A 143,799-nucleotide genomic window follows, 5' to 3' on the forward strand; every position below is an offset into this window, starting at 1 on the left:
TCCCTGCCTCTGAGACAGTAGCGAAAGGCAGGCAGGGGAGAGGGTCTCTGAGCAAGTAGGGGAAAGGATAGAGGATTTTTTGCCTGCTTTAGAACCTTTAAAAAAGTCCCACATGGAAGAAGGGAAGGAGGGTGCAGCTGTACCTCTGGATCCCATATGGATGCACACCAGACCCAAAAATGACCCTGTCCTTATACAAGAGTAAGGCACCCTGTCCCAGGACCTGAATATATCCCTGTGCTTTTCAACCTGACTCAGCATCTATTAGGGAAGTAACACTGAAAGGTGATCAGGAGGATGGGTTGCCAAGAGCCCTACTTACTGCTATACTGAGTAGGAATCTCCCCAACTGAGGGAAGGAAATGTGGTATGGCCCTGAGTAAGAGGGCCCTTTGAAAGGTGTCCAGCTAGAGTGACCTGTATTGAACAGAGAAGATTCAGGTTTATATAACAAGTATAGTTAAAATGGCATTGGGCATCTCACCCATCATCTAACACCATCAGAACCTCTTCCAGGTGTACCAGAGTTAGATCAGTAGGGTAGTCAAATGAGCCCCACAAGAGCCTAAAGTCAGCAGAGCAAAGCTGGAGCAAGAGCAGGACAGTAGAGACTGAGATGCTGCTCCAAGGGCCAGCAAATTTTGGGAGACTGTCAAATCTGGATGCGACTGTCAGCATATCCTTGTATGTTATGAGGGAGGGAATTGTAGCCCCAGAGGAGCCGTCCCTGGGTGTTTGCAGCCTGCCCAGGAGGGGAAGGTGGGGAGAGTCACCCATCCCACACAGGGGAGAGTGCCCCCCATCGAATTCTGCTAGAAAGAGATATTGCTGGCAGGGATCGCAACACTGTGGGGTTTCACCTAGACATGGAACGGGACATAAACCCCTATCAGGAGTGCAGAAGTTGGGTAGTAAGCTACAGAGTGCTTGCCCAAGTGCCTGCTGAGGGGTAGGAACCAGGTTCAGCCTAGAGGAGGTTGAAACTTGGCAACCACCCACCTTGCAGGAGAGGTTGACTCCACCCACCTCACAGGAGAGGAGATTGGTACAAGACCCATCCAGGGAGAAATGGGGATGGCTACACTCCAGAGCAGGGGTGGGCAAAATACAGCCTGCGGGCTGCGTCCAACCCACCAGGCCATCCTATCTGGCTTGCAGGGGCCCTAAAAAAATTTAGAAAATTCATATTTATCTGTTCCTGGCTGCCTGTCAAAGATGACAGGAGCCAAGGGCAGTAGGACCCAAGGGAAGCCAGTAGGACTCACCAGCAAGGTCAGCCCAGCCCTGCCCCATCCCTAGGCTCCAGCTCCCTCCCACTCTGGCCCCCCTCACAACCAGAAGTCTCTGCCTGCAGCAGCTCTCACTGCTTCCCTGCATGCCAGCCGGTTGCTCCAGCACCACATGGCCTCTGGCTTCATTGCTGAACCATGGGAGCATGGGGACCACGTGGGTACACCAGGGCCAGGAGTAGGAGGATGTGTGTGTGTGTGTGTGTGTGCATGAGTGCAGTGAGGGAGGGAGAGAGAGTGTGTGTTTATCGGGTGAGTCCCACACACATGCTCCACCATACACATGCACCCACACCCACCTCACACTGCTATACACGCAGGACCCCACACCCCCACACACATCCCAGCCACCCTCCCCAACACACACAACCATCCACAAACCCCATACCCACCCACACCCCACATATCCACACACACCCACCCACATGCTCAAGGGCTCAAGTGACTATATACTAATGCTAGGAGCATGGGAAACAAGCAGGATGAACTAGCGCTCCTGCTTGCACTAAACACCTATGACTTAGTGGGGCTAACGGAAACCTGGTGGGATTCATCCCATGACTGGGCGGTACATATTGAGGGCTATAGATTGTACAGAAAGGACAGGGTGGGGAAGAAAGGGGGAGGGGTTGAGCTCTGTCAGTGAGCAATATACATCAACCCTCATCAAGACGGAATCCAAGGATGAGGAAGTCGAAGGATTGTGGGTTAGGCTACATGGGGGGCAAGGAGAAAGGGATTTGGTGGTAGGGGTCTGCTACAGACCCCCACATCAAGGGGAAGAAAGAGATTCGGGGCTCCTGAGGCAACTCCCGGAGACCATAAAAGCTAAAGAGGCGGTAGTCATGGAGGACCTAAACTACCCAGACATCTGCTGGGAGTCACAGACAGCAAAGTCCCACCTCTCACGCAGGTTTCTAACCTGTGTACAGGACCTCCACCTGACACAGGAGGTACACGGTCCCACTAGGGGGAATGCCATACTGGATCTGGTATTGGCAACGGGAGATGACATGGTAGCGGACCTCCAGATCGGTAGCCATCTGGGGGACAGTGATCACCTAATAATAGAATACACCATAAGACGTCGAGTGGGTAAGGTAACTAGTAGGGTGAAAGTGCTAGACTTTAGGAAAGCTGATTTCAATGAACTCAGGCGATTAGTCAAGGACGAACTGCAGAGTAGGAGATTTGAAGAAATGGAAGCCCAAGAACGGTGGCTGTGCCTTAAGGAAACGATCCTTCGGGCACAAAGCAAGACGATCCCCGAGCAAGGCAAAAGAGGGAAAGGGGCCAGGAGGCTTCCCTGGCTGACCAGAGAAATCCAGGGCAGCCTAAGGGACAAAAGGGGAGCACATAAAAAGTGGAAACAGGGAGAGATCACCAAAGATGAATATACCTCCTCTGCTCGTGCTTGTAGGGGAGCAGTTAGACGGGCCAAAGCTACCACGGAGCTGAGGATGGCAACTCAAGTAAAAGACAACAAGAAATTGTTTTTTAGATATATAGGGAGTAAAAGGAAGGCCCAGGGAGGAATAGGACCCCTGCTAAATGGGCAGAAGCAATTGGTGATGGACAGGGGGGACAAGGATGAACTCCTCAATGAGTTCTTTGCCTCAGTGTTCCTAAGCGAGGGGCACGACAAGTCTCTCACTGGGGTTGTAGAGAGGCAGCAGCAAAGCACCAGACTTCCATGCGTAGACCCTGAGATGGTGCAGAGTCACTTGGAAGAACTGGATGCCTTTAAGTCGGCAGGCCCGGATGAGCTCCATCCGAGGGTACTGAAGGTACTGGCCGACATCATTGCAGAGCCACTGGCGGGAATATTTGAACGCTTGTGGCGCACGGGCCAAGTCCCAGAGGACTGGAAAAGGGCCAACGTGGTCCCCATTTTCAAAAAGGGGAGGAAGGAGGACCCGGGCAACTATAGGCCAGTCAGTCTCACCTCCATCCTTGGCAAAGTCTTTGAAAAAATTATGCTGAGGGGAAATCAGCACGGGTTCGTGGCAGGCAGATCATGCCTGACCAATCTAGTTTCTTTTTATGACCAGGTTACAACACGCCTGGACACAGGGGGAGGGGTGGATGTCGTATACTTAGACTTCAGGAAGGCCTTCGATACGGTATCCCACCCCATACTGGTGAACAAGTTAAGAGGCTGTGACTTGGATGACTACATAGTCCGGTGGGTGGCAAATTGGCTGGAGGGTCGCACCCAGAGAGTCGTGGTGGATGGGTTGGTTTCGACCTGGAAGGGTGTGGGCAGTGGGGTCCCGCAGGGCTCGGTCCTTGGACCGATACTCTTTAATGTCTTCATCAGTGACTTGGACGAGGGAGTGAAATGTACTCTGTCCAAGTTTGCAGATGACACAAAGCTATGGGGAGATGTGGACATGCCGGAGGGAAGGGAACAGCTGCAAGCAGATCTGGACAGGTTGGACAAGTGGGCAGAAAACAACAGGATGCAGTTCAACAAGGAGAAATGCAAAGTGCTGCACCTAGGGAGGAAAAATGTCCGGCACACCTACAGCCTAGGGAATGACCTGCTGGGTGGCACGGAAGTGGAAAGGGATCTTGGAGTCCTAGTGGACTCCAAGATGAACATGAGTCGGCAGTGTGATGAAGCCATCAAAAAAGCCAATGGCACTTTATCGTGCATCAGCAGATGCATGACAAATAGGTCCAAGGAGGTGATACTTCCCCTCTATCGGGCGCTGGTCAGACCTCAGTTGGAGTACTGCGTGCAATTCTGGGCGCCGCAATTCAAGAGGGATGCGGATAACCTGGAGAGGGTCCAGAGAAGGGCCACTCGTATGGTTAAGGGCCTACAGGCCAAGCCCTACGAGGAGAGACTAGAGAACCTGGACCTTTTCAGCCTCCGCAAGAGAAGGTTGAGAGGCAACCTTGTGGCCGCCTATAAGTTCATCATGGGGGCACAGAAGGGAATTGGTGAGTATTTATTCACCAAGGCGCCCCCGGGGGTTACAAGAAATAATGGCCACAAGCTAGCAGAGAGCAGATTTAGATTGGACATTAGGAAGAACTTCTTCACAGTTCGAGTGGCCAAGGTCTGGAACGGGCTCCCAAGGGAGGTGGTGCTCTCCCCTACCCTGGGGGTCTTCAAGAGGAGGTTAGATGAGCATCTAGCTGGAGTCATCTAGACCCAGCACTCTTTCCTGTTTATGCAGGGGGTCGGACTCGATGATCTATTGAGGTCCCTTCCGACCCTAACATCTATGAATCTATGCTCCCTCACCCTATACCCACACCCCTATTCACTCTGCACAGACACACCCACAGCCCCCTACAAACCTATACCCATGCCCCCCACCCCCCCACTATATACAAGAGTAAGACTTCATTTTAAGCTATTATACAATCACCTCTATGTACACTACACAAACACATGTAAATCAGGACAAAAATATTATTTGAAATTACAACATTCATTAATTCGATGTTTGATTTTTAGAATATAATTTGGTATGTTTATGGTTCTGAGCTGGCAAAACACCTTGCTGAAGAGTATTTCTGGGGGCAAGGGGAGGGACTTATGGTGGCAAAGGTCAGGGGTTAGGGGATGGGACTTCCAGTCACAAGATGGTAATCAGGGGTTGGGGCTACCAATGTGGCCCTCAACAGCTTTCCAAAGCTCCATAAGCAGCTCTCCACGCAAAATAATTGCCAGAGGTTGTCAGGGGTACTTGGCCATAATGTGTATGCGCAGGCAGGTGGGGACGGAGTGCTGCCACCCACCACCCTGCACCATCGCCTCCCAGGAGCAGGTCTGGGGGAGCAGGGAAGGGCAGTGGCACCCCCCTGTGGGCGGCACAGGCACTGCCTGGACATGGGGGGGCTGTGGGGGGGAAGCTCACAAACAGCAGCAGCTGCTGCTACCCACCACCCCACACTGCCGCTGTTCTGCATCCAGCAACACACCACTCCCCCCACCCCCCTGCATCCAGCTACGTGCCACCCTTCCCCCTGCCCCCTCCACATCCGGACGCACACCACCCCCCCAAAGGAGAAAATCCATGTTTTGCATAGCAAATGGAAAACCTGGATACCTGCTTATTAGCAAGGAGAGTGTTAAATTCTTCCTTTGCTACAGATTGCACCCCTGATCCTGGAGAAGCGGTATAAGCTAAAATTGCTGGACTGTGAAGGCTCACCACACTGAGCCATCTGCTACTATGGGGCTGGGGCATGTCAAGGAAAAGCTTGGGTCCATACTGTGTTTTGTATAACCATTTGATTTGTTTTTAATCAGGCAACCATGACTCTGGCTCCAGAAGTGCATGGAACACAGCCCCAACATGGAACGTGTACAGCTATACTTTATTGCTCAGTGGTGATGCGTAGAGGGTACACGGGGGTGCATGTGCACCCCCTGAGAGCACTGGTGTCAGGCTGCGCTCCCTTTTTAGGCAACAGGCAGGGGGGCAGGCATGAGTGCCGGTGTCCCCCCTGTGAGCGCCGACTGGGGAGCAGGGCCACCAGCAAAAGCAGCCACACTGCTTCCAGAAGTGGCTGCAGGACTTCCAGGGGTGGCGCGGCCACTTTTTGGTGAGTGATATCGACCGCAGGGGATCCACCCCTCCAGTCCGTGAGATTGAGCCCAGAACCGGGAGCCCCCACAAGTCCTGTGCCTTGTCCCAGCCAGGCAGTGTCCCCTTGCGGGCAGGGTGGCTGTGCTTCATCCCTGAGGAGCTGTGCAGGCTGGGCCCTACCTTAGGTACTGCTGGGCTCCTCTACCCACCCAGCCACAACCTGAGCCTGTGGAGCCCCAGGGCAGCCCCACTTCCCACTCAGCCTCCGCCCTCTCAAGGGGCCGGCTGTGCTGTCCTGCCCATGGTGCCTCCTCCCACACCTGCTTGTCCCCACACTGCCCAGCCCCAAGCTCCTGGCCTCAGTGCCCTGGTGCAGCCCTTGCCCAGGTGGGATGGAGCATCTGTCTGCCAAGCCCCTGGCTCACGCACCCCCTGGGAGTCTCCAGTGCAGCAGCCTGCGCAGCGCCTGTGTGGGCTCTGGCCCTGCCCACCCGCAGCTCCCTCCAGGGGCTGGACTGGGGGGGTGCAGCCCATGAACAGGGGGCAGGGGCAGCAGAATGCAGACAGCCTTGCTGCGTGTGTTCTTCTGACCCCACCCCCAGTGCTTGACACAGCGCTGAGATCTGTGGCTGCTCCAAAGAGCCTGGAGCAGCAACTTAATTTTTTTTTTTAAACAATTTCCTTGCATGCCTCCTGGTATGCTGGGGAAAGTGCCTCTGCATGCCACTAATTGGCACACGTGCCGGGGGTTGCCTATCCCCGACCTAGAAACTCAGGATTCCAAATACCACTGAAAAGCAGTGGCTGCTTCAGAGAAAATGATCCACTCCACACAGGCTTTCCCCAGCAGCTGGAGCACAATGGTCAGAGGCTTCCCTTGAGCTGAACTGCCCAACACTGAAGACATCTAACATGACCTGCAAGGACTTGAAGTCCACCTGTCACAAGAGAGACACCCAACAACCTGCCAGCTTGCTCAGTGTCACATTATGAAGAGAGGACACTGCACAGATGGAGCCCCGGCTGCTGCTTCAATCAAGCTATCAAGGTTCCCAGAATGCGGGGTCCCAAGCTCCACATTCACCAGGCAGCAAGCCAGGAAACACCCCTCTGTCATTACTGCACAGCTCAGTATGAGGAGGGGGAGCCAGCCTATCTTATGAAAGCCTGGAGTGGCCAGGCAAGGCAGTGCCTCCCCCGCATTCAGAGTGCCCTGGGAAGAATGTCGTGGCAGCCCTTCTCACTGTCTCAGTGGTTGCGTGCTTTCCCAATGAACATCACCTTTGAAGCTGGATGGCCCATTTCTTCCTTTTTACTTTCTAATAAACACTGCAAAGCAGAAAAAACCCACCAACACACAACAAACACACTCAAAGCCCATCCTAGTCCCTTTCTATCTCTGGGGAAGTATTTAAAACAGCCTGCAACTTAATGGCCATCATTTCCTCTGACAGCTTCATTCTGCTCCTGGACTGGGTCACTGAACACAGAGAGAAATAATTTAATCTGCTTGTTATGATGTATAATGTGTCATGGCCCCAGGCCAGGGGGATAAACACTCGCATTATGTTATTAATAGACCAGAAAGGCCCGAGCATTAACACTGACCCTTGTACTCAATGGAAGGCCAGAGACATCAAATGCTATCTGCCAAGAACTCATTGTGTCAGGTCTTAGACACTTTACACGTGCCCAAGGGATTTGAGGGCTTCTGTCTGTCAAGTTTAAGTTCCCCAGAGCCAGAAGCAATAACATATCTTGGAAGACATCCTACTGGTGAGGAGGGGGAGGGGAGGGAGAGGCCGGGGGCTCTTGGGTCCTTCAGTCTTGGCCAGTTTTTCAGGACACTGGAACTGCACCTTATTTTAGCAGCAGAAGGAATAGCAAAACTGGGGGATGGGAGTGGGTGGGTGGAGTCAACAGCAGTCACCTAAGCAAGCCTGCCTCTGTCTCAGAAGCACTAGGAAAGTCCCTTGTGAGAATAGACCCCTCCCAGTACATCAGCTGCATCTCATGCTTACTTTCAGCCCCTTACACAACCCCTTTACATACATCCCACTGTGCCACCCTGCTGAAAATCAGAGTTGGCATTGTTCACCTAGCAGGAGGCCAGAGACAAGAACACAGAACAATACATCAGCTCCCGTAGCCAAAACAGTATAGTAGCTCTGGGCTAAGGTGTGCAATTTAGTTGTAGAGCAAGTTGAAATAGTTCATTTTTTAAACTGAAATGAGGCTGCTACAGAACTCCAAGCCTGCAGGCCCAGAGCCCTAGGCACTGCCATACCACTGCCTCCTTGTGCCATCCTGCCTGCTTATATTGGACCCACCTGTTATCTCTGGCTGGACACTCCCCAGGTGACCGCAGACTTCTCAGGGTGGGAACCAGCTTTATGTACAGGTATTGCTGAACTGAGGTTTAAACAGTATCAGCTTTTAAAGTAGACCTCAGCTCAAGGGAAGTTATAGGGAAATGTGCGGTCATCTGTAATCAGCTTGCACTTGCCAGGGGGCCCTGTGGCAGCCCCGAACACCTACACTAGGTCAGTACCCCCACTCCAGTTTGCTAAATTGGCCTTACTTACTTACTTGCCACATCTTTGGCATTCCAATTTCTTTGTATCTTAGGAATTGCCATCAGAAACCTGAGTTAAGCCTTGGATACCTGATCCACTCTGATCTTCACCAGGCTGCCAGCCTTTCTTAGTCTTTTGCACTGATCTGAGTGGGCTTTAGGCCCTTTTTCTATGGTCCCTACCCCAGGCTCTCCTGGACTCTGGGTCCACCTCTATGGTTCTTGAGGACTTGAGGTCCTCTTGCACAGCCCCTTTGAGGGCACAGAGAGAAGTGAATTTTCACTGGATCTGGTCACAGAAAGCAGTTTATAGCCATCACCAAATGAGTGCACAGCTGCAGACCACTTCAAAAGTGGCCCATTGGGTGAAAGTCTGATCCCGCATTGCATGAGGAGTCAGATGAAGTTGTTTCAAAACAGATCGTCTTCTTTAACTTGTGTCTACACTGCCTGCCAGCCTCAAGCTGTTTTCAGAAAGGGAAGTGGGGGAAAGGACATCAAATCCCATCTGCCACGAACTCAGGGAGTTTGGTCTGGGGGGTTTTCAGCCCCTGCTGGAGGGTGGGGTGGCTGGGGAACCCTTAGGATGAACTCCTACTGCTCCCTTTCCACTTTCATTCTGAAGACTTTGCAGCCAGGCAGGGAAACCCACTGCTAAGGGAAACCAGCCGCAGGTTGCCAGCCAGTGGCTAGATTCCCCTCCCCACTAGAGCCAACAGTGAACGTCTGTTTGGTCCTGGGGGTTGTTGCAACTCAGAAAGTTTCCTACAAAGCATTTCCAGTTACAGCAAAGAGCTGCACTTCTGTTTGTACCTTGAGTTGCTGACCCTTTCTCCACACCCTTGGGGACTCAGGCCCTGATCCCCAGTTCACAGCCCTGCACCTGTCCCCACTCCTGCAACTTGTGTCATCTAACCAGCCACTTCACATCAGGCCTGTCAATCATGGCTAGAGAGCCTGCAATCTCCTGTTTCAGTCTCTGATTGCATTTTCCACACCTGGGGGCAGATAGATGTTTTTTTCAGAGCCAGTTCTTACAGAGTCCTAGAATAGCTTCCTCAATAATGGGGGAGGGAGGGCCCATTACACCATCACAGACAATAGTCTGTGCAACTGCATGTGTGGTGAGTCTCTCACATGCATTCATACACACAGTTGAATGAACACTTTCCATTCCTGTACCAGCTACTTCTAGTCCAAGGAAGAGTTGGTGTCTGGGCTCCCTGTCAGCCAGATGCAACAGCAAGGATTTCACCCTTAGCTGGGCTGCAGATTGCTCTTCCAGGGCTCTAGAGACACCTGCTGGCCAGAGGAAATTTGTTGAATATCTTCAAGTACCCGCCTGTCCTTCAAAACAAAGAGTCAATGATGCTTTGTAGTCCAGCAGGTTTTGGCTGCCGTGCTAATAACAGCAGTGCTCCTTGGCAGTCTGGTCTCCACCTGCTTCCCCACTGGGACAGCTGGGGGGTGGATGCTCACACAGTTCCTGAAAGAGCTCCTTTTCCTACAGCCCAAACAGAACCCCTTCCTATGGTTTGGCTCTATCAGTAACCCAAATACCCGCCAAATGTAACCTCAGTCCAGTTCTCCTCCAAATTTGGCCATTCCTAATGCCAGCAGCCCCTGCAAGAGGCATCAATTCTTTCTACATCCTGGTTGGAGCCAATTAAACATATGGGCTTAATGATTTCATGGCACTTACCTGCAGCATCCTCACATCTGATAGCAGGATGCTTCAGAGAGTTCTTGTGTGCCAGTTTCCAGACTGCACATGCTTCAACTCCATTTAAGCAAAAACTTCAGCTGCAGGATACCAGATCTTGTGGGCACAGCTTTTCTGCTCTGCAGAGAATAGAGGAAGGGGCTAGACAGATAAAGAAGGAACAGGTGTCCTAGCCACCTACCTCATTTTCACTGGAAGCCAGAGAGATACGAAGCCAGAGAAGTATCAAGCATAAACATATGCAGCTTTTCTAGAGCATCTACAAGCTGCCTACAAGACAGCACCTTGGCATAGAAGTTATTAATAAAGTCACACTTTCCATAAATCTGTCTTCAGCTGAATCTCAGATCTCTCTGCATTGCTATATTCCAAACGTGCATGATAATAGAAGCTGATCTTATCTTATCCTTGACATATGGGAACAATTTATCCTATATACAACTATTTATCCTATTTATACAACTTTTACATACATATATATGTATATGAATATGTGCACACACAAATATATATAATATATACAAATATAGATATGGTAAATTGTACCTTGTAAAATTTTTGCATTAAAAATATATGTTTTATTATATTTGGCAAGTTTTCCTCTGTCACTTATTTTCTGCAGTGCAAATTTCTAGATTTGTTACTAATTACATTAACAAAATGTTGTTCCTAGGGAATCTCAAGAAGTCACTAGATATAGTACCGAAGTGGTTAGCCATATTAGTTTGAAGACAGGCAGAAAGTAGGGCAGGATGGCACCTTAGGGCGTCTATACAGGTGCTCCAGGGTGGAGGGGGGAGGCTCTTTAATTCTAGCGCCTCTCAGAGCTGGTCTAATTAAAGTGCCTGAAGAGTCACATGTATTCAGCATCCCATGCTTCAAAAAAGTGCTTTAACTAAAGCTCATTCAATGAGCTTTAGTTAAAGCACCTCTGCTACCATTCTGAAATGTGGGGACATGGAATACATGTGACACTGAGGCTGCTGGAGTATGCTAATTAGCACATGACTGAGTCTGTTCCGATGCATGCTAATTAGCATGAGTCATAGATTCATAGATTGTGAGGCTGGAAGGGACCTTGAAAAATCATCGAGTCCAGCCCCCCCTGCACCAAGCAGGAAAGACAACTGGGGTCAGGTGACCCCAGCAAGGTGACCATCCAGTTTCCTCTGGAAGATTTCCAAGGTAGGCGATTGCACCACCTCTGGAGGGAGCTTATTCCACAGTCAGAAAACCCTGACTGTGAAGAGGTTTTTCTCTAATGTTGAGCCCAAATTGGTCTTCCAGGCAGTGGCTTCAGCAGTGACCAATCTCAGGGGGAGCATGTGCCCCACCATGCCTTGCTTATGCATCACCTATGTTGCTGAGGTCACCTGACCCCCAGTTATCTTTCCTACCTGCCACAGGGGACTGGACCCAATGATCTTCCAAGCTCCTTTCCAGCCTTACAATCTATGAATCTATCACCAGTGGCTCAGCCCCTTGCAGTTGGGCAGGCATGGGCAGATGCCAGCCCTATTCCCACTTACTGTGCAGTAACTTTAATGCACCGTAAATGCATGTGTAGATACACCCACCATGCTTAGCAGCAGAAGAATGGAGCAGAGCTCCATAACTGGCTGAATTGTGAAAGAAGATTAAAGGACCTGACATAAGTTTATGAAGGGTATAAAATGACAGAATAGGGGAATTTTGGCTCTACAATTAGTGTGTAATGTGTAGAGTTATGAATGGGGTCCTCAGGTTGCCAAGGGGAAAGTGTTTGTTTTTTTCCATGTTTCTGACCTTTGCTGCTTGCCATGTGGATTCAGGCAGGATTTTCCCCCCCCCTTCTGTTGCTAGAGATGTCAGGGTTTTTTTCTACCTTCCACAAAAGCATTGGGTGTTAGCTACAGCTAAGGCAGGAGATTTTGACTGGGGTATGCCAATGCTCCCACTGAGGCAAAAACCCAGGAAACCTAGGGCTTTTATAGACATGCTCGGGGGGGGGAGGAGAGGGGCACTTTAATTACAGCTGTTCTGAGAGCCGCTCTAATTAAAGTGCCCAGAGCATCATGTGTATCAGCATCCCCGTGCTGAAAAATGTCAGTGGGGCTGCTTTAATTCAAGCTCGTTGAACGAGCTTTAGTTAAAGTACCTGCACCGCCATTTTTTAGTGCTGGGACACTGATACATATGATGCTGGAGTCTGCTAGAGAGTGGTAATTACCATGCTCCAGCAGATTCGATTAATTGAGTCTGCTCTGACGCGCTGTAATTACAGCATATCGGAGCAGCCTTGCTGCACATGTATAAGTGCCCCTAGTTAGGTCTTGTCTTTCTGCTCAGGGTCAAACTAATGGCCACATTTGGAATCAGATTGGCATAGAATGTGGGAGCTTTTGCCTTCCTCTGTAGCAGGGACAAGATCCTCTTCCTTGGATCTCTCAACATCCACTTCCTGTCCTTATAGCAGCAGGTCATTGACAATGCTTGCCTTACCTGTGGCAGGTAGGGTATTTCTGGTGTTTTTGGTGATGTGCCTGATAGTTGTGGGACAGGGTTTTTTGTGTACTTTTAAGAAATAGTTAGACAGACACATCTCTAACTGGTGTGAGTATTTCCAAACATAGACCAGTTTCTTTCACATGCTTCAGAAGATGGAGGAATCTGAAGCAGACGAGAAGCAAGAGGAGTCAGAGGCTGTGTCATGTGAAGGCCTTGCCACCATGTTGCAGGAGGGATATGCTTGGCAGAGTCCCAGACTGCATTCCTGGACCAAATACCTGACCATGTTCTGTAGTCTGCAACATTTGAAAGTACCTTTCCAACACCAAGTCCTAAGTGTGTTGCTTGTTTTGTAATCCAGTCAAATGCAGTAGCAGTGCTATCATCACTAACATTTCTACCCTTGAATATTGGATTCAAGAGATTTGCAGCAGCATGAATTGATTGACAACCAAATTCTTTTCATCTGTTAATAAAATATTTCACTTTTCTTTCTTCTGTACTTGTAAGCAGTGATACACTTGGATTCTCAAAAACAGTTGATGGTATATAGGCCATTTGGTAAGGAATGTCTGACAAAAGTGCACTGTCTGATTCAGATGCAATGATTGCTGAAGAAACTGTCTTTAGAATCTTCAGGGAGTTCTGCAGCTGAACCCAGAAGACATCCTCATCAAGTACAGTGTTCCTGACACTTCTGGGTACTTTAAGATCCTCAATTATTACTGTTTTTATAAGAGTTTTTTTGTTTTTTAGGGGTGTAGGTTGTAGCCGTGTTGGTCTAAGGACATAGGCAGACAAGATTCTTTGAGTGAATCTAGTATCTTTTATTAGACCAACTTAAATAGTTCTAATCCTCAAAGGGATCTTATAAAACACTTTTCACAGGTGAACCTATGAACTTCACTTCATCAACCTCCTGGATACAAAAAAATCATGGACTAAATATAGACATTTGATTTATGACACAGTATAATCTGCCTGACATCTGATTCCCCAGGTACCTCTCCACTATTTACCTGCTACATTCATTCCCTTTCCCCCTCCCCACCAGCCTGTCTTACCCACTGACTCCTCAGTTTACATCTTCACTGACTGCCTTTCTTGCATGCATACCAGCCTCTGGCTTCTTTACTATTCATTCCATCCAGGAAGAGCACACACCAACTGCAGATGCTTCCTCAGCCTGATGAAGGGTTTTTAAATCCGAAAGCTTGCTAAGAAAAATGTTTCCAACTATTTAAATTGGCTTAATAAAGGATAACAGATTCACCTAAAGAATCTTGTCTGCCTTTGTTTTTTTAGTAAACTTTCAAATGATATCACCACTCCACACCATCTAGTTTTACTACAGTTTGAGCGTCACTATTTTATTCTTTGCATTCTTTTCTTCTTGCTTCTTATTAAAGACTGCAGCTACAATATGAGTAGCTTTTACATGTTTTATAACTTATTTTGCTCTTCTATAGATCTTTTGCAGAGCGTCCAACTTCATGATGTCATTAAGAAGCAAGTTTAGCCTATGGGATGCACATCCAATTGCAGTAACATATGGATATTTATCCATTATGATCTCCCATGCTGCTTTCATGTTACTTGCATTGTCAGTCAGCAAAGCAAATACTTTACTACTCCCAATCTTCTGTAGGACTTCACATATTTTAATACTGATATATTCCGCAGTATGCCTATTCTCTCCTGTTTCAATGCTTCTGTAAAAAAAACTGGTTGAGGTGTTGTTATCACAAAGTTTATGATTCCTTCTGCACCAGAACTGTTAACTGGCCTGCAGACTGAGGGCCCCAGCCAGTGCTAATTGCATAGGTGGTGCTCCTAGCAGACAGTTAGGATGCTTGCTGCTCCTAAACTGGGGCAAAATTCATTAGCTGGGGCTCTCTGCAGCTGTGGCTGCTGTGTACTTGGTTCAGACTGGCCTTCCTGCTCTGAGTTCCTGACAGCACAAGGTACAGGCTGTTCTGCCTGCTCAGCATTCTTGACAGTCTGGGCCTAGTCTAGTCTTCCTGCTCAGAGTTCCTGACACCTAGGCTAGAGACAGACATTCAAAAAGCCTGAGCCTGATTTGATTCAATCTTTGTGGGTTACTCTAACCTGTGGAGCTTGAACTGATTTGTAAGTGGATAGACATTCACTTTTGAATCAAAAAATGCATGTACATGCTTGCAGTGACTCAGGCTAGAAGCCTGGGGGTGCTAGAGTGAGCCCTCCCTCCCCTTCTACAGTGATGAGCTGAGGGTGGGTGTGTCCAGGCCTTGGCAGGATGCTCTGATTAGGGAGGGGTTTAAACCCCCACCCTGCCCTGCATAGTCCCCAGCTGGGGTAGGCTAGAGTGAGGAAGGGGAAGCAGCTCTTGCCAGGCTTTTCCCTGCATGCTGTTTGTAGCAGGGTGGCGTCCCTAGAGATTGCCGTGATACTCCTAGAGCCCCTTAACCGTACCAAACTTGTCTAACAAGCACCTTCTGTCTCGTCTGCCATGTCTTACTGGTACTATTAATATTGGGAGGCTGCCCTTGGTTTAATTGCTTTGACACGGTCTGGTCGGACCCCACTGAATCCTAGGGTTTGTAGACCCCTTGGCATCCCACTTTACAATGGATGCTTCAACGGGACACCCTCCACCTTCTGGGCTATATGCGTGGCTCCAAACCACCTCTTTACCACGCCCCAAGCCTCTGCACCCCACACTGGCACCGGGCTCTTTGCAGTCCTGTGTCTCTTTGTCACTGCACCCTCAGGTGCTGGGGTCTGCTCACTCCCAAACACTGTGCCAACACTGACGCTGGGGTTTTCCCACACTGTACTGGGTCCCCAATGAGGCCTCCTCCTTCCCTAATAGCCTCAGCCCATTCCTCCGGTCTTATAAAACAGCAAACAAAACATGGGCCCCTGGGCTATAACATAGCATAACTGTTCTGGGTGTGCTCTCCCTCTTTAAAAGAATCAAACTTCATCCCTGGCATTACCAGAAGCTAGATTTGCAATCAAGCCTCTTCCCATGGCTTCCTCTAGGAGGACTCTTTCCCCCTTGGCCGCTGGCAGAGGACTCCCTTACTGCTCCTAGCCTTGGGGTTTATATCTGCCCGAGGCCAGCTGACTGGGTGCAGGTGCAGGTCAATTTACTCCTTGGCCTGTTGCCCTAGTAACCTGCACCTGTGGGCTTCTGCCTGGCTCTTAAGCCGCTCTCCCCAGGCAGTTTCTGGTCTTGTAGGAGCAGGTACCTTAGTGCCCTGTGACACTGTTCAAGGGCTGGGAGTGTTGCCAGACCCTGGCCCCAGCTAGCACTCTGAGGCAAGAGGGGTGGGGGAGAAGGGAGGACTGCTTGTGTGGAGTGTATGCATCTGTTGATGATGCTGAGCTTTTCAGTTTGCCTCTCCCTGCTTCTTCATACTGTCTGCAGGAAACTGACAGGCAAGCAAGCCAGCAGGGGGCTGATGGCACAAAGCTTATCAGTCCATCAAAAAACCAAAAGTCTCTCTCATTAGCTCAAGCTCTTCTTAAACAGCTTTTTCCAAGGAAGGAATGGAGGGACATTACTAGCTGGCCTATTGATTAGCTCCAAAAAGCCATAAGTGGACACTGTTTTGTCTGTCTTTGTCTCAGTGAAATTGGAGACACACACACACAGACACCTCTCAGCATTAGCTAGCATGGGGGTGGCATGACCATGACCAAATACCAGTTAGGGTCTGTGCTGCTGTGGTTTGTGCTGTGAGAGAGGGGATGGGGGGATCCTTGCATGAGCAGGAAGCAGTGAGGTGGGGTGGGGCAGGAGGGAGCCAGGTATATGCTGCTGTGCCTGCAGTCCCCTACCCCGCTCTCAGCCAGCCAGAGCAGTGATAGTGCTTTGGCTAGGAAGATGAGGGGCAGGGCCAGTCCTGCTCTCTGGAGCAGACAGCTTAACCCAGCCCAGCCCAGCCCAGACAGCATGCTGGGATGCTGGGGGATTCTGATTTAACTTAAACCAGGAAGGGGTCTGAAGTTCCATAAACTGATTTGACCAAAATCAGTTAAGTCTGATGGTTTATGAACTTAAACTTTTATGAACTTTTATGAGATTTATGAACTTACCACTTAAACTGGTTTATGTGTAACTTCTGTCCCTGGCCGCAGTGTAGAGAGAGGAGGGAGAAAGCTGGTAACGGGGTACAGCCATCCCTGCAGTGGTGGTCACTGCTCCCACACCCCATCCTGGACTTATCCTTGCATACTTTCTCCCTTCTACTGCACTAGCAGCATCTGACCCTGCTCACCACACAGACAGCACCCAGCCACCCCCACCAAACATTTAACAGGAACATATTGTAGTAGCCCTCACACCACTGACAAATACAAGGGTAATATTGCTTCTCTTCTCCTACTCATTATTTCCCTGTCTATACCTTTTTGTTCATTAGCTATGGAGGAAAAGGAGATGCAGTATGATGGTAAAAACTGGCCTGTTAAGAGAAATTGTGAACTAGATTTTGAGGGATAAGCTGCCATTGGTAGCATTGACATTGTATTGACAAATGGATATGGACAGCCATATGGACATCCCCAGATGTTTGATGGCTATACTTCTCAAACCTGTTTTCTCTTTAACAATTTTTTTCTGTAGAACATAAACTTAACTTTCAGTGAGCCAGAACAGACACCATGGGTGTCTCTTTGAAGGACTGGGTTATCTGCTGCAAAATGTTTCCACTTTCTTGTTCTATCCTGCAGCCAAACATCTGTTGGGGACAAACACCAGAGGGGATCCAGCTGGTGGGAAATGACCTCCTTTTGTGACTACTCTGCTCTGATGGCTTAGCTTTTCCAGTTGGAGGTTGTCTTTGCCCTGACAATTCAGAACATGGGTGGAACAATATCTTGCTCATAGTTGAAACAGCTTTCCTCACTTCTACCCTCTTTAGCCAGTTCTAAAATATTATTACACGCTGGAATTTCTTATGGAGAAGTGTTGGCCTGGAACGAGGAAGTGCCCAGAATAGAAGTGTCCTAGCTCATCTGACAAACCTTATGTCCTTGAAACAAAATTACTCCAGTGGAATTCAAACATTCCCATTCTCAGTTACCTCCCGCCCCTCTTCTGCAGAGTGCATGTGTTTCCAAGCCATTGTTCACATTGGCCACTCACACAGAACAAAAAACAGAGCCCCTGTTGTGTCTCATGACACTTGATCTTCAAGTGATTGTGATGCAAGCCTCAGGACTGCTTCACTGGAAGGGTTCATGGCTGTCTCTGGAGGAACAGCACAAGACAGACTGTATTTCCTGCATGTGGTAAGTTTATAGAAAGGTCTGGGAGCTGTGGCAGAGCGTCTGAGTACTAATGTGGTACAGGAAAGTAGAGCTGACAATTGGCACAACAGACTACCTGCGTTATTGGACATTTTGCCTTTAGCTCTTCTCTAATTTAATCTAAAGGAAATGGTGCCCTCTGATGGACTAACTAAAAAGTGCAGCCAATCATTCAATTGTGATAGAGGTCCCTTGTTTCCTTCCTTGTAAACCTTTTTTTTTTTTTTTTTTTTGCCTTTAACCAAATCCTTGAATTCAGGTAGTAGTTAACACCTGACTTCATTAGGGAACATAGGTGATCATAATGCACTTAGTGTCACTGTGGGAGTCATTGGATGGTGCTGTTACAGTTAATCTTCCAAGTTCTTTATCTTAGCTGGGGAGCAAAGCACGGGATGAAGAGAAGCTGCATGTTGGTAGTCTGTGATGCTGTTTCTCAATGGGGGGAAAGGATCTATGTCAAGCAGCAACTGAGAAAATTGGTATATCTGCATTCACACAGTACTTAGAGGCAAAGGCAATTGACTGTCTGGAGTACAGCACTGAATGAGTACAGTTATAGCCCTTCCAGTTCAGGGGGTTATCCATGGCCAAAGCATTATAGCTGTGTTCCCTGGCAGCAGGTAGATTTTGCTGCTACCTCTCAACAAATGCTGCAGGACCAGGGACAAACTTTACTTTATAGGGCCCAGTGCAAGGTTCAGTCCCAGACCCTAGCTCTATATCAGACACCTACTAGCAGCAGCTATGAAACTGGTGGCTGCTAATACAGTGGGTATCCTGATTAGCACTTGGCTCCACACAATTGCACAGCTTACACTGCTCTACAACTGGCCCTAAGCGGGACATTGCCTGGTACTGGTCTGGGACCAATTTTCCAAAGTTGGGGTGACAGTCCCATTTCAAGAAGTCCTTGGAAACACTAGGATAGAGCCCTGAGATTTGGGATTGTCCTGGAAAATCTGGGATGGGTTGGTTATTTTAGATGTAGTTCTCCTGGGCCTCCATCTTTTTTCAGGTCACCACACACAATCCCAGAGCATGGAATAACCAGTTCCAGAGCCCTATAAAGGACATGGAAGTGCCACAGGGTGGTTTTTGTATACACCTTTGTGCTTTCAGCTTTGTGCCAGCTTTGCAGCATTTCAGGTGCAGAATGTGCTGGCAAGTAAATGTGCAGACCCCATCTTTGTTCAGCTGTTGTCCCATCAGACATGGGTATTTCTGGTGATTATGCATATTTTCAACTAAACCAAAATTTTGCTTCTGATTTTGGCCCCAACCAGAGATATGCTAAGACTAGGACCCTCCAGCTCTGTAACAGGGCACTCAGCTTTATCCAGCAAGTGTTCATCACCTTACAAAGTCACACCTGAAATCTATTTAAATCATGCTATGTAGGTGCACACAGCACTTTCTGAACAAAGTCAGTGCTGATTGCCTTCAATAGAGTTATTTTGGATTTAAACTAATTAACTGAGGTGTGGCTCTGGCCCATCCAGTCTTCTTCTTAGTTTATATTTAACCCTCAACCTTGAAGTGACTTTCTGAGTCAGCCAGTTCAATACTCTGGTCTCATGGACAACCATGTCATATAAACTTATCAGACTCTGTCCAAAAAAAGTTCATATTTTTCTTCCACTACTCCTGTTGCAAGGCTGTTCTAGTACCTCCCTGCTCTGAGAGCTAAATTCCTAGTCTAAATTTATTCATGGCCAATTCATACCCATGTGTTCTTGGGACAGTCTTATCATTCAGCTTAAACAGCTCTTCTTCTGCCCTGGGAGTAGTTATACATTCCTTTAATGTGCTTACAGAGGCAAAAAATATCCTTCCCTAGCCTTTGCTTGACCATACCAAACAAGCCAAACCCTTCTAACCTCCTCTAACATTAGACTCCCCATTCTCCTTGTCATCCTAGTTGCCCTTCTCTGCAACTGTTCCAATTTGAGGTCATTTTGAACACAGATGACCAGGTCTATATGCATCATTGTACAAGGGTGCAACAATAACAATTCTTTGTTATCTTTCTTGGAAACACCTTGACTACCTCCTAGGATAGCACTTTCCTTTTTTTAAAGCTTCATCACGCTCATAGTCATCCTATGATCACCTAATACACCCAGGTTTCTTTTTTCCTCTGTCACCTCCAGCTGAAGAACCCAATCTGTTTATAACAGAAATCCTTGTAATTAGCTGCCAAATGAATGCTCCTTCATGTGTATTATTGAATGTCATCCCATTTCTTTCCATCATCACCATCATGCCAATAGGACAGAGCCTCCTTACAAACTGAATGCCTTCTATCTTGATTTCTAGTTGGTCTCTAAAATTTGTTAATTTAAATCTACCTTTGATGATGATTGTCGATGATCATACCACCAAAGCTTGACATGACCACATAATAATTGACCAGAAAATGGCATTCTATGCATGGTATGCATTATAATTTATTGGTCATCCATTCTAATAATATCTCCTAGCCAAGTGAGTTGCATGGCCTTTTATCCATCAACCCATCTATACCACTATTAAGCAGTGTAGGTGACAAGATACAGCCTTGCCAACTCCTTTGGAAGAAGGAAACCTTGTCAGCTGTCTTATGTTAACTCAGACATACCCCTCTGTTCTGTAATCGAGCTCTTCTATCCAAAGATGCCAAGTTACCTTGGCAGCTCTCACAAATTTGCTCCATGCAATGACTCTAAGGCATGAGAAAAACCTAGAAAAACTGCTATGTACAACTTAATAAATTCTGCCTCTTCTTGGAAACTCTACTGAAGATAAAGATTTAGCTGACAGAAGAATGAGCAAATAGGAGGCTGCGCTGAGTATCATGCCTTTGTCATGGAATGCATCATTGATTCAAACCATTAACATAAAAGCAATGACTTTTCTGGGGACCAAAAACAGGGTAATAGTTGCCACACTTACCCTTTGAACAGAGGCAGAATAAAACCCTTTTCTGTTCATCAGGGATTATACTAGCACACCAAATGATCCGGAACAGCCTGTGCAGCGATGGACTAGGACTACTCTAATCTGTCTCCAACATCTTAGGGATAATAATACAAAGCATTGATGCCTGCCTTCCAGTGGAAGAGGAATAGTAGGCTGCAGACAGTCAAGAAGCATCTAAAAATTATATTCCCATCAATACAGCTGATCTTACAAACTCCTTCTGATGTCACAGTCACAAATCTTTCCTTGGCATGCTAATTGCAACCTTGCTTTTTTACAGCTCCAACTGCTATAAAATCGTAAAAAAAATGAGGGTTGGAAATTACCTCAGGAGGTCATATGCTCCAGAGACCTGCTCAAAGCAGGACTGTCCCCAACTATATCATTCCACCCAAGGCTCTGTCTAGCCAGGTCTTAAAAACCTCCAAGAATGGAGATTCTACCAGCTCTCTGGGTAACCTGTTTTAATGCTTTATTAACCTCCTACTGAGAAAGTTCTTCCTAATATTTAATCTAAACTTCCCTTGCTGCAACTTGAGACCATTGCTCCTTGTTCTGTTATCTGCCACCACTACAGCCTAGCTCCATCCTCTTTAGAACCACCCTTCAAATAGTTGAAGGTTGCTATTAAATCCGGCCTCAGTCTTCTCTTCTCCAGACTATATAAACCCAGTTCCCGCAGCCTCTCCTCAGAAGTCACATGCCCCAGCCCCCTAACTATTTTCACTGTCCTCTACTAGACTCTCTCCAATTTGTCCACATCCTTTCTGTAGTGGGGGGCCCAAAACTGAACTCAATACTCCAAATGTGGCCTCACCAATGCCAAATAGAGGGGAAGAATAATTTCCCTCCATCTGCTGACAATGCTCCTACTAATACAGCTCTGTATGCTGTTAGCCTTCTTCACAACAAAGGCACAGTTGGCTCATATTCAGTTTATTGTCCACTTATAACTCCCAACTCCCTTTCTTCTGAACTGCTGCTTAGCCAGTCAGCCCCCAGCCTGTATTGGTGCATGGAATTGTTCCATCCTAAGTGCAGGACTTTGCACTTGTCCTCATTGAACCTCATGGGCGAGTCCAGACAAACACAGACATGCAGTATGTAGCACTGCAGACCTGTCTGCAGTGTCACACACCACACATGCAGGCATTGCCCAAGCTGCTACTTTGCAGCTCAGAGGTTTTTTTGACCCCAGGAGATCCCGGGGTTAAAAAGCCCATGCCAGAAAAAAATGAGGTGGCGCATGTGGTAGTAGCACATGCTGCCCAAACCAGAGCCTGGTTGGCCGGAGCCATGCTCCGGCTGCCAATCGGACTCCTGCTGCAGGACTGCCACAGCTGTAGCTCCCAGAAGCCTGCAGGACCCCAGGTAAGGCTGCTGGGGCCCGCACAGTCCCTGCTGCAGGACTGCCAGGCCCCAGAGCCCCCTACCACACCCAGGGTAACCTGCTGTATGCCAGAACATTCATAGAACAGGTGTTCCCTGGGGACAAGCAGCAGTGGCACAAGGTATGCTGCTGCTACTTGTCCCTGGGAAAACACATTCTCACTCATGTGGACTTACCCCATGAGATTTATTTTGGTCCAGTCCTCCAATGTGTCAAGGTCCCTCTGGATCCCAGCCCTACTCTCCAGCATATGCACTATACCCCCCAGCTTGGTGTCATCTACAAACTTGCTAAGAGTGCACTCCATCGCATCTTCCAGGTTGTTGATGAAGACATTGAACAAAACCAGCCCCAGGACTGACCCCGAGTCCCTCCACTTGATACTGGCTGTCAACTAGACATCAAACCATTGATTACTACCCTTTGAGCCTCACAATCCTGCCAGTTTTCTATCCACCTTACAGTCCACTCTTCCAACAAGCAATCGTACTTCCTTAGCTTGCTTGCAAGAATGTTGTGGGTGACTATATCAAATGCCTTGTTATAGTCAAGGTATATCATGTTCATTGCCCTCCTCACTGTTTCTAATCACCTTGTTTTTCTCCAAGTGTTTAGAAATTAATTTCTTGAGGACCTGCTCCATGATTTTTCCAGGGACTGAGGTGAGGCTGACCGGTTTGTAGTTCCCTGGTTCTTCCTTCCTCCCTGTCTTAAAGAAGGGTACTATATTTGCCCTTTTCCAATTGTCCAGGACCTCTCCTGATCACCATGAGTTTTCAAAGATGATGGCCAGTGGCTGTACCATCACATCAGCCAACTCTGTCAACACACTCAGGAGCATCCCCTCCAGCCCCATCGACTTTTACATGCCAAGCTTTTCTAAATAGTCCGTAACATGTTCTTTTGTCACTGTTGGCTGTTTACCTGCTCCCCAAATTGTACTACCAGGTGCAGTAGTCGGGGAGCTGAGATATATATAACTGCATCCTCATTAATCCACAGCTGACAATTGAATGGTTAAGGCAGTAGCTGACACTGGGTGCGTCTACACGTGCATGCATCTGACTGTGCAGTTGTTAGCGTGTAGTAACTAGGATTTGCTTTAGCTTTAGCAAGTCCTAAATGACTGCACAATAACAGCTGGTATTTTTCAGTCCTGGCACCGCATGGGCCATTTCCAACCCTACTGTGCAGCAGCAGCAGCATCACGGTTCATGCCCACTGATGCTACATCACCATAGCAATGAGCTACATTGCCATAGCTTGTCGCTACAGCAGCATAGCATCGCATGTAGATACACCCACTTGATGACATGAAATAGCACCATTGCTTATTCAGTCTGAGAGCAGCAGCCAACATGGGCTTTTTAAGAACAATTCAGGACCAACTAACTTTATTTCTTCCTTTGACAACACAACTGGTTGGGTGGACAATGGGAATGTGGTGGACATAATAGACCTGGACTTAAGTCAGGTTTTGATCCAGTTACACGTGACTTTCTGATAAGTCAACTGGAAAAACTTGCCTTAGATAGAATTTCTGTTAGGTGGCTACAGAATTGTCCAAATAACCACAAGCAGAGAGTAACTGAAATTAGATTGATGGCAGAATGGTTTCAAGTAAGGTTCCACAAGGGCCTGATCCTGGTCTAGTAGTGTTCAATATTTTAGTAATGATTTGGATGCTAAAATAAGAGTTTCCTGATCATGTTTACAAATAACATGAAAATGGGAGGGACTACAGACAATCTGTAGAATAGGATTAGAATGGAAAAGGATCTAAATAGAAGCTGAAATGCACAAATACAGAATGGGAGATAACTGGATGGGTAGTAGCCATTGCTGAGAAGGATCTGGGGGTGTTATTGCATGACTGTTGTTGCAAGAACAAATACGTATGAATTGGCTAGGAATAAATTTAGACTGCAATGCGATGCAGTGACAAAGAAAAAAGAATTTTTGGGCTGCATTAACAGGAAGGAAGGGTACCACTCTGATTGGCACTCGCTAAGCCACAGCTGGGGTACAGCTCTGGCTCCACAATTTAAGAAGGACATATGGAAAGTGGACAGCATCCAGCAGTGAGTGACAAAGATGATAAAGTGGTTGGAATGCAAGCAGTGTGAGGAATAGTTGAGAGAACTAGGTAGATTTAGTTTGAAGAAAAGGGTTAGGGAAGACATGGTAACAGCTTTTGAATATCTGAAAGGCTGCCATAAAGGAGAGGGAGAACAACTGTGGTCCCTTGCTATAGAAAGCAGGACATGAAACAATGGGTTTAAATGCAGCAAGGCAAACTAAATTCAATTTCAGGAAAACACTTTCTTACTGTCAAAATAGACAGGACAACAAGCTGGTCAGGGAATCCATAGAATCTCCTTCACTGCAGGTTTTCTAGGGAGGTTAACTAGATGGCCCATGAGCTCCCTTCCAACTCTCTGATTCTAGGTAGTGCTTCAAGGACTGACAGCAGTACAGCTTAAAAAGCTATCAGATATCTGGGTTCTGACTGGAGCTTTGGTTGAATCAGATTAATTTCAGAGAGTGAGGATAGTGATACATAAACCAGGAAATAACCCAGTCTGTGCTCCCTGTTTTAGGGTTCAGTGGTGCTTCTGCAGGGCTCACAGGAGGGAAATGCCTATTTGTCATGCACAGTTTAAGCTGATGTGGCTGAACACACTGGCCATGTCTACTCGTGCAATTAATGTGCATGAATAAACTCCAGAGCTTATTGCTCCAGAGTTTATTTGCTCCCTAGTGCACCATTTGAACATGCACCGGGGAGCAAAAAACTTCAGAGTATATTGCCCCAGAATTTATTCATGCGCAGCACTTTGAGCCTGGTTGGAGCAGCCCCAGCTAAAAACAGCCCAGGACTGCTTCAGCTGGGCTCAGTGTGCTGCAGAGGGGCTGGCTGGGGCATGAGGGAGCTTCAGTGTAGGGCTAGCCAGTAAATAGCCCCTGCACTGAAGCAACCTTGTACAGTTGTCCCAGCCTGCCAGGCAGTGTCTACAAATGCGTTGCTGCACACAAAAAACTCTGGAGCCGGATAGTACTTGCAATTACAAGTACTGGCCTGTTTTGGAGTTTGTTAATTTTGTGCGCTGTAATAGGGGTGCACATACATGTTTACTGTAGAGCTAATTAGGCAGTTCTGCAGTAAACATCTCATGTAGATGTGCCCACTGTGTGTAGGGAGGGAAATACTGTCCATACTGAAGCCTGTGGCAAAACTCCCACTGACTTGAGCAGGGCTCATGGGACAAGTCCTTCCAGGTAAGAGGAGGAGGAGGAGGCAGGGAGTACTGTGAATGGAATCTGGTGTCCCCTGTATGCCTGCAGACAAGATTCACTGGTGCTACCTGTCCCTTAATGATAAGAATGATGTCCCCTTGTTTTCTGGTAGACAGAGATAGCTAGCTGTGTTTGTCTGAAGTCAGGCAGAAAGCAGTGGCACTAGAGACTAACTGGTTTAGAGAGGCATGAGAAAGCTTGTGTCTCTGAAACAGTCTCTAAGGTGCCATGCTACCCTGCCTTTGTTTCCTAGTAGAGCAAGTATTTACCTTCTGCAGTCACTGTGCACAGAATCCCTCCTTCCAGTGTGATAGATCCATTAGTTTTATTTGAGCTGTACCTTTTGCACCAAGAAATGGGAACAAGGAAGTTATGTGTGATTGTATTAAAACCAGTTCTACAGCCCCACAAAGGACAATGAAGTGCCACAGAGTGTTTTTTTGTATACAGGGTGCTGCAGGGTAAAAAAATATTAGCACTCTTAGATGTGCAAGCATGATTCACAAGATAAATCCAGAAATTTCAGATAGGAATCCATAGTGTCAAAAGCATTCAGCCCTTTCTTGGTATTTCTGTGTGTGCTCTGCAACAGAAGAATTTCTCTATTATTTTTCTGTAGTCAAAAAACAAGTGAAAACAATGAGTTGCCATTTTCCAAGCAGGGTCTCAAGTCTAAAAGGTCTAGACTTTTAGACTGAGGTCTAGACTTTTAGGTCTAAAGGTCTTTTAGGTCTAAAGGTCTAGATTTTTAGGTCTAAGCCACTGGTCAAGGGCCAGAGGCACCCTGCAGCAGGCAGCAGGGTTGTTCTGGACTGCGTGAGGGAAGAACTGGGTCTGCAGCAGCTTGGGTACCTTCCAGGGGTAGTTTTTAGTCCATGCGTGGCTAGTGGGACCACAACAACAAAGCCATTCCAGAAAACTGGGGGCTGAGTTTGGGGAGTATGACAAATGTGATCAATTAGTTTCAGTGTCCCCAGCTTCCCTTATGCACTGATGGGTCTGCACTAGCACATATCCCAGGAGTCACGGTCATGCCAGCTGCACCACACTGAGTAGCAATGACCTTTGCTTAAAGAGAAGGAAGGAAAAAGGCCTTGCATGTGTGCTATACTGGGGAAGGGCAAATGTGAATGGGCTGCACAGGTGCCACCTCAAGTAACAGTTGATTAGAGAAGGATGGATGTGCCCCACTGATTCTAGATCTGGTGTAAGACTCCCACACGGTTCTACACACTGGCAAGTGCCCTTGCCCTTTAACATCCTCACTCCAGACTCCCTGGATCGTTCTCTGCATTCAGAACACGTAGACACCTCAGCTTCACAGGCACCAAACAGATGCCACAGTAAACCACATTTCACACATGCAAAGTATGTGAGCCTTACCCTGCTCCATACTTCCTGGGTGTTAGACAAAGGCAAACATTGTAAAAACAGCTTCACACCTCATTCTGGGTTTGGCACAGGTGGAACAAATGTGGGTGGGTGGGTGGGTGGGGCGTGCTGGGGATTGGTGTCCCAAGGAGTGCCAGGGGAGCAGGGTAGACACGTTCTTTGTAAAGAGATCACAAACTATGCCTACAACCTTCATTTCTGCTGCCTTGCCCATAATAGTGGGAGGTGCCAAGGTGATTTCTGTCACCTCTGTGCTCCCTCTGCCCAAACAGGACTGCTACTAATGTGTTGCGTTCCCTTGTACTTGCCCAGCTTGTTGCTCAGCCTGTCAGAAATTTGATTCCTCAGGTTTTCTAGAGGCAAACTCGGGCACAGAAGCAACTTGCACTTCATTGTTGCTTGTCCTGTAGTACTGTCTATCACAAGTAGCAGGACCCTTCAAAAGGTGATGGTCTTATTTAACAAAGAAATTATAACTAAGCAATAGTAAATGCCTGGAACAGCCAAACAAGCTCCGGGGAATCGGTAATGACAGAAAACAGAGACAAACAGAAAAGCTTTAGTCCCTCAAGCGCTCAGTCATCTTATGGGAAAAAAAATTCCATTCCACAGAGCACTGGTAAAGCAAGAGTCAAGGACATCTGTCTCCCACTTGGGATCCTTTACATGAAATATGCCCTTACGGGGGACAAAATGCCATACTAAATGTTTGGGGGGGATGCCCCTGTCACTCCTATGGTGGTGCCTGTGCTGGGATAGGGAGCAGATGGGTGACTCTATGTTCCAGTCACCTTTCTTTCTGTGCTTCACAGCAGTTCTCAAAGCGGGGGAGGCTGTTTCACTGCAGGGGCAGGAAGCCATGCTTTTGATGGCCATCAAGCTCAGCATGAGGGAATGGAAGCAGGTCTGACACTGCTGTTGAAAAGCAGTCTTTGCTTAAATGAGTCAGGGTGTGGGTCTGAATAGAGCTCATGTGGACAACCCTCCACCCTGGACATGCAGTCCATCAAACTGCAGAAAATCTCACTGACAAAGCAAAGAGCTGCCAGAGAAAACCGTTTCTGTGCACAGGTTTGGTTGGTCCTGTACAATTTAGGGACAGGGCCACACAGTACTGAGCACTTCTTGCAGGCTCTGTCTCTGATACCTGGTTCCACATGCACAGACAGAGCTTTCTTATAGCACTACTCAGCATAGGTGGAGGAAGAAAAAAAAATTGGGGGAGGGGGGGCGGCTGAGTGCATGTGTGCATGTGCACACCCATGCCCCCCCAGCAGGTGAGTCTGCGGGGGGAGGGGAAAGGGTGGAGTGAGCCAGGGGCAGGGTGCTACTCAGCTGGGGCGGGGTGAGGGATGGAACCGTGGCTCACCTGGGGGAACCAGGGAGGTGCTCCTGCTGCACATGCCCAGTACTGCAGATGTGGCCTCACCAGTGCTGAATACAGGTGAAGAATCACTTCCCTTGACCTACCGGCAACACACCTACCAATGCAGCCCAGTATGCCATTAGCCTTCTTGACAACAAGGGCACACTGCTGGCTCATATTCAGCTTATTGTCCACTAACCCACAGATCCTTTTCTGCAGAGCTGCTGCCCAGCCACTCAGCCCCCAGCCTGTACTGGTGCATGGGATTGTTCTGCCCTAAGTGCAGGACTTCCCACTTGTCCTTGTTGAACCTCAGGAGATTTCTTTTGGCCCAATCCTCCAGTTTATCTAGGTCACTCTGAATCCTAGCCCTACCAGATTATATCTACTACCCTTGGCATATCTACTACCCCCACAGCTTGGTGTCATCTGCAGACTTCCTGAGGGTGCACGCTATGCCATCTTCCAGGCCATTGATGAAGACATTGAATAAAACCGGCCCCAGGACCGACCCCTGGGGCACTCCACTTAATACCAGCTGCCAACTACATGGGCACTATGTTTGCCCTTTTCCAATCACCTTTCCTGATTGCCACGAGTTTTCAAAGATGATGGCCAATGGACCTGCAATCACATCAGCCAACTCCCTCAGCACCCTCAGATGCATCCCATCAAGCCCCATGGAGCTGTACACATCCAGCTTTTCTAGGTAGTCCCTGACCTGTTCTTTCAGCACTGAGGGCTGCTCACTTTCCTTCTCCCCTTTCCAACCCTGCAAACTGTGCTGCCCAGTGCAGTAGTCTGGGAGCTGACCTTGCCTGGGAAGACTAAGGCAAAAAAGGCATTGAGCGCTTCAGACTCTTCTGCATCCTCTGTCACAAGGTTGCCTCCCCCATTCAGTAAGGGATCCACGCTTCCCCTGATCCTCTTCTTGCTACCAATATACTTGTAGACATCCTTTTTGTACCTTTCGCATTCCTTGCTAGCCGCAACTGCAATTGCACGTTGGCCTTCCTGACTTCATCCTTGCATGCCTAAGCAGTGCTCTTATATTCTTCCTTAGTTATTTGTCCAAATTTCCACTTCTTATAAGCTTTTTTCGTGATTTAGTTTACTGAAGAGTTGCCTGCTCAGTCAAGCTGGTCATCTGCCATACTTGCCAGTCTTACTGCACATCAGGATGGTTTGTTTCTGCGCTTTCACTTTCAGTAAGGTTTCTCTGAAGTACAGCCAGCTGTCCTGGACTCCTCTCCACCTCAGTCTGGCTTCCCAGGGGATCCTGCCTATGACTTCCCTGAGCAAACTGAGGTCTGCTTTTCTGAAGTCCAGGGTCCTTACTCTGCTGCTCTCCACCCTTCCCTTCCTCAGGATCCTGAACTCAATTACCTCATGGTACCTGCTGCCCAAGTTCCCATCCACTACTACATCACCCATCAACTGATCCCTGTTTATGAGCAGCAGGTCAAGAAAAAAGCATGGCCCCTAGTTGGCTGCTCTAGCACTTGCACCAGGAAGTCATCCCCAATACTCTCCAAAAACTTCCTGGATTGCCTGCACACTGCTGTATTGCCCTCCCAGCTGGTGTCAGGGTGATCGAAGTCCCCCATGAGAACCAGGGCTTCTCTGGTTGCGGAAACTTCAGCTAGCTGCTTGACGAAAGTCTCATCCACCACTTCCCCCTGGCCTGGTGGTCTATAGCAGACCCACACCATGACATCACCCTTGTTGCTCTCCCCTGTGACTCAGACCTGTTAAGAGTCTCTAGGTTAATCTCCAACTTCATACTGGAGCTCTGAGCAATCATGTGGCTCTTTTACATACAGTGCAAATACATATAAGCTGAAGGGAAACTTGGAGAACTCAACAAATTCAAGAACACCTGCTGCTAGTCTGTGTGCCACCCTCCTCCCCTTTCTTAAGTCTCCCTCGCTGGTATAGGTAACAACCTATGTTGTGCTATCATGGGCTGCCAGATGCACTTTGGGATAACTCTTCGTTTTTATGTTTTGAGGTGCAAACAATAAAATGTTGGACTGTAGACCTGTTTCTTGCCTCTTTTATAAGTAACCAACCTGCAAGTTTACCTGTTATCCAGGTAATCATGGTGTGAAGCCTCATTTGGCACAAATGGGCGTGTCTACATGTTCATTAATGCACCATATTTATGGCACATTAAGTTTAGTACTTGCAATGACAGGTACTAACTTAATGCACCAGAACGGGCACTACCGAGCATTAACGCAGATGATTGCTTTTTTACTGACATTAATAAGCACTAGACTAAAACTACTGCACATGTTTTGCCTGCTGTCCTAATGCACAGTAGAATTAGTCTTTTGCACATTAATCGTCTTGTGTAGACTTGCCTGCTGTGTCAGAAAGCCCCCCTAGAGAAGGTACAAAAGATGGTGGTAGAAGGGGTTTCTCTTCTGACATACCTACATGAGTTCCCTGTGTGACATGTGCTCAGCTGACAGACATACTCTGCTGTGGGCAAGGCTGTGTCTGAACTGGGAGCATCTTAGGTGTAGCAACATAGGCTGAATGGTGTAATTTCCTCTTCCTGGCTGAACTCTGCCGTGCAGACCCAGACTCAGCTCCCAGCTCTTTAGAAACAAGCACTGAGGCAGGTCAGAGAATTAAGATCAAATGATGCTTCAGCAGAAAGTAAGACACCTTGTGAGATGATAATTTATATGGAAAAAATATTTTTTGAAGTTGGGTAATAGTGCATTGTGTGTGCCACTGACAGGGTTTCATTTCCCCCTTTAAGTGTTAAATTAACTTTCCAAAAGGAGTGGCACTGTTTCTCTGAACAGCATTCAGCATGCTTTTTTTTTATCTCCCCCCGCAATGGAAAAGGTGGGAAGCAATAGAAAAATGTGGGGAAATGGACAAAAAGCCAACTTGTGCATGGGGTATTCATTTTCCACAGGCAAACCATAATTTTCTGATGATGAAAATCCAGAAAGGAGATTTTTCCTATGAAATGTCCAATTTTCAAGCCAGTTGTCTGTGCTCCTCACTCCTCCATGAAGCCAAGCCAGCTCCACCCTATCTGAGATCCTTCTTTCTTCTGCTGATGAGCTCAGAAGTTATTACTGACATACTTACATGGCCAAGGCAGTTAGGAATGGCACTAAATCCCACTTTGCACTCAGAGTGAGGCAGGATAGTATTTAATTGGGACAATGCATAGCTAGGCACATGACGGTTGCAGAGCAATCAGCATCAATAAAGGACAGCTAGGGGTGTCTTGGGGGACTGCCAAGGTGAAGGAACTGTTTGTGCTGGACAAATGTTAGAGCTTCAGCTACAGGTCACATCTCTTAAGTACCTTTGTCAGTGGGAAAGAGATAGGCAAGAAGGAGATTGCTGGGTGAACGGCTGTTTTCAAAGTCTGGGGCTTGAAAAGGAGGGACAGGAGGAGGAAACAAAAGGGGCTTGGAAACCATATCCCTGAGCATGAGGCCTGGTGGAAAAGAGGCTGCCCATGCTGAGATGGGCAGGCCTGGGAGAAAGAAGCATGAGAAAGAACAGAGAGGGAAGCGTCTGAGGGAAGCACAAACAGGCTTTTCATGTCAAGACCCCACCCCCAACCCATCTTCTCAGGGAAGTTACCTGGAACCCAGTTGTCAAAGGCAGAATGTCCCTGCCTCCTGCCCACAGGCTGACTCCCTACTCTGCTGTCCCCAAGCACTAGGGTCACGAGCATCTTCCCACTGCAATCACTGCAGAACAGCCTGCTAACTAAGTGCCCTTTATTATTAGTTAGAGGATAGGCAACAGGTTGAATTGGCTTCGTGGGGCATGTGGTTTCCAAAGTCTATAACAGAATAAACTGATATTTCGTAATAGAGAAACAAAAGCTCCTCTGCCCCCTGCAATCATTCATGTCACTCATTACAGTAACAATGACTCATGCTTATTGACCTTGACAGCTCCCTAGGCTGGCCTGCACCTCTCTGTGCCCTCCAAGCATGAGGAAGTGAGAGCTGAGAGGGAAGCAAAGGTTAGGTGTGCCATAACTACAGCTTGCCTAGGAGATGGCTAGTCAGAGATGCTGACTAGCTTGGGCCAGATGGTTCAGATCTTCTAACCTGAGGGTACTCACTGGAGACTTGGCCTTCTGAACCATCTATGGTTATACAGAAATCAGTGGCCCTTCATGCAAGGACTCTGGGTGCAGGCACCCAATGAAGCAACTGCAGGAGTTCCCAAAGGATAGTGGTTACAGACTGAAATACCCATGGGACACTACCTATTCTCCTCCCGCAACCCAGCTAGAGTAATAGTGACTGAAACACTGATAGCAGAGGGCTCCAGTCACAAAGCTACAGTCCTGCTCAGGTTGGCTGCTGCGTTATATAACTCTGAGCAATCTCGCCTTTGTACAGCTGGTGCTCTGGGCCTGTCTGGCTACTACTGCAGCTGTTATCTCAGCAAATCATAAATGTCTTCCACAGTGCAGCTATTACTCCAAGCACTAAGTAGGCCTGCGCAAAGTGGCAAGTATTCACTTTGGATTCAGATTTGGCTGATTTGGAGGGACAGTGATTCAATTTGGGATTCGAATCACTGTCCTGATTGGATTTGGCCAAATTAGATCTGAAGATTTGGTGCTGCTTCGGAGATTTGGCCATAGACTAAACAGGCAGCAGTCCTCGCCACGCTGGACGCAGCTGCCTCCAGCTGGTCATTCTGTTGTGGTGGGCAAAGTGGGGAGGAAAGGAGCTTAGGGGAAGGAGGGATTGGGGTGAGGGCTGGGACAAGCTGCCTGGCTGGGGCAGCAGGGGCCAGGGACTCGGGGTGGGGAGGCTTGTGATGCAGGTGTAACAGAGCTGAGAGTGGGGACTATGCCCTGCTGCTGCTTGCCCAGCTAGGGTGGGGGGTGCAATGCAGGCCTGGCTTGCTCCACGCAGGAGGGGGGCGCTCGCCCAGCCGGAGTGGGCAAGCATGGGATGCAGGCACTGCCACCACTTGCCCAGCTGGGGTAGGGGGGTGTGGGATGCGGGCCCTGCTGTTGCTTGTCCAACCGGGGTGGGGGGTGCGGGATGTGGGTGCAGTAGTGCTGGGAGCAGAGGCTATGCCCTGCTGCTGCTTGCCCCTTTCTGCCCGGAGGGAGCCACGCCTGCATCATGCCCCCCAGCCCTCTCCAGCTGGGCAAGTGGCAGCAGGGCAGCCCCTGCTTCCAGAGCTGCTGTGCCTACTCTGTTTACCAGGGCACTCCTCCGAGTTACTAGAAACAATGGCCATAAACTGAAGGAGAGCAGATTTAGACTGGACATCAGGAAGGAATTCTTTACGGTGAGGGTTGCCAAAATATGAAATGGGCTTCCAAGGGAGGTGGTGCTTTCCCCCACCTTGGAGGTGTTTAAAGGGGATTAGACAAGTACCTGGCTGGGGTTACCTGACCCCAGAGCTCTTTCCTGCCCAGAGCAGGGGGTTGGACTTGATGATCTAATACAGGGGCGGGCAGTTATTTTGGACAGCGGAATGCTTACTGAGTTTTAGCAAGCCATTGAGGGCTGCATGACAGGCAACTGAGGGCAGATAAATATTAATTTTCTAAATTTTTTAGGGGCCTTGTGGGCTAGATGGGCCCATCATGGCTTGGTGGGCCATGTCCGGCCTGTAGGCCACATTTTGCCCACCCCTGATCTAATAGGTCCCTTCTGAACCTAGAAATCTATGAAATCAAGACCTCTCCACTCCTGTCCCCTCCCTAACAGAGGGCCATAGGTGACATGTGGGGGGGGGGGGCATGTGCCCCCCCCTGAGAGCGCTGGTGCCCCCCGACAGCAAGTGTTCCAGCTGGTAGGGGGGCACGGACAGCACTTGTGCCCCCCTAAAATTGGCTCCACTGGCAGCACTGCCCCCGTCCTACACCCCCAGACTCGGGATGCACCAGTTGCCCATGCAGAGGGCTGTGCTCTGAACTTCCAAGAGGTTTGAGGACTGTGGTGGCACCCAGCCTGGCGGCCACATGGGGATGACTGGACGATGCCTGTTCTGGAGCAGGGGGAGGTGGGGGAGCAGGGAATTTTTTTTAAAATTAAATTTGGCTAAATTGGCCCAAACTAATTCCAAATGCAAGAGTCCAGAGCCATAATTGGGCAAACCTCCTCCACCCGCACAGGGGGGTAGGGCTTCAGATGTTTCCATATCTTTTGGCGGGCATCCGAGGTGCAGGGGAGGTGCGGGGGGGAGCAGGGAATGCCCTGAAGAGCCACCAGGGTGGCGCACACCCGGCAGGTGCGCGGGGCTGCTCGGGGTCTCTCTCCGCTGCACCCCTGGAGGGGCACAGCCTGAGCTGGCACGGCACGAAGCCCCCTCGCTCGGGGAGGCAGCAGCAGGGCGCGGGGCTCGGCGGGCGCGGGCTGGCCGAGGCGGGCAGCCCACGCCCCGCCGCAGGCGCCTCCCCGGCGCAGGTGGGTGCCGGCAGGCGGGCAGAGGCGGCATGCGGACGCCAGCGGCGATGACGGCGGGGCTGGTGCTGGGTCCGTGCGGGCTGGTGCTGAGCCTGACGGCGGCGCTGGCCCCGCACTGGCGCGAGCTGAGCGGGCTGGAGGCCGAGCCGCCGGACGTGCGCTACCAGCAGGGCCTGTGGGACCTGTGCCGCGAGGTGCAGAGCACCCGCGTCCGGAGCTGCGGCCTGCCCGACACGCTCGGCTACTTCGCGCGGGCGCCGGTGCGGGCGGCCCGGGGGCTCGTGGCCTCGGCGCTGGGCGCCGCGGCGCTGGGGCTGGCGCTGGCCGCGCTGGGCGTGCGCTGCTGGCGGGACGAGCCGCGGCCCGCGGTGGCCGGCCTGGCCGGGCTGGTGCTGCTGGCCGCGGGGCTGCTGGGCCTCGTGGCCGCCTCCTGGTACGGCCACAGCCTCGAGGCCCTGCCCGCCCCCGCCGGCAGCTCGGCGCGGGCGGGCTACAGCCTGGTGCTGGCCTTCCTGGGCAGCTGCCTCGGCGTCCTCGCGGGCTGCGCCCTGGCCCTCAGCTTCCGCCGCGGCTGCTGCTGCCCGAGGAGGCGGGCGCCTCCCGCGCTGCCCTCCTACACCAACCCGCTGGACGTGCTGGAGGGAGAGAGACCCGCCCGCGCCCTGCCCTGCGACTCCGACCTGTAGCTGGACCAGCCTGGGGGCCACTGCCCTGCACACCAGGACAGCGGCTGGACAACGGGCAGCACCCGCCCGAGCCCCATCCCACCAGGGTGAGGGCGGCAAGGACCTGCACCTCACTTGGGAAGGGCAACAAGGACCTGCTTCTCGCTGGAGAAGGACAGCCGAGCCAGACCGGAGGTGTTGGGGCTTGGCCTTGGGGACGGCAGATGCCAAAGCCTGTTTGTTGTGTGAGCTGGAAAGGGAGCGGGGAGAGTATTGGGGCCTGAGTCGAGGGGCCGTCCTAGAGGACCTTCCAGGCCCTCGCTGATACGAAACCCCACGCCTTTATGTCCTCTGTTTTTCTCTTCAAGAGAAAGGGCGCAGTCAGCACTCCTCGGGTCGGATTGTCAGCAGCGTCGAACGGTCAGCGGGTGCAGTTGTGCTTGAGGACCGGGGGAAAATTCTCCGCTGCGCTCAGGGACACCAATGGATACGGATATCTTCTGCCTCTCCAAGGGAAAAATAGAGGACATAAAGGCATCCAGTTCCGTATCAATAGAGGACAACTGGACTGTCCTCTATGATAGGTGCTGGTTCAAAAAAAGTCATAAAGCTGTGCAGAAATGCCTGCATCTGTCAGAAGCTTAAAGCTCACTGGAAACCAGTGGACTTCAGGCTCCAAATTGCCTGAGTAGCTTTTAGCAATAGGATTGAGGAGCCCAAATTCCTTTGAGTCTAGTCTGCCCCATTATCCTACTCGTGCAGACACCCATGCTAGCTTTAAATTGGCTAGGTTGGACACTGGTAATAATGTTGATGTACCAGAATGGTGGCCAGGAGCCCAGGCAGGTTTTGTAGGCTGTGCTAAACCACAGGTTGCTGGTGGCTATCTTGTTAGAGTCTCTAGCGAATGTAAGGGGTGGTGGGGAGCACAGTAGAGGCGACCACCCCAGGCACTGGCACCCATGCATTTGTGACTGTGAACTGAAACTTGCTGCTTCCCCTTTGCCCCAGGCCCCTGGTCAGGTCCTTACACTGCTGCTCTCTTAAGTTTCCAAGCTGCAGCCTGGGTGCTGCATAGTGATATTAGCACTGTGAGGTGTGCAAACACCTGTAAGTGGTTCAAACATAAACCCAGAGATTTCAGATGGGGATGCCATAGCATCCTTCTGAGCTGTTGTAGGCTTTCAGAGTTCTTTACATGAGAATCGCTCTATTATTTTTCTGTTGTCAAAAAAATCCAAGTGGAAGCTCAGAGCTGGCATTTCTCGAGGGACATTGCAAGTCTTAAGTGCTTGAGAACCACTGCTGTAGGTAAAGATAGCTTGTGTACAACTACACAAGTTGTAGATCTACCCCATGGCTATTGCACTGAGAGCTGTTGAGTATTCAATACTTTTGAAAACTGGTCACTTAAGTGTCTTACTTTTAACTGCCAATTTTTGCAGTTCTTGGCTTGAGATTTTAATCAACATACAGTACAACAGTGAGAAAAGTAGCTTGGGGCATTGCCAGTTAATCACTTTTGTTCTGCATAAAGACTCAGTTCATCCCTCAACTTCAGAATTTGCTATACCGACTCTGAGCTTTCACTCCTTTCTTTAGACAGTAGATGAGTGAAAGGACGAGTGGGAGACTTGGTCTTTTGTAAGTTTCAGCTTAAGTTAACAAACTCAAACTGCAGATTTTACAGCTCATGCATGAGAGTATAGGCCACATGGCAAACATAGGAAACAGGCAGAACACACAAAGCAGCAGGTGCACAAATTGTCTTAGAAGCACTGCAACATAGTGAGACTTTCCTATTATTGTTAGGACTGAAACCTGTTGCATTTAATGGCACAACGTAACCTTAAAGTATGCTTCTGCTCTGTTAAGTATAATGGTCACTTTTCACCAATTGATCTGCCTGCAGAAATTAAGAATTCAAGCAATTTACGGTATAATTTTACTGCTTTTCATTTGCTGCAGAACCAATATGTCATTGGGTAGGGTTCTCTCAAAATAATTGTTACTGGAGTTTTGAGCATAGCATCCTTAAAGATGGCAGCCAGAGAGCCCAGCTTATCCAGATTTTTGAGTAGTCAGCGCACACACCTCACTTGTAATTGGAGCAGGTATGATTGTGGGGGAGGGGGAGGATGGTCAGGGAGGCAGCATATTTGGGGTGGATGGGAGTGGAGTCTTTCTAAGAGGAGAGTCTTTATTGTTCCCCTCAATCCTTCAGAGGGAAATGTTAATAGGAATTGGTTTAAGTGGCAGAATAACTGGATTGGTACCTATTCAGTCAGGTGTCATATTGAAACATTGTGTAGTGGAGAAAGGAGGGTTAGTTAAGAACTAAAACTAAATTGCTTTTCACCTACCAAAGAAGGGAGATATCCTATGTTCAAAGAAGTGCATGTTTCATTAGAAGCTACAGCCATTGTCACACTGTAAAAAAAATGGGAAGGTGAGGGAAAGAGAGAGAGAAATATCAATCAAGCCATGTTTGTCAGTGAAATTTGTCACTGCACCGCAAGACTGATGCCAACATTCTTTGAAACTACAGCTGCAACTGTCTCCTGTAATTTTTTATCTTTTTCAAATGCCTCTGATTATTAAAATAGTTTCTGCTGTTGCAAGAAGCTTACTGGAATAAACACCTGAGACATTGGTTCCAATGGGACATTTATTAATGGGGGGGGGGCTTATAAAACAAAATGTAAATATTTTGAGAGAGAATTATGTTTCATCCTGTAACATACAATTCTTTCAAGTACTGCATTTTGAGTGGAGAGTCAAAAAACAAACAACCCCCCACCAAAACAAAATGAATAAACCCATAATCTTTCCTCAGAGGAGGGAACAAGGTTTTGTCAGTGGCTTTGGTTCCTATAGATGCTTTTAAGACCAGCAGGCTTTTGCTTGAGACCAAGTTGCCACCACAAGCTACCAGTTTCCTTCCCTGCTAGGTGATTGCCCTAATTCACCACCAACAGAGGCAGCATATGGGAGAGGAGGAGGGAAATAACATCCCAATAACTTCAGTTCCCTCATCAGCTTAATTTTCCTTCTCTGTACCCCCTCAAATCCCATAAGACCCTGCTGCTGCAGAGAGCGATGTTAGTATGGCCAGTGGCCTCACCAATACCTTTACCAGAAGCAGCATCTCCAATGGAGTATGGGGGTGCTCACAAGGAAGTTAAGGCTACTCTGACTCTGCTGTGGATATCAGTTGTGATCCCCTGCTCCATAGGATGCAACTGAAAGGGGGGAAAAAAATCTTGTGTGCTGGTGTGGGAAGAGGGGGCAGGAAGGAGGGTGGGCTTAGCTCTTCTGGCCATACAGTGCAAAAGGCTGCTCCAATACACGGGGCTATGGCTGGAGCACATGCTTTTATCACAGTGCTTTCCAATCCCACCCCACATGCTCCTCTAAGAGGCACAGGACAGTCCCACCATGCTAGTGCACCTCTACTTGTGGGAGAAGTGTTTTGGCATCAGACCAGAGCTTGCATGTGTAATGTGGTCTCTTCACTGCCATTCCAGCTGTGGCCACTTCCTGATCTGCCTCTACAGGAGACACATGGGGCTGTTCCACGTGGCCACAGCTGCACCCACAGCACAGCGCTCCTGGAAGGATCTCAGCACCACGGTTGAGAACCACCAATGTAATCCTCCCAAGGATCGCAAACTTGATGTGGCTGAAGCTTATGTGCTATTAATGACCTTGAGTGTGATGCTATCTGTAGTTTTGTATTGGTAACATCACCCAGGACTAGGGACCTACCTAAATAGTGGTTTTGTGGATTTTGTGAAACGGCAAAATAGCCTTTGTCCATGATCACTGGGAGATCTGGCATTGGCTGCAATTTCCCGCAAAAAATCAAACAACAAAAACAACCCCCCAAAAAGCAGTCATGACAGACTGAGTGAAGATGCCCTCTACCAGTCAGTGACAAGGAGTGGGGCTGGCAGGGCCCCTCCACCAATGAGTGGTAAGGAGTGGGGCTGCCACAAAACTGGTTCTTTGTGTCATGAATGGGCTGTGAAAAACCCTTGGTCTTGCCGTGACTTAGGTATGTCCCTACCCATGACAGCAAGGTTTAGAAACTGTTACTCTTGACTTGGCAATCTAAAAATAAAAGTACTCAAATGATAGAACAGGTGGATGAAGAAACAAATACTTCACAAGGGCTGCAATGACAGATGAAGGCTGCAGCAGAATAGAAACCTCCAGTTGCCTTGGTTTTCCTTGCCACTGGATTAAGGTTTCCTTCCCATGAAGTATTGCATGGTTGCCGATGTTGAGACACCCCCTATAGCAATGGGCATGTGGTAACAGGTGCAGGTGCTAGTGATTACCAGAAACCCCTAGTAGTAAACCTACACGGAGAGCATGATAGAATGATAGCTGTTTTGTACTTAGAACTGATACACCTGTGCAACTCAGCAGCTGCAACTGTGACTGAGCAGGCCTATTTAGGACCTACCAGGCTCACCCAGTATGGGGAGGGGGGCTAGAAAAGATGCCTTGAGGCAGTGGTGCTCAACATGTGGGTTGCAACTCAAAAGTGTGTCTCTCAAAAATATATGAAAGGGTTGCAAACACATTTTTAAAATGGATCATATTGCATTTTTTTTAAACATAGATGCTACTTGTGCGTCACCATATGTTACACTATATATTTTAATAAAGAGGGATCTAGGTTTCTGATTGCCATGGAAAAACATGGATTTTCCCCTTTAAAGGTGCAGGGGGAGGACATAATACATTAGAGGCTGATTTGGCGGGGGAGGGCAGCCACAGGAAACCTGTTGGGGAGGCATGTGCCTCCCCACAGATTTGAACACCCACAGCAGGCATAGGGCTGCAGCCTGGCTGGACCAGCACAGGCAAGAGGTATCCTCTGCAGCCTAGCAGGTGGGACCCAGTGTGGGAGGGTGGAGTGGGATGGCCAAATTCATTGCTATTGCCACTGCCACTGGGACCCCTGTGCCAGCTGTGCTATCAGCAGTGCAAGGAATAACAGATGGGGAGGGGTGGAGAAAGGGTGCTGCACTACCCTCCCCTCCCCTGCTCCTGCTGCCAGCCACTCATGCTCTACCCTGCTGCTATGGCCTGGCCTCCGCCACAGCCGCCACTCCCCTGAGGTTGCCAATGCTGCCAACACCTCACCGCCCCTCAAGGGTAAAGCCATGGCCTGAGTAGCAGCAGCAGCATCCAGGCCATGGTGGCAGGGTAGAGCTGTGGCCTGGCAGGCGAGTGGCTGGTGGTGATAGGTGAGGACAGTGTGGTCTGTCCCCCACTTCACCCTCTTCCCTGTTACTTCTTGCACTGCTGGCAGTGTGGCTGGTGTGGGGATCTCCACAGCAGTGGCAGCATCAACAAGTCTTGCTGCCTTGCTTTGTCTTCCTGTGCCAGGTCCTGCCCACTGGGCTGTAGAGGCAGCTCCTGCCTAGGCCAGTCCGGCCAGGCTGCACTCTGTGTCCACTGTGGGTGCACAAGGCTGGGGGGGGGGCACATACCCCCTCCCACCCCACCAGTCCCACACACCCACTCTCGCTCCTGTGTACTGAGTGGGCCGGTGTGGGGTCTATGCATTGAGAGTGACAGGTACTGACATGGAAATTGGGCTGTTTTCTACTTTAATTAATTTACTGGGTTGGGACTGGTCATTGGTGTTTACAAATGGGTCTCAATACAACAAAGTTCGGCAATCACTGCCCAAAAGTGTAGCTTGCTTTTCTACCTCACTGAATCACTCTGTCTGCAATCCAAATCAAGTAATGAACCAAACTAGAGCACCCATAGCCTGATGGACAACCTTTACAGCAATTGGCTGCAGGGAAGGACGGCACCCAGGGCCAGAGAATTTGCGTGATTTGATATCGACATTAAGTGTAGCAAGGAAACCAGATGTGCAATGAAGGCACCTAGCAGAGCATGGTGGTGGCTATGTCCTTTCTTGGTCTTTTGGCTTTTCCTTTCCAAGCGCATCCACAGAATTAGTTCTGCTATCAAGACCAAGGTTGCTAACTTGACTTTCTGGCATCTGAGTAACATCAGGACGTGTTTCATAACCATTAGTCTTCAACTGACCAACTCATAAGACACGACAGTCAGTATGCACACCTTTATTTTTTAGGTGTATGATGAAACAGAATACTTTGCAACTTGATAAAGTCTAATCTTCTGTGGGGATGGATGATACCATATTTAAATTCAAAGTCATTTTGAGTTTGGGTTAAAATGAGCCTCCCTTAATTAGGTTGGATCCAGGGAAAAATGTATATGTTTTGCCATAATTATTAGAAGGTCATCTTAAAAATCAGCCACCACCACTCAAGGGACAAGACAGTAGGGGGAGGCAAGTTGCCCACCCCTTGCCCCAGCCCTTCCCCTCCCAGGTGCTTGTAAACCTTGCTGCCGCCTCCCCACTCCTGCCACTTCAGCACCCTCTTCCACTTTCCCTTGTTAACTGTCAGCTCTGTGTTCATGAGGGAGCCCTGGCACCCAACTTGCTGGACTTACAAAGAAGTTTTTCTATTCCCCCCACTCCTCATCTAGCCAGAACTAAGCAGAAGAAAAGTTTAATAGGCATCTTGGGCCATACATTCCAGGGGCCCAGTATGGGAGGCCTATTTAACCTTGATTAACTAAAATTTGGTTGCCAGGTTAGGGAATGCTGAGGGAAGAGACCGAGTCAGAAGGGGTACGAGTGACATTTGAACAGTGGTTAAGGGTTCATCACAACATCCAGCCCATTGGAGCCCTGACCACAAATGCTGTCATACTTTTCCTGGGATGACTGGTGGAAATCATCCCCACAAAGTTTACGAATACTCCAAGTAATCCCATTAAGTATGTTAAAAGACTACAGTAAGATCTTAAAGTTATGCTAAGCTGAGGCTTATTCACAACAGGTAAAATACAACACACTGATGCTGACTTCACAGTGCAAGCATAGCTAGGCCATCTGAGAAGAAATAATGTGGTATCCCTTCCAGTATATCTTCTATATTCCTAATAATTTCAAGCTGGCTCCTAGGTGTCTGGTTACTCCTTAAAACTTAATGTTTTTCGTGGTTGTTAATCAGTTTCTTGAGGTGTTCCAAACCAGATAACCCCTTGTCACTGAAAAAGGTAATTCATTTAAATTGAAAGTGTTTATATAACAGGATTTTCCCTGTCAATTACGGCTTTGGATCCTCTTGATTTACACAATTAAAAGACTGCTGGCTGGGCTAAGGGTATAAGAAAGCTGTAAAGCAGCAAACAGTGTGCTTCAAGGGAGAGAAATCTCTCTGACACCATCCATTGCTCTCAAGAAGATGGGATAAACAGATTGTCTACCTTCAATGATCATGCTAGGAACCTTGCTTGTCAACAAATTACCCAAGTGCCTTGGAATGGTAAGATCCCAGTTCTTGCTCTCTCTTTGTCTTTCTCCCTCTTTTTCTTTCTAGGCATAGTTTTCTGAATCTGAATTTTATTAGTTAAGCTTGAGCTAGGTTTCCCCAAATACTCAATTAAACCAGGGTAATATTGTAATTGTTTTCATTTGGTTTTCCTTGCATGGCTAGTACTACTAGTACCATTATAAATTTCATATACTTAGCAATAAATAACTTTTATAGTCAAACTGGTGGTAACTGGGTGTATTTTTCCTTCTCTATTTTCCCTTCCCCACTTGCTCTGCAGCAACGCTTATTTTACCTAAGCCAAAGATCCCTGTGAAGCCCAAAAATACTGTGGGGCCTGTTAATCGAGAGGCTACCACTACTAGGATAGTTAGGGCAAAAGATTGGGATGTGCCAAGTTTGAGACACATAAGGAGATCAGCTTGTATATAGGGTGATTGACCCAGTTTGGCCAGATGTGCCCTAATGAACTGAATGCTGGCCCATGAGGGTGTCAGCTGGACAGCCAGCCGGATTCAGAGGTATTCTGTTCACCTGCATGCTTATGTCTGACTGCATTCTATTGGTACCTTAATGAACTGATTCCTGACATACGATAGTGTCAACCTGTACATGCTGAGCGGGGGTGAGGGGGGGGGGGTGAGAGACTGATTTGGTGGCTGGAGAAACCCAGCCTCACTGAAACTGAGTCCTGCAAGATAGCTTCCTTGGGGGTGAGGACATGCAGAAGGGAGAAATACAGCTCCATATAGAAACACAAGCAGCACATTAATAGAATTACAAAGACCCTAGAAACATACATCTAATAAATGAGCACACCCCAAAGTAATGGGCAAATCTGGTACTGCCCTCCAGCTCGGACATTGAGCATATGGTTGTTCCAACCCAACCACAGAGCAACACCCCCTCCCCCACTTATACTTGAATCCAAGACAAGGGGCTTTCCCCGCCTTCCCCAAGTTAAATGAGGATAAACCTCATCTTCCTGTATTTACTCCCATCTAAGAATCATAGAAAATTAGCATTGGAAGGGACCTCTAAGTTGACCCTTGCTCAAAGCTGGACCATCCCCAGCTGGATCATCCCAACCAAGGCTTTGCCAAGCCAGATCTTAAAAAACCTCCAAGGGATGGAGATTCCATCACCTTTCTGGGTAACCTGCTCCAGTACTTCACTGCCCTCCTAGTAAGAAAGCTTTTCCTAATATCTAACCTAAACTTCCCTTGCTGCAACTTGAGACCATTGCTTGCTGTTCTGTCATCTGCCACCACCAAGAACAGTCTAGGTCCAGCCTCTTCAGAACCACCTATCAGGTAGTTGAAGACCACTATTAAGTCTCCCCTCAATCTTCTCTTCTCCAGACTAAATAAGCCCAGTTCCCTCAGCCTCTCCTCAGAAGTCATGTGCCCCAGCCCCCTAACCATTTTCATTGCTCTCCTTTGAACTTTCTCCAGTTTGTCCACATCCTTTCTGCAGTGGGGGGCCCAAAACTGAACACAGTACTCCAGATGTGGCCTCACACATGTTGAATATAGGGGAATAATCACCTCCCTTGATCTACTGGCAATGCCCCTACTAATGCAGCCCAGTATGCTGTGTTCGCTTTCTTGGCAACAAAAGCACACTACTGGTTCATGTTCAGTTTATTGTCCACTGTAGCCCCCAGGTCCTTTTGTGCAGAGCTGCTTCTTAAGCCAGCCAAGCCCCAGCCTGTACCAGTACATGGGGTTTTTCTATCCTAAGTGCAAGACTTTCAATTGTCCTTATTAAACCTTGTGAGTTTTTTTTGGTCCAAACCTCCAAATTTTTCAAGGTCTCTCCAAATCCTAGCCCTGCTCTCCAGAGTATCCACTACTCCCCTCAGCTTTGTCATCTGATAACCTTGCTGAGGGTGCAACTCCATCCCCATTTTCCAGATCATTGATGAAGATACTGAACAAAAAACTGGCTCCAGGACTGACCTGTGGGGCACTTTCCTTAATGCTGGCTGCCAACTAGCCATACAGCCGTTGCCTACTGTGCTCTGAGTCTGACAATCCAGCCAGTCTTCTATTCACCACAGTCCGTTCATTGAGCCTGTACTTCCTTAGTATGGAAGGAAGAAAATTATTGGCGATTTCAGTGCTAGAGTGGGCAGGACTCTGAACTATGGGAAGGAAGAGGTGGAGGAAGTCATATATATCATATATCTGGACTTTAAAAAAGCCTTTGATCTGGTGTCCCATGATTTCCTCATGGAAAATTTGGCCAACTGTGGCCTCAACTACACCACAGTCTGAAGGCTGGGAAATTGGCTCTGAGGTCAGACCCAGAGAGTAGTAGTTGGTGGAAGTAAATCTTTATGGTGCTCCATGACCAGTGGTGTCCCCCAAGGCTCTGTCCTTGGACTGGTTCTTCTTAGCATCTTTATCAACAATGTGGACATTGGTGTCAGAAGCGCACTGGCCAAGTTTGCCAATGACACTAAACTTTGGGGCATAGCATCCACACCTGAGAATAGGCTAGTGATCCAGGCCGACTTGGATAGGCTTAGAAAGTGAGCGGATATAAACTTGATGATGTTCAATACTGAAAAATGCAAGGTACTCCACCTCGGGGGAAAAAAAACCTACAGCACACTAATAGGCTCAGCAGTGCTACACTCTCTAGCACCACGGCTGAAAGAGACTTGGTGGTCATGGTTGACCACAAGATGAACATGAGCCACTAATGCGATGTTGCAGCTGGTGAAGCAAACAAAACTCTGGCTTGCATCCATAGATGCTTCTCAAGTAAATCTCAGGATGACATCTACCTACTGTACTTGGTCTTGGTGAGGCTGCAGCTGGAGTACTGCATCCAATTCTGGGCTCCTCAATTCAAGAACGATGTTAAGAAGCTTGACAGAGTCCAGAGGACAGCCACACGCATGATTAGAGCGCAAGAGAATAGGCCTTATGAAGAGAGGCTGAGAACCATGGGACTCTTCAGCCTGGAAAGCATGGACTCAGGGGTGACCTGGTGGCTGCCTATAAGTACATAAGGGTTGTGCATCAGGATCTGGGAGAATGTCTGTTCACCAGAGCACCCCGAGGGATAACAAACTTCTCCAATACCATTTCAGGCTGGACAAAGAAAAACGTCTTTACTGTCCAAGCCCCCAAGGCCTGGAATAGACTCCCTCCAGAAGAGGTGCAGGCACCTACTGAACTCATTCAAGAAACGTTTGGATGCTTATCTTCCTGGGATCCTTTGACCCTAGCTGATTTCCTGCCCCTGGGGCAGGGGGTTGGACTTGATGATCTTCAGGGTCCCTTCCAACCCCAATGTCTATGAAATCTATGAAATTAAATGGAGCTCTTTTGAGAAAAATCTTTGCCACATTAGCCACTTTTATCTGTTGCTTTGCCAGAATAAGAAGAGAGAGGCACCTTTGCTCAGAACACACCGGACAAAACAAGAGATTCAAAAATGTTTGCTCACAGCCATAACATACACATGTTCTTCAGCACAACCAAAACTATCTACGGGCCGAGCGCACAAGCAGCCATTCCTCTGAGGTCCAAGAGTGCAACATTTTAAAAAGACAGCTCCGCCATTGAACACATGGTGGAAGGAACACTTCCAAGAGCTCCTGAACTGAGACTCTGTGTTGAAGACAATACCAAAGCCATTCCACAATACCCCATTAAGGGCTACCTTGCAGATCCACCAATTTACCAAGAGGCCTTGAGAGCCATTAAGCAGATAAAGAACAAAACGCAGCCCTGACGGAATACCAGCTGAAGTATATAAGCAAGGTGGAATGCTGGGAGAGGGGTGGGGAGAACAAAAAACAAGACAAAACAAAACAAAAAAACCCCAAAACCTCATCACCTACACTTCGTTATTCTGACAATGTGGAAACACGAACAGATTCCCAGCAACTTGAGAGATCCCAGAATCATAACCAGAGTGTCAAGAAAGATGATAGATTTGATTGCAACACTTATCATAGTATTGCACTCCTGTGCATAGCTGGACAGAGCTTCACCAACTCTCTCTTCAAATAGACTCATTTCCCTTGCTGAGGAGTTTCTACCTGCATCCCACTGCAGTTTTGGACCACTCAGAGGTGCAATAGGTATTATTTTTGTTGCTAGACAACTGCAGGATAAATGCCACAAGCAACACCAAGATTATTGTGGCCTTCATTGATCTGAACAAGACCTTTGATTCAATTAAGGCCCCATAGAAAATTCTGATGGGATTTGGATACCTACCGAAATTTGTTACCAGCAGACTTCTTCACAATGACATGATTGCAACTGTCCTAAGCAATGGCTTGGAAATGGACCCCTTTACTATCAGACCTTGAGTTCAGCAAGGATATGCTATTGCACCACTCTTTTTCCACTTATATTGCAGTTATCCCACATCTTGAGACAGGTTCACTAAACTAGAGAAGAGGGCTCTAAACTAGGTTCACTAGGGGATGGAGACCAAAGCCTTGAGTTAAGTGGGGGAGCAGGAGACCTGGAGGAAGAACAAGCAGGAGGGGGCAACAGGGGTCCTCTCATACTTCCTGAGAAATCAGGGCAATCAGCTAGTTAGCTCAGGTGTCTGTACACAAATGCACAGAACCCAGGAAACAAGCTCTGTGCAATTCTCCAGGAAGAATTGGAAGTCCTTGCAGTCAAGAAACTATGATGCAATCAGACTTGGTGGGATAGCTCACATGACTGGAGCAATACCATGGATGGGTACAAACTGTTCAGAAGAGACAGGCAGGGAAGAAGGGGAGGAGAAGTTGCACTTTATGTATAAGAGCCATATGATTGTTCAGAGCTCCAGTATGAAGCTGGAGACAGGCTTGTTGAAAGTCTCTGGGCTAAGGTCAGGGGGGAGAGCAACAAGGGTGATGTCATGGTGGGGGTCTGCTATAGCCCACCAGACCAAGAGGAAATGGTGGATGGGGTTTCTTCAAACAGCTAGCGGAAATTTCCTGGCTACAGGCCCTGGTTCTCATGGTGGACTTCAAATCACTCTGACATCTGAGAAGGCAATACAGCAGTGCGCAGGCCATCCAGGAAGTTTTTGGAAAGTACTGGGGACAACTTCATGGTACAAGTGCTGGAGCAGCCAACTAGGGGCTATGCTTTTCTTGACCTGCTGCTCACAAACAGGGAAGAATTGGTGGGGGACATAGTAGTGAATGGCAACTTGGGCAACAGTGACCATGAGATGATTGAGTTCAGGATCCTGAGGAAGGGAAGGATGGAGAGCAGCAGAGTAAGGACCCTGGACTTCAGAAAAGCAGACTTCAGTTCACTCAGAGAAGTCATGGACAGGATTCCCTGGGAAGCCAGACTGAGGTGGGAGAGGAATCCAGGAAAACTGGCTGTACTTCAGAGAAGCCTTACTGAAAGTGCAGGAACAAACCATCCTGATGTGCAGGAAGACTGGCAAGTATGGCAGAAGACCAGCTTGGTTTAGCAGGGAACTCTTCAGTAAACTAAATCACAAAAAAGGAAGCTTATAAGTGGAAATTTAGGCAAATAACTAGGGAAGAATATAATAGCATTTCTTGGGCATGCAGGAATGAAATCAGGAAGGTCAAAATGCAATTGGAGTTGCAGCTAGCAAGGAATGTGAAGGGTAACTAGAAGGGTTTCTACATGTATGTCGTATCAAGTCATTTTGGGTTAAAATGACCCTCCCTTAATTAGGTTGGATTCATGGAAAAATTGATACATTTGCTACAAGCATGTCCTTAGCCAGAAGAGGATCTGGGAACGTGTGGGTCCCCTACTTAGTGGGGGAGGCAACCTTGTGGCAGAGGATGCAGGAAAGGCTGAAGTGCTCAATGCCTTTTTTGCCTTAGTCTTCACAGGCAAGGTCAGCTCCCAGCCTACTGCACTGGGCAGCACAGTTTGGAGGAGAGGAGAGCAGCCCTCAGCAGTGAAAAAACAGGTTAGGGACTACCTAGAAAAGCTGGATATGTACCAGTTACTGGGGCTGGATGGGATGCACCAGAGGGTGCTGAGGGAGTTGGCTGACGTGATTGCAAATCCATTGGCCGTCATCTGTGAAAACTCATGGCAATTGGGAGAGGTCCCAGATGATTGGAAAAGGGCAAACAGTGCCCATATTTAAGAAAGGGGAAAAGAAGGATCCAGGGAACTACAGATCGGTTAGCTTCACCTCGCTTCCTGGAAAAATCATGGAGCAGATCCTCAAAGAATCCATTTCTAAGCACTTGGAGAAGGTGATTAGGAGCAGTCAGCATGGATTAACCAAGGGCAAGTCATACCTGACCAGCCCGATTGCCTTCTACGATGAGGTGACTGGCTCTGTGGATGCAGGATGAGCACTGGCTGTGACATACCTTGATTTCAGCAAGGTTTTGATATGGTCTCCCACAACATTCTTGCAGGCAGTCTAAGGAAGTATGGGTTGGTTGGTTGGATGAATGGACTGCAAGGTGGATAAAAAACTGGCTGAAGCATTGGGCTCAGAGAGTAGTAAATCAATGGCTTAATGTCTATTTGGCAGCTAGCATCAAGTGGAGTGCCCAGGGGTCAGTCCTGGGGCTGGTTTTGTTTAATATCTTCATCAATAACTTGGAAGATAGCATAGAGTGCACCCTCAGCAAGTTTGCAGATGACACCAAGCTGGGGGGAGTAGTAGATACACTAGAGGGTAGGGCTAGGATTCAGAGTGACCTAGACAAATTGGAGGATTGGGCCAAAGGGAATCTCATAAGATTTAACAAGGCCAAGTGCAAAGTCCTGCACTTAGGACAGAACAAATCTCATGCACCAGTACAGGCTGGGGGCTGACTGGCTAGACAGCAGGTCTGCAGAAAAGGATCAGGTGTTAGTCACCATGCTGGGGGCACCTGCTCCAGTTATCTTTCCTGCTTTGTGCAGGGGGCTGAACCCAATGATCTTCTGTGGTCCTTTCTGGCCTTACAGTCTGTGAATCTATATTGTAGTCTGTTCACCTTTTTGAGGCATATGACTACTGAGGTAAGGAAAGTGCTAATTCTAGTGTGTGGAGGAACAGTTAGTTGGTTGGGTGGGGATTGGTAAAGGATCTTTGGTTTTGTGAAGCTGATGATGAGTCCAAGCATTGCACAAGAGGCAGCTAGCATGACCTGCAGCTCTTCAATTGGGTGGGTATATACAAACCAACACTTACTGAAGATCAGCAGAAGTGGAGGGATTGATTATCTTGGATTTGGAGTGCAATTAAAAAAAAAAAAATGCACTGTAGGACACTGTTTAAGTCTCCCAAGCATTGATGTTAACATTGCATTTCTTCAGCCTGGCCTTCCAGATGTCCTTGAATCTTCCCCCCCCCCCCCCCCCCCACTTACAGAGTGGTGACCATTTGAGAACTGAGAATATAGGACCTGGTTTTGAGAGCTAGCTGTTGGGCATCTGTGAAGTTATTAAGTAGGATTCAAGATTAGTGTATAGAGGATGGGCACAGCTTGTTCTATGAAGGATAGAAGGCTATTTTTTTTTCCCCATTACAACTATTAACTGTTAAATAAGCCTAAAACAATGGCATGTGCAAGAGTGATCGTATCATCTCACCAATAGAGTTTTGTTAGTTTCTCAGGGCATAGATTTCTTCACCAGAAGAGCAGCTGGGAGTAGCGCTGCCTTCAGATAGTGTTTTCAACTATTATTGCAGCACTATGACAGCCAGGGCCCAAACAAGTTGGTTTACCAGGTTATCATCATCTTTATTCTGCTGTGTAAGTGTTCAACTTGGACAACAAAATTGAGGACAGCTAAAAGCTTTGGAATGTTACTGAATTAGCAAATCTCTTTGGAAGTCTTCCACACTAAGTGGATAGACGAGAACAAGTGCCAGCATTCTGGCTCAAGTAAGTGGCACCAGCATTGAAGCCATGTTTAATGACAGCAGCTCTTTTGGACAGGATGTTATAAGAACACTGATGGCTGAAGCTTAAGCTTAGGTACCCTGGCCCCCCCTTCTCTTTATAGGAAGCTGAGCACAAAAAGATAAATACAGAGTCTTGAGAGAAGCTGCCTAGCACAAAGATTTAAGGTTGAGGCTGGGCTTTCTGAAGAGAAATAGCAAGGCATCACTTCCAGCTTATTTTACTATAAGTATGATTTTAAGCAGGTGATGTATCTAGTATGCAACTGTGAAATATCTGTCCCCAATTGTCTTTTCCAGCACTTAATTAAAACAGGAGTTAAATTGCAAAGAAGTAGTTGATATTTAACGTTCTTGATATGGGGTTGATAGAGGTCTCTTCTCCTGCTTTATTTTTGTTGCGTCTCAGTAGCTTCCTTGATCCCTCAAGAATAACACCTCAAAAAACAAATTAAAAAAACCACAACAAAAAACCCCCAAGACACCTGTTTCTCCCTGCTTGTTAATTATTTTCTTGATACATTTCAACTCAATAGAAATTGATAGCCTCCTGCTCCCAAAGGAAGGCAATTTAAGAGTCAAAAAGTTAGGACTCTGATTAGCCAATAATGGACAGTTTGAATAATAGGATTTTCCTGTCAATTATTGCTTGGGTTTCTTTTGATTTATGCAGCTACTAGAATGCTTTCAAGATGCTAAGCTAAGGGGGATAAAAGAGGGAAGAATGAAGCAACCAGCAGGGCAAGCTTTGAGAATAAGTCATTCATGCTGTATAAGAACTGCTGCTGCTCCCAGCTGATCTTCTGGTGAAGAGATCCAGGTCTTGAAAAACTGACAAGACTGCATTAGTGAGATGCTATCATTTTTACAATGAAATATATTGGAATTTGCTTTAAGCTTATCTAAACACTTAGTAGTTGTAGTAAAAAGCCTTCTATTCTTTATAGAAGGGGTGTCATTTTTATATATTAGCTCTGAATCCCATTTCATAAAGTTTCACAGATGCCTGACAACTAGCTCTCAAAAAACTAGGTCCTGTACTCCCAGCTCACCACTCTATAGGTGGGTAAATGAGATTCAAGGATACCTTGAAGGCCAAGCTGAAGAAGTGAAGTGTTAATATCAATACTTGGGAGACTCAAGCACAGAATCCTACAATCACTTTGACGGCAGAGCTATAAAAAAAAAAAAGTCATCTTGCCTGCATAGTATGTGGCATCTCATTCATAGGTCAGCAGCCTAACATGCTTTTCTTTTGGAAATGCTATCTCTGACCTACCTCCAAAAATATAGGACACCATTCAGGTCTTAGGCTGCAATAGAAGCCCAAGTAGGTACTCCCAAAAGCAGGATATGCTACTAGTCTGCAGCCATTTCATAAAATGGAACATGCTTGTAAGTACTCGAACCTGTACTATTTCCAGGAAGCTCTGGAATGACTAGAGGGAAATTAAACTCTATTTGCCCAAATGGGCAAAGCCTTTGCTAAAACAAACAAACAAAAAAACAAACAAACAAAAAATGCCTACTGACTCTCCTTCAGCTGATTAATTTTGGGCTGCATTCCACATCTAGTGACTTCATATGCTGTTGGTCAAGCAGAGAGGTAGAAAGCATGTTTAAAATATTAAGTTACCAGAGCACAGATGTCCTCATAGAACAGTGTTAAAAGACTTTCTGAATGCCTGCCCCAATCTCTACCTGTGGAACTCCTGCATCTGTTGGGCAAGTAATGCAGGGCACTTCTATAACAGAGTATACAGTCAAGCAGAGCTAGAGCTTTAACTTCTTCTAGACAGAAGGATCCTGGATCAAGCAGCTCAAAGCCAAGCAGTCTTAGATCCTTTTTATTACAAAAGAAAGTCTTAAAAAAAAAAAAAAAAAATTGTTCTCAAACTTCATGCCAGTCTCCACTTCTGTCCCAAGCACTAGAGGGGGAGTTTAGTCACCATTCTAGAGCCAGGCTTCAGAAGCCAACTGCCTGCTCTCCTCTCTACCCTCACCCTTTAGACCACAGTCCTCCCACTCACATTTCCCCAAGTAGCCAACTGTCTGTATCCTCTGCATTCCTTCCTGTTCTCCACTTAGTGGCTTGATAGCTTAAGTTAGCTTCACTTTAGATGGAAAGACTGCAGTCTTCCTCTCCCCACCATCAGTCCCTACTTCCCAGCTCTCCATCCACCTGCTAATCTTTCAGTCTTTACACTCAGGGCATCTTATTTTAAACTTACACCCTTGATGCATGTTGAACTGTGAGCTGCTGAAAATGTTGGTTGGCATTAGTGCTAGCTCTAAGATGCAACTGCTCCAAACTTAAACAAGTAATCAAACAAAAAAAACTGACTGTCTGGCCACTTGCACACCAACTTGCTACTAGAGGCCTGGCAAGCAGGGGTCAAACTAGAAACTACAAATTTGAGTTGCCACAGAGCTGGTGGACAAGGACAGGTTTCTACCCCTGTTCTTGGTGGGGGGAGGGGGGGGGTGAGAATGGGGAGCTCAGCTGGAGGACTGCAGCTTGGACAGTTTTATCTGCAGGGAGTGGCTACACATTCCATGTTTAACCAGCTGGTGTTCCACAGATCAGAGAAACTTGGCATGGAGTAGTTTCAGGTGTTAACATGTGAACACAGAGCTCCAGGAGCTGCTTAAAAGTAGTGTGCAGCAATGCTCTTAGATGCGGCCTTATGTTCCACTTACTCTTTAGGAACACAGGAAACAAACCAAGCTGATGTAGGTGCCAACAGCCACATTCTCTTCAGTGTGTGGCACTGTAGAGAGGCTCCATACTTGAAGCCCATGTCCTAAGTAATTCAGGAAGTACTTGATGTAACCCCAGGATTGCTTTTTTGCTTGACAGTGGGGAGTTATCATAGCGCTTGGTTTACTGGGACTGGACAGGCTCCATTCCACCTCAAGAACAAGCATGCCTTCTGGCCAAGGACAGAGGCTCCATCAGCTTGTTTGTTTTTATTTTATATCCCTAAAGGGTAGTTCTAGGAAAAAAAAGGGGTGAACATAGAGCTACTTAAGGCCAGTATGGTCTTGCTTTCTGCCTGGAATGCCACTATTTCTTCATTCCTATTACCAGAAGTAGACTCCATTATCCAGACATCAAGTGGTATGCAGCTTTGACATGGCAGGAAATATTTAACCCATCACAACCTCCTCTGCCACTATCAACACTCCCTCTCACAATTGACTTCTTTATGGGGGGGGGTATGATACACCTGGTCCAATGCACTAAGTGCCCTCATTGCAATTACCTGGGTAAGAGAGGACCAGGATGTACACTCATCATTCTGGTCTGACCTCACTACCCTTGTGCTCAAGAGTCATCTACCCAAATGTTAGAAGGTGAACTTGGAAACAAAAGAGTATAAAGCTGGCTAGATACTAAGAACTAGAGGACTGAACACTTATATATTGGCCAAGTTATAAATGGACTATAAATTCAACTTCAAAAAAAAAAAACAACAAAAAACAAAAACCACTTTTCATATAGGGAAGGCAAGACTGCTGGCCCCCCCCCCCCCCCTTCAGCTAGGGCTTGATCTCCAAGTATTCAGCTTTTCTTCTTTTGCTAGTGTCTGCTGTACCCAAGAACTTTGTTGGAGTACAGCCTAGAGGGTCTAACCTACTGTGCTTAAAAATTCCCCCCCACCCAAGAGGCCCAAGGGGGATTTTTGTTGGCATGTGAGAAAGTATTTAAATCTCAACTATATAGCTAGTCCAATTAAAAAAAAAAAAAAAAGTATACATTTGTTCCAACAAGTCCCTGCCTTTTATTCCCACGAGTATTAAGAAGAGTGAGCCTTGCAATCCAACTGCCTTTTAACTGTCTGCTTTAGGAAAGGCACTACCAGTTACTGCTAGCAGTTTCCTGAGCATGAGAAACATTTATGCCACCAAAAAACCTATTCCTCAAGCTCCCATAAACAATGATGCAACTGTTAGTATGGGCTAGTAGATCATGTATTGCTGCTGAGCCATTTCAAGGTTTAGTTTTGGCTCCAAGGGGTTGTGAAGGAGTTTGATTTCTTAGACAAAGCACAGCACTCTAAACAGATTCCAGTAGCTATAGGTCAAGAGCCTGTCCAACTGGGAGTTGGAGCCTTAGCTCTCATTTTTGAGAGAGCATGAGGTTGTTAGAGTCCTTTGGTATTGCAGGAATAAGGACAGCTGTCACCCTTCAGCCACTACCATCAAGTATAGGCTTGCAATCCCCATGCAGGCAGCACAAGAGCCTGCTGGAGTCAATTAAGTATAGCAAATATTACAAGACAAGGCTCCCCTCCCCACCACAATTTAACATGGGGGCAGGAAAAGAGCCCTTCAGTAAACACAAGGGTGGTGGGGAAGTGGGTGGCTTGGGCTTCAGCTCCTACTCATGGTTGAGTTGTAGCCACAGTTTTCCCCTCCCCTACAGTCTCTGCCTCCCATCTGCCCTTCTCCTTCTTCTACTTACCTTTATTCCATGCACACTGTAACCTGGGGCACTTCAACCCCAGTTCCATCTCCAGGCCAAGGTAAGACAGCCTGCTGGTATGGGGGCAGGGGGCAGGTTTGACCTCCCTACATTACCCAATCACTTTAGTCTCCTCCCAACCCTGCCCCCCCAGTGGTGGTGGGGGGAAGAAAGAAAAGGAGATGGATACCCCCTCCAATTAGAAAAAAATAAAGTTAAATTAAGTTAGATTGTATACATGGATAATTAAAGCAAAAAAAAAAAGTTATGATTTTCCATGCATAGAACCCAATTGGGGTAGGGAGGGAGGAAAAAGTCAGGTTTGCCATATTTACTTGAAATCCAAGACAATTGCATTCTAGGCTTAATTTATCATAAGGCAAGGCTAGTCTCCAAAAAGAAGTGTTACCCAAACTGGTATCATAGACTATGGATGTCACTGGTGACTTAATTCATTGCTATAAAAACAGGAGTACTAGTTTGCTTTATAAATTAAAGCTAAAAAAGAGGTACTACCATTCCTTCCCAGCAGTACTATTTTGGAAGGGGGCAGGGACCAAAAGACACAAGCAGATTAGCTGTTTAATTTCACTAAGACTTTAATTTCAAGGCTGAACTCATTCCATCTTCAGGGGAGTTACCAGCTCCTGCAATGAAACATGAAGTTAGATTTTTTGCATAAGCAGGAGACTATCCATGAAATCAGGCTACACTACCCTGCAGTCCAAGTGCAATGTCAGCACCAAGTTAAAGAGTTGTTCTACACTCAGCCAAAGTATGGGCTTAGGCCATTTGACAGCTTCTGATCACACCATGTTTGATCAAGTCTTACTTCACAGGCCAATTGAAGGGGTGCTCTGAACCTTGCATATTTCCTATTAAGGTCTCTTGGAGAATGACTTTAGGGGCTCAAGCAGCTTGCTAGTATTAGTGTTCAGGACTCTGGTCCTCAACGGCCTAGGTCTGGTGGCCTTATAGAGCTGAAATGCAGCAGACTCACTAGTGAGGCTTTAAATTTCTTGTCCCATCAGCAGCAGCTTAAGAGGGCTTCTACTTGGTGGCTTTTAAAAGCCATGATACATTGACCACTTTGCTCCAATGCTGGTAGAAGCAATGCAATGTCTGGGGAAGGAGCATGTCTGCTCTGCTCAAGGCTTCTGGGTTGCCTGCCTGCCCTGCAGATAGGGTTTAGGGCTAGGATGACTCCTCACCTGTCTTCCATCATAGGCTTTGTTAACAAATGTCAAGACATTTGTGGCAATATCTTCTTCCTCTGGTTCACTCTCCCTGTGATAAGAGGTCAGAGGCCTAAAGGAGGCTGTGCTGGAGGTCCTGCATTAGAGTAAAAATATATTCCTGAAGCCATATTGTACTTAAGCACTTGTACATCCTATTTAACAGAGGGAAGTTGCTGAAAAAAGATGCTTCTGCTGTTGGGAACATGGGCCAAAGTCCATTGCATTCAAGTGAGCCAAAATTGCTAGGCTGACTTCTAAGGGGAAGTAGCACGTACTCCCAGACAGTAGTGTATTGGATACTAGTACTAAGTTCAGGCAAGCTACAACAACCCTATCAAAACTTCCATTGCAATAATAAGAGCTACCAAAACCTCTGCTAGGTTGTTTGCATACCCTCTAGAAGCATTGTGTCAAGACATTAGTACTACCATTTAAAAGAGTAGTGCCACAAGAATTCTAGTGAGCCCTCCACCTTCCCCCAAAGATGAGCCAGGTTCAACTGTGGCAGGCAGCTGCACACTCCTAGGAGCATTTATACAAATGTTTGATGGAACTATCACAGCTCCTTGACCAGGTCAAGGTAATAGCATGGATCAGTCAGTCAAAAACAAAAACAAACAACTCTTTCTACAAGGCTCAGAGCTTACAAGGATACAATAAAAATAAGTGTGCATTATGTATGGACTACAATGAAATGCTCAATACAGGCTCAGGCAGACAGTCTTGTTGATTCTCAAACTGTGGTCTCAATCCTTTTGCCTCATCCCCAACTGGTATGCCAACATGGGTTTTAGGTCAGGAGATCCTTACCTTCTCAAGGTACTTTGCCTTCTCATGTAGAAGAAAGCTCCCACCATTGCCATGAGGATAAGCAGTACTACAAGAATGCCCAGGATAATGGGACCAGCTGCAGGTTTGACTGCTGGTTCTTCACAGTGGTCACCACTGTATCCCAACATGCAGTGGCACTTCACCATGCCATCTTCAATGGTGCAATCTCCTCTCATATTACATGTTTCACTACTGCAAGGTTGAGAACCAAGGACCCTTTCAATGCTGAGAGATGGAGAAGGCTCTATACGTTCCCATATGCTTGATGGAGTGATCCTGTTTTCCCTATATAGGGGAGGGGTCTGTACAGTTGAAGGCTTCCTTCTGGCATATTTTGTCACCTCTGGGTACAAATATTTGGTTCTAGTGGTGGGTCTCTTGGTGGTGGTTAGGATACGTTTTGGTACTTCCTCTTCCTTGCCTGGCCTCTTTGGAAGTGGTACCGTTGTGCTGGGTTTCTTCCCATCTTGATAGGTGCCTAGGAGGAAGAGATCATTAGTTTTACCTTGATATTGAATATTTTAAATATTGTTGGCTAAACCTGAAGATCATTTTACTGGTGTCCAAGTATTATTTGAAGCCTCCCCAATTACATTGGGATAGGCAAGCCTACATGTGTCAGGAACAGTTTTTGATAATTTACTGTGTGCTCATGGGTTTGTCAAGCCCTTGTCTTCTCAGCTATTAAAGAACCACTGACACTAGCAAAAGATTCTTCTAGTTTGAAACACTGCAACTCCTAAGAGTTCCATGGGATGCTACATCCTTGATCAAGGAGTCAAAATGATTTGTGGACCATAGCTTAAAATTGGCAATAAAAGGGCTCTATTGGCTATGTGCTCAAGAGAGTTGATTTTCCATACTGTACTTCCAAAGATCTGTTGCAGGCTAAATGACTTGTCCACCCAATGCGAAAGAGCTGGTAGTACTTTGATCCTACCCACCACCCCATGAGCATGTGCTGTTGGGTTACAGCTCAGGTTGAGCAATAACATGGAACACCAGTCTGCTAGCTTAAGCTGGAGTTACTTACAGTCACTTTCATCAGAGCCATCCAAGCAGTCAAAGTAGCCATTGCATGCTTGCTCTTTGGTAAAGCATTTCTTGAAATCTCTGCAAGCCTTGAGTAGCTCAGGACATGTCACAGCTGCAATGCATTCAGTACCATGCTCTAGATTATAACCAGTGGAGCATTTACAGACCCTCCCTTGTGGTGTTGCCAAGCAGATCTGGCTGCATCCACCGTTGTTCTCTGAACAGCCATTTGTACCTAACAATTAGGCAAAATTGTTAAGTTGTTTTGACATTATACAAGTTATGGTCCATTTGAGACCTAGAAAATGGAAGGACATGTGTTTATGCCACCAGTATTTCATCTCCCCCTCCAAGCTTAAAAAAAAAAAAAAAAATAGAACCCCAGAAGGTGAGCTTAAAGTAAAATGTATTATTTTTCTGTAAACAAAAGAATTACACACTCTCCCTGAAGTATTCTAGTCTAGATCCATCCTTTTAGAAGGGCAGAGTTTGACTTGCCTTGCTGTGTGAACTTGCTGTATATCTTTAGGTCCATGATCTTCCCATCCACTTGAAACCACCAGTTCTCTGTTGCTTCTAGTTTGCTGTGCCACACTCTTGTATCTGGCAGACAGAATACAAAGTTTAGAAAGGGAGACATATCCTCCCCTTGCAAAAAAGTAGCAGTCCAACTCAGAACAAGAGCCATAAATTGGTAGTGGAGGAGTAAAAAAAAAAAAAAAGTCTACCTTCTCCCCGCTTCCTTCCCAAGCGGAAGTTGTACAGTTGCTTACAAATTGAGCAAATTGTTCTTGGCACCTCAACATGGCTCTTGAGTTGTTGCTAGACAGTGTCCTTATATACACACACAATACTTAACACCAATTATAACTGCCTCACTGAGCATCTTACCATTGTTAGTGGAGGTTGTCCAGACCATCATGCCTTCGCCAATTGTGAAGAGCGAGAGGCCATGCAGCCCTCCCCGTACTACTCTGTATTTTGAGCCATCCAACTGAATGCTTTCAACAACACCTTTCACTGCAAGAGGAAAGAGTTGTTAGCTTTTTGGTGATGCATAAAGTGCAAAAAACAGGTGCTGAAGTTTTCAAATGGCAAACAAACATTAACTAGCAGTCCTTTGTTTGTGACTTTGAGTATGACTTGCACCCTACCTCCAGTAAGGAGGAAACCAAGCCTTGGCTTTATCCTTTGCCCCAGAGGGCTAGACTCAAAAACTAAAAAGTGTTTCATTTGGACAGAAGATACCCTTCCTCTGCTGGCAGGCAGATACCAGTCCTCACATCTGGAATCTGGCATTCAGTTAGAGGAAATAGTTTGAGTTACTTTGCCAGCACTTTCTAGATAAGAAACCTCACCACACAGAGCGAAGCCTGTTGTACTTACTATGGTCAGCCCAGTAGAGCCGAGTGCCCAGGTCTGCAAAAGTCAAGCCAACAGGAATTTGGGATCTCCTCCAGAGCACCATCTTTTTGCTGCCATCCATAGCAGAGCACACTATCTTTGGGGTAGCCCTAGGAATCTCAGAGCCTAGGTCAATAAAGCACATCATCCCGGTTGGTGGGTGCAGTGCAATTGCAACTGCTTTATGGATCTCTTTGTCAATCAGTGTCAGATTATAACGGCCATTTGAAGTTACTACTTGAATGTATGGGTTCTGGCTGCTGACCCAGTATATATTACCACTCAACCAGTCAAGAGCAAGAGATATTACAGTGCCTTCTACTGGCACTACTTTCTTCCAGTGGAGTTTGCCAGAATCCTTGATTTTTAACAGCTTTATGTGACCACCTTCCAGCTCTGCAAAGTAGAGTGACTGGTCTTTCACGGCATAGTCTATTGCTGTCAGATGCTCTAGGTTGATGACAGGTAGAATATTGTGTTCAGGAAGAGTTGTCCCTCCTATTGTAGCTGGCAGCTTTTTCAGGTATACCTAGAAGACAGAGCAAGAGGCAAAATATTTTTGCAATGCTTGTAGTTCATAGGTCTATTGCAGGCTTCCAAGACCCAGGGATATTCCAATTTGCCTACTCCAAGTTGCACAGTGACCCAGGAATTGTTAGAGCAGTTAGGTCCAGAAATAGCAATAGAAGCCAAGTCTTACAGTGGTGCTACAGATGATTCAACTGCTAGAGAAATAAAAAAAATTGCTATTTCCCTATTATGCTGTACTTCAGCATTTGGCAGCTTTGTATCCTTAGAGAAACTCTAGGTTTGTTTTGCTTGCCTGGAGAGGCAGTATTAGAAGGCAGCTCATCATTGCTTTTCAGGCTACAGTATTTCTTGGCTCATGCCAAAGGCTCCAAGAGTAGTTGTCATTTATCAGAGTTTTGGATTCAGACTGAAAGACCTATGCATGGCATGATCAGGGAAGTCTCCCTGCACTCAGCCTATTTTTAGCAGAAGGTTACCTGAGTAATAGCTGTTGAAGCTACTAGGAACAAGAATGCAGAATCCTTAAGAGGAATGCAGTTTTTTCCATCAGCAAGCACTAGTTCAATTGGGCACCGACAGCTTCCTTTGCTTTTTGGATTCAACAGACATAAGTGGGAGCAGCCAAGTTCTCTGCAAGGGTTTGGTGCAGTTGGTTGCAACACTTCATGCATTACCTAGAATGGTTAGATAGCCATAAAATTAGATTTGGAAAAAAAAAAAAAAAAAAAAAACCACAAAAACACACATGAGTTACACTGCATCTTCCAATCATATCCCAAACAAGCATGTATGTTACTGTTTTAAACCATGGCCGAGTAAGAGCTGGGTTGAGGCAGCCTTTAAGCCAAGATGGCAGCCAAACTTGTTTAACTTCAGAACAGGGTTAGTTTCACATTTTATTTTTTTGGGCATGATTAAGAAGTTCAGACTGAATTGATCAATGCACTGATGTGGTGTTTGTCTCACATTCTCAGTAATGAGTCTTTATTCCAGTCCTTGTGCAGGCTTATACATCCACAAGGCCCCCCACAGGCCATCTAGAAGGCCACTTTGATTCTAGTACCCTTTTACATTTGTACATACAAGTGAATGCTCAGAGCATCTGACAAGTTTCTAGTCAGAAGGCTGGCATCAGTTCTCTAAGTAAGAGCAATGGGGTATGGAATAACAGCAGGTTGTTTTGGAAAGAATACTGTCCATAGAAGGCTTAAGGTATTGACACTTACAGATTTGCAACCTTTCCCCACCCCACCACAGGGAACCTGTTTGGCCTAGGCCATTAGACACAGTGAGTGAAGCCTGTTTACCTATAGCATGTCCTTGGCTTGTATGCATGTGAAAACATCTATCCCACCACATGATCCAATTATGCTAAGGCAGTTTAAGTGAAAAAGTGTTTCAGTAGTACCTTTAGGCTATAGGGCTGTCCATGACGCTTGATCAATACAGTCCTGTTTTTACCAGTCTTTTTGTCTACTTTTTGTACAGTCCTTGTCTTCATCTCAGACCAGTAGATATCATCCTCAAATACAACTACTGAGAAGGGACTCTTGATCTGGCTTAGTTGGAATACCTAGGAGAAGTGTTTAAGAAATTATATATTAAGAATTTTATTTATTTTTTTTTTAATATGAGATTAGTCAGGAAGTTTGAAGGTAGCTATAGGTTGTTTGTTTTTTTGAAGACTAAATTGATACCTTTATGCCACTGCCATCTAGATTGGCAGAGCCAATGCTGTGAAATTTGTCATCAGACCAGAAGATTTTCCAGCTTAGGAGGTCAAGAGCCAGACCAGTTGGCCAGCCAAGCCCTTGGTCAATAAGTATTTTCCTATTGCTGCCATCCATGCCAGCTTCTTCTATTTGAGGTTGGCCCCCTATTTCAGACCAGTACATTAACCTAGGTCAAAAGAAATGGATTGTTCAGTTACTGTTTGACAACCCCCCCCCTCCCCAAAAGAAACAGCAAGGTAATTAGTATGCAATATGGCTGCAATCAGTTGAATTGTTTCCTCTTTTGGCAGGGGGAACAGGGGAGGGAGTGGCAGTATGTGATAGGTAGTCTTACTGAGAATGGTATCATCTTTGCTCTACAAGAACCAGTGCAGAGGCATTAAAAAGCACTTCAGTATACAAGAGAGCTCAGGCTAGCTTAACTGGAGATGCAAGTCTTAAAACGCCCCTTTAAAAAAAAAAAAAAATCTCTATAGCATGTTCTGAAGCTAGGAGTACATTTGTAGCTTTGACTATCACTTACAAAACAGCCAACATAACACCAAGCAGTTTGGTCCCATTTACAGACTAATTTGGAAGCATTGCTCTAGCCAACATCTTACTTCTAGGAAGCAATCTGTTCAGAAAGAAGGCAGGTCTAGCCACTGGCCTTAAAAAAAAAAAAAAAAAAAAAAAAAAAGCTTTAAGTATGGCAACACTGACCCTAGCAGGTCAGTGCTGCAATAGTCCCCCCCCAACTGTTCCATGGCAGAACTTTCCATTCTTTATAGTAAAGTAGATATAGTAAAGAAGGGGCAGCCTGCCCCAGGAAGTCATGGTCTTGGTGTAGTTCTAGTTCTCAACTAGTTTGGAACATCCAGTGAACCAGTTAACCTCAAACAGCTGGTATAGTCTATAGCTCTTACCCATTCAGTGGATGGAGCACCAGTGATCGAGGCTGGTCTAAATCCTCATCTAGAACCACTGTGTACTCAGCATTTCTTCTCCAAGGAGCATTTAGTTGCATGGCCAACAGCTGCCCTGCAGTCCCATCAGTCCAGTAGAGATTCCTCCCTACCCAATCTACTGCAATACTGTCTGACTTGATGCCTGCAACAAGTTGATACTGAAGGTTACTCTTTAAAAAGGTAAGCGAGATAGAAAGTGCTTTCAGCAGGATGTCAGAAGATGCAGGGCACTTTTGGTAGTTTGTGCTTTCCACACAAGAAGTGCTTACAGCTTCAGGAGCCCCAGGTGATTGACACAACCCATTTGAGCCTTATTTGCACTTAGAGGGCAGGTAAATTCCTTCCCCAAGCACCTGGCTTTGCAGACACTGGATTTTACCCAAGTAGCAACATGACTCGATTTCACATCCTGGACTTGATAGCACCCTATTCTGAGAACTGCAGGGCATCTTTGGATGAATGGGTGGGGGGTGGAATTCAGCCAATTGTTGTCCCCCCTGGGGTATGGTGCTTGAGCATTACCCATACTACACTACTTTAGGTTCCTATACATGTGCAGTGAGGTTGTTCCAACATGCTATAAGTCCAGTGCTCTGGAGCAGACTCAATTAGTCAAGTCTGCTGGAGTGCAGAAGTTAAACATGCTCCAGCAATTGCATCAGCATCTGTACCAAAAATGGTGGTATGGCACTTGTTAAAGCTCATTGAGCACTAGTTTAAAAAGCACCCCAGCATCACATGCATTAGTGTCCCTGTGCAAAAGTGGTCAAGTGCTTTGAATTATCATGGCTCACTAAAGTGCCCACAGCCTCCTGGAGCACATTTAACACTACAAGAATCAGTTACAGCCTAGCACACTGCCAGCAGCCAAAAGGCTTCAGAACTGCTGAAGATTAGTTTTAGCCTTGCATCTACTTCTTCCCTTGCCCCCCTCCCCAGTTTAGCTCCCACTTTGTTGGAGGGAGGGGGGGGCAGCTATAGGAGTTAAGCTGGCATTCATCTTCTAGTCTAAAAACCTGCTTGAGCTATGGCTCCCACTGCAGACATTTCCTATTAGTAGGAAACTGTAGGAAAATCCTGAAGTGATGATGAAGTCAGAGCTAACCTTTCACAAGAGTTCCCTTTTTCCTGGCATCCATTGATATCCATTTAATGCTTTCTGCATTGAGATCCATCCAAAAAACCTTCTTTTCTACCAAGTCATAGTCAACAGAGAAGATAATTAAGTTCTTGTCAGTGGTAGCTAGGATATCATCTTTCAGACTTCTCAATCCATAGAGTAATAGGTCAGACTGGACTGCTACAAGCAGCATTGGCTCTGAACCTGCCAAGACAGAATCCAATAGGCAGGAATTAAATTGCTTATTGAGGCAGCCTCTACCTTCTCCCCCAATGTTCTGGGCACTGAATTGATTGGGGGGGGGAGGGAGAATAGAAATCCCTTACCTGTCACTTTACAGGTGTGGTTATCTGGTTCCAGTAGGTAGCCAGGGTGGCAGGCACAGCTGTAGGTGCCATTAGTATTGACACAGGTCTGGCTACAAGGGGCATGCCTTAGCTCCTGGCACTCATTGATGTCTCTACAGGAGAAGCCATCATCATGCAGTTCAAATCCCTTGCGACAAGAGCATCTCTGAAAGATGAGCAGCTCATCAGCCTACTTCACTTTAGCCAGTACAAGACTTCAGTACACTGGTCATTCAGGGCTCATTTTAGACCACGGGAGGTTCAACGCTAGTCAAGTGAGCGAGCAAGAGGGGCATTTGGACAGCCTCAAAATGGATGAAGAATAAGAGGCATGCCTGCAGCAGACAGGATGGCTTTACTTCCCTGCTACAGCCAAGGAAGCAAGTCAGCTTTGTCCATTCTACTGCCCACTTCACTCCTAGAGTTTACTGCCCTTCAGGTTCAACAAGAACTTGGCTGACTGTTCAAAGTTTAGAGAGCTCAGTTCCTTATTTAAGTAGCCATCTCTTGCCTCTTAAAAGTGCTCTATTCTCTGCTCTAGCTTGAGGGAGAAGGCATGAAATAGAGAAGTAGTTGCATCAAACTGAGAAGGATGCCCAAGTCCAGGTGGGGGCCAGGGAAGTGGGCTTCTACTCCCTGAAGATAGCGGAAGCAAGGTATGGCAGACCTCATGGCAAGTGCCAGAGAGGTAGTACCATATAAAACAAACAAACAAACAAACAAAAAAAAACAAAATAAAAAGACAAACCAAACACAAAAACACTACCACACACTACTGGCAAGTGGAACACCAGTCAAGATCTGCCCCCAGGAATATATCTGGGGGGCATAAGCCTTTTGGGAATTTAGATTTGAACTGATGGCCTGTAAGTGACACATCTTGCTGGTTCAGTCTTGGAAGGCAGCTACAGATTACTTGTCTATAGTACATTAAGGGAGCACTGGGCAATAGGCGATTATATATAAAAAAAAAGCAAGCCACAAAATGGCAGGCAGGTAGGTGGGTAAGCAGGCTCCTTAAAAAAAAAAAAAAGGAAGAAAAAAAAAAGAAAAAGAAAAAAGGACACTGTGTTCACTTAACTTGTCTTCCCCTTCCCCCTCCCCATGGGAAGGTGCCTGCCAAGCAGGATCATTTGGCTTGGTTCTCAGCCAGCAGGTAGTTAAAAAAAAAAAAGTTATATAAATAAAATAATGAATGAATGTCATCAAGTACAGGACAATACAAAGGTGGGGGGGTTGTTTTTGTTTTGGTTGGGGGGGGGGGGGGGAAGGAGGAAGAGATGGGTTGGGTTAAGAAGCTTCCCTTTTACTCACAGGTCCCCCAGGTGACTGGTAGCAGATTTGAGAGCATGGCTTCTGACATGGCAGAACACAGTTATCACCTTCATCTGACCCATCTGTGCAGTCTTTCCTGCCATTACAGACCAGGGTGTGGTTCAGGCAGACATTTGTTTTGCACTGGAACGCATTACTTGAGCACTTTGCAGGCTGACCTGTGGAGAGAATTATGTTTATGGACTGCCCCACATGGGATTGGGGAGGAGAAGTATAGACAGGTCTGTTGCAGTATAGCAGGTGACTGCCACCACTGTTGCTAAGTTAGTAAGAGTTCAGGTTTACCCTATCATTAAGTGGCTCTCAGTTCTTTAGTTATTGACTAAAATGTGTACATCCTATTTCTCCCCCCTACAATAGGGAGTATCAGTTCTGTTTTGCCAGAAGCTTGTACTTTGTGGGTAAGGGTTTCCAGACCAGGTCAAAAGTGAGAGCCAAGGCCTATGGTCTACCATATTAAAAAGGGCCAAGCTCCACTTCCTTTGAAGTAGTTCTGCAAAACTTGGGTGGGAGCAGCCACTTTAGTAATGTAAGCAAAGAATGCTGGTTTTAGCCCAGCACTGTAGAGATTAACTCTGCACCAAGTTTGTTACAGGTGCAATTTATTTCATAGTACCAAAAAAAAAAAAAGCCACAAAAAACAAACAGCTTGGGACCAGTCACTGCAGTATTTATGTTGTTCTCATTTGGATTTTGGGAAGTCTCCAACTGTTTTTGACCAGATCACAGCTGCAGTAAACAAGTCCATTAGAGAAAAGGAACATCTATGCCTAGATGTAGCTGAAAGTTGAGGATATAGTAAGCCTAAATTGAAAAGAAAAAAAAAAAAAGTTGTACCATCTGCATGCAAGACCCAGACCTGGAAGATTGCCTTCTATAGGCTCAAGGACGATAGCCTTAGAATTGAACTACAAAAGGAGAATACTTAAGAACTTGCTTACATCCAGTTTCATCACTTCCATCTTTGCAGTCTCTCTCCCCATCACAACGCCAGACATCTGGAACACACTCTTTGAAACTAGTGCAGGACCACTGCTTTGAACTACATTCAGGTTTCTCATGCTCACAGTCCTATGGATAAAAGAACAGCTTTGTTATGGTACCTTTGACACATGCTACAATGACTGGATGTCTTTTGTTATCCAAGTGCTCCTGGCAAGAACAGCATGTTGCAGCATAGCCATTAAGAACCCCCACCCCCCACCCCTGAGGCAGGAGACCAGCCTCTCCATGGACAAGAAGTGGACCAAAGCATTTGAGATTAAGTTCCAATAGATCTCAGAGCTTGTCATTTGATATTTGTTTGCTCCTCACCTGCTACAAGCTACCTTTTAGAGCTCAGGAAGGACATGAGGGCATTAGTTCACTATCCAGTATGCCTCAGACCTGGCATAACCAAGACAGACACCACTTACTGGCCAGCTGGTTCTCCAGGTTCACTTTAGAATCCAGTTCTAAAACTGGAAGTTACTATTCTCCATACCTGCTCATCTGATCCATCTCTGCAGTCTAGGTCATCATCACATATCCATTCTTTCAGGACACACTCTCCACTTCTGGGGCACATAACTTCTCCGGATCGGCATAGTAGTGGCTTGGGGACTGCACAGTCTTCTTCATCAGAGTGGTCCTTACAGTCATAGTCCCCATCACAGCGCATGGAGTAAGAGATGCACTGGCCACTCCTGCACTGGAATTCAGACTTGCTGCACTCTTCATGAACTGAAGAAAGAAAGTCTGTGCTTAGTTCAGCTGCATTTCCCCATAATCAAGTCATTTTTACTATGTTTTGGTGTGCTGAAGTGGCAGCGTTAAGAGAAAAAGTGCCTCCATATAGTCATTTAGGGAAGCATACAAGGGCAGGTTACAGTTCTAGTTTAAGAACAGTATTGTTGCTAGCCTACTCATCCATCATTATGGAGGATGAGATCCCACACCTGGATTCCCCAACCATGTTTACTGGCTGAGAAGCAGCTTTCCCTCTTGTCTGTCATTCAGCCTAGGGTAGTGACAGAGGTAGTGTTTCTGCTTTGTGAAGTGATTAAGTTTTGCAAGTAGGTTAAAAAAAAACAAAACAAAAAACAAAAACAAAAACCCCCCCACACACCTCCCCCCTCCATGCCATAAGACAAAAGACTTGAGCTTAAGCTCTTCACTGCTTGTTGGCTACTGGAGAGAATCTCTTCTTCCCAGAGGGATTCATAGCCCTGAGCCAGTCTAGAAATGCTTTTAACTTTTAAAAACTGCACTCTTAAAGTTCATATTTAACCAACCCTCAGTACATGGGTTACGCAAACCCAAGTCTACCTATACTGGTCTTACCACATCCTTGCTCATCCGCTTGATCAAGACAGTCTGCATTGCCATCACACAGCCAGCTCTCTGGGACACAGCGCATGTTGCCATCACAACGCAGAGCACATTCTTGTGTGGGCTTCCAGCAGTTTAACTCATCTGAACCATCAGGACACTGTTGTACACCATCACAGTGCTCTCTCCCCTCAATGCATTTGTTCCCACTCAGACACTTGAAAACCCCTAGAATAGATGTAGTATTATCAGACTTCTTTCACTTCTTTAGAAAGAGAGAAGGTGCCAAGAACAGGCCATGAAGTCATATTCAGAAGTGACCTTATTCACCAAGTACTGAAGTCTGATGCCGGGGAGGAAGGGGATGGGTTGGAGGTTTTCTTCCCAGGAAGCACTGGGCTCTTGAGGGGCATGCAGGCCCCACAGTTTCATAGTTACTCTGGATCTACAAGTGCTGTACTATTAGAGCAGGTGGTACACTGCTATGCACATAGAAAATTAACCCGTGAGCAGGGACATACAACACCATTCTCTTGCTTGTTAAGAGCCTTTGGATTCTACATACACCCAACTAGAGATGGTAGGTTACCATATGTGTTTGATGGCTTATTTATGACCCAACCAAGGTGAGTCTATTGCTCATGTCTGGAGCTGGTTCCTGCAGATTTGCTCTTTGTTTTAAATCCAGTGGCCAGACAAAGCAATGCTGGCAGTTTTTCTAGGTTTAGTTCTGGCTATTATTATTTATTATTGAGACCAATAGCAAGATGTTAGTGTTTAAATATTGAATTGAAAGGATTCAAGGGACAAGCCTTGTTTGTAGTTTCACATGCTTCTAAGAACTTTTTTTTTTTTTTTTTTTTTTGCGCACGCTTATCCACACTAGGAAGCAGTCTTATTTTGACCATGCCTGGGATAAAAGGTTTCTTTTGCAAGGATGTAGAGGCTTAGGCCATTAATCTCCCCATCTTGACTGAACTAATAGTGCTTGAGTATCCAACATATTTAGTAACATGTGTATACAATACCTGGAGAATTACAGAACTGAGAACAGTCTTCTTCATCAGAGCCATCCTTACAGTCCCTCTCTCCATCACACCAATACTCATTTGGTATGCACTCTTTTCCATCTTGGCAAGGTACAAGAGTCCGAGGACAAGACAGAGGAGTTAGTGCAATTGAAGTGGTTGTTAACTTTACTGTTGTGGTAGCTGCCGTACTCTTTTTGGTAGTAGTTACTGTTGTCTTCAGAGTCGCTGGTGCAAGTGTTGTTGTGGTAGCTGGCTTTGGAGAAACAGCTACTGGCTCTGGAACTTAAAAAGGAATAGATAAGTAATTGTATGGCTGGTTTCAGAGCATCACTTCTAGTACATCAGCAGTTTGTAGATTACCTCACTTAATCTACATTCCCTTCTCAGTTTTTAGAGAGACTAAGAGACCCCCACCCCCATCCAGAGCTTAAGCAGGTGGATCAACTCATAGGCAACAGCTGGGTTGAGAAGCCCAAGCTATTTGCTCCACTACTGGCATAAGGCAAGACCCTTCTAGTTTACCAGCACCTGATCAAACTAGACCAAAGTTAGTGACCTCTAGAGGCTCAAAGCTGTGTTGCCAGAAAGCCAGATGCCCACAATCAGCACTTGAGAGATAGTTTAAGCATTTTACTGGTCAGCTAGCAATGTCCCACCTGCCCAAGTCACTTTATGCAGATGCTACCTTTTACCATTTCAGAGTATGGCAGTTGTGCCCTTGGCTAGAGTCCTCCATGTAGGGTTCCCCTGAATGTGTCCTAGAAAGGCAGCAGTAGGATTTAGCCTGGAAGTGCTACCCCTTTCCTCACTCCAACAGGGAGTGATGAGTCCCTCTGCCTACAGCCAAGTTCCTGGCCCTAGTGAGAGGGATATTAGGTCACCTTGATCCTGAAAAAAAAGCTCTGAATAGCAACTTTGAAGCTGTATTATGTAGCCCGTCCTACAAGAAATCTCTTCCCCTGCCCCCAAATGTTACATATTGTTAGACAGCTTTGGTAATATACCTCTTGGGTAGGGGTACACCATAGTTTTCCCCAGACCTCTGCCCTGCTCAAGACCCAACTTTGAAGCTTAGCTAGCACTAAGCATATATTAAGAGCAACTCCATTGTGAAGCAATGGAGGGCTTACCAGTCTTCATTTCTGTGGCCAGGAACAAAAGTACTTCCTTTATGTTGGCTTCCTCTATGCTGGCCAAGACCTCCATCTTCCTTCTGTCCCAGAGCAGGAGAATGGTTTTGTTGACCGACACCAGGTAAGGTTCATAAGCAGCTACTATCCCATACATCCAGCTTTTCTTCAATGTGTCCATTTTATTCTTAGCAAGGCTCAGAACCTGCAGACCTGTAAGAGAACAATAAGGCTCTTGCACACAAAAGACTACATGTAGAGAAGTACTCAATCTGGTATGCCTGAATACCAGGGAAGTCATCTGTTTGACAACCCTTCCAACCCCACTAGAGCAGGAGTTGCCACTCTAGAGTAGCCCCGGCTTCCCACAGGTTTTGCAGCACTACTCTGCTAGCATTCAAGATGCAACAATTCGTCAGTGTACCAGAACTGTTAGTCAAGCAGAAAATATTTGGCCTCCAGTCTCATTACATTTGTCTTGCAACATACAAGTTTACCAAGACTTTAGCCTAGTAGTCAGATACCCTTATGTTAAGCAGGTTAGATGACAACTCTGATCTAACATTGTTTCTTGCCCCAGTCTATTCATCAGCAGCTTAGAATCCCAAGCCCAACCCTCCTTGCTCCTCCATTTTGAAGGGATGGCTTGCCAAATGTGTCTGCCAGAGGTAGTAAGAATTGAAGAGCTAGTTGAGCCTACTAGTCTAAGTGCACTTATATCAGAAATTAGGCATGGCTTGGATCAGCCGAGACAGCCACTTTAGAAAATAGTAGATCTTAGGTCACCAGTGTTGGATTAGTCTTGACCTACAAATTCATCTAGGTGTTCCAAAGTGGATCTAGCCTCTGTACCACTAAAAGCAAGATGACTTGCTAGCCCAGAATGCTTGGCTACTACCAGCACACAAGTGCCCCTTTAGCACTCAGTGGACTCCTGTATCAATGTCACACCTTGGAAAACCAAGCAAACATAAATAAGTTGTTGCCGTGTCCTTTTTCCATCTTCTCCCCCCAGAGCTGTTTGAGGAACAGCCATGGCGAGAGTCATCAAGCCTTTATGCACAATGGCACTTTAGTATTTTTTTTTTTCCTCCCCTTCTCTTTACCCAGGTTTTTTGAACTCCAGAGAAAGCTGAAAGATCTTGCATCTAGGGCAATATGAAGGTCATCCGACCAGGTTACATTCCAGACATCCTGCATACTACCACTAGTAAGGTTCATCTTCTTGAGAGGTTTTCCACTTTCAAGCCAGTACAGGGATGCCCTCTGCCAGTCTAGAGAGATGTGCCATATGATGCTCTCCGCATGGTAGAGCGTATTTGTGACCATGTCAGCAAGTCTGGTAACTTTAATGTAACTTCTGTTACAAGCTAGCCAGTATATGGCTCCAGATGATATATCAACTTTAGCAGAACAGACTGCAGAGAAAGAAGAAAAAAAAAAATTATTACAGAGCTTAGAGGCATAGTCCATTATATATGTGTTCATTTACAGGAGCAGTCACCCCATATTGCAAGTGCAAAGACTGTTGTGTAATAGTATCAACACACCCTCTCTAGCGGCAGTCTGAATGGACTCAAAGCTGCTTATAGCCTTTGGAGCCTTACGTCTGCAAAAAAGGCAGGACAGCCACTTTTGGCCTCCCTATGCTACCCCCTCAGCTTCAAGTCTGGATACTACTGTCCCCAAGAGCTCCTGCCCAGCCTCTTGCTTCTCTTAATTTCAAGAGGGTCATTCAGGACAGGCTTCACATTAGACACCAACATGGTTTGATCCATTAGGCTTTGCAAGCACCTTGTTTATGCTTCTCTAGAATGGGGGGGAGAGAGTCAACTTCAGCTTCTCACCTGGTAACCCAATTTGGATGGTTTCTCCTCTTCCTGGGTGCCCAGTGAAGCGTATTAGTGTCCCTTTGTTATCCGTCCAATAAGTGAAGTCTCTTTTCCAGTCCACATCCTGAAGATGGAGGTTTTTCCACTGCTCTTGAACCACTGTCTTGTTGACAGTCAGACCCTTGGGGCCTACTTGCAGGAAGTAGAGCTTTTTGCCAGTTGTATATACAAGTGTTAACTCTGCAGAGGTTAATGCCAGAAGTTATGCAAAAATAGGGGTGATCAGTCTGTGACCAGGCTGAACTAGTAACAACTTGGTGCAACTACTACTTTAGCCATGATATTCAGAAGGGTTAGTTAAAAGTGAAAGCAAAGCCAGGTTGGTGCCAATTGCTTTGAGGTCACCACCCTGTGCATTTGGTTGCCTAGTCTGGACAGTGTAAGACAAGACAGGATTTCAGGAGGGACTAGGGCAACAGTACATATATGAAATTGGAGTTGTTTGCCCTTGAGGAGAGAAAGTGAGCATGGACTCAAGGAAGAGAGGCCTGCTTAGCTGGCTAGGTCACCCACTTGCTTTTAGATGCTATTGTTACATGGCATGGGGATATTTCAGGATGACAGCACGATCTTATTGTTTGTTGTCTATAAACAAGTAGAATAAAGATTCTGCTGCTATTTTGATGGTTGAAGCTGGCATCATGTGGGGAAAGACTGGCAGGGACTTCCTACAAGGGTTCTGCTTCATTAGTCCCCCCCCCCCATTAAGACTGCTCTTAAAAACTATCCAACACCCATTCCGAGAGGGCCAAGGCAAGCACCCGGGGGGGGGGGGGGGGGGTGGTGTCATCTCATGACACTGGCTGCAGTTGTGGTGCTCAAAAGGTCAGAGAGTCAACCACCACATCATTTATGAATGCCTTCATGGCCCTCAAAGTCTTATTGACATTGGCCATTCTACTTGTTATTGGTTTTCTGGCCTACAATTCCAATGCAAGTGAAGCGATATTCACTTCCATGAGCAGCAGCAGCTGCTGCTCAGGGCTTCTTAGCTGCAAGTCCATTCAGGGATACAATTTAAAAAAAAAAGGCACTTTCCACCTAGTAGTCTCAAATGGAATTTACAATAATCCTGCAAGTGAATGGATGCCCAGCTGCTAGGCATGCAGTCATTTAAATAAATATGAAAGCCAAATCACTCAACTGTTGTTAGCTCTTGAATATGGCCTAATCTGTCCCAATTTTCAGTAACTCATAGTGGCTGGTTTCAGGATGAGGCATGTTTAATCCCCCACCCCATGAATTAAAGTAGTCTACTCTAGAGAGTCAAGGACATTCATTTGTGCCTATGGGGTAAGAGCCACTGAGCATAGCCTCATCTAATCCTACATTCAGCTTTGAATAATCAGGACTCCTATAACCTTATCCAGAATGCAGAGGGATATGGATATGCTCCATTATCTACAGGATACTGTTCCTATTCCAAGGGATTTGCCAGGTAGAGCTGCTTTAGAAAAACACCCATGACACCCCAGCCTCAAGACTGGAAGCCAAGCCTACCTGCGCATTTTCCAGAAGGCAGGAGGAACATGTTTTCTGGACAAGCACACTTGTAGCCTTTTGGATGGACAGGTGAGAGGAGGCAGATGTGACTGCATGATCCTGGAGTACATGTAGTAGTGTTCCCTAGCAAGAGAAGAAGTTAGGGGTAGCAGTTCATGACTAGTCATGATTTATCATATTAAATGTTGGTGAACAGACATGAGAAACTCTTGTCAAGTTGGTTCTCTGTACTCTGCTGGTGCCAACTAGAGCATGCCAACTTCTTGTTCCAAGGATGCCCAGCTTTTTCTGGAGCTGGGCTCTCCCCATTTAATCTAGAAGTTCTCCCCACCTCTTGGGTCACTCAGGCTCTTGCCTTTATCATAATAGTATGTGCATCTTGTGCCATCTATACACAAGACGTTAGGCTAGTAAAAAGACCCAATGCTGACCATCTTTGGTATTATTTCTACCAAAGAAGGCTCCTTTATACTGCATGAAGGGCTTTAGTAAGATAAAGCTCTGAGACCCAATTGTTTAAAAACCAAGGGATCCAAGATTGTTAAAGTTGATCTTCTTGCCCACTCTGGCTAATATTAAGAGGCAATTTTTGCTTTAGCTGAAGGTTGGAAGATTCAGTGTCCCCCACTAGGAAAAAAAAAATAAAATAAAATAAAAAAAAAAAAAAATAGTTCCAGTCCTGCTAGGGCACTTCTAGTTAGTATTTTCAAGTACTATTTGGTTAAGTGCTACTCATACAGTGCCTCTAAGCAACCAATGAAGCTAGTTGGAGCAACATTGCTCAAGTGATACAAGCTATGGGCACTGGGTCCAGCTGCACATCAAGTACCACAGCAGCTACAATGAGAAGTTGTTCCCTCCTGTCTGGGATTCCTGTTCTCAGGATGCAAGGACATACTTAAAAGAAAGTGAGGCAACTCACATGGAGAGTGTTGCAACTCATGTAGCACTGTGAAGGCAGAGATGGAGGCATTCAGCAGCACTTGCTTTTTCTCTAGGGAATCCCAAGAAACAGACACAAGATGGTCTTCATCTGCCCAGAAGAAGGTGCTTTCAAATACAGCAAGTCCCACAGGGTCTTCATGATTCATGAGTATCTCTGGAAAAGTGTGTCTCCCACTGCCATCAATTTTTATGGTTTCAATAGACTGAAAGAAAAAAAAAAATTTGTAGCTGCCTGACAAGGCTCAGTGACCACCATGTTCTCTCTGGAAAAAAAACTTAAACATATGGGTCAAACATGTTTGTTTTGGCCAGTTAAGGGAGTTACTTGAAGTTAGTCTTCTGGTGGTTCTGGAGGCCTGCTAGAGCTCATCATCTTATACTGTACCACCTTTGCTATGCAAGTAGTGGTGGTAGGGAAGGAGTCAGAGGAGGGATAGCCCCTACATTTTAAAGCATCAGAAGATCTAGCATGTTTGGGAAGGCAGAATGGGTAGTGTCAGAGGGAGGATGGGCTTGGGAGGCAAGGGATCTTTGTTGCCATTTTAGAGTGTTTTTGCTTTGATTAGCCCGTCAGATATTGTATAGAGGGGCATCAGACCAAGTAGCAAGGCAGATTGCCTTGGAAAGTGGTTTTGGAAGGACAGCCTGCACTGAGCTTTTGGAAGACTGATACCAACTGGCGAGTTCTTTTTGTCCCCTCTATCTCCAAGACCATAGGCTTTATGCCATGTCCGATCTGCCCTTGTAGCAAGACAACCTAAAGTTTTTGCTACAGGAAATAGGAGACCCCTATAAATATGCAGGGAGCTTGCCGCTATGCCAATTAATTGAGTCTGCTGGGAGCACATGATGCATAGTTTTTATTTCTGTGCATCAGCATCCCCATGTTCAAAAGTGGCAGCAGCATGCTTTGAACTAAAGCTTGTTCAATGAGCTTTTAGTTCAAAGTGCCCTGCCACCATTTTAGTGCAGAGGACACCAATACATGTGGTCAGGTGCTTTTTATTAGCATGATGTGCGAGTGCCTGTGGTTTTTACTATACCTCTTTGTATTCGCTGATCCAGTATAGTCTGCCAGTTATGTGATCGAGAGTCAGGCCCAATGGTTCTTCCATGGAGACTGCAGCAAGCACTTGTCTGTCAGAACCATCCATTCCTGCTGCTTCAATCAGAGTCCTGCCTTTCTCACCACGATTCACCCAGTACATGTACCTGCAAGGGCAGTTACAAGATGCAGCTTTCTAGCATCTAACATGTTTTTGGACTCATACAAAGAAGCTGGAAGTAGTTGCAGTAACAGAAGTACATGTCAGGACTAATTCAGCTGCCACCCCTATCAGAATTATGTAGGTCTTAGCAAGGGGCTGAGCCCCAGAGCCTTCCTCCAAATGCCACTTGGAGCCATGCACAGAACACAATTGAGTCTAAAGTTGGATTTAGAGGACATTAGATTCTGCTTGCTACATCTAGCCAGAAGGACCCAAGTTACTACAAGTGCTTTTAGAAGACATCCAAGGGTTAGTGGTGGATACTCCTGGCAGTTTTGCCCATGGCTAGTTCTTACCTTTTCTCTGGATACAGAGTCAGTTGCTCTGGTATCAGCTTCTTTTCTAACACTTTCACATACCCCTGATTATCACTTAAGCCAGTACAGATCATGTGAGGGTGGCTGCTGGCCCAGTATAGCTGTCCTGTGAGCCAGTCCACTGCTATGCTGTTTACTTCTCCAACATCTAGAGAGACAAAAGGGTTGTTAGGACTTGCACACGATCCCTGTCCCCATGGATAAAATAAGGTTGCTCAGCTCAGGGAGAGGCTCATTTGAATAGGTATTCATGAAGTGATACCAATTATACCCAGTTCTTGTCCTTATTGGTCTGAGGAGTCTCAACCCTTACCTGGCTAGGCTTGCTGTAGTGGAGTTAGTACTAGGAGTGCTACTAGAGATGCAATGAAGCTGCCTAATGCAACTGAAGGGCCCTTGATCTGGAATAGCTTTCTCCAGCTTAGTGGGCAAAGAGCTTTCTTGGGCCTTCAAAAAAGCTAATAAAAAACCTCCCACCCCAGAGATCAGTGCCCTAGCCTCTTCTCTTCAGATTAATATCCCTGTCAACACTTTACATCAAGTCTTGATGCTTATAAAAAACAAGCAAAAAACCCACCAGACCAAGTACTGTGCTGTAGAGGCATTTACCTGGGTAGAATAGTGTACTGTTCTTCCCAGGCATATAGATATACATTTTTCTCTCTTCATCCACCCAGTAGTAAGTTTCTCTCAACCAGTCATAAGCAATAGCTTCAAGTGTAGTCTTTGTGGAGATGAGGGTTTGATAGTCATGAGTTCTCACATTCAAAACAGCAAGGTCATGGCCTGAAGCTAGCAAGATTTGTGTGGCATTGTCTGCAACAGAAGATGAAGTCAGTACAATTCGAATTCTATTGATATAGTTGTGGGTAGCTCCCTCTAACCCATGAGTACAAGGACATGGAAGCAGAAAGTATATGGCCACCCACTTCAACTTGACATTGTGGTGGCTGGAGCCTTCTGGCTTCAGTAACCTCAGGCTAGACACACACACACACACACACACAGTTGAGTAGATAGATGGAAAGAAGGCCAGCTAGCAGTCCTGAGTTGATGGCTGTAGATACATTCACCTGACAGGACTCAAAGCCCATCCCTGGAGCAGGTTTGGTTTTTTAAAATACCAGAGTTGGCTGTTGACTGGCAGTCATGAGAGGGGAAGAGTTTAATAGCAAGTGTTAGAAGCCACTGCATGATCACTGGCAGTGCTGCTGGTATTTATGCTATGGATCCATCCCCTTAGCTACTCAGTGGGGCCTGGAATTTGTTACTCTCAGCAGTCACTACACTACTAGATATTTGCAACTAGAGCAGTGGTTAGTACCAACTAGGAGTCACAAGTTCTAGTGACCAAGAAAGTGTTCTTTAAAGCAGTAATGCAAAGAGTGTACATTCACTAAAGCTGCAGCAGTTTGCAGAGATTGAACTATACTGAAGAACATGCAAAGTTTTAAAATCAGCAACTCTGAGAAAGCCATCTTGAAAAGCAGATTATAGTCTTTCCCCTCACCCATTTGATAGTTGGCATTCCCAGGGGCAAGGTCCAGTTCTGGAAGCATAAGCACTTCCAACTCGAGGCTAAGGCATTAAAAAGCCAACCTTCTGTTAGACAGGCTCAAGATAGTAGTTTCTGCATTACTGCAAATGCAGATGGCAGAGATTGAGTTTGCAGCCAACTACCTAGGCCTTATGAAGCCCTTCAGCACCTCCATTATATCTGGAGATAAGTTGGCCTTAGATACCAACTGTTACTCCAGCTCAAGGATTCAGCCCATCTGGAAGGCTTCTCCTAGTTTTGGAGAGGGAGTGAGGGAAGAGAGGGTCAGGCTAGACTAGACTGGAGTTCAGCACTAGCTAGTCCAGAAGTATCCCTCCCCTTCTCCATACAAGAGAATGTCTAAACAAGTGGCTCTGTAGTTGTCCATCTATGAAAAGACAAGTACTCTAGTTGTCAGCCTCCATAATGCTGCTGTCAATGTCAGCAACAGCTGACAAGTAGACATGCCATTACTGTCACCTAGGAAATAAGCCAAGAGACCTAACTTACTACAGGAAGTCTTATTAGGAGCTGGACTCTAGCCACTAGTGCTGAAAGCAATACAGCTGTATTACTTGCATGTGGGTTACCATACATACCAGCAGCCTTGCATGTAGTCCCACTGTGGAGCCAGTAGCCCTTCATACAGCCACATGTAAAAGAGCCAATGGTATTCCTACACAGCTGGCTGCAGGGATTGTATTCCAGGGCACATTCATCCACATCTGTAGGGAAACAGAGAAAAAAAAAAGTCAAGAAGCTTAATAGTAGTTATTCCAACCACACTTTACAGCTTCAAGATCTACTGCAGTAAGGATACAGGTCTATTTTATAGACCCATGCCCTCTTTAGCCAGAATGCTGGGCTTTAGCCAGAACAGACCCAGGGCTGGAGCTCAGGCTTACTATATGGAGGTGGTTAATTAACTCCTACTCTTGTATACCTCACCTCCACCCTCATACTTCAAGCCTACTGCAGTTCAGCCAAGAGGCCCATGCCTCAGATGTCTATAGCAATGTTTAACTTGTCTAGCCATGTACCATGTCTAGATAGAATACTCCATGTTGTAATAGTGGCTCTGTAGTGGTCTATTAGCATTAGAAAAATTGAACTAGTTCTTTAAGAAGTTCCCCCTGTCCTATCAGGACCTTAATGGTACTGATATGGGCTATACTGCATACTAGTGTTGTGGAATCCTGGCTTCCTCAGCTGGGGAAAATATTCTGTAATTCTGCAACAATTCAGGTGGAAGAAGCAAAGACACAACAACTCACTAGACCTTTAAAGTCTAAAGGCACCAAGTTTAAGACATTATAGTTAAATGGCACACAGTCATCCAATTGAAGGCTGGCAGTACAGATAAGCAGTGAGCGTCTCCATCATGAGGTCATGAACACAGCCTTTGAAGCTACACAGAGCTCATGGACCAGCTTGAAATTCCCCCATTACTGCAAGTTGCATGAAAACAGGCTTCCTTCTTAAAAAGGAGAGAGGAAAAAAAGGGGTGCCAAGATCCAGATGCAGTCATACCAGTACAGTTCTGTCCATTAACATGAAGCTCCCAGCCAGCACCACATGAGCACTTCACACCCCAGTGAGTTCCAGTACATTTTCCCTCACAGCCTCCGTTATTTACAAAGCAGTTTTTGCCTGGGGGAAAGAAACAGAAATAAGAAATCTTGACTGTAAGTTGTCTGAGGTTCATACTATATGGTGCAAGTGACCAGCATGTGATTTATAGGAACAGGCATGACTACATACCACAGGTAGTGATCTCATCTGTTCCATCTAGACAGTCCCTCTCATCATTGCACATAAGTGACTCCATAATGCATTTCCCCTCATCACATTGGATCATGCCTTCTGGACAGGATGCTGTGTCAGAGAAAAAAGTCCATTTACTCCAGAGCTGGATGTGACACTAGCCACAGAACAGATTAAGTACATTAAAATATTGGAGGCCATAAACCATCCCTCCTTTCTCCCCACAACTCTGGCCATCCATCTTTTGGCATATAGAAACAGCCTAAGAAAACCCCACATAAGCCTCCCCCTCACCCCCCCCCCCCCCCCCCCAAAAAAATCCACCAAAATCCATACAAACCAGCAACTTGCACATCAGGCATCTACATTCCTACTAGATGTCAGATGCAAGACAGAGCTTAAAAGTGATGTTAAAAGGTTGAGTTCCATGCAAGTCTCCATGAAAGTTTGCCTATGTGGCTATGGCATTTCACAGCTGAAAGTAGTGCTGTTTCACCTCAAGTTAGCTTTTCATCCAATAGCTAGAAACTGAAGCTTTGGGAGAGGCCAGGTACCACATCAACATGTTAAAAGGGCATGTATGATGCTACTATACAGGTTTTGCTTTCAGATGCATACCTGCTTATTTTGGAGCTCTTGTTTGGATTCTCCTTTGGTACTGTTTCACTTCAGTCTTCACTAGTCTCATCACAATGCCTTGGCAGTTTTAAGCATAGAAGTAAATGCTAAGTTGGTCTCCCAGTTCCCACACAGGGTCAAGAACCTGGGTTTCCCTTCTGAAGGCATTATCACCAATCAAGATTAGGTGTCTGGTACAGCTTACTGCCAGATTTTAGTTTGCTGGATAGATCCAGCCCAATTTCAGTTATCATATAATGATTGACAAGTTGCTTATCCTTGGGACATTAGGGCACAAAAAGCTCACCACAGGTGTTACTAGTAACATACCACAGACATCTTCATCTGAAGAATCTCCACAGTTGTTGATGCCATTGCACTTCCAGTCCTCCATGATACACACTTTGTTCTTACATTGCCACTGTCCTGGCAGACAGTGGCTCTTGGGACAACTTGCTTCATCCGAGCCATCTTCACAGTCTTCGTGGAGGTCACAGACTTCCCAAGTATCGATGCAGTGAGAAGTTCCCTGACAACGAATTTTCTTCTCTCCACATACTGTGGTGAAAAGAACATGCATTATAGGAACAGTCTGTAGACCAAGGTAAAGTCCAAGGAGCGCTACAGGCTTATCTTTGGACATGAGAACCACTTCCTGAGTACTACCCAGTCAGAAAGAATCCTTCACTTGAGCCTACCTTGATAGGGTGAAGTCCAATTAGCTCTTTAAGAGAGCTCACAGACTACCTTTGAAAGGCACTCAAGAGTTCACATCTAGCTACTATGTGTCCAAGCCATACAAGGTAATTTAATAAGAGAGTTGGGTTGAACAGCATCTCATTTATTTGGGGGAGGGGGAAAGGGGAGAAGAGATTAGGTTTGGTCTAACTGGTACATGACAATTTAGTGTGTGCATGCTCAAAATGACTGTGGTAAGCTATGTTTACCTTAGAGAAAAAACAAACAAACAAAAAAAAGCCACACACTGAACTGTCACTAGGTAGTTTCAGAGGTTCTTTGAATGCATCATCTATTATATCTGGGCTATGTGAAGTCCAGTTTGGAGTTGGCCATTTCTGCTGTAGTCTGCAGGACAAGGAAGCATCCAACTTGGCTGGCAAGCCATGGCATAGATGCTGAGGCAAGTAACTTTGATTTGACATCTATCTATTCCTTCCCCTGAAGCCAACTTAAGTTCTCCTTAAAAGCAATATATTGTCAAGGCTTGAGACAGCAGTGATGGTGCCATCTTAAGCTTCAGCTGCACACACTTCCATGAAGTGATGTAATCTTCTATCAGTTGGCATTCTGGCAGAAGATTTATCATGGTGGGTATGGAAGAACCATGCACAACATGCCATGTCTTTTGTCCAGGAAGCCAACTTAGATTTCTAGAACACTGAAAGAAACAGGCAGAGAACTGGACTCCTAATATCTCAGCTTCTGTCATTAGGAGCAGCCCTAGTGTTCAATAGGCACTCAGTTCAGGATCCATAGCAGTAGCTTATCTAGTTGAACTACTAGATTTGTCATCTCTAGTGCATGCTATTGGTCAGCCCATTGTTAGACTAGCCAGTAGAGTACTTGGGTACACATCTCTAGAGACACTTATTTCTAGGTAATCCAGAACTCCTGCCCCCCCACTAGCTTGATACCTTACATACCACAGTTTCTCTCGTCTGAGCCATCCATGCAATCACTAACACCATCACAGAGCCAGCTACTAGAAATGCATCTTCCATTGTCGCACTGCCATGCATTTGGGTCACCATGACATGCTACTTCTACATAACAGCAAGAAAAAGATAGAAGTCAAGTTAATTGGTTACAGCTGTTAGTGATACACAAGCTATTACTGCTACTTCAGTGTAGTAGTATTGGTATCCTTTGGATAAGAATGGTTCTGCTAAAAGGCAACCAATCCATTTACTTACAAGACCACCACTAGTAGTACAATGCTACAGTCTAGTTGCCCAGCTACAAGATTGGCTTGAGCAAGGAGAGACAATAGAAGCTTTAACAGCAATTTGTTTTTCCTTATAAAGGGAGGTAAACATTGGAAAGGTTAATGGCACAGAAAGCACAAGTCACAAGTAGTAACTAGTACTTATCAAAAAAAAAAAAAAATGTTCAAGTTCTTTGTTTTTTGAAGCTGTTCACCAAAACTAATCTAAACATCAGTTTAGGGAAATTCCTGACCTCAGATTTATGGATTCCCATTATTGCAGCCAAGAAGTTTTACTGAAGCAATAGCCATCCTGCTCTGCAAATGTTTACCACATCCTAGGTCTTAAAAAGCCAGATAAGCAGCCTCTGCAGTAGGTGGAACTGTTCTTGGATTTAAGCCTTTGCTTCACTGCATCCTAATTGTTCTCCTAAAAGGAAGCTAGCTTCCAAGACCAAACAAGATTGCCAGAAGCGGTGTTCTATAGATGTTCCTCTACATCAACTCTATTATAGTGGGTGCCAGAGGCTAGAACCACTTAAGCTTTTTTACAATCCTAGTTAAGCTGTAGGTAATAGGGCATAAAATTCTTTCTACGTGCGGTATTCTGTAGGACTAAGGCTTGAAGAAGTTGTCAAGAAGCTTCAAGCTCTGCATTTGCTTAGTTTCTCTGGCCAGTCTTGTCCTCCTCCAGGTTCTTGCCAAATTATAATAAAAAAACCCCCCAAAAAACTTCCCTTCAGAAGTACAGCTAAAAGCCAGCAGAGCTGCTATGGGGGTTATGTACAGCAGATTTCTGTTTTAGTGGGAAGTAATTAGATGACAGCATGCATGTTTCTCCAGCTAACTGCTTGTTCTCCTACCTGAAGGTAATAGCATTTCCCCCACCTCAAACAAAAGACCTTGTTAATTAAAAAAGGCCTCTTTATTCAGAATTTCACATGCAAGTTCTGTGCCCCCCCCCCCCCCAGTTTAGAGATAAAGTTGGAAGCACTGGGAGCAAGGGGGGGGGGGAAAGAAAGAAGACAGGTTGGCACATGCTGCTGTAAATACATTATTGTAGATAGGCATTTGTTCTCTGTGTTGGAGTAGGTGTTTAGATTCAGTTCTGTCAGAACTCCTAAGAAACTTTTATAGAGTCCTTCCATGGAGTAAAGGGACTTTGGAACTTGTGTTGCAAGCAAGCCAAAAACTTCATTGTCAGGCAATCTATAAGCAACAGCCAGCTTTCTGGTCCTACCTTCCCTTTCTTTCACCCACACCACCCTGAAGGCAGCCATTGAAAAGTTTACTTGTAGGAGCAAGCCACCCAAGTAGACAGAGAACTTACCACAATCTTCATCAATCCCATTAGTGCAATCATGTTCCCCATTACATAGCCACGTTAGAGGAATACACTTTTCTCCACATGCAGCCTGCTGTGTAGTACCACAAGCTTGCTCATCTACCAATAAAGGAGGCAAAAGTTAAAGTTGTATCAGCAAGTGTGAACACCTGCCAGGCAAGTGCTTGCTTCGGCCAGTACCATTATTGCTAGATCACCTAAGTGGATCAGGCTTGGTCACACTTGTTTTCCAGATGATCTCTATTCTGGAATGCTATCAGTATGGTACATTTTTATGAGAAAAAATGTGAGGTAGCAAGGTTCATGACACTAAACCCATCAGGGAAGGACCAATAGCTCCGCCTGCTACTAAATCTTCTTTGTTCCTGTATGCAATACCTCATCCAATGCACCAAATGCCCTGATGGAAAATACATAGGAGAGACCAAACAACAACTGCACACCAGAATGAATGCACACCAGAAATCTATCAAAGATAGAAATACCCAATTACTGGTGGGGGGCACATTTCTCACAGGAGGGCCACTCTCTCTCCAGTCTCTCAGTCCTGATCCTCAAAGGGAACTTACACAACACTTCCCAGAGACGAGCCTACAAACTCCATTTCATCAACCTCCTGGATACTAGAGATCATGGACTAAATATAGACATTGGATTTTTGACACATTATAATCTGCCTGGCAACTGACTCCCCAGCCCAGCCCCTGGCTTCTTTACTTTTCATTCCATCCAGGAAGAGCGCACACCAACTGCTGAAGCTTCTTTAGCCTGATGAAGGGTTTTTGAACCCAAAAGCTTGCTTAATAATTATTCTCCAACTATTTGGGCTGGTCTAATAAAAGATATCAAGTTCACCCAAGGAACCTTGTCTGCCTTGTTCCTGTACGGGAATTCAGTGCCTTTGACTACAGGATGTCCTTTTTTTTTTTTGTGCAGTAGCTGGTACACTACATGCCATGTGGAAGAATGACATATGCTTTCTATAAAAGAGAAAGCCTCATATTTGAAGTGAGGATGTAGCACAAATCATTCCTTTGGAGGCAGTGACACAAAGCCATCCATTGCCTTATGGGCATCTTATTTAGACAATATGTAAGGAAAGATCCTCAAATGGAACTAGGCTGGACCAACTACTTTTCACACTCCTGTATGTAATCCAAGATCACAAAGCCACTCCAGTTTGTTATATGCTTAAACACTCCTAGTAGCTAGACTTTGAAGCTAGAGTTCTAGAATACTTCTCACACTAGCAATCAGTATGCTTGGCTTCTGAGCATATACACTCACAATCACTTCTTGATCAAAACCAGAGGTTGAACCCCAAACATGGCAGAGTCCCATGTTTATACCAATTCCATGGTAACACCACCAAATAATGGAGGTTCAATGTACACAAACACAATGCTAAGGCATTACTGGAAGTTAAGGCCCATGCTAGTCTCTTTCCCCATCAAGAAGATCCCTAGTATACAAGACACTGCCCCCACCCTGACCAGAGCCTCAGACCTCTCCCCCACATCCTGGAGCACACATTACACAAAACTGAAGTGTAATTACATCAGGTGAGTGTCTCTAGTTCCAAGTTAGTAGTGATCAAGCAGAGCTTCGGCAACTCCTAGACCATTGCACTCTGGTCAGTAGGAGAGTCCTCAGTGAGCTGCCTATGGTTACTGATCAGATGTAGCTGTTTCTCTGTAACACTGCTTTGCTGTATATCTGATCAATAGTTTGCCACAGCCAACAGCTATGGCTGAATTGGCTCAAGTATTGGACAGCCTGCATGAACACAGCTTCTCTAACCCATACTAGAGGTTTCAGCACTCACCCAGCAAGGGCAACTGCTGCAGCACAGTCCAACTTGGTCTTCCCCTGGGGGCTGAAGGAAGGTGTGTAATGAGACTGATGGGACACCCAATTCAGGTCTTTACTGCTTAGCAAGAAGCTCCTCTTGACCTTCCTATACTAAGACAAGTTACCTAGCTGCACTAGTAACTCATTAAGCAGCAGAGAACAGCATGCCTGCCTTCAACTATACTGTTTTCCCAAAACAGGTGCCTAGGAGTTTACAGTTTGCCTTGCAATTGCAAGTATTGCCAAGTACTAAGCATAACACCAAGTGCTACAGGCCCATCAAAATAGGGCTGGAAGGGACCTCAGGTGGTCATCTAGTCCAACCTCTGCACGCAAGTACCTATCTAACCTGCTCTTATGATCCAACCTGCTCTTCAACTGGCTTTTCAAAGGAGTTTCCACCACCTCTCTGAATAGCTTGTTACAATGCCCGACTAACCACTTGAGGAAGAAGCTCTTTCCAACATCCAACCCAAGGTTTCCTTACTGCAGTTACTCCTTGTTCTTCACCCTGCAGCCACACAGTAGTTCATCATCAGCTTTAAGGCATAGTAAAAGTAACACACAGTAAAGCTGGCATGAGTGACCCACAGCCCCCAGTCACTTGACTAGTACTAGAGAATCCTCACATGCCTCCTTCAAAAAAAGTGGAGGCTCCCAAGCTAAGCAGGTATCCAGCTTGACATGGCCAGCCCCAGAAGGCTTCATGCAGGAGGCCCTACACAAGCCAACTATGCTACATGGGCACTTTAGTGCCCAGCCAGCCACCATCTGTGCCTTTCAAAGCCCACCTCAGTGAGGCTCCCACACTAAACAGGCAGCCAGCAGCTTGGCATGACTAGAGAAAGCTTGAGGGCAAGACTTGTTGCTCCCCTGCCTGGGGCAGGGAGAGGGACCGCTCCCTTGGGGCGGAGGCTGAGGACAAGTGCGGGAGCCCTCGCCCCGCCACCTCCCGCACCCAGCCGCGCGGAGCGGGACCCCCGGGCCAGCAGTGGCCAAGGGACAGGGCGGGACCCCCTGCGGAGCCCGCGCATCCCAGCCCACCCCTCTCACCCGCGCCGGGCAGAAGGCGGCCCCAGGCACGAGCCGCCGCCAGGAGCAGCAGCAGGAGCCGCAGCCGGAGCGCGGGGCGCCCCATGGTGCGGGAGCGGCGCGGCAGCGCGTGGCGCAGGCGGTGGCAGCAGGAGCGGGACAGCGGCGGAGCGGACAGGAGGAAGCGCTGGTGAGAAGGGGCCCGGGGAGGGCTTATATCCCCGCCCGCGGGCCCCCATTGGGCGGCGGCCGGGAGCAGAGGGGAGTCAATCAGGCGAGCTGCGGGGGCGTCGGGGCTTCTGAGCCCGCTCAGACTGGCGGCAGATGTGCTAAGGGCTCCCCGCTTCCCCTGCTGCACTAGGGGCGCCCGGACACCGGCCATCCCATCCCATCCCGGCCCTGGCCAGCCCCTCCTGCTGCAAAGGCGACTAGGAGGGGACTGAAGGAGTGAAGCACTTCCTCCCCTGAATGATGCTCAGAGAAAGCCAGCTCCTGTCTTGTTAATGCTTGGTGTCCGGAGCCCTGCCGCCACAATGTCCTGCAGGGCACCTGCTCCCATTGCCATGCCAGATCCTCCGCACCTAATGCCCAGAAAGGATGGGTGGCCAGAGCCAATACATGCTCAGGGCCCTGAGATGGGCCTAAGGTGGAAGTTAGGTACCTGTGTCCAGACTTGCAATCTTACAACCCGTTCTGCTGCTGCAAGCTGCAGGTGCCGCACTCTCATAGGGGCCTCCTAACATTGGCGATGCGTAGGGTTGCACGTGGGCGCATGTGTACCCCCTGAGTGTGGCAGTGCACCCTTTGCAAAAAGGTGCTGCCAACACTGCCGGCAGCGCCTGCGGGCTGTCACTGTTTGCCACACCCCCTTGCCGCCAACACCACCAGTGTCATCTGTGGGCGGTCTATGATTGCCGCTAGCTACTGCCGACACTGCTGGCGGCCTCTGCAGATGGTTGCCACTGCCAGTCAGCACTCGCCACCACCTCCACCACGACTGCCTGTGGCAGCTCCCTGCTTGTCACTGCCACGCTCCTGCTGCTGACAGCACTGCTGCCACCTGCGGGAGCTCATCGTGCCTCCTGTGACTTGGCAGCACTGCTGCCACCTGCGGGAGCTCATCGTGCCTCCTGTGACTTGTTCCCCTGGCCCCCAGTGTTTTGCTTTTACACATGCTGGGTTTCACTCCAGTCTGGACAGAATGGTTCCACATACCGCCTGCAGCATGTGGGTCCAGTCTGAGACTGGACCATTTGAGCATCCAGCCAGCCATGGTGTCTGTGGGTCTTGGACTGGACCCACACACTGCATGCAGTATGTGCTGACCCCAGCCCTGAAATGACAGGGCTCTGTGGGCCAGATCTGGGCCACGGGCCATATCTTTGACACCCCTGCATTAGAAGATTTAGAAACATCTGCTAGGCTTGACAGAAATATGCTGCAGTTGTACACTGTCATTGGTTTTCTGAAAACGTGCAGCTGAGGAGGAAATGGTCGTGGCTCAAAATCTTAAAGTCCTAACTATTCTGGATACAGGATGAGTGTGGACAGTCAATTACACCTGTGCAGACCAGGAGACCTATCCATCCCTCTCCATATTTATTTTCTGGATATTTTCTGTTTTAGTAACCCTGGTGGACAGTCTTCTTCTTCAGCAGTTCTTTACAGTCCAGGATGATTGTCTTCCATGATTCTCCTATCTGTGTGTCCGAAGATGGCTGATGAAGCCAGGATCAACAGATTGTACTGCAGCTCGGACATATGTTTCTGTGTGGGGTGTGTGGAGCTGGATTCTTGATTTGGTCCATGACACGCTGTTTCTGCTGCTCCAACTTTTTCACCTCCTGTTGTTGTTATCCTGAAGTTTCAAAATACTGAGATCCCTGCAGCAGGCTCTTCCTCCATTTGGGGTTGTCCTGGACAATAGTCTCCCATGAGTTGACATCAATGTGCATTTTTTTAAGTTGGCCTTGAGGATGTCCCTGAAGAGCTTTCTTTGCCCTCCTCTTGAGCATACATCTGGGCTGAGCTCGGAGAATAAAACTTACTTTGGGAGTCTGGAGTTGGACATCCAGTTGACATGGCTGGTCCCTTGAAGTTGATGCTCATAGATTCATAGATAGTAAAGCTGGAAGGGACCAGGGAAGATCATCGGGTCCAGCCCCCTGCACCAAGCAGGAAAGACAACTGGGATCAGGTAACCGTCCAGTCTCCTCTTGATGATTTCCAGGGTAGGCGATTGCACCACCTTTGGAGGGAGCTTATTCCACAGTCCGGACATCTTAGTTGTGAAATAGTTTTTCCTAAGTTGAGCCTGAAACGGTCTTTCAGGAATTTGTGACCATTACTCCTAGTTTTCCTTAAGGGTGCCCTGGTGAACAGTTGTTCACCGAGCCCTTGATGTGTGCCTCTAATGTAGCAGTAAGCTTGTACCAAGTCCCTTCTCAGTCTTCTTTTTTTCAGGCTGAAGAGTCCCAGATCCCTCAGACTTTCCTCATATGGCTTGCTGTGCAAGTCTCTGATTGTACAGATGGTGGACTCTCTCAAGCTTTACCACATCCTTGGTAAACTGCAGGGCCCAGAACTGGACACAGTACTCTGGCTGTGGTCTCACCAATGCCAAGTAGAGTGGGAGAATCACTTCTTTGGTTTTTCTGGAGATGCATTGATTGATGCATGCCAGGGTATTATTTACCCTGTTGGCTATGGCACCACACTGCCAGCTCATATTCATACTGTGGTCTATTATTGCCCCCAGGCCCCTTTCGTATGTGGTGCTGGTCAGTTTGACATTGCCAAGCCTGTAGGTGTATAGAGGGGGGTTTGTCCCCAGATGGAGCACTTTACATTTTTCGATGTTGAACTTCATTTGATTCCGATCTGCCCAACTTGCTAGCCTGTCTAGGTCTGACTGTATCTGCAGCCTATCTTCAAGCATGGCTACGCCTCCCCATAACTTGGTATCATCTGCTAACTTGGCCAGTGGGTTCTTCACCCCCTCATCTAAACCATTGATGAAATTGTTGAATAGCACTGGACCAAGCACTGACCCCTGTGGGACACCACTGGCCACTTCCCGCCAAGAAGACACAGATCCATTCATTAGAACTCTCTGGGTCCTACCCTGCAGCCAGTATCCTACCCACCTGACTGTCTCACAGTTAAGGCCACAGTCTTCCAATTTTCTCATGAGTACATTGTGGGAGACCAAATCAAAAGCTTTTTTGGATGTCAAGGTATATAATGCCAACTTCCTTTCTGTTATCCCAGTGGCAAGTCACCTGACTGTAAAAGGAGATGAGGTTGGTAAGACAAGACCTTCCTGCAATGAAGCCATGCTGGCTGTCATTCAGAGTCCTACCTTCTACAAGCCTATCACACACAGACTCCTTAATGAATTTTTCCAGGATTTTCCCTGGGATAGAAGTTAGGCTAACTGGCCTGTAGTTACCCGGGTCCTCCTTCCTCCCCTTCTTGAAGATGGGTATAACATTGGCCCTCTTCCAGTCCTTGGGAACCTCCCCGTAGGGCCATGAGTTTTGGAAGAGCTTTGCCAGAGGTTTTGCAATGACATCACCCAGCTCCTTCAGCACTCTCGGATGAAGCTCATCCTCTCCTGCTAACTTATATACATCCAGTTTCTTCAATTGATCACACACCTGTTCTACAGCAATATAGTAAAAGCCTCGTTATCTGGCACTTCATTAACCGGCATGCTCTATTGACCGGCATGCTGGTTGACACCGGTTGATGCAGCAAAAACAAAACCAGAAGTGGGACTTCCAGTTTCGCCGAGTCCCACTTCGAGCCACAGCCCGGGGCAAAGCAGCCTGTGCTGGGTAAAGCAGCCTGCGTGGAGCCCCTCTCCCTGTCCCCTGGCACACTGACACCAGGGGAGGGGCGGCGCAGTTAATCTGAGATGTGGATGCCCCAGATGCAGTGGGAGGGGCATCTTTGTTTAACCAGGCAAAGATGCTTCTCAGGTAACCAGCATATTTGGTTATCAGCACCTCCTATTCCCCATGGGTGCCGGATAACAGAGTTTTGCTGCAGTAGGAAGGCTGTCATTTGCACCTTGCTCATTCTGTACCCTAGCTGGCGTGATTTTCCCCTTGGCCTGGTGGAAGACTGAAGCAAAGTAGTCATTCACAAGTTCAGTTTTCTCCTGAGTTCTGGTGACTAGCAGTCCTGAGTTGTTGAGCAATGGACCCACACTCCCAATCATTTTCTTCCCATTCCTTACATACCTAAAGAAGGACTTCTTGTTGTCTTTGATTCCCGTTGCTAATTTTAGTTCAGTGGCTGCCTTAGCTTTTCTGATCTGATTCCTACAAGTGTGGGCCATTGCTATATAGTCCTCCTTGGGGGCTGTCCCTAGCTTCCATTGATTGTACACCTCTTCTTCTTTCTTAAGAGGACTGTGATTTCCCTGTTTAGCCAAGAGGGCTTCCCAGCCCTTTTGCTACATTTCCTCTGCATGGGAATGGCCTTCCTTTGCACTTCAAGGATCACGTCCTTTAGGAACGATCACTCTTTATGCACTCCTTTTGCCTTCAGTCCCTTGTCCCTCAGCACATTCCTTACTAGTGACCTGAGTTTGTTGAAGTTTGCATTTTTGAAGTCCAAAACTTCAAGCCTGCTATCCAATTTCCCCCTCCCGCAGGCAACATGGCCCCAACTGCAGCTACCGCCCCTGCTCTCCCCAAGACAAAACGTAAGGTGTTTGTTGTGGGAGACTCCCTCCTGAGGGGGACTGAGGGGCCAATCTGCCACCCCGACCCCTTAGCCCGGCAAGTCTGCTGCTTCCCAGGGGCCCACATCCGGGACATTGCAGAGAGGATCCCCAAGCTCCTTAAACCCACAGACCACTATCCCATGCTCCTTATTTATGTGGGCACCAATGACACTGCTCGGAGCACTCCCAGCCAGGTCATGAGGCGCTACAGGGATTTGGGAGCGGGGCTCAAGGGTCTGGGGGCACAGGTGGTGTTCTCATCGATCCTCCCAGTCTCAGGCTATGGGCTGAGAAGGGACAGGAGGATCTATGTGGTCAACCAAAGACTGCAGCGCTGGTGTCGTCAGGAAGGCTTTGGCTTTCATGACCACAGCCTGCTCTTTGGCGACAGAGGCAGCGAGCTGCTGGGAAGAGATGGCCTCCACCTCTCTCCCTTAGGGAGGAGGCTCTTCTCAGCCAGACTGGCTGACCTGCTCCACTGGGCTTTAAACTAAGCCCGTTGGGGGACGGGGGGACTACCGCCACTGCTGGCCCGCTGAACAATCCTTGCAAAGCCAGTGGATCACGGCGCTTCAGGGAGCCCACCCCGGCCCCAGCCCTGGTAAAATCTGTGGGCAAGGAAGGAGCCCCCAGGGGGCACTTGCCTGCCTGTACACTAATGCCAGGAGCTTGGGGAATAAGCAGGAGGAGCTCATCCTCCTGCTCAGTGCAAACAATTACGATGTCATAGGGATAACGGAGACCTGGTGGGACTCCACCCATGACTGGACCACGGGGATAGATGGCTATACCCTGTACAGGAGGGATCGTGTAGAAAAAAGGGGCAGGGGTGTAGCTGTCTATGTTAAGGAAAGCTACGCGTCCCTGCAAGCCGATATTGGCGACCAGGGTGGACGGCTGGAGACCCTCTGGGTTAAAATCCGTGGGGAACATGGCACAGGGGACACAATGGTGGGAGTCTATTACAGACCTCCCACCCAAAGTCTTGAGCTTGACCAGGAGTTTGCCCGGGAACTGGCTGAGGCAGCTTGCTCCAGGACCATGGTTGTCATGGGTGACTTCAATTACCTGGACATCTCGTGGGAGGATCGCTCAGCAAAATCTGAGCGGTTGCAGAGCTTCCTCTCATGCGTGGATGACCTCTACCTGACTCAAGAAGTCTATGGGCCAACGAGAGGCAAAGCGCTGCTTGACCTGATACTGGCTACTGGGGATGACCTAGTCGGCGACCTAGTGATTGATGGGAAGCTGGGTGACAGTGACCACGAGCTGATCACCTTCACCATCCGCCGAAAAGCTGGCAAGTCAGTCAGCAACACGCAAGTCCTTGACTTCAGGAAAGCCGACTTTGACAAGCTCAGGAGGCTTGTCAGTGAGGCCCTAAGGGACCGTGACCACAGGGAGAGGGGAGTTCAAGAAGAGTGGTTGCTCCTCAAGGGAGCGATCTTCAATGCACAAACTAAGACTATTCCATCTCGGAGGAAAGGCAGCAAGAGGGCACAGCAGCCCCCCTGGCTCTCCAGGGACCTAGCAGACCTCCTGAGGCTAAAAAGAAAGGCCTACAAAGGATGGAGGACGGTAGTCACCTCCAAGGAGGATTATTCTGCACTGGTCCGGTACTGTAGGGAGCAGACCAGGAAAGCCAAGGCTGCAACTGAACTCCAGCTAGCTTTGAGCATCAAGGACAATAAAAAGTCCTTTTTCAGATATGTGGGGAGCCGGAGGAAAAGCAGGGGCAACATTGGACCCCTGCTGAACCAGATGGGGCAACTGACAACTGACACCCAGGAAAAAGCTAACCTATTAAATAGGTACTTTGCGTCAGTCTTTCATCAGCCCCATGGGACGCCCATGCCTGCTACAGGGCCGGGAATTCCGGGTGAGGGTGATCCCCTGCCCTCCATTAATGCTGACTTTCTGAAGGAACATCTTGAGAAGCTGGATACCTTCAAGTCAGCCGGCCCTGACAATCTTCACCCAAGGGTACTCAAGGAGCTGGCGAGCATCATAGCCCAGCCTCTAGCACGGATCTTTGAAAACTCTTGGCACTCTGGTGTAGTGCCCGAAGACTGGAAGAAGACCAATGTGGTGCCTATCTTCAAGAAAGGGAGGAAAGTGGATCCAGCTAACTATAGGCCCATCAGCCTGACTTCTATCCCGGGGAAGATCTTAGAAAAGTTTATTAAAGAGGCCATCCTTAATGGACTGGCCGACGCCAACATCTTAAGGGATAGCCAGCACGGGTTTGTTGCGGGTAGGTCTTGCTTGACCAATCTCATTTCCTTCTACGACCAGGTGACCTATCACCTGGACAAGGGAGAAGAGATTGATGGCATATATCTTGACTTCAAAAAAGCCTTCGATCTGGTATCCCATGATCGCCTCTTGGAGAAACTGGCCAATTGTCGCCTTGGGTCCTCCACGATCCACTGGCTGGAAAATTGGCTCCGGGGTCGGACCCAGAGGGTAGTAATTGATGGAAGTCACTCATCGTGGTGTCCTGTGACCAGTGGGGTCCCCCAAGGCTCTGTCCTTGGACCCATACTGTTCAACATCTTCATCAATGATGTGGACACTGGAGTCAGAAGCGGACTGGCCAAGTTCGCCGATGACACCAAACTTTGGGGCAAAGCATCCACCCCAGAAGACAGGCGGGTGATCCAGGCTGACCTGGACAGGCTCAGCAAGTGGGCGGACGGGAATCTGATGGTGTTCAATGCCGATAAATGCAAGGTTCTCCACCTTGGGAAGAAAAACCCGCAGCATCCTTATAGGCTCAGCAGTGCTATGTTAGCTAGCACTATGGAAGAAAGAGACTTGGGGGTCATCATTGACCACAAGATGAACATGAGCCTGCAGTGCGATGCTGCGGCTAGTAAAGCGACCAAAACGCTGGCTTGCATCCATAGATGCTTCTCAAGCAAATCCCGGGACATCATTCTCCCCCTGTACTCGGCCTTAGTGAGGCCGCAGCTGGAGTACTGCGTCCAGTTTTGGGCTCTACAATTCAAAAAGGATGTGGAGAAGCTTCAGAGAGTCCAGAGAAGAGCCACGCACATGATCAGAGGTCAGGGAAGCAGACCCTACGATGACAGGCTGAGAGCCCTGGGGCTCTTTAGCCTGGAAAAGCGCAGGCTCAGGGGTGATCTTATGGCCACCTACAAGTTTATCAGGGGTGACCACCAGTATCTGGGGGAACGTTTGTTCACCAGAGCGCCCCAAGGGATGACGAGGTCGAATGGTCACAAACTACTACAAGATCGTTTCAGGCTGGACATAAGGAAGAATTTCTTTCCTGTCCGAGCCCCCAAGGTCTGGAACAGCCTGCCACCGGAGGTGGTTCAAGCACCTTCATTGAACACCTTCAAAATGAAACTGGATGCTTATCTTGCTGGGATCCTATGACCCCAGCTGACTTCCTGCCCTTTGGGCGGGGGGCTGGACTCGATGATCTTCCGAGGTCCCTTCCAGCCCTAATGTCTATGAAATCTATGAAATCTATGAAATTTGTCTGCCTTGCAATGGATTATGAATGTAATGGTTTCATGGTTGCTATCACGTAGGCTGCCCTGTATGTTTAAGTCAGTCACCAGATGGTTTCCTTTGGCCAGGACCAAGTCTGGAAGAGCATTTCCTCTGGTTGGACCATACACCTCCTGAGTCAGAAAAGCTCTTCGATGGAAGTCAGGAAGGAACGCAACCAATCCAACTTCACTGAGAGTTCATGTTGGATGATCATCACCTCAGTACTCATGCTGTTTGCTGCAGGAGAAAGCTAATGTTGGTGTGTCTGTCTTCCCACTGGATTTGGAGGATCTTCCGCAGGTAGCATTGATGGTACTTCTCCAACAATTTTAGATGTCTCTTGTATGTTGTCTATGTCTCAGCTCCATATAGTAAGGTGGGGATCATGACTGCTAGTGCTGTGCAAAGCTTCGGATCACGATTTGGATTCGGAGATGATTTGGATGATTCGGAGGCTGAATCTATTAATCTGAATTGAATCACTGGAAGCTTTAGGCTTTCCGAATTGGTTCGGAGCTTCCGAATCGATTCGGAAAAGATTCGGAAAAGATTCAGAGATTTGGCCACAAGGTATAATGGGGAGTCAATGAAATATCTATAATTTTGATGTCTTTTGGCTGATTTAGATAAAACTTGTAGGGGTGGTAGCCCCTGCTGAGAGCATGATATGTGCCTTGTTTCAAGGTGATAGGTACAGGGGTTTCTGGGAAACTGCACCTCAAAGTTGTGAAAGCAAAACTCATGTCATGTGTGTGTGTTAAGCCACAGTGGAGTGAGAACTCCAGGGATGGTAGCCCCTGTGGAGGCCACAAATCCTGCTAAGTTTCAAGAACATAGGTGCAGGGGTTTGGGAGAAAATGCACCCCAAATTCTTGAAAGCAAAACTCATGTCACAGGTACATGTTACCCCACAATGGGGTGAAAACTGCAGGGGTGGTCACCCCTGTTGAGGCCACAAAGCCTGCCAAGTTTCAAGGAGATAGGTGCAGGGGTTTCTGGGAAACTGCACCTCAAACTGCTGACAAGCAAAACTTATGACATAGGTGACACTATGTGTGTGTTAAGGCACAGAGGGGTGAAAACTGTAAGGATGGTGGCCCCTGCTGAGGCCCCAAAGCCTGCCAAGTTTCAAGGAGATAGGTGCAGGGGTTTGGGGGGAACTGCACCTCAAGCTGCGAACAAGCAAAACTCGTGACATGGGTGACACTGTGTGTGTTAAGGCGCAGCAGGTTGAAAGCTGCAGGGATGGTAGCCCCTGCTGCAGCCACAAAGCCTGCCAGCTGTCAAGGAGATAGGTACAGGGGCTCCTGGGTTCTGGTGCCCTGCACCCCTAGCTTCTGACAGACAAACTCATGACATGCATTGGTGCTTGTGCAACTGACTGTCTGTGTCTTACTACCCTCCTAGTGAGAAAGTTTTTCCTAATATCTAACCTAAATTTTCCTTGCTGCAACTTGAGACCATTTCTCATTGTTTTGGTGTGTCCAGTACTCAAAGGGCCAGGGTGAGTGCCTCAAACAGCAGTAGGCAGAGCTGTCCCTTGGGTAGGGTGAATTGGGGCGACTGCCCTGGGCCTCGCGCTTTGTGGGGACCTGCGGAGCTGGATGGAATGGCCATGGTCCCTCCCACTGGACCCACCTGGAACTGGTGGCTCAGCCCCATGCTGTGGAAGAAGCATCTGGTTGCTCACCCCCTCCCCCCTTGTTTTGCATCCACTGAAGAGCGGCTCGTCCAGGGTGTGCAGGATCTGCTTGGCCCCAGGCACCAAATTTCATTGCTATGGCACTGCCATGCCTTGCCTTTGTAGGGGTCCCATGGCCCCATGCAGTGTTAAAGGGGCCCTACACAGGCTGATTTGCTCTGGGCCCCACACCCTGCTAGGGTCGGCTCTGGCAGTAGGCATGTGGTTTTCCTCATAGGAAAGTTTGGGGCAGATTGTGTATGTGCGGGACAATGTAGTGCTGTCATTCTGTGCCTGTGGTACAGATCCAGAAGAAATGGGCTATACAGAGTAGGAGGTTCTGTCATGAAGTACACCAGCAACTGAGTCCATTTCTCCACCTCCATGTGGTGCTGACAGTTATGCCTGTAACTGCAGGTTGCTGCCTCTACTTTCTCTGTGAAAAAAGGCACCTCTGAAGGACTTGGCACCTTTTCTTTGTAACCAAAAAAAGACAAAACCCGCTAGGCTAGTCCCAGTGGGATCTATACCTTCAGCACAGAAGCATGCCTCATAAGTTTATCTAGGAAACAAATTTCCTAGTTCTAGATCGTTTCTATTCATGGTTCCCAAGGTAGGCAGGCAAAATCATTCTCCACTACCTTCTAACACTGAGCATAGATGGATGCAGGACAAGGTGCCACTGTGACAAGGGACCAGGTAGCTGCATTGTGCTTTGTGACCAGATATGGTGTTATTGTGGATGAGGGGTGATAGCAGCAGGTGGAACTAGACAGTGTCATCACATTCTAGCGAGCAGGACACAAAGAGCAGAGTTCATAACCATCCCCTACCTCCAGATTAGCCAGCAGTGAAGACAGAGATCATGTTATGCCCCACTTATTGTCATATAACAGTACAGGAAATGAAATAGAGCTATGATATATAAATGATGGGAAGTCTGCATTAGCGTTGATGAATTATACGATGGCTGTAATCATTCATATGAACTACAGATCCTTTTCCCCTAAGTCATTTTGTCTTCCCTTTAATGCCTCTGCCTAGGTACCTACCAGTTGCACGTGTTTTTCTCTACTTAGTGAGGAGATTTTTGTCCACCTGTCTTCAAGGAACTAAGCTTTTCTTTGAAAGCAATGAGATGGGTTGTCATGAAGCCAGTTGTCTATAGCTAGTGTTACAGCTGTTACATGATTTGGTGCCTGGGCAGTGGAGGAGACCAGGGGTAGAATGGTGCTTGAAATCACAAGGGGGAGGGGGAATAGGAAGCCAATGAAGGGGACAGGAAGCAGTCAGAGGAAGGGACTGGGTGAAGGCACAACTGTGATTCAGCACTCTCCAGGTGCCTGGTGGCTCCCTCTGCCCCAGCAGAAAAGGCACCCCACTTCTAGCTTTCTCTTCTCCCTGCCCATTTCCCCTCTCCCCTCCTTAACTCCACCTTGTTTTCATTTAGCTTCCATTTGCAAATATACTTTGTGAAACTCAAGAGGAACCCTTCAGCCTGTCTGATCACCAGTGGCTGCAGATGGGGACAAGGCATTTCACACCTGACCTTTCCAAGTACTTAGGGGCATGTAACAGGGCATGTAACAGGGTTACTAGAAAGCGGGGTGGCCCCTTTAAGGACAGAGTTTCTAGAGCACAACCTGCCAGCAGAGCGGGGGTTAAAAGGTAGCCCGGGGGGCCCATCAGCTGACTCAGGCTATAACATGACCAGGAGAGAGCTCAGGCTAGAGCTATGTAAGCCCTGGGTTGAGCTGGCTGGGGTAGAGGTCTGTCTTGTTTGTGGTGGGGTGGAGGGTTGCTGAGTGCCCAGGAGACTGGAAGAAAGCAGGCTGCGGGACAGGATAGAGTGGTTCAGAGAGAAAAAGATGCTTTGCATTTATGTTGCATTTTAAACTGGTGGCTTGCAGTGTTCCCTCTAAGCTGTGTGGTGTGTGTGGCTCTGCAGGTGTGCTCATGCTGTGCTGCCAGGTGTGCCTGTGTGGCTATGCATGCTGCATGGTTTAGAGGGAATACTGGTGGTTTGGGCTGGGATTGTGAGGGGTGGTATAAGGAAGCCCCATCAGTGCCTGTGGGGCATGTGATAGCTTTGAAGCCTGCCAGGGGCAGTCTCAAGACCTGGGTGGTTACTGAGACTGGAATGGACAGAGAGGACAAGGTGCAGTGAGAGGCAGGGGCTGGGCCCCAGAAGCCAGGCCTAGAGCAGTGGGCTGGGGCTGTGGGGCCAGCCAGAATGGAGGGGTGGAAGCTGGGAAGGCTAAAGCCCTAACAAAAGAGAAAAGGAATGGCCTAGAGTGACCTGGAGATGCTGGGACAAGTATTCCATCTGACTGAAGATCTGAAATCTGTGAGGCATGGGGCATGGTGTAGGGATGGTATGAAGCCATGTAATTAGCCCTTAAGGCAGGAGTTCCATACCTCCAGGTGTTTTTTGGAGTGAGACCAGATCTGGGAAGTCCTGGGGCAGCCTCCCCTTTGAGAACCAGAAGGAGCATCAAGATGTGGCAGGTGAGTGAAGGGGAGACTCTGTTCCTTTGGGGATAATGCCCTGTTACAGGGCGCCTGTGTTGGCTACAAAGGACCAACTCACATGATCATCATAGCATTCTAGTTTATTAGATGGATGCAAAAGTCAGATCATAAACCTTGGGGCTGATGCCCCCAAACACACACACATTTATGCACACACATGCACTCACAGTAGCTAGCTACGAGCACTAAGCACCAGTGTCAAGATATACCTATCCCCAAGCGCTGGAGTCCACCATTGATGGCCAGTCATAGTTTCATAGTTTCATAGTTGGTGGGGTTGGAAGGGACCTGAGCAGATCAAGTCTGACCCCCTGCTGTGGCAGGAAGGAGTACTGGGGTCAAATGACCCTGGCCAGGTGTTCATCCATCCTCCTTTTAAAGACCCCCAGGGTAGAAGCCAGCACCACTTCTCTTGGAAGGTGGTTCCAGATCCTAGCCGCCCTGACAGTGAAGTAGCGCCTCCTGATATCTAGCCTGAATCTACTCTCTGCCAGCTTGTGACCGTTATTTCTTGTCACTCCCGGTAGTGCTTGGAGGAACAGGGAATCTCCCATAGCCTGCTGGTCCCCCCTGGTAAGTTTATAGACGGCCACCAGATCCCTTCTCAGCCTTCTCTTGTGGAGGCTGAACAGGTTCACGTCCCATGGCCTCTCTTCGTAGGGCCTGCCCTGCTGACCCCTGATAAGGCGGGTGGCTCTCCTCTGGACCCTCTCCATGTTGTCCACATCCCTCCTGAAGTGTGGTGCCCAGAACTAGACGCAGTACTCCAACTGCAAGAAGAGGGCACCAGGCAATGTAGGGCCCCTGCAAGACACAAACGGTAATCTGGTGGCCACGCCACACAAGAAAGCTGATATTTTTAACAGTTTCTTTACCTCTGTTTTCCTGAACAGGGACTGGGATATCCCACCTACCAGAGGTAGGGACAATCTTGGGGATAGCTTTATCAAGCCTTCAGTCAGTGCAGATGTAGTTAGGGATCTTCTGGAAGGGCTAGACATTTTTAAATCTGCAAGTCCAGATACCCTCCACCCAAGGGTGTTGAGGGAGCTGGCAGGGGTCATCGTGGAGCCTTTGGCCCAGCTGTATGAGCATTTGTGGTCATCTGGCCAGGTGCTGGGGGATTGGAAACTGGTTAATGTGGTCCCTATTTTTAAGAAGGGGAGGAAGAAGGACCCAAGTAACTATAGGCCTGTAAGCCTCGCCTCGGTGCTCGGGAAGATCTTGGAGAGAATCATCAAGGAGCACATCTGTGGGGGGCGTGCAGGGGAGATCATGCTCAGGGGCAATCAGCATGGGTTCACCAAAGGCAGGTCCTGCCTGACCAACCTGACTGCCTTTTATGACCAAGTAACTAAATCCTTGGATGATGGTGTCACTGTGGACATAGTCTTCTAGACTTTAAGAAGGCCTTTGACACTGTCTCTCACCCCATCCTCATCAATAAATTAAGTGACTGCGGCATTGATGCCTGCACAGTTGGATGGGTAAAAAATTGGCTGATGGGGCGCACCCAGAGAGTAGTGGTGGACAGGTTGTACTCAACCTGGCGAGATGTGAGCAGTGGGGTACCCCAGGGCGTGGTCCTCAGGCCCGCACTGTTTAACATCTTCTTCAGCAACTTGGACGAGGGGCGGAAAGCACGCTGTCCAAGTTTGCTGATGACACTAAGATGTGGGGCGAGGCGGACACACTTGAAGGGAGAGAGAGGCTGCAACTAGATTTAGACAGACTACAAAAGTGGGCAGAGGAGAATAGGATGGGGATCAACGTAGACAAATGCAGGGTGCTGCACCTTGAGAGAAGGAATCCACAACATACATACAGGCTGGGGATTTCCCTTCTTGAAAGCACAGAGGCGGAAAGGGATCTTGGAGTCATTATTGACTCCAAGATAAACATGAGCCGCCAATGCCAGACCGCAGCCAGCAAGGCCAGCCATACCTTGTCATGCATCCAAAGATGCATCTCAAGCCGGTCCAGAGAGGTGATACTCCCCCTCTATGCGACTTTGGTCAGGCTGCAGTTGGAGTACTGCGTCCAGTTCTGGGTGCCGCACTTCAAAAGGGATGTGGCCAGCCTGGAGAGGGTTCAGAGGAGGGCCACCCACTTGGTGAGAGGGCAGCAGGACAGGCCCTGTGAGGAGAGACTGAAGGACCTGAACCTGTTCAGCCTCAGGAAGAGGAGGCTGAGGGGGGACCTGGTGGCTGCTTACAAACTCATCAGGGGGGATCAACAGCTAATAGGCAGAGCCCTTTTCTCCCCAGCACTACCTGGGGTGACGAGGAACAATGGCCATAAACTGATGGAGAATAGGTTTAGGTTAGAGATCAGAAGGCAATATTTTACAGTTAGGGTGGCCAAAATCTGGAACCAACTTCCCAGGGAGATGGTCCTAGCCCCTACCTTGGGCAAATTCAAGAGGAGGTTGGACGATCACCTGTCTGGGGTCTTGTGAACCCAGCATTCATTCCTGCCTGTGGCAGGGGGTCAGGCTAGATGATCTGTTCAGGTCCCTCCTGACCCTAGCTACTATGAAACTATGCAGCCTAACCAGTGTCACATAGAGGGGGAGGATCACCTCCTTGGACCTGCTTGAGAGGCATCTGTGGATGCATGACAAGGTATGCTTGGCCTTCCTGACTGCATCCCCACACTGTCGGCCCATGTTCATATTGGCCTCAGTAATGATTCCTAGATCCTTCTCTGCCTCTGCACTGATGAGAAGGGAGTTCCCCAGCCTGTAGGTTTGCTGCTGGTTCTTCCTCCCCAGGTGCAGGACCCTGCACTTGTCAGTGTTGAAACCCATCCTGTTCTCTTCTGCCCGACCCTGTAGCCTATCCAGATCTGATTGCAGCCTATTCCTTCCTTCTAGTGTACCTACTTCTCTCCACATCTTAGTGTCACGTGCAAATTTGAACAGGGTGCATTTTACCCCTTTGTCCAAGTCGCTGATGAAGATGTTGAGCAGTGCGGGCCCGAGGACCAAGCCCTGCGGAACTCCACTGTCCACATCCCTCCAGGTCAAATAAGACCCGTCCACCGCCACTCTCAGGGTGCAGCTCTCCAGCCAGTTGGTGACCCATCTGACTATGTAGGCATCGACACCACAGTCTCCTAGTTTTTTAATGAGAATGGGGTGAGAGACCGTGTCGAAGGCCTTCCTAAAGTCCAGAAAGACTATATCCACCTCGACACCTGCATCCAGGGATTTGGTGACCTGGTCATAGAAGGCCACCAGGTTGGTCTGACAGGACCTGCCTCTAATGAACCCATGTTGGTTGCCCCTAAGCATAGTCTCCCCTGCTGGCCCCTCGTGGACATGCGCCAGGATAATTTTCTCAAAAAGCTCCCCCAGGACTAAGGTAAGACTAATGGGGCTATAGTTTCCTGGGTCCTCCTTCCTCCCTTTCTTGAAAATGGGAACCACATTGGCCCTTTTCCAGCCCTCCGTCACATCGCCAGAGCACCATGAGTGCTCGTAAAGCCGTGCCAGAGGTCCCGCAATAACCTCTGCTGGTTCCCCCAGCACTCTGGGGTGGAGATCATCAGGACCTGCTGATTTAAATATGTCCAGTCCCTCCAGAAGTTCCCTGACTAGGTCCTTACTGAGCCTAGGCCTGGGTGTGCCTCCCACTAGGCCTACAGGGGTCCCAGTGGCAGGTATGACCAGGTCCCTACTCAGAAAAATGGGGGCAAGGAAATTGTTAAATAGGTTAGCTTTGCTGTCTGGTGCGACGACCAGATTTCCTAGCATGTCCTGCAGAGGCCCCATGTTACCCGGTACCTTCTTTTTACCCCCTATGTATTTAAAAAAGGACTTCTTGCTGTCCTTGATCCAGGTAGCTAATCCCAGGTCCATCTCTGCCTTGGCCTTCCTGACCGTTCCCTTACAGTTCCAAGCAACAAAGGTATAGTCCTCCCTGGTGATGGCCTCTCCCTTCCAATGGGTGTACACCTCTTTTTTAGCTTGGAGATGTTTCTGAATGCTTTTGGTGAGTCATGGGGGGCCTTTGCACCCTCTTGCCCTTTTTGATCTGTGTTGGGATTACCTCCCTTTGGGCTTGGAGGATTGTCTTAAGGAATGACCACTCTTCTTGGACACCCAACTCCCCTCCCCTCTGGGACCTCAGTGTCTCCCTGACTATTCTCTTTACCTCATTGAAATCCACCCTCCTGAAGTCCAGAACTGCTGCCTTGCTGTAGGCCTTCGCCACCTTGTGCTGGATGGTGAATTCCAGTAGGCGATGATCGCTGTTGCCCAGGTGGTCGAGCACCTGCAGCCCCCCACCAGGTCATTGCCCGTGGTCAAGACCAGATCCAACAAGGCGTCTCCCCTGGTGGGGCTGTGCATTCAAGGCTTCTTTCAGTGCGATGTTGCTTCAAAAGGGGGTCACCAGCTGGTCCTTCTGGCTGGACATGCAGGGTGCTGGTCAGGTCAAAGAGGGCACCACTGGGGGTCATTCTTCTCTGCCTTTTATCCCTCTGTGGCAGACTTTGGTGACTCCCCAATTTTCGGGCTTACCCAATCCAGGGGTCGTTGACCTTGTGGGACATCCCCCTTGGTGGTTGCTAGATGGTAGCTGTCAGCCCCAGGGGTCACATCCGCAGGTACATGCTATATAAAAACTGAGCTAGAGAATGCATATTAATTATAGCCACGTTGTCAAAGAGCCTCTGTTAGCTGGAGGCTAACTGTAGGATAGCTTCTAGGGAAAGTGGAATTGTAGTGGTGGTCTGCAGAAAACAAAAACATGAAAATGGCAGATACTGTGTGTGAAGACAAAGGTGTGGGAGTGATACTAAAGTTTTTGAGTGAGCTGGGAGGAGAATGTGGCCCAGAAGATGTCACAAAAAAAGGAAAAAATATCAAGAGGGGAAGGAGAAAAGCTCTTTCTTGGGACTCCCCAAAGAAGCAGTCTTATTTGGTACCCTCTCCTGTGAGGATCCATTGCACCCAGCCCTAGCTTAGCTTCACAGGGCGCATCCACACAAGCGTGCACATGCTTCTTGCCCCACCTCAAACCCCTTTGAGGCAGAGCAACAGGCATGTGCAGGAGCAAAAAAACGTTCCCTGCACTGTAAACTTGCAGCGCAGGGAGAAAACCAGACCCCTGGGTGTCCAGGGGTCTAAATAAATTGAAGCTCAAAAAAGCAGTGCAGGGAGCAACTGGAGGCTGGGTCCTCCATGGAGACGCTCTGGCTGCCAGAGCATCTCTATGGTTGGCCCTCACCCTGGTGCTGAACCATGTGGTGGGCAAGGCCGCATGGTTCAGCACCAGGGCTCCGGTGCTGGTGAGTACCCCCAGCCCCCCTGAAGCCCCCCTGAAGCCCCCTCCCCCTGCCAGGGCTGGCCCCTCCCCCTGCCAGCTCCCCGAGGCCCCCTCCCCCTGCTGCAGCCGGCCCCTCCCCCCACCAGCCCGCCCAAGGCCCCTGACCCCTGCCCTGGCTGGCCCCATCCCCCCAAGCCTCCTCTGATCCTCGCCTCCCCACCCCATGCTTTAAAAAAACAAACAAAAAACCTGGCACTTACCCGCATTTGGAGCTGCCGCAGGGCAGGGTGACAGCCCCAGCGGCCCCAGCCTGGGCCCTCCTGCCCCTCCACTCTCCTGTGCTGCCCAGGGGGCAGGATGGGGAGGGCTCTGCCAGGAGGCCCTGGAGCCCCCCCACCCCGCTTCTAAGATAAGCAGAGGCTTTTTTTTTTTCCATTTCTTTTTCTGTTTTTTTCTGTTGTTTTTTTTTTTAAGTGATGGTGCCTGGGGTTGTGGGGGTAGGCTTGGGGGCCTGCGGTGCAAGTTGGGGGGTGGGGCTGGGTGGGGCACCCATCGGGGCTGAGTGGGGCAGCCATTGGGGGGGCTGCAGCATCTGGTGGGGGATGGGGCCAGGTGGGGCAGCAATCGGGGGGCTGGAGTGGGGCATTTGGGCCTTGCAGGGGGGCATAGTAGCCCCTGCGGGGGCCATTTGGCCCCTTGCGTGGGGGGCTGAACCCCCTGTTGGGGGGCCATAGCCCTTGTGTGGGGTCTGAACCCTCTGTTGGGGGGGAGGCAAACCCCTTGTGTACGGGCTGAGCCCCCTGTTGGGGGGGCCGTAGCCCTTGTGTGGGGGACGAAACCCTTGTGTGGGGGCCATCGCCCTGTTGGAGGGCAGCAAAATATGTATTCATGAATTCATGAAACCTGTATTTAGATTTCACTTTATTATTATGATAAGAGACTTGCTTTAACACTGTAGACATATCAATAAAACATTGTCCAACTGACCGCTGTCTCTGCCTCACTCTCTCTCTCTCTATAGTGGTCTTTTGTGTTACTTGTGGAGCAATATGGATTTGGGGTTATTTTAGAGAGTGACTTTGGGATTTTTTTATCAGGGATTTTTCAGTTTTCCAATAGGGAACGCCAGAATTCCTGCTAGGGAGGCCAGTGGCAGGACCCTGCCTGCTCAGAGCTGGCACCTTGGACACATCTGGCTGTGGCTGACCTCCTGGCCAAATGGGGCCAGGAGGACATACTTTGACAGTTAAAAGCAGGCCACCACACCCGGAACATCTTCTGGGTGATAGCTGCCCAGATAGCCAGGCAGGGGGCACAAATGGCAGTAGTGCCACACCAAGGCCAACCCTGCAACTGCAGTCCACTGGCAGCTGGCCCAGAGGGGCAGATGCCTCTACTGGCTCTGCAGTCTCCATCCGAGCCTGGCACAGCAGGTCACAGCCAGGCAGCAACCCCCACTGCCAGACGGCCACAGTGGGTAAAGCGTGCAGGGAACTGTCAGGGCTGCTTCAGCAGTCCAGCTGGCACAAGAGGTAGTGTCCCCAGGTACCAATTGGCTGCACCCCAAAAGCTCCTGAGAGCTAGTAGCCCTGAGCTACTTGCCAGGGCGGCTTTTTATACTGCTGGGGACAGCACAGGTGCTGGCCCCGGGCTCTAGCTCCCCCTGGCTGAAGATCCAGGAGGAGCCAGGCAAGGTTATTTTGCCCCAAGTGGCACAATTTGCTCCACAGCAAAGTGCATATCCGAGCACGTGTGCTGAAGCAAAAAGCCCCAGCTCAAATTTGCACTGCTTCTATTTGAGCTGCTTTAAGACCCTGACTCTTCTCAGTCCCTGGTAAAGGTGCCAACTCCATGGGTGCTCTGGGGCTCAAGCACCCACTGAAAAATTAGCAGGTGCCCAACACCCACGAGCCATGACCATTTTGATTTTACATATAAGATCTCTCTGACTGCTTGCAGACACTTAAAAAAACAACTACTAAAAAACCGCCAAAAAACAAAAAGTGCCTTACCAGAAGAAGCAGAGCATTACTTCAACCCACTCTGCAGCATCTGTAAAGATCGGGTGCTTCAGCAAGACTTTTTGGTACTCTTACTAAACTTATTTCATTCAGCTACTAGATAAAAGTGCCAACAAAGCCCCACTGAAGTGCCTAATCTTTACAGAGATTGGGCAAGCTGGGTTGAAAGTAACGTGCTGCCTATTCTGGGTACGTGTGGGGCTTGGCATGAGAAGTGGGGGGGGAAACCCACTGGGAAAAACCAAAGTCAGTGTCTATGGCCCCTGGCTTCCCCATAGCACCCCGATCTCTGGGAGCTCCTTTTTGGTCAGGTCCTGGAAAGGAGGGAGGTTGTTTATTCTTTTAAAAGAACAGGGTTATAAGGTGCTGATTATCTCGAAAAGCACAATAAATATGCTTCAAAACAGTCTTTATTGTATCATTCCAGTTCTCTCTGTCCTCACTCAGATTGTCTGCTTTGGGACCATTCCTCTTCTTCATCCACCCTGGGACCTTCTCTGTCTGTCTTGGGACCTTCTCCCCCTCCAGCTCCCACAGAGTTTCAGTCCTTCTCTGCAGGGTTAATCATCCTACTTACAACAAATTGGTTACAAAACTATAGTCTTAAACTGGCCACAGCACTCACTCAATACAATGAAACATTGTCATGGGGAACCAATCAGAGGGCTGCATGACTGTGTGACAGCCTATGTCCCAGATTCACAGCATCCTGCAGGGATTGGGAAACAGCTGGTTTCCTCTTGCAGGTTGGCAGTGTTTCAGGGGGTATGAAGAGGGGGCGGATTTCCACCATTATGCATACCCCTGGGGGGAGTATGGGGGCACATACCCCCAGATTTTTGCATGGGGTGGGGGCAGATGCCAGCTGCCTGCTGCAAGCTTGGGGCTTCCCACCCTGCTGTCTTTCCCCTGGGAGCCCTGCACCAGCATGTGCCGTTGGCCCACCTAGCAGCAACAGGGGTGGCAGCAGCATGGAGTTGTGAACTGCTGCTGCCAGGCGGTAGGGGGTGCGTGGCTAGCACAGGGCTCCCAGGGGAAAGACAGCAGGGCGGGGAGCCCTAAGCCTGCAGCAGGCAGCCCGCATCAACCCCTGCTCTGCTTGGCTCGGCTCTCTTCCAGCCATGCTGCCAGCGGAGGGGTTGAGGGACGTGAGAGGTGGGCATGTGTGTTAACAAATAAAAACATAGGATTCTGGACTAGCCCAGGGATTGACACGACACCTCGTTCAATGAGTGACAGAAAGGTTTTATTTACTACAAGTATTCAAAATCAAGTCAAGTGAGCCCAAACCAAATCAAAGTCCAGTAATTAGCTATAAGGTGATGATTTCTCACCAAATAGGTGATGGAGAGGCGGTCTGTTTCTCTTCGACGTCTCGAGTAAGTCGGGTGCATCAGCAGCTGGTGTCAGAGAGATTTCTCACTCTTCAAGTGTGCGCAGTGTTTGCTGTTTTACTGCCTTCTTATACCCTTAGTTTAGCATCTTCAAAGCATTCTTTTAGTTGTGTAAATCAAGAGAGAATCCCAAGCAGTAATTGACAGGAAAATCCTGTTAATCAACGTACTCATTATTGGTTATCAGAAATTTCTAATTTGAATGAGTTACCTTCTTCAGTGACAAGAGATTATCCAGTTTGAAACATATCAAGAAACTGATTAACAACCCGGAAAAACATATGTGTCCTTGGAAAACAAGGTAAATCATGAGAGAAGAACAAAAGTAAATCAGAAGACACCTATCACATATGGAGAATGTCTCTTCCTGCACATAAACACAAGTTAATTGCAAAAGAAATCTTTACCATACTAATTAATCAAGTATAGACATTTCACACGTTTACACACCGGACAACTAGGAGCCTGCCTGAAATCATCCTGAATATAGCAAGAAAAGCTGGAAGAGATACCTCATTATTCCTCCTCAGATGGCCTAGCCATGAACTCGCATCCTTTTGTATTATGCAGTTAGCATCAGTATTCTGTATTTTAACTTTTGTGAGTAGGCCCAAGCTTAGCATGAGTTTTAGAGTCATCAATGTGTCCTGCCTTTCCATTTTGAAAAGGTGGTCACCCTATCTCCAGGCCTTGTTGTTAGGCCCAGACTGCCATCCTGCCCCTGAGGTAAAAACGGTATCTAGATGCCCTACTTAGGAGACTATTTACAAATGCTGTTGGCAGTAAAGCCTGCCCCCAACTGAGTCCTTCAAAGTGCTCTCTGCCAGAACTGCAGGCTAGAATCCAGCTCACTTAGCCTCCTTTGTCATATCTCTCCTGCCTTTAAAAAGTGAACTGAGCAGGATCACTACAACCAGTGATCCAGCAACATTCATGCCTTCCCTCTTCAAGAGAAAGCAGTAGTTTTGAAACCCTGACTCTTCTCAGCCCCTGACTTCTGATGGGCTCTTCTTGGCCCATTCTGAAAATAAAAAACATTTTCACTAATTTTTAAAGCAAATTCTCTGCATGTATGAGTGCAAGGTGATCTGCTTTAGAGCAAATCACCTGCATGTCACAGTCCTGCAGGGCTAGATTCCTCTCAGCTTGGCATTGGCATCCCCCAGCACCAAACACTTCATCAGGAACTCCTTATGGGAACAAAAAAGCTTTCTGGCACTGGGGTCTGTTGCCAGTCTTGGCTATTTTCAAGGGCCTAGGCTAAGCTACAGATGTGTTGTTAAGTAGAAGGCTCAAAGCCTGTTTCTGAGTAACTGCAATGTGAACCTTTGCAGATGTGACAACTGACTTGATTGGAAATGCCAGTCAGAGGAAGTTGCAGCTGCTTCCCATGGATTATAGAGACAGTGTGCAGAAGAGTTGAAGCTAAAGTGGCAACTGAATTTAGATTAGCAATGAGAATCAAGGACAAGAAGTCCTTTAGGTACATAGGGACCAAAAGGAAAACAAATAGGGGTGTGGGGCCATTGCTCAACAACTCAGGACAGCTGGTTACCAGCACCCAGGAGAAAGCTGAACTCCTGAATGACTACTTTGCCTCGGTCTTTCACTGGACCAAGGGGAAAACAATGCCAGGTAGAGTACAGGATGAGCATGGTAGGAATAATTACCTTCCTACTATTGGTGTAGAATTGGTATGTGACCAACTTAATAAATTAGACATGTACAAGACAGTGAGACTGGATGATCTTCATCCGAGAGTGCTGAAGGAGCTGGCTGAAGTAATTGAGGAAGCCCTGGAGAAGCTCTTTCACAACTCATGGCGCTCTGGAGAAGTCCCTGAGGACTGGAAGAGGGCCAATGTTGTGCCCATCCACAAGAAGGGCAGGAGGGAAGACCCGGGTAACTATAGGCCAATCAGCCTAACTTCCATCCTAGGGAAAATCCTAGAAATGTTCATGGTGAGGCGCCCCCTGCCCAGCCAGCAGCAGTGGCAATAGTGCAGAGTTGTGACCCCCACTGCTGCTGGGTGGACAGGGGGTGCTTCACCACGGTCGTATGGCCAGCATGGGGCTCCCAGGGGCAGGACAGCCAGGGCAGGGAGCCCTAGGCCCACAGCAGGCAGCCCACATTCACCCCCATCCCCCATGGGCTCTGCTCAGCTCTGCTCTAGTTGTGCTGCAGGGGGCGAGGGGTAATGATTACCCTATGCCAGGGCCAGACTAATAACTAAAAGGGAATTTGGGGGGAAGCAGCTCCAGGCTAGAGATGGATGAGGGAGAAAGCAGGAACAGAGTGCACCTAGGCAGATAGGAATATAAGGCTGGGAGGCAACCCCATGGACAGTTGTGACTGAATGGGCACTAGGCTAGGAATCAGGTTGGGGGACTCTCACTTGTCCCCCTCCCAGTCTTCCCTTGAGTGGTCTACCCCACGAGCCAGAACACTATAGTTGTGCCTGTCAGGAGACATTGTGAGACTTAAGGATAACCCTAGTTCAATTGCTGGAGATCCATGAAGCCTAGCAACGTGGCTCCACTGGCATAACGTGGGAGATTCCCAGGGGACACTAGATGTGTCCCTGGTGAGTGGGTGCAGGCTAGCATCTACTAAACTAACTAAAGCTTTGAGGTTTGCATGCAGTTCTAGCACCTCAAAGTGGACATGCTTTACTACTTCCTCAGCCTGTTGAGGACTAATCTCAGGTTCAGGTGTCCCAACTTTTCCTTGTGTATGTGACAAGGTCAGCAGGGCCCTAGTTGTGTTTGAGGAGTTGGACAAGGCCAAGGGGATGGAGGAGACAGCCATGGAGGAGGAGGAGTATAGGCTTAAGGCTGGGGCTGGGGCTGGTGAGGGTGATGACTGAAGCCTGGGGGACTTGAAGGAGACTGGAAAGGAAGGAGATGGTGTGGTGCCACTGTGTTGTCTCCACTAGGTATGATGCGGGAGGGCCAGGCAGCAGTGCATGGAGGAGCACCACAGGAGGCAAATCTATGACCTCCTAACCTGTGACACCTTTGAGTAAAATACACAACTGGTATCTGAGCAGAGTCCTGTGACTTGTGGTGCTCTAGATGAGCAGAGCAGGATCACAGGAGAGTGCCTCCTTTGCAGGTAGTCGTTGTTCCAAAAGCAGCACTGGGTGTGAGGGTCCCCATGGTCCATAGGCTGTTGTCCAGAAGCTGTCTAGCACACTGTGTGAAATGTTGATCCCAGGTGGCAGTGCCCTCCCTGGCTGGGGGATGGGGTGCCTAATGGGGACAAGTGTTTCTGTGCTTCTTGGTCCCCAGGGCTGGAGGCAATACAGGACAGGTCCCTGAGTGCTTTATGAGGGGGAGTGAGTCTCATCTGCTACTGCTGTCCTTATGCAGGGAGGGACTCTGCTATTTCCCTAGGTGTAGGCTCTCACTGTGGGGTTCTGTTGGATCCTGCACTTGCAACAAGGCTCTTCTTTGGATGTAGCTAAGACCGCTTGGTGAAGGTGTCCTTCTCAGAGGGGAGGGTCCTGGCCTGTATCCAGGGCAGTGTGGTTCCCCAAGCAGCAGTGGTGTGGCTGTGCTGGTGGTGCCAATGGTGTGAGCTGAGGACTGTCTGAGGCTTCTGGAGGACCCCTGGCAGATGTCTCAGCTGGGGGCTCTCTAGAGGCCAAGATGCAACAGTCATGTAAGGGATGGCGGGAAACCTCTACAGGTGGAGATTCAGTTACTGGGAGTGCACCCAGGAAGATGGGGGCAGGAGATCTGCTTTTGGCTGTGACAGATGAAGCTGGCTATTTTGGAGATGTGTTGCATAGGGAAGAGGGGATGTAGGAACTCAGTGAGAACTGGCTGTGGGTGACCCTATGACTGGGACTGCTGGGGCTTCCTATGTAGACTGCAGGGAGTGTGTAGCTGCCAATGTCTGCTGTCGAGTTATTCTAGCCTACGTGACATCCAGGATGACTGAGAGTGTCCTCCTGATGCCTGTGACTGCTCTGTGCTGAGCCAACACCTCCTGTCTGTTCTCCCTGCCCTGAGCATCTTGCCCAGCTTGTTGCACTGCCTAAGGCATGGGGAGGGCTCAGGATAGCTGCCTTGGGACAGCAGGTGCTATCCTAGCCCTGCAGATGGAAGGGTGAGGAACGCTCCAAGACTAAACAACCAGGATGGTTGCCTTGGCCATAAGGAACCATACATCTTGCATACCCTGCAGTGGGCCATGTAAGTTAGGAAGTTCAGGAAAAGGCTATTTATACACCGAGAGCCAAACCCAACTCTTACTGCCCTTTTTGCATGGTCAGGTAAAACCAGGCACCCGCAACTTACTTTCCCAACTCCCTGTTTACTTGTGCTTGTCCTATATGGCCAGAAAAAGAGCCCACCCAGCAGATTCTCATTGGCTGAGTAGCCTTACCTTCAGACTCACTTTAGTCTGCTCACAGCTGGTGAGGTGGAGTGCAGCACTGGAGTAAGCTGAACAAGCTCCCAGGAGACACCACAGCTCCACAGCTTTGCCTTCAGGAGAATGTTGTGTCCCAACAACTGGGGAAGGGGCTTCTTTGGACCCACCCATCAAGCAAGACATCATGTAGAATGAGCTGCAGCAGCGAGTCAGTGTGGTGATGGTGGAAGTGGGGAGGGCATGCTGGACCAATTTGTTCCAGAAGAAGGGGCAGGGCATGAAGCAGTGGGCAGGGTCATATCTCTCACATTTCCTGAAGGAAGCTCCAGGGAGCTTGACTAGGAAGCAAGTCAGACACATGGTCCACAATGTGGCAACTACAGGCTGTCAAACCCAGCATTGAAGCCAGCAGGCAAAGCCAGTATGACGGAGGATTGCTGTCTGTATGCTTCTGATAGCCTCCTGAGAAATGTCTGGCTCTCCTGAGAAATGTCTGGCTCTGAGTGGCTTCTTTTGTATAAATTAGTGCTGTTTGTTTTGGCAGCCTGTGAAGGCTTGTGCCGTGACCACCTGAACGGAGGGGCATGTTTTGTGATTATCTCAAGTTGCAGAGTTTTGAGATTCCCTGGAGAGATCAGCCAGCTGCAACTGCTCTGGTAAAACCTTTTCCACCCCAAAGAGCTTAGACCTCATTGTTTCCCTACACCCAAGTTGCTTTCTATCACTTGATGCTCAAGACCACAGCTCTGAACATCTTGCTGTCACTCTATACTGCTCCTAATTCATAGATGTTAGGGGTGGGAAGGGACCTCACGAGATCATTGGGTCCAGCCCCCCTGCACTTGGGCAGGAAAGACTGCTGGGGTCAGATGACCCCAGCAAAGTGGGTATCAAGATGTTTTTTAAAGATCTCCAGGATAGGTGACTGTACCACGCCTGGGGGGCCTGTTCTAGACCCTCAACACTGGAATTATAAAGAAGTTTTTCCTTATGTCCAGTCTGAAGCAATTTTCAACCAGTTAGTGCCCATTGTTTTTTGTCTTCCGCTGTGGTACCTTGGTGAACAGATGCTCCCCCAGGACCTGATGTACGCCCCTAATATATTTATAGGCTGCCACCAAGTCCCCTCCAAGTCTACTTTTCTCTTAGCTGAACAGTCCCTTGTCTTTCAGCCTCTCCTCGTATGACCTGCTCTCCAGACGTCTAATCATGTGTGTGGCCCTCCTTTGGACTCTCTCAAGCTTCTCCACATGCTTCCTGAAGTGCAATGCCCAGAACTGGACATGGTACTCCAGCTGTGGTCTCACCAAGACCACAAAGAGCAGGAAGATGACTTCCTTAGCCTTGCTTGAGATGCATTAGTAGATGCATGCCAGTGTTTGATTCACTCTGCCAGCTATGGCATTGCATTGGTGGCTCATGTTCATTCTGTGATCTATCACAACCCCCAGGTCTCTTTCAGTTGTGGTGCTGGCAAGTGTAGCACTGCTGAGCCTGTAAGTGTGTTGCGGATTGTGGCAGGCACCGTTGGTGCCTGCCACTTTAAGGGCTGAGTCAAGCAGCCAGCAGGTGCTTGATTGGGGTGGCCAGTTTAAAACCATGGCTGCCTATATAAACAGAGCAGTTCACTGCTGGCAGGAACGCAGACCACCTGGCTGAACTGTGGAATGGAACATCTTGCAGGTAGGAGCAGGAGGCTTGTGGTCCTGGGCATGACCTACAACTGCACCCTGCTGGGAGTGGGTGGCCTGGTGGTGCTCCCAGTGGTGCAGGAGCCTCCAGGAAAATACCAGACCAGTTACCACCCTGGTGGAAGGCAGGTTGAGGTGCCTCAATAACCCCCAGCCCCCACATCACTGTGGGTAGCAGATGGGGCCAGGCATGGCTACAGCTACCTGAGCCCCCACCAGGGGGAGAAGCCCCGTAGCCCCAGTGAGAGAGTAGAAGATGTGGAGCCCCAGTAAGGGTAGGCTGCAGTGAAGGGGTAGAGAGATTGAGCCCCAGTGAGCGGGTGGCTGTGGAGCCCCGTTGAAGGGGAAACCAGAGTGCTGGGAGCCTGGTGTGTATATGAGAGTTTGTGTACAGTTGCCCTGGGAGGGGCCAGGGCAAGCTTGGCCCCAGTCAAGTAATTGGTTGGCCACTACCCTAGTGAGGGTTGTGGGAGAGGCCCAAAAGACAGTACGTCTGCCACCCAAGGGGTGTGCTGGATAAAGTTTATGACTGAAGGGGCCTGCTCTGAGAGGGAGCAAGGTGGTACAAGTTGTTGATGCATGAAAGAGACCCTGTGAGACGGGGTGGAGTGTGAGAGGCCCTAGTGAGAGGAGGGCAGTATGAACGTGTATGTGTGCGTATGAGACCTGACAACGAGGGCTAAGCTTGGTCTGGCTGCAGCCCAGGAGTATTTGTCACCTGGATTCCATCTGCGAGGCTTGGGCTGTGGTGTAGGGGAGGATCGGAGCCACAGATAACATCCCTTGGCATTGGGGCAAGAATGGTCAGCCTCCTGCCTAATTAGAACCAATTATGAAACAACAAGGCGTAGCAGGCAAGTGAGATGGGTGGTTAGCCCAGGAATGGGTGGATGGGCTGACATCTAACTGGCCCCGGGAAGGCCCCCTGTTACACGGATTATTCCTCCCCAAATGGAGCACTTTACATTTCTCCATGTTAAACATCATCAGGTTATGATCTGCCCATCTTGAAAGCCTATCCAGGTCAGCCTCTATTCCCAGCTTGTCCTCAAGCGTGGCTACACTCCCCCATAATTTGGTGTCATCCACAAACTTTGCCAGTACACTTTTTTTAACACCCGAATCCAAACAATTGATGAACATGTTCAAAAAGCACTGATCCGAATATTGAACCCTGAGGGATGCCACTGGTCACCTTCTGCCATAACGCAGTGTACACTGTCTGTTCAGGCAGCAGTACCACACAGCCAGTGGGTTATTCTTAACACAACCTGTTTGCAACTTTTGACTGCTAAAGTTGCATCACCCCTGTAGTTAATGAGTGGTAGTTGCAAAGCCTGAGCTACAAGTCTCCTACAAAAAGCTTGTACACAACTAAAATCCCCTATAGTGAAATGATTATTGCTGTGATTTGCCATATGAGCTGTAAATTTTATTCCTTTGCAGGTCCTGTAATCTCATATGCATCGCCATATAAAAACAAATAAAATGAGATTTTCTCATTTTTTTCCATCTGTTGGCATCTTGTGGTATGATGAGGTATTGTGATAAAGTGGAAAACACCCTGAATTTTTGTTCTAAGTGTAATGGGGAAACTACAAGATGTCAAGCTAAAAGAACTTTCAGCAAGATTACTTGTGAAGTTTCTCAAGGATTGGTCTTGTTTACAATTTTATTGTAGCTATTATCCAATACAGTTATCCAATGGAAAATGTAACTATTATCCAATCTTTTCCCTTGGTACCTGCAGTGATATTGTCTGACTTGCTCTGTGATAGACTGTGGTATAAAGGATAAACATATCCTACCATAGTAACAGTATTCTGTGTTGGAGGGGATAGTGATAATGCACTCTGATGCTTCTTTCATGGGATAACTTTATTAGAAAATCACAATTTCACTCTAAGCTGTAAAGGCTTTTCTTTATGATTCAGTTAAAAACTTTGAATTAAGACTGGAAGGGGGACAATAGTATAAGTGGTTGCCAGTAAGGATATCTGAACAGAGAAGGCCTGATTCTGATTTTTTTTTTTTCTGGCTGGAATCAACGTTAAGCTAGTTGGGTTTACACCAAAGTAAAATTGATATGCGGCTAGAATTGGGCCCAGAATTTTTGAGGTTAATAATGCTTTATTTATGGATGTTGCAACTGGGAAACTCTCAGTTTACAACAGCTGTTAGTCCCTAACTGCACAACCTTGCATTTTGTACAACTGAATTTCTTCCCATTTTTATAATTTCAGTTCTTAAAATCATCTGCTTCCTCTTTATTGATGATGATCCTAACTTTGCAATATCAGTAAATTTAGCACACACCTATATTTTATGCCAATGCATTCATGGAAGTGTCAAATAAAATTGTAAACAAGACCAATCCTTGAGAAACTTCACGAGTAACCTTTCTGAAAGTTCTTTTAGCTTGACATCTTGTAGCTTCCCCATTAACCAATTTCTTACCCATTTTACAATTCTGTAGTTAGTTTTAATTAATAATATCCCATGTAGCACCATATCTAATGTCTTCCTGAATTCAAGCTAACTAGATTGACTGAGTTTTCTTTGTTTAAAGAATTAGTTGTCTTACCAAAGAAAGGTACAAGATTTTATTTCCTGGGAATGTTCTACCTTTAGTAAACTTCTGCTGCATAGTATCCTGTTTCCCTCCATGATTTGTTTCCTTGCAGACTTGTTCTACAGCTTTGCATGTCATTGGGTGTGACAAACAGATTAGTAGCCCAAATCACTGTTGCCATTCCCTAAACAGATACTAACTGTGCTATGTACTTTTTTGTGCACTGCTGCCCCTGATTTGATATTTTTATTAAGAATGTTTGCTACTGAACTTGAAGCTTCATATATCAGTTCTTTCAGAACTCCAGTTTGATACCCAGTTCCCCCTACTTAAGCACATTGCACTCTGGGTACATCTACATGAGACGCTTTACTGCACAGAAGGGCAAATTACTGTGCAGTAAGCGTCCGTATCTACACGTGCAGATATTTACTGCATAGTAAGTTGCTTACCTGTGAGCAGATTTGCTATTTGTAAATACAAGTCACAAATTTACTCACAGTTACTTACTGCGCAGCATAGGCGACTGGTAGGGAGGGCATGGAGGGGGGCACATGCCCCACTGAGATTGGCCACTCAATGCCTCCCCCCCCAGTGCTGATGTCACCGCTGGCTTTTGCAGGTGGTCGCTACTTGCTACACCCCCCACGCCCATCCGCTGCCACCAGCTTCTGTGGGCAGTCATTGTTCACCACACCACCACCAATGCTGCCACCCACAAACTGTGCCCCCCAGTCTCAGGAGGCACCAGTCACCCATGCTGCACAGTAACAAACGTGTAGAAGCTGACCGGGAGCAAATTCTCCCAGTCAGCTCCACCACTAGGGGACCAGCCTCAGCTGAGCCCCAGAACCCCAGGGCTGTGAGCTTCTCTAGCCCCTAGTCTGGGGCAGTTCTTTGCTTCTTCCAGCCCCTGGCCCTTAAAAACCTGTGGGGATGCTGGGGCACTTCTTATGTCTCTAATACAAATCCTGATTGCCTTTTCCTCTAGACCAATAGGGCTACAACCTGGATACCTGACTTCTTACGTTTTGCTTTTATGAGTGACTGAGCCTATTCTTCCAGTTCAGGTTAATAGGATCATGAGAAAGTAGGGATGAAAGGGACATCACACAGTCATCTAGCCTAGCCCTCTGCTCAAGGCAGGATCATCCCTGATTAAACCATCCCGGCTAAGTGTCTGTTTAACCAGCTTTTGAAAATACTTCCAAGGATGGAGATTTCACAAAGTCTTGTTCCCTACAGCCACAGAAAAAAGCCTGTCTCCATTCTCTCTATAATCACCCTTCAAGTATTTGAAGACTGTTATCAAAGCTTCCCTTAGTCTTCTTTTCTCCAGAAAAGATCACCCTAGTTCTTTCAGCCTTTCCCATAAATCTTGCTTCCCAGGCCACTAATCATGTTTGTTGTTCTGCATTGGACTCTTTCCAAACTATCCACAGCCTTCTTGAAATATGGGGTCCAAAACTGGACACAGTACTTCAGGTGAGGCCTCACCAGTGCTGAATAGAATGCAAGCAACACTTCCCTTGATTTGCAAGTGACATGCCTGTTAATACCAATCCAGTAATGCTGCTGGCCCTTTTTGCAACCGGAACACTCTGCTGGCTCATGTTTAGCTTAAGGTCTTCTGTAACTCCCAAATCTTTCACTGTAGTACTGCAGCATAGCCAGTCATTCCCCAAGCTATATTTGTATATGCAGTTATACCATCCCAAGTTCAAGACTTTGCTCTTATCTTTATTCAGTGTCATCTGATTGACTGTGGACCATTTCTCTAGTCTATCCAGGTCATTCTGAATCTTAGCCCTACTCTACAGAGTATCTGCACCTCCACCCACCTTAGTGTTGTCCACATATTTGCTAAGCTTGTACCCAATTCTATCATCCAAATCATTAATGAAGATATTAAACAGATATTAACCAGACCCAGGACAGACCCCGGGGAACCCCACTTGATGTCTCCTCCCAACTAGACATTGAGTCACTAGATACTGGTTGTTGAGCACGATGATATAAACAGTTATGCATTCACCTTACAGTACTTCCATCTAGTCTGTATTTCCTTAGCTTGTTAATAAAAATGTCATGGGAAGCAGTGTCAAAAGCCTTGCTAATGTCAGGGTATATCTCATCCACTGCTCTCCGTTCATCCATTTCATCCTCATTTCACGATAGAAGGAAATGAGGTTAGTCAGGCATGACTTACTTTTGGTGAATCCATGCTGGTTCTTCCTTTAGGTGTTTTCCTTTCGGTGCTTCACAACAGATTCCTTAAGGACCTTCTTCATGGTCTTTCTCAGGTGTTGAGGTCAGGCTGACTGGTTTCTAATTCCCTGGATCTTCCTCCTTCTCTTTCTTAAAAATTGCCACTTTCCAATCATGTGGGATCTCACCCAATATCCACAAGTTCTCAAACAGGATAACCGATGGCTCTGAAATTAGATTGCTTCTGCCTCTGTCTTTTTATTCATTTGTGGGCGCGTCTACAAGAGACTGTGGAGTTGCCTAATTTATTGTGGAGTTGCCTAATTGGACTGCATCCAATTCTGGGCTCCACAATTGAAGAAGGATGTCGAGAAGCTTGAGAGAGTCCAGAGGAGAGCCACGCATGATCAGAGGGCAAGAAAATAGGCCTTATGAAGAGAGGCTGAGAGCCATGGGACTCTTCAGCCTGGAAAAGCACAGGCTCAGGGGTGACCTGGTGGCTGCCTATAAGTACATAAGGGGCATGCATCAGGAACTGGGAGAACATCTGTTCACCAGAGCGTCCCAAGGGAAAACAAGGACCAACAGTCATAAACTCCTCCAAGACTGTTTTAGGTTGGACATAAGAAAATTTTACTTACTGTCCAAGCCCCCAAGACCTGGAATAGATTCCCTCCAGAAGTGTTGCAGGCACCTACTCTGGACTCATTCAAGAAACATGTGGATGCTTATCTTACTGGGATCCTTTGACCCTAGCTGACTTCCTGCCCCTGGGGCAGGGAGCTGGACTTGATGATCTTTAAGGTCCCTTCCAGCCCTAACGTCTATGAAATCTATGAAACATCTCAGCATCTACACCTGCAGCCCTATTAGGCTGCAGGAAATTAATAAACTCTGCAGCAGGTTAGTACTTATAAATACTAATGACCTTTGCCAGACAGGTGCACAATACTCTACTGCTGAGTATGGTGGAGCAAGTGCTGAGGTTCAGAGTGTTGTGGCTACAGCTCCACATGTTGATCCAGCAGGCTTGGCTAGCAAGTTGTTTCAGGATTTGACACTTACTGCTGTTTTCTTTACATGTTCGTGGAAGGTCAGAGTTCTATCTAAACATACTCCCAAGTATATTGGGCTGGGGATTGTGCTTTAGTCTCTGACCACCCATTTAGATGTTGTCCTTTTTTGGCACTGACATTATGGAGGTGGAATATACTGGATACAGTTTTGGCAGGACTTGGCGTAAGCCACCATGTATTACAGTAGTCTGCTAGCTTTGTCACATCTTTGTTCAGGATCTGGTCTATACTGCGGAAAGATGGAGCTTGAGTGGTACAGCAGATGTCAACAGCATACAGGTGAACTTGTGGGATGTGGTTTTTGGTACATTGTTTATGTATAACTTGAACAGGGTTGGGGCTGACACTGAGCCCTGTGGAAGTCCATTGACCTGTCTCTTCCATGCACTTATCTCCTGCTCAAGGTGGACTCTGAATTGTCTGTCACAGAGAAGTGTTTCCATGACTGTAGTGACCCAGCTTGGGAGTACTCTTGACAGCTTTAGAAGCAGTCCAGTGTGCCATACTGTATTGTAGGCAGCTGTGAGGTCCAGTAAAATATCTTGTTGACACCCAGCTGAACCCAATCATGAGTATCATCACTGGAACCCTCTGTTCAACTCCCCTCCCCTGGCTTCTTGTTCTTGCAAATATTATTCCCCCACATATCTATCTACCAATGATGACCCTAAAGTTGGTTGAAACCATTCATACTGCACCCTACCTAACACTTTGTGATGATCTGTTTAACTTACCCAAGGCCTGCCTGCCTTTGCGACACCCCTTACAGAGCAACCTCCATGACCAGGATCTGTCTGCAGATACCCTCTGGATCAAGGAATGGGAATCACAGGAAGTCACAGACAAGTTCCTTGGTTCGTTGTGACAAACCCCACTCATTAACTTGCTGGCTTTGAACTAATACGGTGAGAGTGGTCCCTGTTAAACAGGTTCAGTACAGGCCAAGGCCCCTGCACAACCAACCTCCACTGCTGGGGCCTTAGTGCTAACCCATTGTGCACTTGTGGAGAGATACAATGCCATACATCATTGAGGAGTGTTCCCTCACCACCTAAGAAGTGGATTAATAACATTGAACTCAGTTAATGAGGAGACTATTGCTTGATTTCATAGATTTCATAGACATTAGGGCTGGAAAGGACCTCGGAAGATCATCGAGTCCAGCCCCCTGCCCAAAGGGCAGGAAGTCAGCTGGGGTCATAGTATCCCAGCAAGATAAGCATCCAGTTTGCTCTTGAAGGTGTTCAATGAAGGCGCTTGAACCACCTCCAGTGGCAGGCTGTTCCAGACCTTGGGGGCTCGGACAGGAAAGAAATTCTTCCTTATGTCCAGCCTGAAACGGTCTTGTAGTAGTTTATACCATTCGACATAGTCGTCATCCCTTGGGGCGCTCTGGTGAACAAACGTTCCCCCAGATACTGGTGGTCACCCCTGATAAACTTATAGGTGGCCATCAGATCACCCCTGAGCCTGTGCTCTTCCAGGCTAAAGAGCCCCAGGGCTCTCAGCCTGTCATCGTAGGGTCTGCTTCCCTGACCTCTGATCATGCGTGTGGCTCTTTGGACTCTCTCAAGCTTCTCCACATCCTTTTTGAATTGTGGAGCCCAAAACTGGACGCAGTACTCCAGCTGCGGCCTCACCAAGGCTGAGTACAAGGGGAGAATGACGTCCCGGGATTTGCTTGAGAAGCATCTATGGATGCAAGCCAGCGTTTGGTCGCTTTACTAGCCACAGCATCGCACTGCAGGCTTATGTTCATGTTCATGTTCAAAGCTTGGCTTTGTGGATTTACATTTGCTAAATAAAATAAATATAAATAGTATCTTGCTGTGGAGTTTTTTGGGGTTTTTTTGTTTTTGTTTTTGTGCTCAGCAATGCACATGTAGACAGGGCTAGCTGGAGCATGAGGGTGTCTAAGTGCAGGGCTGCCTGCTAGCTGGCCCCACACTGGAGTATTCTCATGCCTCTGCACAACATGCTGAGCCAGGTCAGAGCAGCCCTGGGCTGGCAGGCTGTAACCACCCAGATGTCTGGCCAACTGGAACTGCTCTGACCTGGCTCAACGTGCTGCAGTTCTGGGCACACATATAAATGCAGGACGTTGGAGCAATAAACTTTGGCACAATGCGTGCTGGAGTTTATTGTTGCTCATCAACCAACTATAAAGTTAGACCTTGAAAATGTGTATTAACTTTATAGCTGGTTGCTATTGAGCTTTACATTGTCTGTGTAGCAGGGTCTCTCCTGTGGTTGGGAGCCCCGTCAGCTGATGGGGCTCCCACCTGCAGGGGTACACCATGTCCAGCTGGGGTTGGGAGTCCCACAACTGAGGGACCCAGAGTCCCACAGCTGCGGATGCTGGGTGCTGACAGCACACCTCCCAGTGCTGGAACCCAGCTGGGGCCCAGCAGTCACAGGGTGTGGCAGTGATCTCCCAGCCTCTCGGGGGTATGAAACCCCGAAAATGGGTTATCACAGTAGCTGTGATCTCCTAGCCCCTGTGGCTTCACACACCCCTGGGGCTGGGAGATTGCACTTGCTGCAGTCTCTTAGCTGCTGGGGTGTGTGGAGCATCCCCATGAGTGGGAGCCCCTCACCCCTCACGGCTTCTTGTCGACTGGAAGACTCACCTCCTGCAGACCTAGTTTGTTGCCATCCAGGGGATTATCACTATTGCTTTCTCATGCCGCCCCCAACCCCAACCTCACTGACTTTTGGGGTTTTACTATGCCATGCCAAGCCCTACAGCTTTGAGCCCTGGAACCCTTGGGCTCTGGAGCCCACCTGAGCTTGGCATGTTTTGGGAAGAAATTAATTGGCTTGAGCCCACCATGACTGTGCTTTCAGACTGAAGCCCAGAAGCCTGTACCTAGTTTTGTGCTCACAAACTGCCCATTACAAACCGAGTAAGCCAACTGCTGAGCCATAGAAGAAAGCCAACAGTGGCCTTTTCATAGCCTGAGTGTCCAAACTATCACCACATACACTTAAAAAAAATAAATCGGGTGCATTGTGAGAGGGCCCTGTGCCTAGCAAGAAGAGGCCACAGGCAGCAAAAAACACCTTCCTTTTACCTGCGAGCCCTATGCTCGGTCATAGACAAACAATGTAAGCCTCCAGGGGTGCCGGCTTCTTAAGTGGCAGGGCCTGAATGGTTTTGGCTGATCCAAAATTAAAAAAGGAAAAAAAACCCTTTTGGCTGGACCAAGTAACCCTTCCTCTCAGACACTCCCAGGGCATTGACTGAAGCCCAGACCAGAGTCTGGGGCTTGGCATGACATGGCACAAAGTAACCAGTGCATTGCATAGACTGCACTGTATGAATGGACTGTAAGGTGGATAGAAAACTGGCTGAAGCATTGGGCTCAGGGGGTAGTAATCAATGGCTCGGTGTCTAGTTGGCAGCTGATATCAATTGGAGTGCCCCAGGGATCATTCCTGGGGCCAGTTTTGTTTAATATCTTTATCAACAATCTGGAAGACGGCATAGAGAGTGCACTCAGCAAGTTTGTGACCTAGACAAATTGAAGGATTGAGCCAAAAGAATTCTCATGAGGTTCAACAAGGACAAGTGCAAAGTCCTGCACTTAAATTGTAACAATCCCATGTACCAGTACAGGCTGGGCGCTGACTGGCTGGGCAGCAGGTCTTCAGAAAAGGACCTGGGGGTTACAGTGGACAATATGCTGAATATGAGCCAGGCTCTGCAGCTGTGCAACTGATGGTTTCCACTGGGGAGACAGCATTGTGTTTTTAGAAATTTTTTTTTGTTTGGTTGATTTTTTTTCCCTGTGGATTTCACAGAGATTGCCCAATTTTATGATTTCCACAAAATCTGTGAAATCGTGATTTGAGTAGGTCCCTAGCTATAGGATATTCTACTGAGACTGCCACTATAGAAGCTATTAATGGAACAGCTTCAACAGGAGAGACCCACCCTGGAAGGTGACAGGGACTCTGATTAGGCAAGCCAGCCTGGGCCAAGTACCTCAGCAGCCACACCTGCAGTAAGCCTCAGCTAATGAAGTTTGCCCCAGTTTAGGAGCAGCAAACATCCTAATCAGCTTCTGGGAGCACTGCCTATCCATTGAACAAGCCTCCTTGTTTCTGTACTGGTTCTCCTGGTTCCAGTACTGGCAACGGGGGACATGGTACTGGCAATGGGGGATGACCTAATCAGTGACCTAACGATTGAAGGGAAGCTGGGTGACAGTGTCCATGAGCTGATCACCTTCACCATCGGCTGTAAAGCTGGCAAGTCAGTCAGCAATACAGAAGCCCTTGACTTCAGAAAAGCTGACTTCGGCAAGCTCTGGAGCCTTCTCAGTGAGGCCCTAAGGGACCATGACCCAAAGGGGAGGGGAGTTCAGGATGAGTGGTTGCTCCTCAGGGGAGCAATCCTGGATGCACAAGCAAAGTCTATCCCATCTCAGAGGAAAGGCAGCAAAAGGGCACAGCAGCCCCCTTGGCTCTGCAGGGAACTAGAGGACCTCCTGCGTCTAAAAAGAAAGACCTACAAAGGATGGAGGACAGGATCCACCTCCAAGGAGGAATATTCTGCACTGGTCCGAACCTGCAAGGAATAAGCCAGGAAAGCCAAGGCTGCAACTGAACTTCAGCTAGCTACAAATATCAAGGACAATAAAAAATCATTTTTTAGATATGTGGGGAGCAGGAAGAAAAGCAAAGGCAACCTACTAAATCAGATGGGACAACTTACAACTCATGCCCTTGAAAAAAGCCAACCTGCTAAATGGGTACTTTGCGTCGGTTTTTCACCAGTCCCATGGGATACCCCTGCCCATTATGGGACAGGGAGGCTCAGGTGAGGGAGATTCCTTGCCCTCCATTAATGCTGACCTTGTGAAGGAACACCTCAAGAGGCTGGATACAGATTGGAAGAAGGCCAGTGTGGTGCTTATCTTCAATAAAGGGAAGAAAGTGGATCCAGCAAACTACAGGCCCATCAGCTTGACCTCTATCCTGGGGAAGGTCTTAGAAAAAACTATTAAGGAGGCCATTCTTAATAGACTGGCCGATGGCAACATCCTGAGGGAAAGCCAGCATGGGCTTGTTGCGGGTAGGTCTTGCTTGACCAATCTCATTTCCTTTTACGACCGGGTGACCTATCACCTGGACAAGGGAAAAGAGATTGATGTCATATATCTTGACTTTAAAAAAGCCTTCTATCTGGTATCAGTTCACCAATGACACCAAACTGGGGTAGAGAGTCCACATCTGGGGACAGGAGGGTGATCCAGGTTGACCTTGACAGGCTCAGGAAATGGGCGGATGAGAACCTGATGGTGTTTAACACTGAAAAATGCAAGGTTCTTCACCTTGGGAAGAAAAACCTTTAGCATGCTTATAGGTTCGGCAGTGCTACACTGGCTAGCACTATGGACGAAAGGGACTTGGGGGACGTGAATGACCACAAGATGAACGTGGGCCTTCAATGTGATGCTACAGTTGGTAAAGTGAGCAAAACGCTGGCTTGCATCAATAGATGCTTCTCAAGCAAATCCCAGGACATCATTCTCCCTTTGTACTCAGCCTTGGTGAGGCCGCATCTGGAGTACTGCATCCAGTTTTGGGCTCCACAATTCAAAAAGGATGTGGAAAAGCTTGAGAGACTGCAGAGGAGAGCCATGCACATGATCAGAGGTCAGGAAAACAGACTTTATGATGAGAGGCTGAGAGCCATGGGACTCTTAAGCCTAGAAAAGCGCAGGGTCAGGGATGATCTGGTGACCACCTATAAGTTTATCAGGGGTGCTTACCAGGATCTGGGGGAACGTCTGTTCACCAGAGTGCCCCAAAGGATGACAAAATTGAATGGTCACAAACTCCTCCATGACCGATTCAGGCTGGACATAAGAAAGAACTTCTTTACTGTCCAAGCCCCCAAGGTTTGGAATAGACTGCTGCCAGGGGTGGTTCAAGCACCTACTTCGAACACCTTCAAGAGACATTTGGATATTTATCTTGCTGGGATCCTATGATCCCTCCTGACTTCCTGCCCCTGGGGCAGGGGGCTGGACTCAATGATCTTCTGAGATCCCTTCCAGTTCTAATGTCTATGAAATCCTGATTCCTGACTGCTTTATTTTCCTGTGGCTTTGTTTCCTGGCTCCTGACCTTGGTTTGGTTCTAGTTGTGGATTTTGCCCTGTGGATTAACCTTTGGATTGGACTCAGCATCTCATCACTGGATCCTGACCCTGGACTGTGTTATGGATTCTGCTTTTGGATTTCCCTCTGGTTTTGGTATATGGCTCCCACCCCTTACCCAGCCTCAAGCCCCTGCTTTCCCTCAGTGATCTAACCATCAGGCCATATTGCGTATGCCGTGGTGCCTTATACCAGGCTCTGTACCTTAATAATTAGAGCATTCATTTACAAGCTGGAAGACCTGGGTCAAATCCAGTAGAGGAAAAGGATTTGAATTGGGGATCCCCACATCCCAGGCCAGTGCTCAGACAATTATATGTAATAAGGCTTCTATCTTTAATGCAGGTTAGGTGTTGCCTAAAAATTCCTATTGGATTGAGCCCCACCAGTGAGATTGAGAATTCTGATAGGACTTAAATACAAGACAGGAATTTGAGTGCCTTGATGGATTACCTCAGTCTCTCTATAGAATTAGCCTCAAGTGCTATTTTCTAAAGGTACTCAGGTAATGAGGAGCTAATGTCCTGTTGGGTTTTTTTGTTTTTTTGTGCAAGGATGCTTCTGTAGGCAAAATGATTTTTTAGTCAGATTTGTTGCATGGGCCATGGTCCTTTCCCTGAGACCTTCCCAAGCATATATTAACCAACTCCTCTGTGTCTTTGCCAATGGCAGGGTATTGGCAGAGCCCTCCTCTCCCCTGCTTTTATCCTGGGCAAGGGATAGTGTGTTGGATATTGTACAAGGCTGGGCAAGGGATTGAAATGGCAACTTTTGGGGACTCTTTGGGTGAAAGATTGCCAGTGAATGCAGCAGACTGGATTCAGTGGACCATGACATCCCATCCAGGCCCATGTTCTTTTTGGGGAGACATGGTTTTAGAAACTGGAAGATGAGCAGCACCTGAAGAAGGGCACTGTGCCTCGGGGAGCTCTAAAGTCTTGGTTACTGCCTGGAGTCAAGCCTCAATATCCTCATGCCTCCAGCCAGAGACTCCAACAGGTCCCAGCAACTGCCAAGATTGCTCAGCTAGCACCTTTGGCCACACAGAAAATGGGTTGCAGCTAGGCTAGATTTTTTGGGTGCCTGTAGACATGTGGGGATGTAATTACAGTGCATCTGACCAGACTTGATCAATCAAGTCTGCTGGACCATGCTAACTAGCATGCTTCAGCAGCCTCCATGTCTCATGTATTCAGCGTCCCTGCACTTCAAAAGAGGCAGGGGTGCTTTAACTAAAGTTCATCAAATGAGCTGTACAGATAAGGGACAAATGCAGGGTACTTAAAGACATGAACAGAAGAAATAGGACGGGAGAGTTTACCTACAAGTCAGTAGGACTTGTAAAGATTTTCTACATCTGTTCTTATGTAGAAGCTAAATCACTATTTGCCTCTGTTTTACTCCAGGGTAAATTATTGTGGTTTTGCTTCCAATTACTGCAGGACAGAGCAGATGGGTAAAATAGATATAGCAGCTCAGGTGACATGCACTCAAAACATCCCCGTCTTTCTCCTGCTCCCCAGACCAGTATCATTGTTGCCTCCATCCAGATCCTAAGTGAAGAGCCCAAGCTTGAAGAAACTATTGTTCCTAGGCTAGAGCTGCAACCACTGCCTCAGGGAGATGATTTGAAAATTCACCCCTCCATTATGCTCAACTAGAGACAGCCTCCCTTTGTGAATGTACCTTTCCGATTGATAGCTTTTGGCACAGCTCTCCTATCTTCCTGCATTTTGAGAATCTGTTAATGAAGCCAGAGTAGGCAGAGGAAGAGCTGGACTTCCCCAAGAGTATGTTTGAGAGCTGTTTATTATGGTTTTGTCAGTTGGGCTGTATGGGGAAGCAGTAGAGGCACATGCTTTTAGAAGCAACTGAGTCTCCTAGTATGAGATTCTAAATATATCAGCCCTGATGTTTTACAATGATTCTTATTAAGAATTGGGATTGATGCAGACAAGAGAGCATCTGTTATGAGTGCATGTCCTTCATGGACTGGTATGGGGGCCTGGATCAGAGAAACCTGAGGCTGGCCTAGGCTCAGCCAGAAAGGGAACTTCCAAGCTTTCCCAACCCTGGCTTCCTAGGGAGAAGGTTCCACGCAGAAACTCTCATAAACACAGGCGCCAAACTCTAACCAGGGTAAACAAACAAAATTACTATTGGACAGTTGAAACTCTGTAATCTGGGGGTTGGATACAGCAAAATATTTCATTTGGGCAAAATGGAAAAAGTTTTGCAAAGCTGGAAAAGTTTCCTTCAGGCATTTTCAAACAAAGTATTTTGAATGTTCTATTCCAGGCAGAAATTTCAGGATCAAACTAAAATAACTATGACTGTATAAAACATGGGTGGGCAAAAGGTGGCCTGCGGGCTGGATCTGGACTGCCAAAGTGTGGGGGCAGCCTGGGCTGGTCCCACTGCCCCCTGGGGCGCAGCAGGGCTGGGGTGGTGTGGCTAGATTCACTTTCAGACGGCCCTGGCAACAGCAGCTCCTTCTGGCTGCTACCAAACCTGGCCCCGCTGTCCGGGCTCTGTTGGTCCATCTGCTCCACACCCACTGCTGGGGATGGGACACATATGGACAGGGCGCACAGCCAGGCAGATGGGATGGGGCTGTGGGCAGACAGTGAGCAGTGTCCGGGAGCAGGTCAGGCAGGTGGGCGGGCCTGGGGTCATGGGGCAGGATCACAGGATGGTAACAGAGCCGTGATCTGCTGCCTGCATGTCTCTGCAATGGGTGCCGGTTGCACAGGCAGGGGTGTGCGGGGAAAGGATCATGGCTCTGCCCTGGGCCCTGGCCCCACACTGTTACCACCCTGTGATTCCTCACCTTGGCCCTGCTCGCCCATCCCCTTGCCAGATGCCACTCCCCACCCAATTCGTGGTCCCAGCATGTTTGCTTGGCCGTACACAGAGAAGAGCCACTTAAGAGGTTTGGTGAGCTGTTGTGGGGTAGAAGGTACTGACACGGTACGATGGCAGTGGGGGTGCTGACCTGGCCTATGACAGCTCATCAAAACCCCCTATATGGCTTTCAGGCCCAAATAATTGCCCACCCCTACAATGCAAAACTCAAACTGAAACAAAACATTTAATTCAACTTGAAACGTAATATTTTTTGTTTGGATTCATTTTTGCACAAGAGGGAACCTGCCTGTGGCCATGGGGGGATGGTGTGTTCCTGGAAGAGGTGAAGCTTGGTCTCTAGTCTGTCATGCAATATTATTTCTGTTTTCCCTCCTGCCCCTCCCCACAATTTGTCTAAAGGTAAAATGGATGTGGGTCTCTGCATGGTAACATTAGTGCACTCCCCTGAAAAAGTAACTCAAATTCTGCCATGTGGCCACTCCTCCTCACAGTCACATTGCTCCTTTAAGAGGGCACCATCAGCCATGTTGAGGCTGTCCAGTTTCATGGCATTTGGATAGTAAGAAAGTGCCTTAATGGGAGATTAAAACTTCAGGGCCAAGAATATTTTGCAAGCAGGAGGTGAGTGGTGATGCATAGGGGGTGCACGGGGGTGCATGTTGACCCCCTGAGAGTGCTGATGCATTCCCTGACAGGCTGCGCTCCTTGCTTAGGCGACAGGCAGGGGGGGCAGACGGGAGCACCAGTGCTCCCCTTGCAAGCGCCGGTTAGGGAGTAGGAGCGCTGGATGTAGCGCCAGCCACTGTGCTCTACTTCTGGGAGCGCTGTGGCCACTGTGTGCCAGCCTACTGCGCAAGGGCCAGAACCAAAGGATTGCTCTCCTCATGCCCTAGGATAGGGCAAAAGGGTTTGTCTATTTGTTCATCCATTTCCTGTTCAAAGACTGCTTTATCTCAGGGGACTAGCTGAGGAGCTTGTCAGGGAGCAAAGCAGGGAGCAGAACCAGCAGGATAGGCAACACAGTTCCAGTAACTTAGAGACATTCATCACTAAACCTTAATATAATTTACTGCACGTATAATATCACATATTGGTAGATATTAAATATCTACCCACTTGTCCTTTAGAAAAATAGAAGGAATAGTCCTCATAGAATATGTCACTTGTCCATTAATTCACAAAACATTACAATTCTGATCACAGGCAGCTGATAAACATTATCCTCTTCACAGGGCTTCCTTCACCTTGTTTCTCAGGCTGTACATCAGGGGTTTAGCATGGGAGTCACAACTGTGTATAACAAGGAGGCCACTTTGTCCACATCCTGGTGGGAGGCACAGGTGGAGAAAGCCTTGTACCTGCCCTTGGCTGAGTGGATCATCAGGATGGAGGCCAGATCAAAGGTACAGGAGACAAGGATGCTCATTACAGGGACTAAGACAATGAACCCTGTGAATATAAATAAAGTGTCAATGATGAGGGTGTCAGTGTAAGAAATTACAAAGAGCATGGGGCTTCACAGTACAAATTCAGTACATTTAAAACATAATCTCATAAATAGCCTTTAGTCCTATGATGCTATTCACCTATAAGCCATGCTGCATGAATGTATTTTGTCCATTGGTGGGAGCATCAGACTAAACAACTGCAGCATAAAGATAATAAAAGAAAGGAGCTGTCTCCAGGTCTCATCCTGTAACTCACGGTCACTCAAAACACCTGCTCAAAGCAAAAGGTGTTTTGGATAAACATGGAAAGTAAGGCCCAGCCCACATTGATGGCTCAATAGCTTTTCCTTGTGCTTTCCGAAGATCAGCTAACCTTAACAACATCCCTTTAACTCCTTAGCCTCAGCTTGGCCAACATGCTGGTCCTCAGAGGAAGGTTAACCCCTGCTTCCACCTGTAATTACCAGAGGGCACTGGCATTCATGAGAGGCAAAATAATTCCTTTCTGGATCCAACTAGTAACGAGGAAAAGCCCTGAGGCCTGGGGTTACCAAGTGTCCAGCCATACTACATCATATATTATTATGGGGATGTAAAGACATGATGTAAAAACATGATCCCACATGTACCATGGCAATTGAGCCAGAATTCCCAGCTGTATCATACCATTCCTGCCAGAAACATTTTCAGTTCAGTCTAAAAGAGATTCTGGGCCTTGGCATACTTGTGCTTGGAAGAGCATTCCAAACATCAGCAGTTCATGATATCTAGCCCTTTAGAAATCTCATCCTGGCATGGCATTGGCCCTTAACTGATAGAAAGGCTTGGGAATGCACAAGGGGAAGAAGTCACTGGTTTTGCAAAGAGCCATTAACATAGCATCCATGTCCAAAGCTGCAATGAGGGCGGGGAAATAGAGAGGGGGGGGCTCTGCTAATTTTCCTGGGGGATAGAGAAACACTAACTGGAGCATGCCCGGGGACTGGCATACAAGAAAGCTCCATATATAGGAACGATGGAAGAGCCAATCTTGCAGGAGCTGAGGGAGTAGTTTTCCATCAGCATGACAGGAAGTTGAGGGCCTCAGTAGCAGGACTCAAGTGCCTGTACACCAATGCCAGGAGCATGAGTAACAAGCAGGAGGAGCTAGCTCTCCTGTTCTTCGGTGGGCATTATGATCTAGTAGGGATTACAGAGACCTGGTCGGACTCCTCACATGATTGAAGCATAGCCATGGAGGGCTATGCCCTTCATAGATGGGACCAAGTAGGGAAAAAAGGTGGAGGTGTAGTTCTCTATGTGAAGGAGCAGTACACCTCCTTGGAGGCTGACATTGGCTCCAAAGAAGGACAGCTTGAAACCCTCTGGGTCAAACTGCGGGGGCTGGGGAAGGGCACGGGGTGGGGGCATGGCGAGCGATACCTAACTGTAGGTATATACTATGGGCCACCAAACCAGGGAAAGGAACTCAATCTAGAGTTTGCCCAAGAACTGGCAGAGGCCGCACGAGCACAGGACATGGTTGTTATGGGCGACTTCAATTATCCAGATATCTCTTGGGAGGAACACTCAGCCAAGTCAGTTTGGTTGCATTGCTTCCTGACCTCCGTCAAAGAGCTTTTCCTGACTCAGGAGGTACACGAGCCAACCAGAAGTAATGCTATTCTAGATTTGGTCCTGGCCAAGGTGGTTAATCTGGTGACTAACTTAAAAATAGAAGGTAGCCTGGGTGACAGTGACCATAAAATCATCATGTTCACTGTCCATTGCAAGGCAGGCAAATTAGATAGCAGGACTGAAGCTTTGGACTTCAAAAATGCAAATTTCAACAAGCTCAGGTCACTAGTAGGGAAAAGGCTGCAGGACCAGGGGCCAAAGGTGAAAGGAGTGCATGAAGAGTGGTCATTCCATAAAGACACGATCCTCAAAGCACAAAGGAAATCCATTCCCACTTGGAGGAAAGGTAACAAAAGGGCTGGGAAGCCCTCTTGGCTAAACAACGATATCATAGTCCTCTTAATGAAAAAGAAAAAGGCGTACAAACAATGGAAGTTTGGGGTACGCAAGGAGAACTATACAACAATGGCCCGCACCTGTAGGGAACAGATTTGAAAGACTAAGGTGGCAACTGAACTAAAATTGGCGACAGGAGTCAAAGACAACAAGAAGTCCTTCTTTAGGTATGTAGGGAACACGGGGAAAACAAATGGGAGTGTGGGGCCACTGCTCAACAACTCAGGACAGCTAGTTACCAGCACTCAGGAGAAAACTGAACTCCTGAATGATTACTTTGCTTTGGTCTTTCACCGCCAGATTGGGTACAGATGGAGCAGGGTAGGAATGACTGCCTTCCTACTATTACCGTAGAACTGGTATGTGATCATTTAAAAAAAATTAGACATATGTAAGTCAGCAGGACCAGATGAACTTCATCCAAGGGTGCTGGAGGAGATTGCCAAAGTCATCATGGGACCTCTGGTGAAACTTTTCCAAAACTCATGGCACTCCAGAGAGGTCCCTGAGGACTGGAAGAGGGCTAATGTCGTGCCCATCTTCAACAAAGGGAGGAGGGAGGACCCTAGTAACTATAGGCGAATCAGCCTAACTTCTATCCCAGGGAAAATCCTGGAAAAATTAATCAAGGAATCTATACACAACAGGCTTGCAGAAGGTAGGATCCTGAATGACAGCCAGCATGGCTTTGTCACAGGCAGGTCTTGTCTTATCAACCTCATCTCCTTTTACAATCAGGTAACTTGCCACCTGGATAAGGGAGAAGAGGTTGACATTGTATACCTTGACTTCGAAAAGGCCTTTGATCTCATGCCTCATGAGAAAATTGGAGGACTGTGGGCTTAACCGTGAGATAGTTAGGTGGGTAGGGAGCTGGTTGTGGTGTAGGACCCAGAGAGTTCTAATGAACAGATCTACGTCATCTTGGCAAGAAGTGGGCAGTGGTGTCCCTCAGGTGTCAGTACTTGGTCCAGTACTTTTCAACGTCTTTATCAATGATTTAGATGTGGGGGTAAAAAGCTCATTGGCCAAGTTCACAGACAACACCATGCTATGGGGAAGCGTGGCTGCAGACACACACGGACCTAGACAGGCTTGCAAGTTGGGTAGACCAGAACCAGATGAAGTTCAATGTCGAGAAATGTAAGCGCTCCATCTGGGGACAAAACCCCACCTCCACACCTACAGGCTTGGCAATGCCAAACTGACCAGCACCACGAATGAAAGGGACCTGGGGGTAATAATAGACCACAATATGAATAAGAACCAGCAGTGTGATGCCATAGCCAACAGGGCAAATAATACCTTGGCATACATCAATTGATGCATCTCCAGCAAAACTAGGGAAGTGATTCTTTCACGCTACTTGGCATTGGTGAGACCACAGCTGGAGTACTGCATCCAGTACTTGGCGCTGCACTTCAACAAGGACGTGGTAAAGCTCGAGAGAGTCCAGAGAAGGGCCACCTGTATGATCAGACTTGCGCAGCAAGCCATACAAGGAAAGGCTGAGGGACCTGGGTCTCTTCATCCTGAAGAAGAGAAGGCTGAGAGGGGACTTGATAGTGGTTTACCGCTACATCAGGGGCTTGGTAAACAACTGTTCATCAGGGCACTCTTGGGGAAAACCAGGAGTAATGGTCACAAACTCCTGGAAGACCGTTTCAGGCTCAACATTAGGAAAACTTCTTCACAGTCAGGGTGTCCAGACTGTGGAATAGGCTCCCTCCAGAGGTGGGGCTATCACCTCCCCTGGAAATTTCAAGAGGAGACTGGACAGTCACCTTGCTGGGGTCACCTGACTCCCAGTTGTCTTTCCTGCCTCGTGCAGGGGGGCTGGACCTGATGATCTCCTGAGGTCCCTTCTAGCCTTACAATGTATGAATCTATGAATCTACACCCTAAACCCAGAGCAGGTGCACACAGACACCTGGATGAACCAGAAGCTGGGACTTGGAAGAGTCTTAGAATCCAGACAGACCAGATGGCAGAGCCAGAATGGGCCAGAGCTCTAATGTTGCAAATTCCTATGAAGGCAGGTCTGTCACATCTGGAGCAGCATGTGGCTGAAGCCAGATTCCCACGTGCTGCTGGGGCCAGGAGGAGCCCAGCTGGGTCGGCACCGGCCAGCATTAGCGACGGCGGAGCCATGTGCCACTTGGGACTGACCGGTGCAGGCAGGGGGAAAATGCAGCTGAGCCCCTGCTGTTCCAGCTGGGCTCATCCTGTCTCGAGTGGCACATGGCTACTCCTCTTCCCACACGCACCACGTTGGCAACGTCAAGCTGACGCGGTGTGTGTGGGAACCTTGTCCCTTCCCCAGCCCTTGAGCAGCCATCAGGAAGCAGCAGAAAATGCAGCTGAGCCCCTGCCGCTCCACCCAGGCTTGTCCCATCCCAAGCGGCACATGGCTCCGCCACCGCTTCTGTTGGCCAGTGCAGACCCGGGCGTGCTCCTCCCATCCCCAGCAGCTTGTGGGAAGCCGGCTTCAGCCGCATGCTGCTCCAGATGGAATGGACCCAGCCGGGTCAGCACCCGCCAGGAAAAGCAGCATGCAGCTGGAGCTGGCTTCCCACAAGCAACTGGGGACGGGAGAAGCCCGCCCGGGTCGGCACTGGTCAGCAAAAGCAGCGGCGGAGCCATATGCCACTCGGGATGGGATGAGCCCGGCCGGAGCGGCAGGGGCTCAGCTGTATTTTCCCCCTGCCTGCGCCTGTCAGTCCCAAGTGGCACATTGCTCCGCTGCCACTTTTGCTGGCTGTTGCTAACCCGGCCAGGGTCCTCCCATCCCCAGTAGCACGTGGGAAGCCAGCTTCAGCTGCATGCTGCTCTGGATGGGACAGACCTGCCTGGGTCAGCACCAGCCAGTAGAAGCCACGGCGGAGCCATTTGCCGCTCGGGACTGAGCAGCGCAGGTAGGGAGAAAGTGCAGCTGAGCCCCTGCTGCTCCGGCTGGGCTCATCCTGAGGTTCATTTCATGTTTGTAAAATGCTTGGAGAGCCCCACATAGATGCACTGCATAGAAATGCAAAATATATTTTGCCTTATTTGGTTGGCACCTTGGGCTGAGATTTTCAAAGCTGAGTCAAAAGGCCAACTTCCATTAAAATGAATGGGATTTAGAGGGCTCCAAATCTTTTATGACAACTTTGTAACATGCCTATCTACCTGTTTTTGCAAATCTCACCCACAGTTTGGAAGCTCAGCCAAAGAAAGTAAGAGCTTCTGAACATAAGAGCATAAAAAGTGCCATGCTTGGTCAGCCCCATGGTCCATCTAGCTCAGTATCCTGTCCCAAACAGTGGCAGAGGTGGATGCTATAGAGGAAGAGTTTTGAACTGGTTTTTTAGACCCATTTCATTGTCACTTCCTGCAACTTCATTGGTGTCAAAGGTCACGTGACATCACTTCCTGCTGTGATACCACTTCCTGTGAGGTCTTTGACTATGACTCGCCGGTCCACTGGGTGATAAAAAGTTCATGATCCGGCCCTACATTCAAAAAGGTTGGACACTGCTGGTTTAAAGCAAGCTTTCAAAATTTGGGGTGGGGGAGGGGAGTGAGATACATCAGCAGGGGAATGTAGTAAGGGTAATAAAGAGCATTAGAGACAGCATGACTAGACTTCATACTGGAGTCTATTACTCCTAAAAAGATGTTGGAAACTTGGAAAGTGTTCAGAAGGAAGTGATAAGAATGACTTAGGATGAGACAGCTTGCCACAGACTGAAATGCATGGCTGCACAGGTGGTGTTGCCTGTGGGCTTTGGATTCTTTGACTGCAGAATAATGTTCCAAGAAGAAGGATTGCTAGGAAGAGATGAGATCTACATGATGAAAAACGGGAAGAGCATCTTCACAGACAGGATCGCTAACCTAGTGAAGAGGGCTTTAAACTAGGTTCACAGGGGAAGGAAACCAAAATCCTGAGGTAAATGGGGAAGTGGGTGACCTGGAGGAAAAGCAAGCAAGAGGGGGCAACAGGGGAGGTGTTCTCGTTTTTCCCCAGAAATCAAGGCAATTGACTAGTTACTTTAGATGCCTGTACATGAATGCACAGAGCCTGGGAAACAAGCAGAAGAATTGGAAGTCCTTGCACAGTCACACAGCTATGATGTGATTGGAATAACAGACTTGGTGGGATAGCTCACATGACTGAAGCACTGTCATGGATGGGTACAAACTGTTCAGGAAGGACAGGGAGAGGGGAAATGGAGGAGAAATTTCATTTTGTGTAACAGAGTCATATGATTGCTCAGAGCTTCAGTAAGAAACTGGAGATAAGCCTGTCAAAAGTCTCTGGATTAGGGTCAGAGGAGAGAGTAACAAGGGTGATGTTGTGATGGGGGTCTGCTATAGACCACCAGACCAGGAGGATGTAATGGATGAGGCATTCTTCAAACAGCTAGAGGAAGTTTGCTGATCATTGGCCCTGGTTCTCATGGGGGACTTCAATCACCCTAACATCTGCTAGGAGGGCAATAAAGCAGTGCACAGGCAATCCAGGAAGTTTATTGGAGAGTGTTGGGGACAACTTCCTGGTGCAAATGCTGCCGTGTCCAACTAGGGGCTGTGCTCTTTTTGACCTGCTGCTCACCAACAGGGAAGAATTGGTGGGGAATGTAGTAGTGGATGTTAACTTGGGCAGCAGCAACCACAAGATGTTTGAGTTCAGGATCCTGAGGAAAGGAAGGATGGAGAGCAGCAGAGTAAGGACTCTGGGCTTCATAAAAGCAGACTTTGACTCTCTCAAGGAACTCATGGGCAGGATGCCCTGGGAAGCCAGTCTGAGGGGGAGAGGAGTCCAGGAGAGCTGGCTGTTCTTTAAAGAAGCCTCACTGAGAGTGCAGGAACAAACTCTCAGATCATGGAGCAGGTCCTCAAGGAATCCATTTCTAAGCACTTGGAGGAGAAGAAGGTGATTAGGAGCAGTCAGCATGGATTCACCAAGGGCAAGTAATGCCTGACTAACCTGATTGTCTTCTATGATGAAATGACTGGCTCTGTGGCTGTGGGGAGACCAATGGATGTGATATACCTTAGCTTTAGTAAGGCTTTTGATACCGTCTCTCACAACATTCTCACAGGCTAAGGAAGTTTGGGTTGGATGAGTGGACTGTAAGGTGGATAGAAAACTGGCTGGATCACCAGGCTCAGAGGGTAGTAATCAATGGCCTGATGTCTAGCTGGTAGTCGGTATCAAGTGGAGTGCCCAAAGGTCAGTCCTGGGGCTGGTTTTGTTCAATATCTTCATCAACAGCACAGAAGATGGCATAGAGTGCACTCTCAGCAAGTCTACAGATGACCCCAAGCTGCGGGGAGTTGTAGATATCTTGAAGTATAGAGCTAGGATTCAGAAAGACCTAGACAAATAGGAGGAGTGGACCAAAAGAAATCTCATGAGGTTCAATAAGGACAAGTGCAAAGTCCTGCACTTAGGACAGAACAATCCCATGCACCAGTACAGGCTGGGGGCTGACTGGGAGGGCAGCAGCTCTGCAGAAAAGGACCTGTGGGTTACAGTAGACAATAAGCTGAATATGAGCCAGCAGTGTGCCCTTGTTGCCAAGAAGGTTAACAGCATACTGGGCTGCATTGGCAGGTGAGTTGCCAGCAAATCAAAGGAAGTGATTATGTCTCTCTAATTCAGCACTGGTGAGGCTGCATTTGGAGTACTGTGTTCACTTTTGGGACCCCCACTGCAGAAAGAATGTGGACAAATTGAAGAGAGTCCAGCAGAGGACAACAAAAATGGTGAGGGATCTGGGGAAAATGACTTATTAGGAGAGGCTTAGGGAACTGGGCTTATGTAGTCTATAGAAGAGAAGGCTGAGGGTGGATTTAATAGCAGCCTTCAACTGGTTTGAAAGATGATGGGGCTATACTGTTCTCAGTGGTGGCAGATGACAGAACAAGGAGCAATGGTCTTGAGTTGCAGGAAGGGAAGTTTAGGTTAGATATTAGGAAAAACTTTCTCACTAGGAGAGTGAAAAGCACTGGAACAGGTTACCCAGAGAGGTTGTGGACTCTTCATCCTTGAAGGTTTTTAAGACCCAGCTAAACAAAGCCTTGGCTGGGAAGATCTAGTTGGCGATGGTCCTGCTTTGAGCAGGAGGTTGGACTAGATGTCCTCCTGAGGTTCCTTCCAACCCTAGGTTTCTATGATTCTGTAATGGTTCTATGAAAGGTTGAAGAATCTCAGCCTATTCCATTAATTAAAGAGAAGTAAAAAGAGACTGATTGGATTCCAGAAGTCCAAGCAAAGACGGAAGGTTCTTGACAGAAAGTGTCTCTCAAATCTGTCGGAAAAATACATATAAAAATGGTGGAAAGGCACAATTTTTTAGCAGGGATGGTAATAAACCATTGGAATAACTGAAACAGAGCTGCAGTCTTTCTCCATGTATATGAATCTTGACACTTAGATAAGTTATTATTTTCCCTAGAAAATTTGCTGCACCTCATCCAAAATTTCAGATCTCAAAATAGGAGTCACAGGTGAAATTTTCTGGCCATGGGGACTTGAGTGGGGGCAGGAAGAGCTAGGTTTCATGGGGGCCGATATAAGAATCTGAGCAGGGCAGTGGTAGCTTTGTGTGGTGCTCTCTTCCCATCACTGTGGGGCCCTAGGATAGAACATTTTGGATTTTCATTTGAGTTGGTGGCTGGAGCTACAGCTTAAATGAATCTGATCAATAAAAAAATAGTTGTGTACAATATTACTGCATAGGCACTAAAGAGAAATCATACACACACCTAATTAGATGAACAGCTTCTTCTGTAATCACGTCAGAAAAGTTGGGAAGAGAACTGAAAGTAGTAAACTGATACTAACCTAAGGTATATGCAGTGGAAGTACAACAGAGGAAGGTACATGAGGGGAGAGTAACCATTTTTTTTTCCAGTTCAAAGTAAGAGAGCCTGAAGCCTGCACCCTTGGTCATAGCCTCACACATTTTAGGCATGTACTCATAGAATCACAGAAAATTAGGATTGGAAGGGACCTCGGGAAGTCATTTAGTCCAAGCCCCTGCTCAAACAGGACCATCCCCAACTAGATCATCCCAGCCAGGGCTTTGTCAAGCTGGGCCTTAAAAACCTCCAAGGATGGAGATTCCATTACCTCTTTAGGTCACTTTTTCCAGTGCTTCACCACCCTCCTAGTGAGATTTTTTCCTAATATCAAACCTAACCTCCCTTGTGGTGGATTCATGTGGATTATGTAGGGCCATTGTGGGGCATATGTTTTTAGTAGTAGCTAACGCGCACTCTAAATGGCCAGAAGTTTTCAAAAGTCCTCTTTTACAGATACACAAACTATTGAGCAGCTTTGTACCTTATGTAGTTGCTTTGGCTTGCCATTGCACATGGTGAGTGATGATAGACCTCAGTTCTGTTCAGAGGAATTTTGGAAGTTCCTAGTTCCCAATGGAATCAATACATATGTTCTGCTCCATATCATCCTGCTACAAATGGACTAGCTGAATATTTTGTACAAACATTCAAGCATGCTTTAGCAGCCAATTAGTCTACTGTAAGTCTTCAACACAAATTGGACAATTTTTACCTGTTTCTCATATCATATCCCATATGGCAGTACACTGGAGTCACCTGCTACTCTTTTCTTGAAAAACACATTATATACTTGTGTTGACCATTTATGTCAGGGGTGTCCAACCTTTTTTAATGTAGGGCCGGATCATGAACTTTTTATCACCCAGTGGGCCAGCGAGCCATATTCAAAGACTTCACAGGAAGTGGTATCACAGCAGGAAGTGATGTCACGTGACCTTTGACACCAATGAAGTTGCAGGAAGTGACAATGAAATGGGGCTAAATAACCAGTTCAAAACTCTCCCCCTATAGCATCCACCTCTGCCACTGTTTGGGACAGGATACTGAGCTAGATGGACCATGGGGCTGACCAAGCATGGCACTTTTTATGCTCTTATGTTCAGAAGCTCTTACGTTCTTTGGCTGAGCTTCCAAACTGTGGGTGAGATTTGCAAAAACGGGTAGATAGGCATGTTACAAAGTTGTCATAAAAGATTTGGAGCCCTCTAAATCCCATTCATTTTAATGGAAGTTGGCCTTTTGACTCAGCTTTGAAAATCTCAGCCCAAGGTGCCAACCAAATAAGGCAAAATATATTTTGCATTTCTATGCAGTGCATCTATGTGGGGCTCTCCAAGCATTTTACAAACATGAAATGAACCTCAGGATGAGCCCAGCCGGAGCAGCAGGGGCTCAGCTGCACTTTCCCCCTACCTGCGCTGGTCAGTCCCGAGCGGCACACGGCTCCACCGTGGCTTCTGCTGGCTGATGCTGACCCAGGCGGGTCTGTCCCATCCAGAGCAGCATGCAGCTGAAGCTGGCTTCCCACATGCTACTGGGGATGGGAGGAGCCCAGCCAGGTTAGCACCAGCCAGCAGAAGTGGCAGCAGAGCTGTGTGCCACTCGGGACTGACGGGTGCAGGCAGGGGGAAAATGCAGCTGAGCGCCTGCCGCTCTGGCTGGGCTCGTCCCGTCCTGAGTGGCCTATGGCTCCGCCACCGCTTATGCTGGCCAGTGCCGACCTGGTCGGGCTCCTCCCGTCCCCAGTAGCTTGTGGGAAGCCAGCTTCAGGAACGTGCGTGTGGGAACCTTGTCCCTTCCCCAGCCCTTCAGCAGCCATTAGGAAGCTGCTGAGGGGCCGGGGGAGGTACAAGGGGTGGGAATGAAAGTAAACCTTGTTTACTTTTGTTTCCTGTCACAGCACCGCGGGTCAGAGAAAACGGCTTGGTGGGCTGCATGGCGGCCCACGGGCCGTATGTTGGACAAGCCTGATTTAAGTCCTCATGTAGTCTTACATAAGCTTAGACCCCAAAGTAGACAAATTGATCAACAGTATGTATTTTGCCCACGTTCATTCCAAGTAGAGGATTTGTGTGGTGCTCATAATTACACTGGTAGAGTAAAATGGGTACCTAGGTAACTCACTAGACTCATGGGACCTCTTTCATTCATGGTGCAACTCTCTGACTTGATGGCAACAACATATAGACCAGTTACAACCACAATATGTACAAGAGTCTGAGAAAGCTGTGACTGGATGTCCAGTTCTCTCAGTTTGGCCTCCTCCAGTATAAAGGTTTGATTGTGATGATTTATTGAGAGGGACTGAGATGCCAGACACTAATGATTTATTTCCATCATCTGCTTCTGTGGTGCAAAGCAATACCATGTTAGTCACACCACATTATCCTAAGCCAGTACGAAAAACTGTGGTACGTTTGATAAATTGTTTAGTTCAGTGCTGCTCAACCCTGTGGCCTGCAGCCTAGATCAGGCCTATAGAGCCATGTCGTCCAGTCCATGGGGTTTCCTATGGGTCCAGAAATTTAGTGGTGGGGAAGAGGTGGCAGTGTTAATTGCCAGCGCTCTGGGTGCAATTAATGCCACCACCACTTGCCTGACACCAAATGTCAGGTCTCCTGGGGAGCACCACAGACTGGATGCTGTGGTTGTGTGCATGAGGGCATGCTGCAGCCAGATCCAACACGCAGACCAACCCCATAAGTGAGCCCTAGGCCACTCATCCAGCCCCCAGGGGCCTGAGCACTACTGCTCCAGTTAGTGAGTTGCCAGAGAGAGTTGAATATTTACTTGCAACTCAGGAGTATGTAGTTGATTGCCTGAAACTTTCAGTCAGGCTACCTAATGTTTACGTTCTTTTATATTATCATGTTCATATATTATAATCAAAAAATGTAGTATTTTTAGGGTAGGCTGGACGGATGTGATGTGTTGTTTGTTAGCTGTTGTAGGAGGTAGTAGATCTTCGATGCGTTCGCTTAGACAAGAGTATGGAGGGGAGGAGGCTGCCCGAGACCTACCGCCCCGCCATAGACCATTGAGACAGAATACAAAGGCCGGACCTGTCATAACCCAGTGAGTTTGGTGCCTCGGCACTATGGAATTTTCTTGACACATGAGAGCCTCTTGCACAGCGAGGTTTTTTTTGCTGTATATAGAACCCGCGTGCAGGAGGGAGTTCCTGCCACTTTGCAGCTGTCTTTGCAGGATGCATTACTCTTTGCAGCACAGAGATGCGCGGTGCAAAGAGTTCCCGCCATTCGGATGCAAATTCGTGCCCCGTTATTGGCCAGTGCTAAATTATTCACATGTGGCGGCTGGTAATTGGCTTGCTGGCCGTTTAAAAACTAGCGCAACTTCCGCCCAAGTCAAAGAGCTTTGAGCATGCTGCAGAGTGCCTCTTAGAGATCCGACTTGCGGCTAGCTGGTCGATAGACTGATCACCTATCGATCCTTCTTCCCGTCGCCGAACGCAGTCCCAGACGTACCCTTTTCCCGCCGGCTTGAATTACGGACGAATTTACTGGCATTGGCCTCGCCAGCTGGAGCAACTCACATTGTTGTCCAGACGACCGAACCGTTTCCGTCGCAGCCACCGCGACGTAAGTAAAGTTTTTTGCAACCATTAAGCCTTGTCAGCCTCTCTATTCACCAGCCCGCCCTGACGAACGAGTAATTTCTGAATCACCTCGAGTCGGTTCAGCCCGGCCGAGACATGGCGACGAGGATGGGATTAAAGGGCACGGTGATGGAGAAGAACTTAGTTGGGTGCTGCCCCTGGCGCACCGGGAACCGCCACGTAGAGAATGCTAACGATCTATGGGCGCATATCGCTTACCACCAGGCGGTAGAAGGGGAGGAAAGAAGTATTGATGGTTACTTCTCCGTAAAAAGAGAAGAGGCCGTAGTGAAAGAATGGAGAACAAAGCTATCCCTAGGGGAGTTCGGATGCATAATGGGGAGCGACCGGGTTTACTATCGGCCCCCGGAGGAAACATCAACAATATCCCTAGCCGGGGTGAAAGCGTGGAAGGCAGAAAAGCTGACCCCCACTCAGGAGTTCGCCCAATGCACCCGATACTTAAAGGAAGGGGGGGAACCCACCCCCGCGGACTGGTTCAACTGTCCGGATTTGGTGCCCGAGTCGTGGGGCCATGAGCTCCTCGTTCAGCTACGGGAGGATTTAGAAACTAAGGGCCGTCACAAACCGAAGTGGGGTCTAATTAAATGGAAAAAGGGAAAGATGATCAATGTGCTGTTCTGTGCAGTAACGGGCCTACTGAGGGAATACGCGAATCTGGAGGCTCAGATGTATACTGCAGGTAAAGAGTCGCTGGAGCGGACAGCAAAGGGCTCCGGAGCGGAGTTTGTTAACAGTGCCAGCCGCATGATGCTGCTAGCAGAAAATGGCGCCGAAAGAAGCGCGAGCTACCCGGGGAACCTGGAAAGGAGGGGCGGAGTTATGGAAGACCCGGCAGGGATTCCCTTGGTGACTCCACCCCCTGAGGTGACATCATTCCCTGCAACCATGCCTCTTTACCACGGGGAGGGGGCAATGGGAGGAGGGATATACCCAATGCTCCCAGATGCAGAATTTAACCCTCTCTCTGCCGCAGCTTACCCGATAGCTGTGACGAAGCATGTTGAGGATGAAGATGGTGCTACACGTACCACCACTATCTCTCGTACACGCACCAGACCAGAGATTCAAGAGCTTTGTAAAGAATCCAAAATAAGGCCGGAAGAAACCTTGGCCATATGGTTAGGAAGACTGATAGTGGAATTTGGATCAGACACTCTGGATAAGGAAGAAGCAAGTGCCCTGACACGACAAGCAGCGTGGAGCGGAGGGCGCGCTACTGATTTGAATGTGGTTACGGACAGTGCCCACTGGCCCATCCCACTCCCGGCGCTTGTGGTAGGACAGGTAACCCACAAATTTCACACCTGGCACGAGGGTTGCCTGAAGAAGGCTACGGCAGAACAACTTCTCCTGGCTATAGTTGGAGTGTCGTATCTCTCATGGAGCCCAAGAACAAATCCAATGGGACTAACAGCAGTCCAGCGTAAGGAGCGATGGGCTCATCGTCACCTATTGGACCCCGGGGCAATTCCAACGCCCTTGGAAGCCATAGATGCTTGCGTGGAGGTATACGGAGGAGCGAATGCTGTTAC

At 47.8% G+C, this 143,799-nt stretch overlaps 2 protein-coding genes across 2 annotated transcripts; one reads left to right on the forward strand and one right to left on the reverse strand.

The window, feature by feature from the left end:
• The first annotated feature begins 34,556 nt into the window (after positions 1–34,556).
• Positions 34,557–38,081, forward strand: CLDN23 (claudin 23). Its single transcript, XM_059722393.1, has one exon. The coding sequence runs from the start codon at positions 34,792–34,794 to the stop codon at positions 35,446–35,448; it is 657 nt and encodes a 218-aa protein (XP_059578376.1). The 5' UTR covers positions 34,557–34,791; the 3' UTR covers positions 35,449–38,081.
• Positions 38,082–55,754: 17,673 nt separating this feature from the next.
• LOC102558223 (prolow-density lipoprotein receptor-related protein 1) lies at positions 55,755–86,564 on the reverse strand. Its single transcript, XM_014595760.3, has 33 exons — positions 86,204–86,564; positions 83,285–83,398; positions 81,674–81,793; positions 80,340–80,567; positions 79,389–79,502; positions 79,158–79,277; positions 78,227–78,352; positions 76,700–76,906; positions 76,070–76,238; positions 75,549–75,717; positions 74,483–74,708; positions 73,558–73,683; positions 72,013–72,237; positions 71,272–71,583; positions 70,166–70,378; positions 69,033–69,317; positions 68,017–68,232; positions 67,178–67,416; positions 66,636–66,765; positions 65,674–65,852; positions 64,339–64,525; positions 63,998–64,216; positions 62,851–63,034; positions 61,910–62,111; positions 61,621–61,785; positions 60,689–60,886; positions 59,664–60,210; positions 59,169–59,297; positions 58,776–58,880; positions 58,276–58,512; positions 57,222–57,720; positions 56,385–56,505; positions 55,755–55,820 (listed from the first exon to the last, which is right to left on the reverse strand). The coding sequence occupies exons 1-33, from the start codon at positions 86,562–86,564 to the stop codon at positions 55,791–55,793; spliced, it is 6,702 nt and encodes a 2,233-aa protein (XP_014451246.3). The 3' UTR covers positions 55,755–55,790.
• Positions 86,565–143,799: the final 57,235 nt, after the last annotated feature.

This window comes from Alligator mississippiensis, chromosome 2 (assembly GCF_030867095.1).
Source record: "Alligator mississippiensis isolate rAllMis1 chromosome 2, rAllMis1, whole genome shotgun sequence".
Lineage (NCBI taxonomy): Eukaryota > Metazoa > Chordata > Crocodylia > Alligatoridae > Alligator > Alligator mississippiensis.

Excerpts from the sequence above, each read along its gene's own strand:
- CLDN23 (XM_059722393.1), top strand. The coding sequence starts at position 34,792 with ATGCGGACGCCAGCGGCGATGACGGCGGGGCTGGTGCTGGGTCCGTGC.
- LOC102558223 (XM_014595760.3), bottom strand. The coding sequence starts at position 86,564 with ATGGCCGGTGTCCGGGCGCCCCTAGTGCAGCAGGGGAAGCGGGGAGCC. Across the intron at positions 76,907-78,226 it reads GACTACATGCAAGGCTGCTG|ACAATGCCACACAAATCTTG; the intron begins GTATGTATGGTA and ends CTTCTGTTGCAG. Across the intron at positions 71,584-72,012 it reads CATCCAAATTGGGTTACCAG|TCTGTTCTGCTAAAGTTGAT; the intron begins GTGAGAAGCTGA and ends CTTTCTCTGCAG.